The sequence below is a fragment of the Prionailurus bengalensis genome, chromosome E4 (assembly GCF_016509475.1).
Source record: "Prionailurus bengalensis isolate Pbe53 chromosome E4, Fcat_Pben_1.1_paternal_pri, whole genome shotgun sequence".
NCBI classification, from domain to species: Eukaryota; Metazoa; Chordata; class Mammalia; order Carnivora; family Felidae; genus Prionailurus; species Prionailurus bengalensis.
The window spans coordinates 65,878,043-66,001,082 of NC_057360.1; the positions used below are offsets into that span (position 1 = coordinate 65,878,043).

The following is a 123,040-nucleotide window of genomic DNA, read 5'->3' on the forward strand; positions in this document are numbered from 1 at the left end:
GTGTTCAAATACAAAATCAAGCAGATTGATTTGAAGGTCACCTTCCCTTAATTGGGAAGATAGGGGTCTAATCATGCAGATGACCTCCCCTCCTTGTGGGATGGAGAGGGAGAGGGTCCATGTGACAGAGGACCTTATTGGCACTGACCAGAGGATTCCTCACTGACAGGGGAAGACTTACATTTCTGGGCAAGGTTGGAACTGCACTTAGGTTAGCTGTTCAACAACGTTTGGGGAGTTGGCCTGGCCCAAGCCGCCATTTTGTGCCCATGGTTTCCTTTTTAACTCTTGCTCTATTTGCGTTTCCAGATTCCCCCATGATTGCCTGTGTAACAATGTCAGCACCCACCAATACGCCATTATTCTGAGGGAGGAACCAGTTGCCACCACAGAGACTGTAGGACATTGAAACATCTGAAGAATTCCATGTCTGTGTGACTTGCATTAATATACTCACGCGCCAGGGGCGCCTGGGGGGCTCAGTCAGTTAAGCGTCCGACTTTGGCTCAGGTCATGATCTCGAGGTCTGTGAGTTCGAGCCCTGTGTCCAGGTCTGTGCTGACAGCTCGGAGCCTGGCACCTGCTTCAGATTCTGTGTCTCCCTCTCTCTCTGCCCCTCCCCTGCTCACCCTCTCTCTCTCTCTCTCTCTCTCTCAAAATAATAAATATTTTTTTTAATTTTAAATAAAAAAATTAAAAAATGTATTCACTCACCTGTCACTTAGCACCAGCCTGGATCCAAGAACCTTGCTACACTCATGAAAATACAGTGTTCACAATGCAATCATTTTATTCCAGGAGCTTTTAGTCTACTCTGGAGGAAAAAACACATAAACCGAGAACTCTACATTTTGGTGTGCTGAGTTGGTGTTTTCTTTCCCTTTGGTTGGTTTTTCAAAATTCCATTGAACGTACAGTGTTATATTAGTTCCAGGTGTGCAATATAGCAATTGAAAAATTCTATGCATTACTTAGTGCTCATCAATATAAGGATAATCCTACTCCTCTTCACCCATTTCCCCTGTCCCCCACCCACCTCCCTTCTGGTAACCAGCAGTGTGTTCTCTATTGTTAAAAGTCTGAGGGGAGCCTGGGTGGCTCAGTTGGTTAAAAGTCTTCGACTTGGGCTCAGGTCATGATCTTGGCAGTTCATGAGTTCGAGCCCTGTGTCAGGCTCTGTGCTGACAGCTCGGAGCCCGGAGCCTGCTTCAGATTCTGTGTCTTCCTCTCTCTCTGCCCCTCCCCTGCTTGCACTTTGTCTCTCTCAAAAATAAAATAAACATTAAAAAAGTCTGTCTTTTCATTAGTCCCTTTTTTCTTGTTTCATTTGTTTTGTTTCTTAAATTCCACCAATGTGTGAAATCATAGGATATTTGTCTTTCTCTGCCTTATTTCATTTACCATAATATTCTCTAGCTCCATCCATGTTGTGGCAAATGGTGAGATTTCTGTCCTTTTTGTGGCTTAGTAATACTTCCTTGTGTAATATATATTTCCTTGTACATATATATATACACCACATCTTCTTTTATTCATCTATCCATGGCCCCTTGTGCTGCTTCCGTATCTTGGCTAGTATAAATAATGCTGCAGTAAACTTCAGGCTGGATGCATCTGTTCATTATAGTGTTTTCACATTTTTGAGTAAATTTTCAGTAGTAGAATTGCTGGATCATATGCTAATTCTGTTTTTAGCTTTGGAAGAACCTCTATACTGTTTCCATAGTGGTCCCATCAATTTGCACTCCCACCAAGAGTGTACCAGGGTTCCTTTTTCTCCACAATCTCACCAACACTTGTTATTTCTTATGGTTTTTTTTTTTTTAATTTTAGCCATTCCAACAGATGTGAGGTGATATCTCCTTACGGTTTTGATTTGTATTTCCCTGATGATGAGTGATAGTGACCAACTCTTCATGTGTCTGTTGGCTATCTGGATGTCTTCTTTGGAGAAATATCTGTTCATATCTTCTGCCCATTTTTTAAAAAAAATTTTTAACGTTTATTTATTTTTGAGACAGAGAGAGACAGAGCATGAACGGGGGAAGGGCAGAGAGAGAGGGAGACACAGAATCGGAAGCAGGCTCCAGGCTCTGAGCCATCAGCCCAGAGCCTGACGCGGTGCTCAAACTCACAGACCGTGAGATCGTGACCTGAGCTGAAGTCGGACGCTTAACCGACTGAGCCACCCAGGCACCCCTCTTCTGCCCATTTTTTAATTGGATTATTTGCTTTTTGGGGTGTTGAGTTGTACAAGTTCTTTATGTATTTTGGATACTAACCCTAGATCACACATATCACTAGCAAATATCTACTCACATTCAATAGATTTTCTTTTAGTTTTGTGAATAGATTTTTTACCTGTGCAGGTTTTTTTTTATATTGGTGTAACCCCAATAGTTTGTTTTTCTTTTGTTTCCTCAGGAGACATATGTAGAAAAATATTGCTGTGTTTCTCTGCCTGGCTTATTTCACTTACCATAATACCGTCCAGTTCCATTCATGTTGCTGCAAATGGCCAGAGTTCATTCTTTCTCATTGCCAAGTATTGCCCCATTGTATATATAAACCACATCTTCTTTATCCATTCATCAGTTGATGACCATTTAGGCTCTTTCCATAATTTGGTTATTGTTGAAAGCACTGCTATAAACATGGAAGTACATGTGCGCCTATGCATCAGCACTTCTGTATCCCTTGGATAAATCCCTAGTAGTGCTATTGCTGGGTCACAGGGTAATCCTAGGTTTTAATTTTTTGAGTAACCTCCACACTGTTTTCCAGAGCAGCTGCACCAGTTTGCATTCCCACCAACTTTGCAAGAGGGTTCCCATTTCTCCACATCCTGGCCAGCATCTGTAGTTTCCCGAGTTGTTTATTTTAGCCACTCTGTGTGAGGTGGTATCTCAATGTGGTTTTGGTTTGTATTTCCCTGATGATAAGTGATGTTGAGCATTTCTTCATGTGTTTGTTGGCCATCTGGATGTATTCTTTGGAAAAGTGTCTATTCATGCTTTCTGCCTATTTTTTCACTGGATTATTTGTTTTATGGGTGTTGAGTTTGGTAAGTTCTTGATAGATTTTGGATACTAACCCTTTATCAGATATGTCATTTGCAAATATCTTTTCCCATTCTGTTAGTTGTCTATTGGTTTTGTTGATTGTTTTCTTTGCAGTGCAGAAACTTTTTATCTTGATGAGGTCCCAATAGTTCATTTTTGCTTTTAATTCCCTTGCCTTTGGAGATATGTCGAGCAAGAGATTGCTGCAGCTGAGGTCAAAGAGGTTGTTGCCAGCTTTCTCCTCTAGGGTTCTGATTCTTTCCTGTCTCACATTTAGGTCTTTCATCCATTTTGAGTTTAGTTTTGTGTATGGTGTAAAAAAGTTGTCCAGTTTCATTCTTATGCATGTTGCTGTCCAGTTCTCCCAGCACCATTTGATAAAGAGACTGTCTTTTTTTCCATTGGATACTCTTCCTGCTTTGTCAAAGACTAGTTGGCCATACATGTGTCTGTCCAATTCTTGGTTCTCTATTCTATTCCATTGGTCTATGTGTCTGTTTTTGTGTCAGTACCATACTGTCTTGATGCTTACAGCTTTGTAGTAGAGGCTAAAGTCTGGGACTGTGATGCCTCCCACTTTGGTTTTCTTTTTCAATATTACTTGGGCTATTCAGGGTCTTTTTGTGGTTCCATGCAAATTTTAGGATTCTTTGTTCTAGCTTTGAGAAGGATGCCAGTGCAATTTTGATTGGTATTGCATTGAATGTGTAGATTGCTCTGGGTAGTATTGACATTTTAACAATATTAATTCTTCCAATCCATGAGCATGGAATGTTTTTCCATTTCTTTGTGTCTTCTTCAATTCTCTTCATAAGTTTTCTATAGTTTTCAGCATACGTATCTTTTACATCTTTGGTTAGGTTTATTCCTAGGTATTTTATGGTTTTTGGTGCAATTATGAATGGGATCAGTTTCTTTATTTCTCTTTCTGTTGCTTCATTATTGGTGTATAAAAATGCCACCAATTTCTGTTGCCCCCTTAATGTCCTGCTCTCACAATATAGTCACATCCCTTTTTAGGCTAATCTGTGTCTTTCTCATCATAACCTTCTTTTGGTTTCCTCCCTCTGGGACCATGCAACATAAGGATGGTTTTCCTGGAAAGAAATCTGTTCATGGTTTTCCTGGATTATTTCCTTTTTAGAATCCCTGGCCTCAATATTTTTACTCCTAATTATTGGTCTCCTACTATTTAACCTTTTTGTTCAACTTGTCTCTTCTAGAATCCAACATTTCCACATTCGAATGATGGTTCAACAGGGATTATACCCCTACCATCAGAATATTCAAATCACCTATCAGTATGTTAATATAATACCATGCTCTGGTATATAATTGCACAGAACCCTTTGTTCAACAGGAGGAAACACACAAAAAAATGAGACCTCTCCCAAAATGTCAAAGATTTGTCGTTGTGGATGTGTCAGGGGGAATGTAGAGGCCACTCTGGGTCAGCACCTGGTGTGTGGAAACCTGAGTAAGATAGAAAGGCCCACAGTGACCCCCTGGCTGAATGCCAACTGGCCCACTAGGAGACCCACCTCAAAATATCCATAAGCCCATCTGACCAATGGGTTACTCATGCCTGAACACAGGTACCAAAAACGTAAAATTCCTTGCATTCCCATGCCTGCTTATCTTCCCCCTTAACTACAGCCCCCAACACCACCGCCTTCTTGCCGACCATCTCTCCTGTCCTGCTCCCTGCCCTCTTGCAGTGTATTCGAGAAACTTCTATGTCCTTTGTTCTACCTTAAGTGAATTCTTTCACCACCGGCAATGCTGCCTCCTCCTGATCAGTTCACCCCCTGTTTTGCAAGCTCTTGCTTACTTAGGATAGATGCCAAGGGCTCTATAAACCAGAAAGAATAATCCAACTACAATTTTTAACTAATGACTGAAGACTACTTGAATCCTGAGAGGTCCTGAGAGTCACAGACTTGGGAAATTTCCTGTATCTCTAGGTTTTTTCCCATTGACCTGGCCAGGGGGTCCTGACAGACTGGAGTTCAGGGTACACACCAGGGAACTGCTTCCTGGTGGTACAAGCCTGACTCCTGAGAGCAGCTCCCTCCTGAGAAGAGGAAGAGGGCCACCATTCCCCACACAGAAAGGAGCCTTAACTGGGTGTGGGGAGGGCAGAGAGCCCCACTGCCTCAGGGCACAGTGAGACACAGAGTGCAACTGGGGGAAGAGGGAGTGCCAGTGGGGGAAGAGACAAGAACACACTTTGTCCCAGACTAAGAGTCTTCATCTGCTGAGCCAAAGGGGGGAACACTCAGAAGGCCCCTAGTCCACAAACTGAAACACAAAGCACCTGGCTGAGGATGGGACTGGACCAGAGCAGAGGTAGCACCCCCTTCTCTGTCCTAAGCAGGCCAGCCAGCAGGGAACCAAGAGCAGCTCCTGCTCGTGGGGGGACAAGAGGATGAAGATGCAACCCCTTGAGCCACATCCTATTTGAAACAGAAAATCTCAGACCCAAAAGGTTGTCATAAACCAAGTTCCCTCCCGGGGGCTTCATACCCCATCTAACTAATTTCAGTGGCCCCAGAAATGTAGCCTAAAGGAGTCAGGCAGGATATTTTTCTTTCCATCAGCACCAGTGAATCTGTCAACTAATGCAGCTAAAACCCACTAAAAAAGATGAGGTCATGTGCATGATGAGACCCCTTGCTCTTTCCCCAAGAAAGCATGCCTGACTCCTGGAACAACCCTTCTCATTTGCTACTAATTCTCCGCCCCCACCCTGCCTCTAAGAACCTTCGTTTGTACAACTCCTCTGACTGCCGACCTGCGTGCCAAATCGGGTGACGCCCAATTCATGGATCAATTAATAAAGCCAATTAGATACTCAAATATACATGGTTGAATTTTTTTTTACTCATAGTTCTGAAGTTTGCCCCGGGTGATTAAATAATACAAATTAAAAAAAAAAAAAAAAAGAACTGGGCGGGGAGGAGCCAAGATGGAGGAACAACATGGAAGTTTTTTGTGTGTCTCGCGTCCACAAAATGCAGCCAGACCAACACCCAACCATCCTACACACCTAGAAAACTGATTGGAGGATGAACACAACGAGCCGCACAACCTGAACCACAGAATTCAGCAGACACGTGGCGCGGAGAGGTGAACTTGGGGAGAGAGAGGCTGGCGGTGGGCAGGGAGCCGCTTTTGCAGGCAGAGAGAGGATGGAGACTGGGGAGGTGAGGAGAATACGGGAAAAGCACCCCTCCCCAAAAGCAGCTGGAGAGAAAGTGGAAAATTGGAAACGGCCGCAGGGACTAAACCGAAAAGGGAGAAAGGAGAAAGGAGAGGGTTTCAATTCCACTAAGACTGTAAACAAGGGGAATGCAAAGGCTGCAACTCCGCAGCTCCCTACTTGGCGGTGCTCTGGTGGGAAGGGCAAATCCCCAGGAGCAGAGTGGGGGCCGGGAGGTTCTCAGGCCACAAGGGGAGAAGCGGTTCCACTGCTGGAAGGACACTTGGTGGAGACTGTTGAAGCCACCTGGTCCCGGCAGACCCCAGAAAACGGCCACAGTCACTGGTGCTGGAACAAGGTCATGGAGGGTGAAGCCCGGTGCCAGATGTGTGTTGTGATTTTCCGTCATCCCTGAAACGCTGCTGCTACACTGTCTCACGAACTTTTTCTGGGGCAGGCTGGCACCTCGGTGCAGTCTCGGGGCACCAGCAGCAGCAGCAGGGTCCTGCAAGCAGTCCTGGGTGCAGCCGACATTTGGCCATTGCTCATTTGACCATTGCTCGGGGAGACTCTCCCTCAGAGGGGCAGAACGGGTCAGAGCCGAGGTCCTTCAGAAGTAAGGGGCCGGGGAAAACAGCCGCATCTGAGACAAAACTCGGGAGAGAGGTACTGCCTGGGGCCTGGTCACGCAGAGTGAAAAAGCGGGGAGTGGAGGAGAGCTGAAGACAGGACAGGTGCACGATTGTTGATCTGGGAGAACAGAGCGGGTAGCTGGGTACCGCCATTTTAACCACTCCCAGGCAGGTGCATCCGCACCTACGAGCTCCACAACAATCCAGCCCAGCAGACTGGCAGCGCCATCTAGTGGAGACTGGAGCCATTACACCGAGCCCCGCCCAACCGGGCCAACTTTGTTCTTCAAGAACACAAGTCTCACCGCTAGCTTAGTTTATGGACGATAAAGTGCTTCATAGTCTGACTTCTATGGGAAAACGAAGTAATTTCAGTCCTATTTCAATCTGTTAGCAGATCCAGCTATACAATTTTTTTTCTCTTTTACCCATCTTTTTCTTGACTACAGAAAGAGAAAACATTTTTATTTTCAATTTTTATTAAAAATATTTTTCTTTATTTTTTCACTATATTTTTTACTTTTGTCTAATATTTTCAAATTCTTTTTACTTCCATCATTCTATTTTATTCTACTTCACTGTTCACCTTTTCAAATTTTCAAACGATTTCCTTGTTTTCTTTTTTCTTTTTTTTGTTTTTCATTTCTTTTCTTTTTCTTGAATGCAGAAAGTGAAAAACCTCATTTTTACTTTCAAGTTCTATTAAAACTATTTTTCCTTAATTTTTTTTACTATATTTTTTGCTTTTATGTTAAAGTTTTCAAATTCTATTTTATTTCCCTCATTTTATTTTAGTCTACTACAGTGTATTCACTTTTTCAAATTTTCAAATGATTTCCTTTTTTCCCATTTTTTCTCTTTTTTGTTTCTTTTCTTTTTGGTGAATACAGAAAGAGAAAATTTCATTTTTATTTTTAAGTTTTATTAAAAATATTTTTAATTTTTTTTCTACTATAATCTTTACTTCTCTGTAAATTTTTTCAAGTTCTATTTTACTCCCATCATCTCATTTTGGTCTACTTCAATGTATTCATTTTTTCAAATTCTCAAACAATTTCCTTCCCCCCCAAACATTTTTTTTCTCTAATCTGTCAAACCACTGCCAACACCCAGACCAAAACACACCTAGGATCTAGCATCATTTATTAGATTTTGTGTGTATGTGTGTGTGTGTGTGTGTGTTTAATTTTTTAATTTTAATATTTTTTAATGTTAATTTTTCTACCTCATTAATTCCTTTTCTCCCTCCAAAATAACAAAATGAAGGAATTCTGCCCAAAGGAAAGAGCACAAAGAAACGACATCCAGGGATTTAACCAAACAGATATAAGCAAGATGTCTGAACCAGAATTTAGAATCATGATATTAAGAATACTAGCTGCAGTCAAAAATAGATTAGAATCCCTTTCTGCAGAGATAAAAAGGGTAAAAAAAAATAGCCAAAATGAAATTTAAAATGTAACTGAGCTGCAATCATGGATGGATGCAGCGGTGGCAAGGATGGATGAGGCAGAACAGAGAATCAGCGATATAGAGGAAAAACTTATAGAGAATAATGAAGCAGAAAAAAAGAGGGATATTAAGGCAAAAGAACATGATTTAGGAATTAGAGAAATCAGTGACTCATTAAAAAAGAACAACATCAGAATCATAGGGGTCCCAGAAGAGTAAGAGAGATAGATAGGGGGAGAAGGATTATGTGAGCAAATCATAGCGGAAAACTTTCCTAACCTGGGGAAAGACACAAACATCAAAATCCAGGAAACACAGAGGACCCCCATTAGATTCAACAAAACACGACCATCAACAAGGCATATCATAGTCAAATTCACAAAATATTCAGGCAAGGAGAGAATCATGAAAGTAGCAAGGGAAAAAAAGTCCCTAACCTACAAGGGAAGACAGATCAGCTTTGCACCAGACCTATCCATAGAAACTTAGCAGGCCAGAAAGGCGTGGTGGGATATATTCAGTGTGCTAAATCAGAAAAATATGCAGCCAAGAATTCTTTATCCAGCAAGGCTGTCACTCAAAATAGAAGGAGAGATGAAAAGTTTCCCATACAAACAAAAACTAAAGGAGTTTGTGACCACTAAACCAGCCCTGCAAGAAATTTTAAGGGGACTATTTGAAGGGAGAAAAGATATATGTACATATATAGAAATATATATTTATATTTATATCCAAAGCAAGAAAGATTAGGAAGGACCAGAGAACACCACCAGAAACTCCAACTCTACAGGCATCATAATGGCAATAAATTCATATCTTTCAGTACTCACTGTAAACATCAATGGACTCAATGCTCCAATCAAAAGACATAGTGTAACAGAATGGATAAGTAAACAAGATCCATCTATATGCTGTTTATAAGAGACCCACTTCAGGGCGCCTGGATGGCACAGTCGGTTAAGCGTCCGACTTCAGCCAGGTCAAGATCTCGCGGTCCGTGAGTTCGAGCCCCGCGTCGGGCTCTGGGCTGATGGCTCGGAGCCTGGAGCCTGTTTCCGATTCTGTGTCTCCCTCTCTCTCTGCCCCTCCCCCGTTTATGCTCTGTCTCTCTCTGTCCCCCCCAAAAAAAAAAGTTGAAAAAAAAAGAGACCCACTTCAGACCTAAAGATGCCTTCAGACTGAAAATAAGGGGATGGAGAGCCAGCTATCATGTTAATGGTCAACAAAAGAAAGCCAGAGTAGCCATACTTATATCAGACGATATAGGCTTTAAAATAAAGGCTGTATCAAGAGATGCAGAAGGGAATTATATCATAATTAAGGGGTCTATCCACCAAGAAGACCTAACAATTGTAAACATTTATGCGCCAATGTGTTAGCACCCAAATATATAAATCAATTAATCACAAACACAAAGAAACTCATTGATAGTATTACCATAATACCAGGAGACTGCAACACCCCACTCACAGCAATGGACAGATCATCTAATCAAAATATCCACAAGGAAACAATGGCTTTGAATGACACACTGGACCAGATGGACTTAACAGATATATTCAGAACATTTCATCCTAAAGTAGCAGAATATACATTCTTCCCCAGTGCACATGGAACGTTCTCCAGAATAGACCACATACTGGGGCACAAATCAGCCCTCAGCAAGTAAAAAAAAAACATCGAGATCATACCGTGCGTATTTTCAGACCACAACACTGTGAAACTGGAAATCAATCACAAGAAAAAATTTGGAAAGGTAACACATACTTGGAGACTGAAGAACATCCTACTAAAGAATTAATGGGCTAACCAAGCAGTTAAAGAGGAAATTTAAAAGTATATGGAAGTGAATGAAAATGATAATACCACAACCCCAAATCTCTGAGACGCAGCCAAGGGGGTCACAGGAGGAAAGTATATAGCAATCCAGGCCTTCCTAAAGAAGGAAGAAAGATCTCAGATATACAACCTAACCTTACGCCTTAAGGAGCTGGAAAAAAGAACAGCAAATAAAACTCCAAACCAGCAGAAGACAGGAAATAATAAAGATTAGAGCAGAAAGTAATGCTATCAAAACCAAAACAAAACACAAAACAAAACCAAACCAAACAGTAGACTAGATCAATGAATCCAGAAGCTGGTTCTTTGAAAGAATTAACAAAATTGATAAACCACTAGCCACTTTGATCAAAAAGAAAAAGGAAAGGACCCAAATAAATGAAATCAAGAATGAAAGAGGAGAGATCACAACCAACACAGCAGGAATTAAAACAATAATAAGAGAATATTACGAGCAATTATATGCCAATAAAATGGGCAATCTGGAAGAAAGGGGCCAATTCCTAGAAACATATACACTACCAAAATGGAAACAGGAAGAAATAGAAAATTTGAACAGACCCATAACCAGTAAGGAAATCGAATTAGTAATCCAAAATCTGCCAAAAAACAAGAGTCCAGGGCCAGATGGCTTTCCAGGGGAATTCTACCAAACAATTAAGGGAGAGTTAACACCTATTCTCTTGAAGCTGTTCCAAAAAATAGAAATGGAAGGAAAACCTCCAAACCCTTTCTACAAAACCAGCATTACCGTGATTCCAAAACCAGACAGAGACCCCACTAAAAAGGGGAACCATAGACCAATTACCCTGATGAACATGGATGCAAAAATCCTCAACAAGGTATTAGCCAAGCAGATCCAACAATACATTAAAAAAATTATTCACCACGACCAAGTGGGATTTATACCTGGGATGCAGGACTGGTTCAACATCCACAAAACAATTAACATGATTCATCACATCAATAAAAGAAAGGACAAGAACCATATGATCCTCTCAATAGATTCAAAGAAAGCATTTGACAAGACACAGCATCTTCTCTTGTTAAAATCCCTCAAGAAAGTAGGGATAGAAGGAACATACCTCGAGATCATAAAAGCCATATATGAACGACCCAAAGCTAATATCATCCTCAATGGGGAAAAACTGAGAGCTTTGCCCCTAAGGTCAGGAACAAGGCACGGATGTCCACTCTTGCCACTGTTATTCAGCATAGTATTGGAAGTCTTAGCCTCAGCAATCAGGCAACACAAGGAAATAAAAGGCATCCAAATCGGCCAGGGGGAGGTCAAACTTTCACTCTTGACAGATGACATGATACTCTATATGGAGAACCCAAAACATTCCAACAGAAAACTGCTAGAATTGATTCATGAATTCAGCAAAGTTGCAGGATATAAAATCAACGCGCAGAAATCGGTTGCATTCCTATACACCAACAATGAAGCGACAGAAAGAGAAATCAAGGAATCGATCCCATTTACAGTTGCACAAAAAACCATAAAATACCTAGGAATAAATCTAACCAAAGAGGTGACAAATCTATGCGCTGAAAACTGTAGACAACTTATGAAAGAAATTGAAGAAGACACAAAAAAATGGAAAAAGAGTCCATGCTTCTGGATAGGAAGAACAAATATTGTTAAAATGTTGATACTACACAAAGCAATCTACATATTCAATGCAATCCCTATCAAAATAACACCAGCATTCTTCACAGAGCTAGAACAAATAATCCTACAACTTGTATGGAGCCAGAAAAGACCCCAAATAGCCAAAGCGATCTTGAAAAAGAAAACCAAAGCAGGAGGCATCACAATCCCACACTTCAAGCTATACTACAAAGCTGTAATCATCAAGACCATATGGTACTGGCACAAGAACAGACACTCAGATCAATGGAACAGAATAGCGAACCCAGAAATGGACCCACAAACGTATGGCCAACTAATCTTTGACAAAGCAGGAAAGAATATCCAATGGAAGAAAGACAGTCTCTTCAGCAAGTGGTGCTGGGAAAACTGGACAGCGACATGCAGAAGAATGAACCCGGACCACTTTCTTACACCATACACAAAAACAAACTCAAAATGGATGAAAGACCTCAATGTAAAACAGGAAGCCATCAAAACCCTCGAGGAGAAAGCAGGCAAAAACCTCTTTGATCTTGGCCGCAGCAACTTCTTACTCAACCCGTCTCCGGAGCCAAGAGAAACAAAAGCAAAAATGAACTACTGGGAGCTCATCAAAATAAAAAGCTTCTGCACAGCAAAGGAAACAATCAGCAAAACTAAAAGGCAACCGACAGAATGGGAGAAGATATTGGCAGATGACATATCTGATAAAGGGTTAGCATCCAAAATCTATAAAGAACTTTTCAAACTCAACACCCAAAAAACAAATAATCCAGTGAAGTAATGGGCAAAAGACATGAATAGACTCTTCTCCAAAGAAGACATCCAGATGGCCAACCGACACATGAAAAATGTTCAACATCACTCATCATCAGGGAAATACAAGTCAAAACCACCATGAGATACCAACTTACACCTGTCAGAATGGCTAACATTAACAAGAACAGTTGTTGGCGAGGATGCGGAGAAAGAGGATCTCTTTTGCATTGTTGGTGGAATGCAAGCTGGTGCAGCCACTCTGGAAAACGGTATGGAGGTTCCTCAAAAAACTAAAAACAGAACTTTCCTACATCCCAGAAATTGCACTGCTAGGCATTTATCCACGGGATGCAGGTGTGCTGTTTCGAAGGGACACATGCACCCCCATGTCTATAGCAGCACTATCAACAACAGCCAGAGTATGGAAAGAGTCCAAATGTCCATCGATGGATGAATGGATAAAGAAGATCTGGTATACATATACAATGGAGTATTACTTGGCAATCAAAAAGAATGAAATCTTGCCATTTGCAACTTTCTTTCTCTCAGAAAGTGGGTCTTTGGCGCCTGTCCTAACAAACCTCCACACACACAGCCCCTCTCTTCTGGCTTCCTTCTCAACACTCATGCCTTCCCTGAGTCTCCCCGACAATGCAAATGGGCTCCGCCCTCAACCCTGGACACCTACTCAGACTCTCACTTCTCCTCCAGGTCTGACCCTCCTCTCCAGCTTCCAGCTTCTCCCTGTCACCTGCCTCCGTCCTGCTCCCTGAAGCCCTAGTTCAGGTGCTGCAGAATAAGTCTTGTGTGGCATGGAAAAGTGACCCTACTTCTCGTGCCTTTTCTCCTCACCAAGGCAGTAACCCATGAACATGGCTCCCCAGCATCCAGCCCTGGACCCTCCCTTCACCCTGTCTCTCCAGCCCTTGGGACACTGCCCAAGAACTTCCTTTGTGTCTCACCCCCAACCCAGCTGATTAGTGTTAGTGGTCTTCTGTTTGGTTGTTGTTGTTGTTTTTTTAATTCCAGTATAGTTAACATACAGTGTTAGTTTTACATGTACAATAGAGTGATTCAGCACCTCTACACATTACTCAGTGCTCATCAATATAAGGGTAATCCTAATCTCCTTCACCTACTTCACCCACCTGCCACCACATCCTCCTTGGTAACCAGCAGTGTGTTCTCTATAGTTCAGGGTCCAGTTCTTTTTGTTCTTATCTCTTTTTCGTTATTTTGTTTCTCGTTTCTTAAATTCCACGTATAAGTGGAATCATATGCTATTTGTCTTTTACTTAACATCATATTCTCTAGATCCGTCCCTGCGGTTGCGAATGGAAAGATTTTGCTCCTTGTTACAGCTAGTGATATTCCACGGCATGTGTATACCACATCATATTTGTCCATTCATCTACCCATGGACACTTGCGCTGCTTTCATATCTTGGCTGTTGTACGTAATGCTGCAATAAACATAAGGGTGCGTGTATCTTTTCAAATTGCTTTTTTTGTATTCTTGGGGTACATACACAGTAGAATTAATGGATCATATGGTAATTCTGCTTTTAGTTTTTTGAGGAACCTCAATACTGTTTCTCTTTGTGGCTGTACCAATTTGCACTCCCACCAACAGGGTGCAAGACTTCCTTTTTCTCCACATCTTCCCCAACACTTTTCTCTTCTGTGTTTGAATTTAGTCACTCTGACTGGTGTGAGGTGATTTCTTGTGGTTTTGTTTTTCATTTCCCTGACGATTAGTGATGTTGAGCGTCTTTTCAGGGGTTTGTTGGCCATCTGGATGTCTTCTTGGGAGAAATGTCTGTTCATGTCTCCTGCACACTTTTAAATTGGATTTTTTGTTTTATTTGGTGCTGAGTTGTACAAATTCCTTATACATTTTGGATGCTAACCCTTTATTGACTATGTTATTAGCAAATATCTACTATCATCAGTACATTTTCTTTCATTTCTTGATTATTTCCTTTGCTGTCCAGAAGCTTTTTATTTAGATGTAGTTCTAATATGTAATTTTTGCTTTTGTTTCCATTGCCTCAGGAGCCATTTATAGAAAAATATTGCTGCAGTTGATGTCAGAGATCTTACTGCCTAGACTCACTTCTAGATTTTTTATGCTTTCAGTTCTCACATTTGGGTTCTTAATCGAATTTGAGTTTACTTTTGTGTATTGTGTAAGAATTGGTCCAGGTTCTTTCTTTTGCATGTTGCTGCCCAGTTTACCCAATGCCATTTTTTTAATACTGTAATTTTTATTTATTTTTTAAACTTTTTTATTTTTTATGTTTTTAAATATACATCCAAATTAGTTACCATACAGTGCAACAGTGATTTCAAGAGTAGATTCCTTAATGCCCCTTATCCATTTAGCCCATTCCCCTCCAACAACCCCTCCAGTAACCCTCTGTTTGTTCTCCATATTCAAGAGTCTCTTCTGTTTTGTCACCCTCCTTGTTTTTAATAATTTTTTTTACATTTTTATTTATTTTTGAGAGACAGAGCACAAGTGGGGGAGGAGCAGAGAGAGAATGAGACACAGAACCAGAAGCAGGCTCCAGGCTCTGAGCTGTCAACGCAGAGCCAGATGCAGGGCTCAAACTCACAAACTGTGAGATCACGACCTGAGCTGAAGTCGGATGCTTAACTGACTGAGCCAACCAGGCGCACCACCCTCCCCCACCTTGTTTTTATATTATTTTTGTTTCCCTTCCCTTACGTTCATCTGTTTTGTCTCTTAAAGTCCTCATATGAGTGAAGTCACATGATTTTTGTCTTTCTCTGACTAATTTCACTTAGCATAATACCCTCCAGTTCCATCCACGTAGTGGCAAGTGGCAAGATTTCATTCTTTTTGATTGCTGAGTAATACTCCACATCTTCTTTATCCATTCATCCATCGATGGACATTTGGACTCTTTCCATACTCTGGCTATTGTTGATAGTGCTGCTATAGACATGGGGGTGCATGTGTCCCTTCGAAACAGCACACCTGCATCCCGTGGATAAATGCCTAGCAGTGCAATTTCTGGGATGTAGGAAAGTTCTGTTTTTAGTTTTTTGAGGAACCTCCATACTGTCTTCCAGAGTGGCTGCACCAGCTTGCATTCCACCAACAATGCAAAAGAGATCCTCTTTCTCCGCATCCTCGCCAACAACTGTTCTTGTTAATGTTAGCCATTCTGACAGGTGTAAGTTGGTATCTCATGGTGGTTTTGACTTGTATTTCCCTGATGATGAGTGATGTTGAACATTTTTCATGTGTCGGTTGGCCATCTGGATGTCTTCTTTGGAGAAGAGTCTATTCATGTCTTTTGCCCATTACTTCACTGGATTATTTGTTTTTTGGGTGTTGAGTTTGAAAAGTTCTTTATAGATTTTGGATACTAACCCTTTATCAGATATGTCATCTGCCAATATCTTCTCCCATTCTGTCGGTTGCCTTTTAGTTTTGCTGATTGTTTCCTTTGCTGTGCAGAAGCTTTTTATTTTGATGAGCTCCCAGTAGTTCATTTTTGCTTTTGTTTCTCTTGGCTCCGGAGACGGGTTGAGTAAGAAGTTGCTGCGGCCAAGATCAAAGAGGTTGTTGCCTGCTTTCTCCTCGAGGGTTTTGATGGCTTCCTGTTTTACATTGAGGTCTTTCATCCATTTTGAGTTTGTTTTTGTGTATGGTGTAAGAAAGTGGTCCGGGTTCATTCTTCTGCATGTCGCTGTCCAGTTTTCCCAGCACCACTTGCTGAAGAGACTGTCTTTCTTCCATTGGATATTCTTTCCTGCTTTGTCAAAGATTAGTTGGCCATACGTTTGTGGGTCCATTTCTGGGTTCGCTATTCTGTTCCATTGATCTGAGTGTCTGTTCTTGTGCCAGTACCATATGGTCTTGATGATTACAGCTTTGTAGTATAGCTTGAAGTGTGGGATTGTGATGCCTCCTGCTTTGGTTTTCTTTTTCAAGATCGCTTTGGCTATTTGGGGTCTTTTCTGGCTCCATACAAGTTGTAGGATTATTTGTTCTAGCTCTGTGAAGAATGCTGGTGTTATTTTGATAGGGATTGCATTGAATATGTAGATTGCTTTGTGTAGTATCAACATTTTAACAATATTTGTTCTTCCTATCCAGAAGCATGGACTCTTTTTCCATTTTTTTGTGTCTTCTTCAATTTCTTTCATAAGTTGTCTACAGTTTTCAGCGCATAGATTTGTCACCTCTTTGGTTAGATTTATTCCTAGGTATTTTATGGTTTTTTGTGCAACTGTAAATGGGATCGATTCCTTGATTTCTCTTTCTGTCGCTTCATTGTTGGTGTATAGGAATGCAACCGATTTCTGCGCGTTGATTTTATATCCTGCAACTTTGCTGAATTCATGAATCAATTCTAGCAGTTTTCTGTTGGAATGTTTTGGGTTCTCCATATAGAGTATCATGTCATCTGTCAAGAGTGAAAGTTTGACCTCCCCCTGGCCGATTTGGATGCCTTTTATTTCCTTGTGTTGCCTGATTGCTGAGGCTAAGACTTCCAATACTATGCTGAATAACAGTGGCAAGAGTGGACATCCGTGCCTTGTTCCTGACCTTAGGGGCAAAGCTCTCAGTTTTTCCCCATTGAGGATGATATTAGCTTTGGGTCGTTCATATATGGCTTTTATGATCTCGAGGTATGTTCCTTCTATCCCTACTTTCTTGAGGGATTTTAACAAGAGAAGATGCTGTGTCTTGTCAAATGCTTTCTTTGAATCTATTGAGAGGATCATATGGTTCTTGTCCTTTCTTTTATTGATGTGATGAATCATGTTAATTGTTTTGTGGATGTTGAACCAGTCCTGCATCCCAGGTATAAATCCCACTTGGTCGTGGTGAATAATTTTTTTAATGTATTGTTGGATCTGCTTGGCTAATACCTTGTTGAGGATTTTTGCATCCATGTTCATCAGGGTAATTGGTCTATGGTTCCCCTTTTTAGTGGGGTCTCTGTCTGGTTTTGGAATCACGGTAATGCTGGTTTTGTAGAAAGGGTTTGGAGGTTTTCCTTCCATTTCTATTTTTTGGAACAGCTTCAAGAGAATAGGTGTTAACTCTCCCTTAATTGTTTGGTAGAATTCCCCTGGAAAGCCATCTGGCCCTGGACTCTTGTTTTTTGGCAGATTTTGGATTACTAATTCGATTTCCTTACTGGTTATGGGTCTGTTCAAATTTTCTATTTCTTCCTGTTTCCATTTTGGTAGTGTATATGTTTCTAGGAATTGGCCCCTTTCTTCCAGATTGCCCATTTTATTGGCATATAATTGCTCGTAATATTCTCTTATTATTGTTTTAATTCCTGCTGTGTTGGTTGTGATCTCTCCTCTTTCATTCTTGATTTCATTTATTTGGGTCCTTTCCTTTTTCTTTTTGATCAAAGTGGCTAGTGGTTTATCAATTTTGTTAATTCTTTCAAAGAACCAGCTTCTGGATTCATTGATCTAGTCTACTGTTTGGTTTGGTTTTGTTTTGTGTTTTGTTTTGGTTTTGATAGCATTACTTTCTGCTCTAATCTTTATTATTTCCTGTCTTCTGCTGGTTTGGAGTTTTATTTGCTGTTCTTTTTTCCAGCTCCTTAAGGCGTAAGGTTAGGTTGTATATCTGAGATCTTTCTTCCTTCTTTAGGAAGGCCTGGATTGCTATATACTTTCCTCCTGTGACCCCCTTGGCTGCGTCTCAGAGATTTGGGGTTGTGGTATTATCATTTTCATTCACTTCCATATACTTTTAAATTTCCTCTTTAACTGCTTGGTTAGCCCATTAATTCTTTAGTAGGATGTTCTTCAGTCTCCAAGTATGTGTTACCTTTCCAAATTTTTTCTTGTGATTGATTTCCAGTTTCACAGTGTTGTGGTCTGAAAATACGCACGGTATGATCTCGATGTTTTTTTACTTGCTGAGGGCTGATTTGTGCCCCAGTATGTGGTCTATTCTGGAGAACGTTCCATGTGCACTGGGGAAGAATGTATATTCTGCTACTTTAGGATGAAATGTTCTGAATATATCTGTTAAGTCCATCTGGTCCAGTGTGTCATTCAAAGCCATTGTTTCCTTGTGGATTTTTTTGATTAGATGATCTGTCCATTGCTGTGAGTGGGGTGTTGCAGTCTCCTGGTATTATGGTAATACTATCAATGAGTTTCTTTATGTTTGTGATTAATTGATTTATATATTTGGGTGCTAACACATTGGCGCATAAATGTTTACAATTGTTAGGTCTTCTTGGTGGATAGACCCCTTAATTATGATATAATTCCCTTCTGCATCTCTTGATACAGCCTTTATTTTAAAGCCTATATCGTCTGATATAAGTATGGCTACTCTGGCTTTCTTTTGTTGACCATTAGCATGATAGCTGGCTCTCCATCCCCTTATTTTCAGTCTGAAGGCATCTTTAGGTCTGAAGTGGGTCTCTTCTTTTTTCAACTTTTTTTTTTGGGGGGGACAGAGAGAGACAGAGCATAAACGGGGGAGGGGCAGAGAGAGAGGGAGACACAGAATCGGAAACAGGCTCCAGGCTCCGAGCCATCAGCCCAGAGCCCGACGCGGGGCTCGAACTCACGGACCGCGAGATCTTGACCTGGCTGAAGTCGGACGCTTAACCGACTGTGCCATCCAGGCGCCCTGAAGTGGGTCTCTTATAAACAGCATATAGATGGATCTTGTTTACTTATCCATTCTGTTACACTATGTCTTTTGATTGGAGCATTGAGTCCATTGATGTTTACAGTGAGTACTGAAAGATATGAATTTATTGCCATTATGATGCCTGTAGAGTTGGAGTTTCTGGTGGTGTTCTCTGGTCCTTCCTAATCTTTCTTGCTTTTGGTATTTGTTTATTTATTTATTTATTTATTTATTTATTTATTTATTTATTTATATTTTCATTTTTTCTCCCCTCAGAGAGTCCCCCTTAAAATTTTTTGCAGGGCTGGTTTAGTGGTCACAAACTCTTTTAGTTTTTGTTTCTGTGGGAAACTTTTTATCTCTCCTTCTATTTTGAATGACAGCCTTGCTGGATAAAGAATTCTTGGCTGCATATTTTTCTGATTTAGCACACTGAACATATCCTGCCACTCCTTTCTGGCCTGCCAAGTTTCTATGGATAGGTCTACTGCAAATCTGATCTGTCTCCCCTTGTGGGTTAGGGACTTTTTTTTCCCTTGCTGCTTTCATGATTCTCTCCTTGCCTGAATATTTTGTGAATTTGACTATGATATGCCTTGTTGATGGTCGTGTTTTGTTGAATCTAATGGGGGTCCTCTGTGTTTCCTGGATTTTGATGTCTGTGTCTTTCCCCAGGTTAGGAAAGTTTTCCACTATGATTTGCTCACATAACCCTTCTACCCCTATTTATCTCTCTTCCTCTTCTGGGACCCCTATTTTTCTGATATTGTTCCTTTTATTTTTTTAATTTTTTTAACGTTTATTCATTTTTGAGACAGAGAGAGACAAAGCATGAACGGGGGAGGGGCAAAGAGAGAGGGAGACACAGAATCTGAAACAGGCTCCAAGCTCTGAGCTGTCAGCACAGAGTCCAGCGTGGGGCTCTAACTCATGGACCACGAGATCATGACCTGAGCTGAAGTCGGACACTCAACCAAATGAGCCACCCAGGCGCCCCTGATGTTGTTCCTTTTTAATGAGTCACTGATTTCTCTAATTGTTGTATCATGCTTTTTTGCCTTAATATCCCTCTTTTTTCCTGCTTCATTATTCTCTATAAGTTTGTCCTCTACATCATTGATTCTCTGTTCTGCCTCATCCATCCTTGCCTCTGCTGCATGCATCCATGATTGCAGCTCAGTTCCAACATTTTAAATTTCATTTTGGCTATTTTTTACTCCTTTTATGTCTGCATAAAGGGATTCTAATCTATTTTTGACTGCAGCTAGTATTCTTACTATCCTGATTCTAAATTCTGGTTCAGACATCTTGCTTGTATATCTGTTGGTTAAATCCCTGGATGTCGTTTCTTTGTGCTCTTTCTTTTGGGATGAATTCCTTCATTTTGTCATTTTGGAGGGAGAAAAGGAATTAATGAGGTAGAAAATTAACATTAAAAATATTAAAATGAAAAAAATTAAACACACACACACACACACACACACACACATACACACAAAATCTAATAAATGATGCTAGATCCTAGGTGTGTTTTGGTCTGGGTGTTGACATGGTTTGACAGATTGGAGGAAAAAAATGTTGAGGGGGAAGGAAATTGTTTGAGAATTTGAAAAAATGAATGCACTGAAGTAGACTAAAATGAGATGATCGGAGTAAAATAGAATATGAATAAATTTATAGAGAAGTAAAGCTTATTGTAGAAAAAATTTTAAAAAAATATATATTTTTTTCCAACGTTTATTTATTTTTGGGACAGAGAGAGACAGAGCATGAACGGGGGAGGGGCAGAGAGAGAGGGAGACACAGAATCCGAAACAGGCTCCAGGCTCTGAGCCATCAGCCCAGAGCCTGACGCGGGGCTCGAACTCACAGACCGCGAGATCGTTACCTGGCTGAAGTCGGACGCTTAACCGACTGCGCCACCCAGGCGCCCCTAAAAAATATATTTTTAATAAAACTTAAAAATAAAAAGGAATTTTTCCCTTTCTGTATCAAGAAAAAGAAAAGAAATGAAAAGAGAAAAAATAGGAAAAAAGGAAATCATTTGAAAATTTGAAAAAGGGAATACACTGTAGTAGACTAAAATAAAATGATGGAAGTAAAATAGAATTTGAAAAATTTACATAAAAGCAAAAAATATAGTAAAAATAATAAAGAAAATATTTTTAATAGAAATTGAAAGTGAAAATGAAGTTTTTCTCTTTCTGCATCCAAGAAAAAGAAAAGAAATGAAAAAGAGAAAAAAGAAACAGAAAGAAGAAAAAATAAATCATTTGAAAATTTGAAAAGGTGAATACACTGAAGTAGACTAAAATAGAATGATGGAAGTAAGATAGAATTTGAAAAAAAATTACACAAAAGTAAAAAATATAGTGAAAAAATAAAGAACAATATTTTAATAAAAATTGAAAATAAAAATCAATTTTTTCTTTTTCTGTATTGAAGAAAAAGAAGTGTAAAAGAGAACATAAAAAGGAAAATTGAATAGATGGACCTGCTAACAGATTTAAATAGGACTGAAATGACTTTGTTTTCCCTAGAAGTCAGTCTATGTAGCTCTTTATAGTCCATAAACTAAGTAGGTGGTGAGACTTGTGTTCCTGAAAAGCGAGGTTGGCCCAGTTGGGCGGGGCTCAGTGTAACGGCTTTGCTGTCCAATAGATGGCGCTTCCAGCCTACTGGGGTAGATTGTTGCGGCGCTGGTAAGTATGCGCGTGCGTGGGAACGTGAAAATGGCGTCACTCAGGTACTCAGTCTGTTCTGGATCAGCAATCGCCCACTGGTCCTCTGTCTTCAGCTCTCGTCCACTCCCCGCTTTTTCACTCTCCGTGACCAGCCCCAGGCAGTACGTCTCTCTGAGTTTTGTCTCTGAGTTTTGTCTCAGACGTGGCTGTTTTCCCCCGCCCCTTACTTCTGACGGACTGCGACTTTGCGGGAGGGTCTCACTGAGCAATGGCCGAATGTCGGCTGCACCCAGGAACGCCCGCTGGACCCTGTTGCCCGTGCCCTGAGAATGGAGCCAGGTGCCAGCCCGTCCCAGAAAAAGTTTGCGGGACAGTGTAGCAGCAGCATTTCAGGGATGATGGAAAATCACAACACGCATCTGACACTGGGCTTCACCCTCCACGACCTTGTTCCGGCACCAGCGAATGTGGCCTCCTTCCGGGGTCTGCTGGGACCAGGTGGCTTCAACAGTCTCCACCAAATGTCCCTCCAGCAGTGGAACGGCTTCTCCCCTTGTGGCCTGAGAACCTCCCGGCCCCCACTCTGCTCCTGGGGATTCATCCTTCCCACCAGAGCACCGCCAGGTAGGGAGCTGCGGAGTTGCAGCCTTTGCATTCCCCTTGTTTACAGTCTTAGTGGAATTGAAACCCTCTCCTTTCTCCTTTCTCCCTTTTCGGTTTAGTCCCTGCGGCCGTTTCCAATTTTCCACTTTCTCTCCAGCTGCTTTTGGGGAGGGGTGCTTTTCCCGTATTCTCCTCACCTCCCCAGTCTCCATCCTCTCTCTGCCTGCAAAAGCGGCTCCCTGCCCGCCTCCAGCCTCTCTCTCCCCAGCTTCACCTCTCCGCGCCACGTGCCTGCTGAATTCTGTGGTTCAGGTTGTGTAGATTGTTGTGTTCATCCTCCAATCAGTTTTCTAGGTGTGTAGGATGGTTGGGTGTTGGTCTGGCTGCATTTCGTGGACGCGAGACACACAAAAAACTTCCATGCTCTTCCGCCATCTTGGCTGCCCAACACCATTTTTTTAAAGTGACTTTCTATTTCCCATTGCATATTCTTGCCCTCTTTGTCTAAGATAAATTGAACATAAAGTCTTGGTTTTGTTTCTGGGCTCTCTGCTCTCTTCCACTTTGTGGTTCCATACAAATTTATGATTGTTTGCTCTAGAAATGTGAAAAATGCTGTTGGTACTTTAAGGGGTATTGCATTAAATCTGTAGATTTCTTTGGATAGCATCACACGCACATGTTAACAATATTTGTTCTCCAATCTATGAGCATGGAATTTCTTTCCAGTTCCTTGTGTCACCTTCCATTTTTTAAAGCAATGTTTTATAGTTTTCAAAGTACAGGTCTTTCACTTTGGTCACATGTATTCCTAGGTATGTTATTATTTTTGGTGCACTGGTAAATGGGATGGTTTTCTGAATTTCTCTACTTGCTGTTTTATTATCAGTGTATAGAAATTCAAGGGATTTTTCTATATTGATTCTATGTCCTGTTACCTTCCTGAAATCATTTATCAGTTCTAATTGTTTTTTGGGGGGTGAAATCTTATGGTTTCTGTATATAGTATCATGTCATCTGCAAATAGTGAAAATTTTCCTTCTTCCTTGCCAATGTGGATTCCTTTTATTCCTTCCTCTTGTCCAATTGCTATGACTTCCAGCACCATATTGAATAAAAATGGGGAGAGTGGATATCTCTGACTTCTTCCTGACGTTTGGGGAAATGCTCCCAATTTTTCACTATTAAGAATGATGATAGCTGTGGGTTTCTTTTATATATGTGAGCTTTATTATGTTGAGTTATGTTATGTCTAAATCTATTTTCTTGAGGGATTTTATCATCAATGGATGTTGTACTGTGTCAGATGACTTTTCTGCATCCTTTGAACGGTCAGGCAGTTTTAATCCTTTCTCTTGTTGGTGTCATATAATGATTGATTTGTGAATATTGAACAACACTTGTATCTCAGGAATAAATTCCACTCGATCATGATTAATGATTTTCTTTAATGTATAGTTGGATTCAGTTTGCTAATGTTTGTTGAGAATTTTTGCATCTTCGTTTATCAGATGTATTGGCCTGTAGTTCTCTCTTTTTTTAATGCCTTTATCTGCTTTTGGTATCAGGGTAATACCGGCCTCATAGAATGAATTTGGAAGCTTTCTTTCCTCCTATTTTGTGGAATAGTTTGAGAAGAATAGGTATTATTTATTCTTTATATTTTTGGTAGAATTCTCCTGTGAAGTTGCCTGATCCTGGACTTTTGTTTGTTGGTAATTTTGTCTTTACTGATTCAATTTCATTGCTAGTGGGTCTGTTCAAAATTTCTATTTCTTCCCACCTCACTTTTGGGAGGTTATGTGCTTCTAGGAATCTATCCATTTCTTGTAGGTTTCCAATTTGGTGGCATATAATTTTTCATAATGTTCTCTTAAAATCTTTTGTATTTTTGTGGTTCCAGCTGTTATTTCTCCTCTTTCATTTCTAATTTTGTTTATGTGAGTTGCTGTGTCAATGGCTCGTTTTTTAATGTCTCATTTAATGTTTATCAAATTTGTTGATCTTTTCAAAGAACTACCTCCTGCTTTCATTGATCTGTTCTACTGTGTTTTTCTTTTTTAATTTCCTATATCCTGTATTTCTGCTCTGATTTTATTATTTCCTTACTCCTACTGGTCTGGGGTTTTATTTGCTCTTCTTTTTCTCTCCCCCTTAGTTGTAAAGTTAGGTTGCATATTTGAGATTTTTCTTGCTTCTGTATGTGTGCCTGTACTGCTATAAATTTCCCTGTGATAACAACTTTTGCCGCATCCCAAATATTTTGGACATTGTGTTTTCATTTTCATTTCTCTCCATGTATTTTGTGATTTCCTCTTTAATTTCCTTGTTGACCTACCCATTAATTGTTTAGTAGCATGTTATTTAACCTCCATGCATTTTATGCCTTTCCAGAATTTTTAGTGTTGTTAATTTGTACTTTCATAGTGTTCTGGTCAGAAAAGATGCTTGGTATGACTTTGATCTTTTTGAACATGTTGAGACTTGTTTTGTGGCCTAATTCATGATCTATTCTGGAGAATGTTTCATGTGCACTGATAAAGAATGTGTATTCTGCTGTTTTAGGATAGAATGTACTGAATAGACCACTTAGATCTATTTGGTTGAATGTTATTCAAAGCCCATGTTTCAATGGTGATTTTATTCTTGTGTGGTCTGTCCATAAATATAAGTGGGTTGTAAAAGTCCCCTACTATTATTGTATTACTAACAATTTCTTCCTTTATGTTTGCTATTAGCTGCTTTATATATTTGGGTGCTCCTATGTAGGTACATAAACATACAACTGTTATACCTTCTTGTTGTATTATTCCCTTTATTTTTATGTAGTGTCCTTCTTTTCTCTTGGTAGTCTTTCTTTTAACTCTATTTGTCTGATACAGGTATTGACATCCTGGCTTTCATTTCACATCCATTTGTGTGATATATGCTTTTTCACTCCTTCAATTTGAATCTTCATGTATCTTTATGTCTGAAATGAGTCCCTTGTAGGCAGCAGAAACATTTTTATCCGTCTTATCACAGTATGTATTTTGATTATTGCATTTATTTCAGTTACGTTCAATTACTTATTGATAGGTATGACTTATTGCCATTGTGTTACTTGTTTTATGGTTGTTTTGGTATTCTCCATTCCTTTCTCCCTTGCTCTCTTCTTTCATGGTTAGTTGAGTTTCTTTCATGATATACTTGGATTCTTTTCTCATGTTTTGTGTGACTATTACTAATATTTTTGCAACTTCATTGAGGTAAAACTGATATATCAAGAACTGTACAAATTTAACATGTACAATTTGATGAGTTCAGAGATAGCAAATATTTATGTTATCATCACCACAACCAGGTAATAGACAACTCCAAGATCTTGACAAGTTTTCTTGTGTCCCTTTGTTTTGTTTCATTTTGTATTGTGATAAGGGCACTTAACAGATCTACTCTTTTAACAAACCTTGAAGTGCACAATATGGTTTTAATAACTATAGGCACTATTTCACAGGACATCTCTAGAACTTACTCACTAACATAAGTGAAACTTTATACTTTTTGAATAACAACTTCCCAGTTACCCACCATCAAACTTCTAGCAACTACTACTCTGCTTCTATGAGTTCCATTATTTTAGATAACTCATGTAAATGAAATCATACAGTGTTTATCTCTCTGGGACTAGCTTATTTCACTTAGCATAATACCAAGTTTCAATCATATTATCACAAGGGCAGTATTTCCTCTTTTTTTGAGGCTGAATACGATTCCATTGTATGTATATACCTCTTTTTTTCTTTTTTCATCCAAGTGTAGTCAGACACTTGACAAAAAGGAAATAGAAGAAAACTCCAAGAAGAGGAAAGAGCAAAGAAAAGGTAGATAGCAGAAAGAAGCAAAGCAGGTAAAATGAAGAAGATGGGATCACCGAGGCCCTGTTTTCTACCTCTTTGTTGAGAGTCTCACTGAGGGTTTCCAGTTTTTTCTCAAGTCAGTGAGTATCTTTAAATTTTTCATTACTTTAAATTTTCTATCAGAGACAAGTAAAGATGGCAGAGGAGTAGAGGGACCCTGGGCTTGCCTCTTCCATTGAACACAGCTAAATGAATATCAAATCATTTTGAACACACAAGAAATTGATATCGGGATTGAGAGAACAAAACCACACAACCAAAGCTAGAAAAGCGACCACACTGTGGAAGGAAGAAGCTGCAGAGATTTGATGTGGGGGAGAAAAGAACTAGAGGGTAGGGAGCCCTGATCACAGAGAGAGGAGAGAGAAAGAGAGATAGAAGTAGGAGGAGAGAAAAAGTGGAGGCACACTCAGGGGATTTCATAGTAAGAAGAACTCTTTCCCAAAACCATTGACTGGGAAAAGGAGAGGGGCTGTCTACTGCAAGTTTTTAGCAGTGGGGGTGTACAAATTCTGAAATTTTGGAGGTCCAGGCCAGTTTCACGCATGGAGAGCTTGCTGGTGTGGTGGATGCTTTGTAGTGGGCAGTGTGGACTTAGGATCCCCCGGGTTGCACAGGGAAAAACAATACCTCTGCTGGAGTGCACTTGGGAGAGGTGGCATGGACTGTCTGGGGACAAAAGACCCTACAGGCATCAACATGATGCCCTACTCACTGGTCTGGGAACAGAGATACTGAATGAGGGCAGCAAACCTTGGTGCATGGTTTTGGCTGCACTTTACCATAAACCCTGAGCCAGTGCACAGTTGTATGATGAAATTCCATGAGAAAGTGGCAAACACCAAAACAGTGGCCAGAAGGTCTCCCAGATGATACGCATGGGTCTACTGGGAGGGGGTCCCTAAAAGTTAGAGTTTTGAAACACAGCCGCATGCTTGAAGTACAACGTAGGATGTTATGGAAGACTGTGCGTCCTGCCAGACCGCTCTGATGCCTACAGGGTGAAGGCAGGGATCTGGCAGAAGCTAGGCACACAAGTGGGTTAATTATTTGCTCTTCTGTCAGGGCTTCCTGAAGAATGGTGGAGGCAAAATCCTGCTCTAGGGACACAAGAGTGGGGAGAAACCATTTTCCCCTCACATATGCCTCAGCACCAACTGACCTCAGTGGGCAAAACAGTGCCACCCAGTGGATTTCGGAACTACCTACACCAAGTCCCACCCACTGAGCCCTGTGGGTGCATCTGACTTGGGCAAGGCCACCTGAGGATCAATGCAACAGGACTCCAGAACACCAGCACAAACCCTTCTCATGCAGCAAGTCAACTGATTTTAGATTGCTGCAAAGCTTTACCTCTAGGAGAAATATGATCTAGCTTACTTTTTAATTTTTTTATATTTTAACTTTCTAAAATTTTTGTTTTATGAATCTAGCTTCTGTTAACAAGGAGTCCAAAACATAGGATATAGCTTCCTTTTTTTTATAGACCTCTTTTTAACATAGACATTACTCTCAGTAGCAAGAATACAAATGGCTTTACTAACACAAAAACAGTGACCCAGATAAAATTACAAAACAGAGGAACTCACCTCAAGGAAAGAACAAACAAAAAGAAGCCAAACGTAGGTTTTAACCAATACAAATACAAGTAAGATGTCTGAACTAGAATTTAAAACAGTTATCATAGGACAGTATTTGAGAATGAGAAAAGCATAGAGGACACTAAAGAATCCCATACAGCATATTAAAAACAAACAAACAAAAAAACCCTAAAAACTAGTCAGGCCAAAATAAAAATGCTATAAACAAGATGCAAAACCAAATACAAATGGCAATGAGGATGGAGTAGATACAGGAATGAATCAGTGATATAGAAGATTAAATTATGGGGGAAAAATGAAGCTGAAAAAAAGAGGGATAGAAAGGTAGGGGAATATGAATGTAGACTTAGGGAACGCAGCAACTCCTTAAAGCATAATAACATTTGTACCATAGGAGTCCCAGAAGAAGAGAAAGAAAAAGAAACATAAGGTTTATTTGAGCAAAGTATAGCTGAAAACTTCCCTAATTTGGGGAAGAAAACAGACATCTAAATCCAAGAAGCACAGACTACACCCATTAAATTCAACAAAAGTCAGCCATCGCCAAGACATATAATAGTCAAATTCACAAAATGCACAGCCAAGGAAAGGATCCTGAAGCAGAAAGGAAAACAAAGTCCTTAACTAAAAAGGAAGACAGGTCATGTTTGCAGCAGATGTGTCCACAGAAATGTGGCAGGCCAGAAGGGGTGGCATGATATTCAACGTGCCAAGTAGGAAAAATGTGTGGTCAAAAATACTTTATCCATCCAGCAAAGTGATCATTCACAATACAAGGAGAGATAACAAATTTCGCAGATAGACAAAAACTAAAGGAGTTGTGACCACTAAACCAGCCCTGCAAGAATTATTAAAGGAGACTCTTTGAGGGGGGGGAGGGATCAAAAGTAACAAACACTAAAAAAGAACAGAGGACCTCACCAGAAACACCAACTGTACAGGTAACTCAATGGCACTAAATTCATATCTGTCAATAATCGCTCTGAGTGTAAATGGACTAAATGCTCCATTCAAAACACATAGGGTATCAGAATGGATTTTAAAAAAAGAAAACAAGACCCATTTATATGCTGCTAACAACACACTGACTTGAGACATAAAGACACCTGCAGATTGAAATTAAGAGGATAAAGAAACATTTATCATGCTAATGGACATCAAAAAAAGAAAGCTGAAGTAGTAGTCATACTTTCATCAGACAACCTAGATTTTAAAACAAAGAAAAGGATGTCTTATGTAACAAGAGATGAAGAAGGTCACTACATCATAATCAAGGAGTCTATCCAACAAGAATATCTAACAATTGAAAATACTTATACCCCCAACTGAAAGAACCCAAATATATACATCAATTAGTAACAAACTTAAAGAAACTCGCTGATAATAATACAAAAACAGTAGGAGACTTTAATGCTCAACTTAAGCAAGAGACAGGTCACTTCAGCAGAAAACCAACAAGGAAACAATGGATTTCAGTGACACACGGAGGAGATGGACTTAACTGATATATGCAGAACATTTCATCGTAAGCAGCACAATACACACACTTTTTGAGTGCAAATGGAACATTGTCCAGGATAGATCACATACTGGGTCATAACTCAGGCCTTGACAGTGCTCATAGTTAGGAAGAACAAATATTGTTAAAATGTCTATACTACCCCAAGCAATCTACACATTTCATGCAATTCCTATCAGAATACCAGCAGTACTTTTCACAGAAATAGTACAAACAATTCTAAAATTTGTGTGGGACCACAAAAGATCCCAAAGAGCCAAAGCAATCTTGAAAACACAAAGCAAAGATGGAGGCATCATAATTCCAGACTTCCAACTCTAATACAAAGCTGTGGTGAACAAGACAGTATCATAGGAACACAGAAACAGACACATAGGTCAATGGAACAGAATAGAAAATCCAGTAATGGACCCACAACGATATGGTCAACTAATGTTGAACATAGTAGGAAAGAATATACAATGAAAATATTCGTCTCCTCAACAAGTAGTGTTGGGAAAACTGGACAGCAATATGCAGAAGATTGAAACTGGGCCACTTCCTTACACCAGACACAAAAATAAATTCAAAATGGATAAAATACCTAAATGTGAGACAGGAAACCATCAAAATCCAAGAGGAGAAGACAGTCAGCAACCTCTTTGACCTCAGCCTCACCAACTTACTAGACATGTCATGAGTGTCATGGAAACAAAAACAAAAATAATATGTTGTGAGATTCTCAAGATAACAACCTTCTGGGGGCGCCTGGGTGGCTCAGTCGGTTAAGCGTCCGACTTCGGCTCGGGTCATGATCTCACGGTCCGTGAGTTTGAGCCCCGCGTCGGGCTCTGGGCTGATGGCTCAGAGCCTGGAGCCTGCTTCCGATTCTGTGTCTCCCTCTCTCTCTGCCCCTGTCCCGTTCATGCTCTGTCTCTCTCTGTCTCAAAAATAAATAAAAAAATAAAACGTTAAAAAAAAAAAAAAGATAACAACCTGCACATGAAGAAAACAATTGGCAAAACTCAAAGGCAACCTTCAAAATGAGAGAACATATTGCAAATGGCATATGCGACAAAAGGCTAGTGTCCAAAATCTATATCAAAGTTATCAAACTCAACACCCCCCCCCAAAAAAAGCTAATAATTCCATTAAGAAACAGGCAGAAGTCATAAATAAACATTTTTCCAGAGAACACATACAAATGGCTACAGACACATGAAAGGATGGTCATCAATACTTATCATCAACTAAATAGAAATCAAAGCTACAATGAGATATCACTTCACACTGGTCAGAATGGCTAAAATTAACAATATAAGAAGCAACAGGTGATGGGGAGGATGTGAAGAAAGGGGAATACCTCACATTGTTGCTGGGAATGCAAACTGGTGCAGGCACCTGGGAAACAGTGTGGAGCTTCCTCAAAAAGTTAAAATAGAACCACCTATGACTCAGCCATATCACTACTAGGTATTTACCCAAAGGCTACAAAAATACTGATTTGAAGGGGTACATGCACCCTGATGTTTATAGCAGCACCATCAACAATAGCCAAATAATGGAAAGAGCCCAATGTCCATTGAATGGTGAATGGATCTTGGTATCTACACACAATAGAATGTCATTCAGCCATAAAATAACGATATCTTGATGTTTACAGTCCCATGGATGGAGCTAGAGTGTATTGTGCTAAGCAAAATAAGTCAGTGAGAGAAACACAAATACCATTTTTATTCACTCACATGAGGAATTGAAGAAACTAAACAGATAAGTATAGGGGAATCAAAGAGGGAGGCAAACCATGAACCAGACCCTTACCTACAGAGAACAGACTGAGGGTTCCTGGAGGGGATTGGGTGGGGGATGGGTGAAATGGGTGATGGGCATTGTTGTGATATTGTATGTTGGTGATGAAATTGCTAAATTCTACCCCTGAAAGTAACATTACCCTATATGCTACCTAACAGAAATTTAAATTAAAACTTGATTTAAAAAAGGAAAAAAAGAAAAGGGTCGGGATGTGAGGTGATAGCCATGTTAACTAGCTTAGTTGTGGGCATGATGTCACCATGTCTACATACACTAAACCATCAAGTGGTTACTTCCTTTTATGTTTTCAAAAGACAACAGAGTTTATTGCACAGCAGTTCAATGCATTCAAACATGTGATGAATGCTACATAAAATATTATTTTTCACAGTTTGCCTCAATTCTACTTCCTTGACCAATGCTTCATTTTCGGTCAAAATGCTGCATGTCAAACTGGAGGCTACACAGCTCAGGACCTGAGCGTCACCTGTAGCTCCCTGCATGCCATGTGCACTGGGCTCCCAACGTTCTTCAGGCCGTCCTCTCTGAGAAGTTGTTGGAAGACTTTCATCAGTAGGACCTTTGTCCATGTCACATCACAGGCTCTGCTGCACCTGCCAGACCTGGCGAAGGCCCATGTGGCCAGTGGGGCCTCCCAGCCATCCTCCCTGGGTGGCTGGAAAGCTGCACACTGTACAAAAGTACAATTTTCTTTTGTCATCCTATTCCCGTGAAGCGGAAAACAGTAGCAACAACAAAACCAAAGCATCAGAAAAGTGAAGGCAGACACACAGACCCACAGAAGGGACTGGAGCCCGTGATTTGGGGGCCCCCAGTTCCACCAGCCGATACATTCCCTGCATGCTTTCAGCCCAGCAAGGCAGATTTCTGTCCTTTGTGACTGAATGCTCGCTCCTCTCTGATGGACGTGGACGTGGTCCATGGGGATGCTGGGCTAATTTCTGTCTTGCTTGCAGAGTTTTTCCTCAGTTCCCTCTTCCTTTCCCTTGATTCTTGAAAATATCCCTCTATTCTTTTTCTTTCTGCTTGCCTTTCTCTTTATGTGTCGTCATCTGTCACACTCTTACCCTGTCTTGCTTGTTAACCCTGACATCTGGATGAGGCCCCATCCTGGGTGTTTTCATGGGTTTCTAACAAACCACTGGTCAGGAATCAAAGGCTAGTTCTGCTTCTGCATAAGTGATCTGTAAAAAATTCACTCCAGGGTTTCCCTAGAGGTGAAAGGATAAGCTGCACCAGGCATTATGAACAAGGAAATGTCGTGGCAATGGCATTAAATACTCAAACTGCAGGATATTTTCCATAGATTTCTTTCCAACACAATACATCTATTCACTCATTTATTCATTCACGCAGACATTCTATCAGTCATACACTCATTTATGAGTTACTCAGCTTTTCCTATACGTACGGTAAGCATTCTCTAAGAGTGGTTTCAAGATGTATGAGAAGCTGCTACATGTGAAGATATTTAAGAAATAATGAATAATCTCATCCCCCAAGCTGTGTGTGTGTGTGTGTGTGTGTGTGTGTACATTGAATCGCGCAGAGGCAAATTTTAGAACTCTTAAATAAGAAAATTTAACCTCATACATTTGAGCAATAATTGCTTTATTAAATAATCCATGAATCGCACATCACACCATCTGGCACACAGGTGGGCACTTTGAGAAGTTGTACAAATGGAAGGTTTTTTTTTTTTAATTTTTTTTTCTTCAACGTTTTTATTTATTTTTGGGACAGAGAGAGACAGAGCATGAACGGGGGAGGGGCAGAGAGAGAGGGAGACACAGAATCGGAAACAGGCTCCAGGATCTGAGCCATCAGCCCAGAGCCCGACGCGGGGCTCGAACTCACGGACCGAGAGATCGTGACCTGGCTGAAGTCGGACGCTTAACCGACTGCGCCACCCAGGCGCCCCCAAATGGAAGGTTTTTATAGAGGGAGGGTGGGGCCAGGAAGTTCCTAGCAAATGAGATTGGTTGTTCCAAGAGCCAAGCAGACTTTCTTAGGGGAAGAGCAAGGGGTCTTATCCGCATGACCGTGTCTGCCTTTGAAGGTTGAAGAAGACCCAGGTGACAGACTCATTGCTCTATGGAAAGAAAAATTTACTTGTGATGACTGCTTAAGGCTACATTTCTGGGGTGGTTGAAATTCGTTTTGACTGGGTATGAAACCCCAGGTTGGGAAATCAGTTTATGACCTCATTTTGGGTCTGTGATCTTCTTTTTCTACCAGGGTGTGGCTCAAGGGGATATACCTTCATCGTCTGTCTCTGTGCCAGCAGGAGCTGTTCTTGGTAGCCTGCTGGCTGGCCTGTCTGAGGTAGAGAAGGGGGCGCTTCCTCTGCTCTGGTCCAGTCTCATCCTCAGCCAGGTGCTTTGTCTTTCAGTTCCGGGACTCAGACTTTTGAGTGTTCCCCCCTTTCCCTCAGCAGATGGAACCTCTTAGTCGGGGACAAGGTGTGTTCCTGTCCCTTCCCCCACTGCCCCTCCCCCCAGCTGCAGAGTGGCTCACTGCGCCCTGAGGTATGGGGCTCCCTGCCCTTCCCACACCCAGTGAAGGCTCCTTCCTGTGTGGGGGATGGTGGTCTTCCTGCCCTTCTTAGGAGGGAGCTGCTCTCAGGCCTTGTACCACCAGAAAGCAGTTCCCTGGTGTTTACCCTGGACTCCAGCCTGTCAGGAGCCCCTGGTAGGTTGGTGGGAAAAAATCTAGAGATACAGCAAATTTCTGGGCCTCATGCTAGCCTTCAGTCATTTGTTAACAGTTGTAGCTGAATTATTCTTTCTGGTTTATAGAGACTCTGGCACCTGTCCTAAGTAAGCAAGGAATTGGTTTGCATGTCCTATTTCCTTGGAGGCATTTGTATTTCCCTAGATTTGGGGTTAACAAGCTGCCCTGATATTCAGCTCTATAATGTGATGAGGCTTTTGGGGTGATGGTGTGGCCTTCGTGGGGTTCAGAGCCAAGGGCCAACAAAGAATTCTTAAGATGTCTTTGGTGCAAAAAAGTGATTTTATTAAAGCAAGGAGACAGGTCCCATGGCAGGAAGAGCTGGCCTGGACCCTGTAGATAGATGGGTTATATATTTGGGAGTGGGGGGAGGTAAAAAAAAAAAAAAAACCTCACAGATTACTGGAGGCCTAGCTATTGTCAAGCTTAGGTTCTTTTCCTTCTAGCAAAGAATTAGCATTAAGACAGTAGGCAGTTCCTGGAGAACTGTTTTACTCGGCCTGCCTCAAGTATTTGTCAATGGGCCGTTAGGTCATAAAGGAAATTTAATTTCACCTGCCATTTCCTTCTTGCCTTTGTTCCCCTTATCACTCTGAAGGGTGACGTTGGGGCTCCAGGAAACTGAGTCTATAGGTTTTGGGAGATGAGGCTATTGATAAGACCGGCTTTTTCTTGCAACTCACTAAGATATTTGTAAACTGATGGAAACTCATGTCCTACAGGACTGTGATCTCTGTCAGTTAACCATCTGTTTTCCCCCTCTCCTTTGTTCTTGGGCAGCCAGGAGTGCCTGAGGAATATCACAGATATCCCACCTGGGGGTAGGAGGGTGGTGTTTGTGGCCTGTCCACTTGCCTTATGCTCCCTCATCATTATGGATTCAAGAAGTGATTTTGATCATCCAGCGTTTCAAAATCTTGAGTATTGCAGTGTTGTTTTTTTGTTTTTGTTTTTGTTTTTCCTGTGTGACAATGAAACCTTTCCCCAGAACTACGTTCTTCCTTCACTTAGCTTAAAATTATATCTGGTCAACCAAGAAATAACAAGACACATAGCCCAAACACATTATCCAGATGATATAAAGCACCAAGAAATATTGAAGAGCCTGTAAACACTCTAGAACACCATAAAGTAGTTCAGCATGTCTAGCAGAGGCCAGTTCATGATAAGACAACCACGGAACATTCTAGCAGGAATATTAAGAAGAGAATCTGGGAACACGATTCCAGAGCACTCTATTAACTCCATATGTTACAAATTCTCATGGTTTCTTATTACAAGTAATGGGAGATTTGTATTAGGATCTTCTGTGTGAACTTCATGATTATTAGCATATGGCTTTTCTAAAGAAAATTGTGTAAGATTCTCAATCAAGTAAGATTACAACTAATACTTTCTGATACTTAAAAAATTTTTATGTTGATATCGCCATATTTTGGGGAATAATTGTATACCTGGACCAAATTATTCAATCATTCAGAAATACTCATTGAGGGGCGCCTGGGTGGCGCAGTCGGTTAAGCATCCGACTTCAGCCAGGTCACGATCTCACAGTCCGTGGGTTCGAGCCCCGCGTCGGGCTCTGGGCTGATGGCTCAGAGCCTGGAGCCTGTTTCCGATTCTGTGTCTCCCTCTCTCTCTGCCCCTCCCCCGTTCATGCTCTGTCTCGCTCTGTCCCAAAAATAAATAAAAAACGTTGAAAAAAAAATTAAAAAAAAAAAAAAAGAAATACTCATTGAGCTCCTATCACTTGCAAGCCCTGTCTTAGATATTGGGGATCCATTACAAGACGGATGTTTATCTAACACCCTAAGGTGACCAATGAAGTCACAATTCTGAGTGGGCAAATATCAGTTAAGGGTCACCACTTTAAAAATTTTTAATATTTATTTATTTTTGAGAGACAGAGACACAGGGAGGAGAAGAAAGAGAGGAAGACAGAACCCGAAGCAGGCTCCAGGCTCTGAGTTGTCAGGACAGAGCCTAATGCAGGGCTCAAACCCACAAACCGTGAGATCATGACCTGAGACAAAGTCGGACACTTAACAGACTAAGCCACCCAGATGCCCCAAGGGTAACCGCTTTAAAAAATACTTCAATTCTGGGGCGCCTGGGTGGCTTAGTAGGTTAAGCATCCAACTTTGGCTTAGGTCATGATCTAACAGTTCGTGGGTTCAGGCCCCACGTCGGGGTCTGTGCTGATAGCTCACAACCTGGAGTCGGCTTCAGATTCTGTATCTCCCTCTCTCTCTGTCCCTCCCCTGCTTATGCTCTTTCTCTCTCTCTCTCTGAAAAATAAATAAATATAAAAAATAAAATAAATAAATAAATATTTTATACACACACACACACACACACACACACACACACACACACACTTCAGTTCGATCTCTGCCTCAGGGTCCCCACGGCAGAGTGGAGCCTGCTTGGAATTCTCTCCCTCTCCCTCTCTCTCCTCCTCCCCTGCTCACATGGTCCCTGTCTCTCTCAAAATAAAATAAACTTTAAAAAAAGAAGAATATATTGTTTCAAGCAGTCGTGTTGTTGGGTAGAGTCTGTACATTATAATCAAACTCAGAATATGCAGTTCTGGGGAAGGTTGTGTTGTAGGTGTTGAGATCACCTCTTCCCAACTGGAAACCACCCATGTCAATTTAAATAACCCAGAAAATGACCCCAAAACTGACAGAACTAACTGTCCACAGAGATTCCATTGAACAGGGTATCATGGGTAGAGACGAGGTAGGGAATCCAAGGGACACAGAGGATGTCCAGTGTCCACAGGGGGAAGAGGTGCAGAGGCCCTGATAAAGGAGAGAAAGGGACCACACCAGGGAGCCACCTGGGAAGAATTCCCATAACACTTCACGTTGAAAACCAGAAAGGTACAGTTTCTGGAGTTCCTACACTCTGTGGGGCTTAACACCTGGAATATAAAAACCAGCAGGCTCAGCTCTGGGACAGCTCAAGGGTCAAGAGGAAACTGAGTGCCCCTGCTCTTAAAGAAATGGCACAACAAACAGCTCTACGGAATTATAGCATAGAAGCAGCAGTTGGAAATACGCCTGGGGCACCTGGGAAGGAGACTTATTTACTAATCTCAGAGCATGCCCCATAGGGACAGAGACGGTTGAAGGACTCCTCAAGGATAAGGGAGCTGGCAGATGTCACTTACCACCTCCTCCCCCTATGTAACCACACAGACAGCTATGGGAACTCTAGAAGGCACAGGAGAACTGTGGAGCAAGGCAAGCTGACTGCCCTCACTATTCCGTGAGGACTGTCTGAACAGCATGGTTTGAGACACCCAGGGAGGAGAGACTGGGGTGTCACCATGTTTTTCACTACCACCAAGACAGTGGGACTTCAAAGAACAGTGGCCCCCAGTGGAGGCAGGACCCGCTTGACCAAGTATCGCCCCTCCATGCCTGGCAATTGCTTATCTAATGGAGCAAGACTGACAGTGAGACAATCAGACAGCCTCTCCTCTAGTCGCCAGTCCCAGATGCCAACAGACAACTGTTTCTGTTGGTTGGTTGGTTGGTTGGTTGGTTGGTTGGTTGGTTGGTTCGTTGGTTCGTTGGTTCATTGGTTTTCCTTTATTTTTCTTTTCTTTTTAATGTTTTTTAAGTTTCATTTATTTATTTTGAGAGAGACTGTGACTGTGTGAGTGGGGGAGGGGTAGAGAGAGAGGGAGAGAGAGAATCCCAAGCAGGTTCTGCACTTTCAGCACAGAGCCCGATGTGGGGCACAAACTCACAAAACTATGAGATCATGATCAGCCAAAACTGAGAGTTGGACCTATAACTGACTGAGCCACTGAGGGGCCCTTCTTTTCTTTTCTATTTCTTTCTTTCCTCTTCTTTTTTTCTTTTGGAATCAGGCTCATAGTTTCTGGTTTGTTTTTGGTGAATTCTTTTATTGATCAGGCATTCTTATTCTATTCATTTTCCACCTTCTCTCTTTCTTATCCTTTATTTTCTTCTTCCTTTCTCTGGATTTAGCCTTATAGTTTTTTAATTCTCTATTTGTATTTCTTTTCTCCCCTTTCATTTTACTCTTTTATGGGATCAGTCTTCACCTCCACACACCTTTCACTTTCCTTTTTCCAGGCATACTTGAACAAACAAATTAAACCACATCTGGTTGAAATTGAAACACTCCGCACTGCAAGCAAAGAGGATCTCTGCAGAAGATTGAGCAGTGGAACAGAGCAGTCAAAGCACAAAGCAGAGTGCACACAGCATACACCAAAAACATTTCCTGGAGTGTGATACCCTGGACGGTGTATGACCCTTTTTTAATATAATCATACTCTATGGTGAAGGACACATAACAAGCTTTTAAAACACACAAAAGACGGAAACCTAGCCAAAATGACAAAAGAGGGAAATTCTCCCCAAAAGTAAGTTCAAGAAGAAATCACACCAGAGAATTGCTCAAAACAGACATAAATAATATATCTGATCAAGAATTTAGAATAACAATCATAAGACTAATAGCTAGCCTTGAAAAAAAGTATAAAAGCCACCATAGAACGCTTGCTGGAGAGACAAAGACCTAAGAACCAGTCAGGATGAATTTAAAAATGCCATACCTGATATGCAAAATAAACTAGATACAGGGACAGAGATGATGGAAGAAGCAGAGAGAAGAACAGATGAAATAAAAGATAAAATTATAAAAAATAATGGAGGTAAAAAAAAAGAAGGAAAAGAAATTACTAGATCACCTGTGGAGAAATAGAGAACTAAGTTATTGCATGAAACAAAACAATATCCATATCATAGGAATTCCAGAAGAAGAAGAGCAAGAGAAGGGGGGAGAAGGTTTATTGGAACAAATTATAGCTGAGAACTTCCCTAATCTGGAAAAGGAAACAGGCATGCAAGCCCAAGAGTACAGAAAACTCCCTTCAAAATCAATGAAAACAGGTCAACACCATGACAAGAACCATGAATAAAATTGGCAAAATACAAAGATAAAGAGAGAATTCTGTAAGCAGCTTGGGAAAAATCGTCCATCACCCATAAAGGTAGGCATTTAAGGGTGATAGCAGATCTGTCCATTGAAAGGTGGCAGGCCAGGGGCGCCTGGGTGGCGCAGTCGGTTAAGCGTCCGACTTCAGCCAGGTCACGATCTCGCGGTCCGTGAGTTCGAGCCCCGCGTCAGGCTCTGGGCTGATGGCTCAGAGCCTGGAGCCTGTTTCCGATTCTGTGTCTCCCTCTCTCTCTGCCCCTCCCCCATTCATGCTGTGTCTCTCTCTGTCCCAAAAATAAATAAAAACGTTGAAAAAAAAAAAAAAGAACAGAGTTAGCATAGGCTTAGAGTCAGGTAGACCTAAATTTGATTCGTTACAAGATGTGTGTTTTAAAAAAAAAAAAAAAAAAAAAAAAAAAAAAGAAAGGTGGCAGGCCAGAAGGGAGTGGCAGGAAATATTCAAAATGCTGAATAGGAAAAAATATGCAGCCAAGAATCCTTGATCCAACAAGGCTGTCATTCAGAAAGGAAGGCTTTCTCAGACAAACAAAAACTAAAGGGGTTTGTTACCACTAAACCAGCCCTGCAAGAGCTCCTAAGGGGGACTCTGTGAGTGGAAAGTACCAAAAATTACAAAGGATCAGAGGACAGCACCACAAACATGAAATCTCCAGATAACACAATGGCATTAAATGCATATGTTCAATAATCACTCTGAATGTAAACAGACTAAATGCCCCAATAAAAAAACATAGGGTATCATAATGGATAAAACAAAAAAAAAGATTCATCCACATGCCCCATACAAGAGAGAGGCTCGTTTCAGACCTGAGAACACCTGCAGATTGAAAGTGAGGGGGTGGAGAACTATCTATCGTGCTCCTGGATGTCAAAGGAAAGTATGGAGTAGCCATACTTTTATCAGACAAACTAGATTTCAAAACAAAGGCTGTAACAAGAGATGAAGAAAGGCATTATATCATATTTAAAGGGGCTATCCAATAATAAGGATAAAAAAAGTATACATATTTATGCCCTCAACAGGATAGCACCCAAATAGATAAATTAGTTAATCACAAACATAAGCAAACTTATTGATAATAACACTGAAATGGTAGGAGAGTTCAATACTCCACTTACAACAATGAACAGATTTTCTACACAGAAAATCAATAAGGAAACAGTGGCTCTGATGGACACATTAGACCCAATAGACTTAACAGATCTTTTCATCCTGAATTTTTTTTAATCTTTATTTATTTTTGAGAGAGAGACAGAGTGTGAGCAGAGGAGGAGCAGACAGAGGGAGACACAGAATCCAAAGTAGGCTCCAGGCCCTGAGCTGTCAGCACAGAGCCCAACACAGGGCTCGAACTCATGAACTGTGAGATCATGACCTGAGACAAAATTGGACGCTCAACTGACTGGGTCACCTAGGCTCCCCCACAACATTTCATCCTAAAGCATCATAATACACATTCTTCTCAAGTAGACATGGAACATCCTCCAAAATAGATCACTTATTGGGTCACAAAATGGCCCTCAATAGGTACAAAAAGATTGAGATCATACCATGCATATTTTCAGATCAAAAATTGAAATCAACCACAAGGAAAAAATCGGAAAGCCTCCAAATAAATGGACATTAAAGAATATCCTTCTTTAGAATGAGTGGGTTAACCAGGAAATTAAAGAAGAAACTTAAAAATACTTGGAGGCAAATGAAAATGAAAACATGACAGTCCAAATGCTTTGGGATGCAGCAAAGGCAGGCTGAAGAGGAAAGTACGTTGCAGTCCAGTCCTATCTCAAGAAACAAGCAAGATCCCAAATACACAACCTAATATTATACCTAAAGGAGCTACAAACACAGCAGCCAATAAAACCCAAGGCCAGCAGAAGGGAAATAATAAAGATTACAGCAGAAATAGACTATGTAGAATCAGAGAGAGAGAGAGAGAGAGAGAGAGAGAGAGAACAGATCAATGAAATTAAGAGCTAGTTTTTTTAGAGGTTACTCAAAATTGATACCCCCCTAGCCAGATTTCTCAAAAGAAAAGAGAGAGGACTCTAACAGATAAAATCATGAATGAAAGAGGAGACATCACAACCAACACCACAGAAATACAATTAAAAGAGACTACTATGAAAAATTATATTCCAATAAATGGACCATCTGGAAGAAGTGGACACATTCCTAGATACTCACACACTACCAAAACTCAAAAAGGAAGAAACAGAAAATTTGAACAGACCCATAACCAGCAAAGTAACTGAATTGGTTATCAAAAATCTCCCAACAAATAAACGTCCTGGGTCAGATGGCTTCCCAGGGGAATTCTACCAGACATTTAAAGCAGAATTAATACCTATCTTTCTCAAGCTGTTTCAAAAAATATAAATGGAAGGAAAACTTCCAAACTCATTCTATGAAGCCAAAATTACCTTGATTGCTAAACCAGACAAAGACACCCACTAAAAAATTGCAGGCCAATATCCCTCATGAACATGGATGCAAAATTTTTCAACAAGATACTAGCAAATTGAATTCAACAGTACATTAAAAGAATTATTCACCATGACCAAGTGGATTTATTCCTGGCCTCCAGGTGTGGTTTAATGTTCACAAATCAATCAACATGATACACCACATTAATAGAAGAAAGGATAAGAACCATAGAATCCTGTCAATAGATGTAGAAAAAGCATTTGACAAAATACAGAACCTTTTCTTGATAAAAACTCTCAAAAAAGTCAGGATAGAAGGAACATACCTTAACATCATAAAAGCCATATATGAAAGAACCACAGCTAATATCATCCTCAATGGGGAAAAACTGAGAGGTTTCACCCTGAGATCAGGAACAGACAGAGATGTCCATTCTCACCACTGTTGTTCACCATAGTGTTGGAAGTCCTAGCAAAAGCAATCAGACAACAAAATGAAATAAAAGGAATCCAAATTAGCAAAGAAGAAGTCAAACTTCCACTCTTCACAAATGACATGATATTCTAAATGGAAAACCTGAAAGACTCTACCAAAAACCTGCTAGAGCTGATACATGAATTCAGCAAAGTCCCAGGATATAAAATCAATGTACAGAAATCGGTTGCATTTCTATACACGAAAATGAAGCAACAGAAAGAGATATCAAGGAATTGAACCCGTTTACAATTATACCAAAAAAAAAACCCCATAAAATACCTAGGAATAAACCTAACCAAAGAGGTAAAATACTCTGAAAACTATAGAAAGCTTATGAAAGAAATAGAAAAAGTACAAAGAAATGAAAAATATTCCATGCTCATGGAAGGGAAGAACAAATATTGTTAAAATGTTGATACTAACCAAAACAGTCTACACGTTCAATGCAATTCCTATCAAAATAACATGAGCATTCTTCACAGAGCCAGAACAAACAATCCTAAATTTGTATAGAACCTCAAAAGACCCTGAATAGCCAAAATAATGTTGAAAAGGAAAACCAAATCTGGAGACATCACAATCCCAGACTTTAACCTGTATTACAAAGCTGTAGTCATCAAAAAAGTATGGCATTGGCACAAAAATAGACACATAGATCAATGGAATAGAATAGAGAACCCATATGGACCCACAAACATATAGCCAACTAATCTTCGGCAAAGCAGAAAGAGGATCCAATGAAAAAATGACAGTCTCTTTAGCAAATGGGAGAACTGGGAGAACTGGACAGCAACATGCAGGAAAATAAACGGACCACTTTCTTGCATCATGCACAAAAATAAATTCAAAATGGATGAAAGACCTAAATGTGAGACAGGAAATCATCAAAATGCTACAAGAGAGAACAGGCAGCAACTTCTTTGACCTAGGCCACACTAACAATTTACTTAAAGATTAGTGGACCCTATTGTGGGTTCATTTCTGGGTTTTCTGTTCTGTTCCATTGACCTATGTGTCTATTTTTGTGCCAGTTTCATAGTCTTGGTGACTACCTTTGTACTTTCCCTTAAGTCCAAAATTGTGATGCTACCAGCTTTGCTTATATTTTTCAAGATTGCTTTCACTATTTGGGATCATTTGTGGTCCCCTACAAATTTAGGCTTGTTTGTACTAGCTCTGTGAAAAATGCTGGTGTTATTTTGATAGGGATTGCATGAAATGTGTAGGTTGCTTTGGGTAGTATAGACATTTTAATAATATCTGTTCTTCCCATCTGTGAGCATGGAATGTTTTCTTTTCTATTTCTTTGTGTCCTCTTCAGTTTCTTTCATAAATTTTCTATAGTTTTCAGACACAAATCTTTTACCTCTTGTTTGGATTTATTCCCAGGAATCTTATGGGTTTTGATGTAATTGTAAATGGATTGATTCCTTGATTTCTCTTTCTCCTTGTTCATTATTGTTGCATAGAAATGGCAATAGATTTCTGTAGGTTGATTTTGTATCCTGCAGATTTACTGAAGTTGTGCATCAGTTCTAGCAGTTTTTCAGTGGGGTCTATCAGGTTTTCCACAGAGAATCAGGTTGTCCGCGAATAGTGAAAGTTTGACTTGTTCCTTGTGAATGTGGATGACTTTTATTTCTTTTGGTTGTCTGATTGCTGAGGCTAGACTTCCAGCATTATGTTAAATAACAATGGTGAGAGCGGACATCACTGTCTTGTTTCTGACCCTAGAGGAAAAGCTCTCACTTTGGCTCCATTGAAGATTACCTGTGGGTTTTTCATATATGATTTTGTGATGTTGGGGCTGTTCCCTCTATCCCTAATTTTTGAGGGCTCTTATCAAGAATGGATGCTGTCTTTTGTCAAATGTTTTTCAGCATCTATTGAAAGGATCACATGGATATTATCCTTTCTTTTACTAATGTGGTTTTATTACATTGATTGATTTACAAATATTGAACCACCCCTGCAACCCAGGAATAATTCCCATTTGATCGTGGTAAACACTTCTTTTAATGTTCTGTTGGATTCAATTTGCTAGTATCTTGTTGAGAATTTTTGCATGCATGTTCATTAGAGATCTTGGCCTGTAATTCTCCTTTTTAGTGGGGCCCTGTCAAGTGTTACAAGCAAGGTAATGCTGGCCTTGTAGAATGAGTTTGGAATTTTTCCTTCCATTTCTTTTTTTTCAAACAGATTGAAAAGAATAGATATTAAATCTTCTTTAAATGTTTCCTAGAAAACACATGGGAAACCATGTAGTTCTGGAATTTTGTTTATTAGATTTTTCAAAACTGATTAAATTCTTTGCTGGTTATGGGTCTGTACAGGTTTACTATTTCCCTTTCAGTTTTGGTAGTTTCTATGTTTCATTTCTGCTGGTCTTCTTGAGGAGGGGCTCACTGCTCTGGTTCTCAGGCACATCTGCCCAAGAATAGCAGCACCTGCAGAGCACAGAGGGGCGGGGCTTGATGCCACTAGTTAATGCTGCTGCTGTTGGTACTGTGCTGCTTGCTCAACTTAGTTGATGCTGGGGGGACAAAGAGAAATGGCACCAACCCCCTCCCTCATCCCTGGACTGGGTACTCCGTGCTAGCCATTCTCAGGGCACTCCCAAAACAGCAAACAGTCTCCCCTCACATGTCCCAGGCATCACTCAGATTCCTGCTTTCACCCTACCATTCCCAGAGTATCTGTGTACCCAGCAGTTCAATGCCCCTATGCTCTATCGCTGGCAGGAAGACTGAGTTTTAAAACCCCAAACTTTAAGGACCTGGAATGAAGTGGACCCACACTGGTCTTGAGGGGATCTCGCCATGCTGGGACTGGTGCAGGTTTCTCCCAGAAGGGCAGCCACACCAAAGAACAGGGTGTGTATTTGGACTAAAATGCAGCAAAGAGCTGGCATCTAGATTACACGCCCTCTGTAGGTATCTCTTTTCTATGCTAAGAGGTGGGATAGGGTAATGGTGCCAGCCAGTACAATTGTCCCCAGAGAGACAATTCTACCTCTCCTAGATACATTACAGGAAAGGGGAACAGTCTCTCCCAGTGTGTCCCAAGGACTCCTCAGCGCCTTCACTCTGCCCCTGGGGCTTCTGTCCTTCTCCACAGGATGACTGCAAAATCCACTGTGTTTCACACCAGCAACAGCATGTACTTCTACCACTCCAGTCTTTGACCTCCAGTGGCTACAAAACTCATGAAAATCAGCCCCTCTCCTTTTTCTGGTCAATGGCTTTGGGGAAACGTTTTCCTTCTGTGAATCCCTATATGTTTATCTCTCTCTCACTCACTCTCTCCTCTGTCTGAGACCAGGGCTCCCTCCCCTCCCCAGCACAAATGATCTGTATCTCCCCCAAACACAACTCCACACCTCACCTCCTACCTTCCAAGATGTAGTCTCTTCTCCCCCTTTAGTTGTGCAATTTGTCCTCTCAGTCCTCAGATTAACTTCTTGAGTATTCAGAATAATTTGATATTTATCTAGTTGTGTTCAAGGGATGAGGCAAACCTGTGGTGCTCTTACTATTCTGCCATCTTAGCTCTTCTTCTCTGACCATCTTCTTCCTTTTTCTTTTCTTCTCTTTATCTTCCATGTAGTGAGAACCCCTTGGATCTATCTCTTGTCAGATTTCATGATAAAACTTTTCTGTCTTCTTCCATACAGGTTTCATCCTCAGCTTTGTTTCTCTTGTGTGAAAAATGGATTTTAATTGTTTCAAGGTTTATATCCCAATGTTATCATCCAAGACAAGAAAGAGGATCTCTTTCCCTTGCCATCAACTAAAAGAATCAGGCTTCTAGTGACCTGGTCACCTAGAGTCAGTCATGGCTCTGAACCGTCATTCTAAATGAGGACAAGTGGCATCTTTATGATGATTGACCTGAACTGATTGTGTACCGTCCATGCTTCAGCCTGTAACATGGTCTAGGATGCTTTCTCCTGGTGGCCTTAGGCTGATCAGAGCCCAAGCCTATGCATGAGATGCATGAGGGTAGGGTCAAGTAACAAAAAACCACATGCTGGCCATTTGAGAATGACAAGGTAGACAAGAACATAGACAAGAAACAATTAGCCTAATTCAGATGAGAAGATGGAAGTCCTGTGATTTGCTCTTCTCCATCCTATATTTTTCACCTTTCCCACATCTCCTATCTCAACTTCATTTTCCAGAAGGTCCACATGTACCATGGTGGATTCCTGCACTTCATCCCTCTGGATTTCTCCTGCCCTGGGCTCCCTCTTTCAGCCCCTAAACAAATTAGAACTTGTGCCTTTCCCAACGTTGGACTGAAATAAGTTGCTACACTAAGAAAGTAGATAGAAACAGCAATGAAAACAGTAATCAAATGAGGAAAGCAAAAATTTTAAGCTCCAAATACAGTGATGATCTTTTCTTCCCTGGCTACTTTCCACTCAAAATGTCCCTTCTGCATGATCAGGGCTTGAGAATGATTTGTGGAGGTAATTAAAACACTAGAGTAACTGAAATCTAACCATGGACATCTCCACTAGCACTGCCATTGAAACAATCAGTCACAAAGGTCCATCTTCAATATCTACAGACTGTCTATGCTAATGGACCCACCTACTGACATTGATTTGTAACCCCCAGACCCACCAGTTCACTGCTATTCATAATGAATGGCAAGGAGAGTGCTCTGACATGTGTCACCCATCGTATGTGTCCTGGTGAGGCTGAACCAGTTGCTGCTCTGCATTTCCATGGTAATTCCCACACTGTAAACATGTGTCTTTTTCATTGTCTATTTGGTGCCACATTTTCTGCATTTACATGCACTTTCTTGGTGATTTCAGTGTTTCAAAAGGCCCTGAAGCCCAGACCTGCGAGGTTGACTGGTGTTCAAGAGGGTGTGATGTGTCTCACAGATAAAACACTTGTGCAGGTAGGTCTCTCTCAGGCTCAAGATGCAGAACTGTGGGCCTTGAGTTCAGTGGTACTGAATCAACAATGTACAAATCCGGGAAAAGTAAGAGGTCTATGTGGAGCCACCTCAGAACGTTCTAAAATAACATCTAGGGCACTATAATGATGTTACAGAAAAGGAAGGAAAAGAGCTAAATATGTGGGTTCATGAATGACAACCATATCTTCTTTGTTTCTAGACGCACCATGGGCAGCACAGCTGTGGGACTGAAAGTCAAAGACACTGGAGATCACAGTAACCAAACCTGGAAATGTTATATATTTCTGAGGTGGTATTTGAATATAGGGAAATACAACATATGATAAATTACTGGGATATACATGTGTATATATAAGATGTCTTAAAACAAAAACACACATGAAATAAGGCTATGTATTCATCAGATGGCAACTGTTCTGAGCAGAGGCTCTAAAAACTGAACCCCGTATTTCCCCCAGGAGCAGGTATTCTTCTGTTTTCAAGATCATCTCGTTACCCTCCAGGGAGACACTTGCACTGCTACCTCTCAGGCACCACATTTATGCACCTGTGAATCCTCTGCTGGTTTTGCTAAAATGCACATTGTGATTCAGTGAACCTCAGCTGAGGCCAAGCCCCTATATTGCCAACAAGCCCCAGGGTGACATCTCTGCTGCTGTCCTGAGGGCCTCAAACAGCCAGGACCTGCATCTGCACTCCTCCTTTTATCCACAACAGGTCCACTCCAACAGGTGTCTGTGTTTAAATAATAGAAATATCCACAGACAAAACTGTACTCTCCTCAGAGGCTCAGAGATGTTACCAAGGAACCATAACAGTATCAAGTCTCCAGGCAAAGTGAAAAGACTTTTGACAAGAACATCAAATGTCTCAACTACTACAAACACCACAGGAGGCGAAAGAAGAAAAAACTATGAAATTGGCATAAATTCAACACAGACTTTTATTGAGGACATATTCCACGCTGGCGAGACTCCTTGCCAAGGATACAAATATTAGAAAGACGTGGCCTTTGCACTCAAGAGACCTAGGAATTAGAATGGAAAAGGGACCTAAATGCAGGGCAAAAACAGATAGGAACTGGGTGTAGATTATCCACAGTGCAGGTTAAAGTGGTGGAAATTCCCACCAAGCAGAGACTGCTTCCACTATGCAGACCAGAGAAGGTGCGTGGGAGGAAGTGACACAAGATGCCTGTGACCCATGGAGGTCCTCAGACTTCATTTTACTCTAAGATAATTTTGAGATTTAAGTCTGAGACTCAGGTCAGAACAAGAGTTCCTGTTAAACGACACTCAGCTTATACTGACAACTGATGTCTGAGCAGAAACGAAAGACAAAAGCTGCACATAGGGACTTGCTGGTCCATCACTGCTGAGATGGGTTTAAGGACGTCCTGGTCCTGGGCTGCTGGGATCTCTCTCCAAAGGGAGGCCAGTGCACTGAGGTCTCCAGTGTGATTTCCTAGGAGGAACAGATTGGAAATGCTCTGCAGCAGGTGGAGGTGAGGACTGCAGGGAGAGGAGCACTGAGAGGAGGAAAGGTGAGGACAGACACAAGGGGAAAGACACAGTTGGGAAAGAGCAGAAACATGGTTCCAGAGTCTTACCAGCGCTTCCAGAGCCAGAATGCAAGACCTGCCAGAAGCACCAGGGGCACGATCACTGCCAGGAAGACCAAGCTCACAGGGTGGTGCTGCTCTGTTGGTTTGGTACACAGAGGGTGTCAATTCCCATCCATCTTGGGTTCAACTGCACCTTCCTGGTCCTTTTTCTCCTGTCACCCTCTGCCTCACCAACCACCCTTCCTCTTTCTCCTCTCCCATCCCTGCTCACAGATGGATCCTTCAACCAACCCTCTGCTTCCTGCTGTATCTACAGGACCCTCACACCCAGCTCTCCATTTCTTAGGTCACTAAATTTTAGTCCTTTATGATCTGGAGTCCCTAGAATCCCAACTTTGTATCTGTCTCTCCTGCACTGCTGGAGGACCACCCTTTCCTTGCTGGGCACCAGCCCTTTCTCACCCCAGTAGAGGACAATATCCTGGCCTTCTAGACTGCTGTGTCTCACTCGGCAAGACAGGCCGGCTGCCTCCCTGGCTTCCACATCCAAGGACGTCTGAAGATACCATGTCCCATCAGCATGGGGCAAGACGTCGCCTCGCCGGGTGCCCTGTTGCTCCTGGTCACCCCGCATCCACGTCACCCACACTGGCTTTGGGTAGAAGCCAGAGACATGGCACACAAGGAGCAGACGGCCAGGCCCCTGACTGGGGCCAGTGGACAGCCAGGCTTCTGGCCTCACTGCAGAGACAGGACAGGAATTCTCAGACTGAGAGGGAAGATCCTCACATCGCTTTAGATACACACATCTTTCCACCTCTAGAAACCCACCACCATCAGCCCTCTCCCTCTTGGCCCCTTTTCTCCCTGAGTTTGAGGAAATGTTGCAAGTTTCTGAGTGCAGAAAGAAAGCTTGGAGGGAGGGAGCAGGACTGACCTTGCCGCTGAAGATCTGCCTTCCCTGCATCAAGTAGACCCAAGAGGAAACGGGGGCAGATGTCATTAACATGTGCTTGTATTCGTAAGTTGACAACATGGTACTGATTGAATAGTTTGGAGACCTGCTGAGCTCGCCTTCCTCCCTTTGGAGATGGCCACCATGACGTGTTCTGGAAGCTCACGAGATCTGATCCTTGATACGCAATCCACAAAAATCCTACTGGTGCCTCTCCAAAGGGCAGCACACAGCTTTTGACCAGCTGTACCTGAAAAGGATCTGGCAAAAGAGACTGTAAGTTATAGGAACTGGGGAGGGAAAGAGATGAAATGAGGTAAGTAGAAGCCAATAACAGAGGAAGCAGAGGGAGAAGTTGAGGGTATTGGAAGGAATGGAGCAAAGTTTGGTTTAAGTGGAGGCTCACACAGAGGGGAAGTGGTGGTCACTGCAGCAGAGGAAGAGGTGAATGACTGAGGAAGGAACAACTGTTGGAGGAGAGACCGGAAGGCTGTGGGCAGAGAACAGGAGAGGGCTCAGCAGGAGAGCTGTGATAAAACCATCCAGGGTGAGGGGGGGTAGTGGGTACAGGGAACACATGGACAGATGTTGATGAGAGGACTCAATGAGGAGTAAAGCACAATTTGAGGATCAGTCACAGAGTGAAGGAGAGGAGAGTCTCTGGCTGGAGGCCAGGGAATGGGGTGGTCATGGGAGACTCTGGTGAGAGACAGGAGATCACAGCCTGAGGTCAAGGAGCAGAGGGGAAATAGCAGAAGGCGTGAAGCTTTTCAAGTTCGGGGTCTGGCTTCTGCCTCCTGAACACACGGGTATGATTCCGTTTTATGAAGGGGAGTTGAGAGGTTCAGCCAGGGGAGGCTCTTTCCTGGAGGAAGAAGGAACGCAAGGCGACACACACCGGCCACCTCCATCCCACCTGCCCTGAGGGACCCGAGCTCACATTCAAGCTGCCATTGACTGACGTGGTTCTGAAATATCAGAGGAAATGCAATGGATGCTGCATGTAATGACCTTTCCTGTTCCATCAGCTCCCTGTTGCTGAAGTTGCCCTTGGACCAAGGTCGCAGGTGTATGAGAATACCGGTCTTGCTGTCCCAGCCATGAGTCTGAAGCTCATCCAGCCAAGCTGAGCCAAGGTTTTGTGTCCAGGAACGGTTGTAAAAAGATGTTGTCAGGATGATTCGGAAGGAGTTCGGCCCCTGGAAGTCTGTGTCAGAACAGATAGAGTGAGAGAAGCATTGCAAAGAAGAGAGAATCAGAAAAAGGTGCCAGCGAGGGGCACTGAAATCTGGAGGACAGGGAGCCATAGTTCTCTCAGGAAACACGTGTTGCCCAAAGCTCTGAGCCCATCATTCTGAAACCATCATTCAGCAGAGAATAGGGCCCTGGGGTCAGGGATGTGTAGAAAGGAACCGGGTGGACATTCTCATTCCCCAGATATGTGCTGGAGAACCCACACCATGAGTGCACACACAGGCAAGTGTGCACAAACAGTGACACACCCATGCAAACTTACATTACACAGTCTTGCACAAACTGACATACACAAATACACATGCACACCTTCACACACAAATACACACATACGCCTATTAAAACACAACCATACAGACACACAAGCAGTTGTGCACACATGTCACACACAGACTTACACACATACAGACACACATGCAGATACATGCAGAGAAACAAACACAGGCACCTATGCGTACACACTCATACATACTTGTACACGTGTAGGCACACAAGCACGTGAACTCAAATGATGCACACGTGCACACATGCAGACACAGAGATGCACACATGGGCCTCTAAAAGCACACATTTATAACACACATGCAGGCACAGCACACATATGACACACATGTTCACACACACTGACACACAAATGTTTGCACATCACACACGTGTAGGCACAAACATGCACACGTGACACATGAGCACATGATACATGTGTGCATGCGCATGTATGCATTTGCATGCACACATGTACACACATCACACACATATACACTCTCTGAGCAGGGCCACCGTTCTCACCATCGTCACTGTCACCACCTGGGACAAGAACCGTGAGCAAGACCAGTTGCAACAACAGCATCTTATGTGCAGATGTTCTTTCTTTTTCTCGGAAAGTGGGTCTTTGGCGTCTGTTCTCACAAACCTCCCCACACGCAGCCCCTCTCTTCTGACTTCCTTCTCAACACACGCGCCTGCCCTGAGTCTCCGCAACAATGCAGATGGGCTCCGCCCTCAACCCTGGACACCTACTCAGACTCTCACTTCCCCTCCGGGTCTGACCCTCCTCTCCCACTTCCAGCTTCTCCCTGTCACCAGCCTCCATTCTGTTTCCCGAGGTCCTAACTCAGGTGCTGGGGACCAAGTCTTGTGCGGCATGGAAAAGGGACCCTACCTCTCGTGCCTTTTTTCCTCATCCAGACAGTAACCCATGAAAACACGGCTCCCCAGCATGTAGCCCTGGAGCCTGCTGTCACCCTGTCCCTCCTGCCCTTGGAACACTCCCCATGGACTCCCTTCCCTGTCTCACCCCCACCCCAGCCCATCCACATCTCTGATGTGTGACTGCTTGTGTTTAAAAACAATCAACCAGGTCAATTCGAAGATCTAATCGATTGCATTAAGGGATACAAGTTTGAGGGAGCATACAATTTGGCATGGGAAAGAGGAGCCCCTAGGAAGCGTACAAATAAGAGGTTTTTTATAGGAAGGAAGCTGCACAAACTCTGAAAAGAACAGCTTTAAATCCAAATGACAGCCCTGACTTAGTTTAAAGCTAAAGTTCTCTTTTCTGCTCATTATGGATCTTTGATAAGAAATACAATTGCTGAGAAGTCTGTTTTGCTTGCAGTTTGCTACGAGCATTGTGAGGCCTTTCCTGAACGTAACCCGCTGTGTAGTAGAATGGGTTGTAAACCTTCCTAAATGTGGTCCGATATGTGATGGAATGAGTGATCGTACATAAACTAACCGGCATTTCTCGCTTCTGTAAACCTGCTTGCTTAACACATTCCTCACCTACCCCCTACCCCCTTCCCCCTTCTCCCTTTTTTCCTCCCGCCACAAGTAACGGACAAAGCCTTCCCGCCAAAGGACAGACAAAGGACGCCCAATCAGAGAACAACAAATGTCCTTACTTTAAAATCAAATAATCAGGCCCCTCATAATTTGAAACCTCCCCTGTGCTATTTGTCTCTGTCTATAAAAACGCTGTACCAACCCTGATCGTGGCCTCTTGCGTCACCGGCGATGAGTGCGTGGGGGACCAGGTTCGAACCTGCAATAAACGACCTTTGCCACTTGGCTTTGACTTACGACTCTGGTGGACTTTTGTGGGAGGTTTCGGAACTTCGAGCATTACAATACAAGAAACAAATGTTTCAGGGAAGGTCACTTTCCCTTCATTGGGACCGTAGGGGTCTAGCCATACAGATGACCTCCCCTCACTGGGGGATGGAGAGGACTCACGTGACAACAGACCCCACTGTGATGAACAGAGAATTCCTCGCTGACAGGGGAAGAGTTACATTTCTGGGGGAGGTTGGAACTGCCGTTAGTTTAGGCATCAAACAAGGTTTGGGGACTTGGCTTGGCCTGAGACACCATTTTGAGTCCATGGGTTTCTTTTAACACTTACTCTATTTGCTTTTCCAAATTTCCCCATTATTGCCTGTGTAACAGTATCAACAACTACCAATTCACCATTATTTTAGGGAGAATCAGTTGTCATCAGAGAGACCACAGGACATTGAAACATCTGAAGAATACCCCCTCAGTCGGACTTGCACTAATACATATTCACTCACCAAACACTCAACACCAGCCTGGTCCAAGCACCTTGCTACATGCACGAAAATACAGTCTTCACAGTGCAATCCCTTTATTCAAGGAGCTTTTAGTCTCTTTGGGAGGAAATAACACATACACCAAGAATTATATATTCTGGTGTGCTGAGTTATTTTTTCTTCCTTTTTTTTTTAATTCGAGTTAACTCTATGCATTACTCAGCGTTCATCAATATAAGTATAAAACTATTCCCTTCACCATCTTCTCTCATTCTCCACCTGCCTCCCCTCAGGTGACCAACAGTGTGTTCTCTATTGTTCCCATTCAGTTTTTGCCTTTATCTCTCTTTTGTCTTTTTCATTTGTTTTGTTTCTTAAGTTCCACACGTGAGGGAGACAATAGGTGTTTGTCTTTCTCTGGAAGGCTTACTTATTTCACGTAGCTTAAAACTCTCCAGCTCCATCTATGTCATTGCATATGGCAATATTTCAGTCCTTTACTTGACTGAGTAACATCCCATTATACGTACATACCACACTTTGTCCTTCTTCATCCATCATCCGTGGACACTGGGTGGCTTCCATAATTTGGCTACCGTAAATAATGCCGCAGTAAACACAGGGGTGCATGTATCTTTTCAAATTGCCATTTTCATATTACTTGAGTAAATATACAGTAGTGGAGTTAGAGGATCACGTGGGAAATCTGTTTTTAACTGTTGAGGAAACTGCATACTGTTTCCACAGGGGCTGCACCAGTTTGCATTCCTACCAACAGGGTACAAGGGTCCTTCTCCACATCTTCCCCAACGCTTGTTTCCTGTGTGTCTGAATTTAGACAAACAGACAGGAGTGAGGTGGCATCTCATTGTGGTTTTGATTTTCATTTCCCTGATGAAGAGTGATGCTGAGCATCTTTTCATGTGTTTGGCCATCTGGATGTCTTCTCTAGAGAAATGTCTATTCATGTCTTCTGCCCCGTTTTTAATTGGATTATTGGTTTTATTGGTGTTGAGTTGTACAAGTTCCTTGTAATTTGGGTACTAACCCTTTATTGGATATGTCATTAGCAAATATCTGTTCACATTCTATATATTGCCTTTGAATTTTGTTGATTGTTACCTTTGCTGTGCAGAAGCTTTATATTTCCCTGTAGTCCCAATATTTTATCTTTGCTTTGTTTCCCTTGTCTCGGGAGCCATTTCTAGAAAAGTATTGCTGCAGCTGATGGAGAGACAGACCTGCCTGTGCTCTCTTCTGGCATGCTTATGATTTCAGGTTCCACATTGTGGGTTTTTTTTTTAACATTTATTCATTTCTGAGAGAGAGAGACAGAGCACAAGCAGAGGAGGGTGAAAGAGAGAGGGACACAGAATCCAAAGCAGATTCCAGGCTCTGAGCTGGCAGCACAGAGCCCAACGTGGGGCTCAAACTCACAGACCATGAGATCATGACCTGAGCCGAAGTAGGAAGCTTAATCAACTGAGCCACCCAGGTGCCCTGCACGTTTTGATCCTGAATCCACATTGAGTCTATTATGGCATATAGTGTAACAAAGTGGTCCAGTTTCTTTCTTTTGCACGTTGCTGTCCACTTTCACCAACGCCACATTTTATTTTTTTAATATAATTTATTGTCTCATTGGTTTGCATACAACACACACTGCTCATCCCAACCAGTGCCCTCCTCCCTGCCTATCACCCACTTTCCCCTCTCCCCCCCCCCATCTACCCTTAGTTTGTTCTCAGTCCTTAAGAGTCTCTTATGAGACCCAGTCTTAAGAGTCTCCTCCCTCCCTCTCTGTAACTTTTTTTCCCCTTCCCCTCCCCCATGGTCTTCTGTTTAGTTTCTCCAGATCCAAATACGAGCCAACACCACATTTTAAAGAGGCCTTCTATTTGCCATTGAATGATCTTGCCTCTTTGTAAAAAAATTAATTGACCATAAAATCCTGGGTTTATTGCTTGGTTCTCTGTGAAATGATCTGTGTCTACTTCTGTCCCAGTACCATAATGTTTTTATTACTACAGCTTTGTAGTGTAACTTGAAATCTGGAATAGTGATACCTCCAGCTTTGTTGTACTTTTTAAAGATTGATTTGTCCATTCAGAGTCTTTTTGTTCCTTACAAACTTCAAGATGGGTTGCTCTAGTTCTGTGAAAAATGCTATTGGTATTTTGATAGGCATTGCATTAAATCTGTAGATTGCTTTGGGTACTATGGACATGTTAACATTATTTTTCTTCCAATCCACGAGCATGGAATATCTTCCCATTTCCTTGTGTCACCTTCAATTTGTTCATCAGTGTTTTATAGTTCTCAGAGTACATGTCTTTCACTCCTTTGGTTAAGTATATTCCTAAGTATTCTCTTATTTTTTGGTGCTGTTGTCAATGTGATGGTTTTCTTAATTTCTTTTTTTGCTGCTTTGTTATTATTGTATAGAAATGCAACGCATTTCTCTATATTGATTTTGTATCCTGTGACCTTACTTAATTCATTTATTGGTTCTAGTAGATTGGGGCAGGGGGGTGGTCTTTAGGGTTGTCTATATATAGTATTGTGATCTGCAAACAGTGGACATTTTACTTCTTCCTTGCCATTTTGGGTAACTTTTATTCCTTCCTCTCGTCTGAGATGCAGAAATATTTACAATGGTTATATCTTCTTGATGGATTGTTTCTTCTATTATTTTATAGTGTCTTCCTTTTTCCCTTGGTACAGCCTTTCTTTAAAAGTCTATTTTGTCTGATACAAGTATTGCCACCCTGGATTTCATTTCACATCCATTGCTTGATGCATGATTCTCCATCATTTCACTTTGTATCTTCATGTGTCCTTAGATCTGAAATGAGCCTCTTGTAGGCAGCATAGAGATACGACTTGCTTTTTTCTTCATCCCATCACAGTATATCTTTTTATTAGAGCATTTATTCCATTTACATTCAACGTATTTATTGAAGGGTATGACTTATTGCCATTTTGTTTCTTGTTTTATGGCTGTTTTGGTATTCTCCGTTTTTTCTCCTCTTGCTTTTTTCTCTCATGATTACTTGGGTTTCTTGATATACTTGGATTCTTTTCTCTTTATTTTTTGCACAACTATTACAATTTTTAATGGCTTCATTAGGATAAAACTGATATATAAAGCACTGTACAAAAGCATAAGCAACTCTTAAATATAGAGAGCAAACAGAGGGTTGCTGGAGGGGCTGTGGGAGGAGGATAGGCTAAATGGGTAAGGGACGTCAAGGAATCTTCTCCTGAAATCATTGCTGCGCTATAGACTAACTTGGATGTACATTTAAAAACTAATTAATTAATTTTAAAAGTTATTATATACATTAACAAAAATAGAAATGGATGTTGAGAGTGATCATCTAATGTTCGTTAGGAGCGTATGTACGTGTATAAAGTTTGGTTTACAATAATTGTAAAAATAAAGAACTGTACAAATTTCACATGTACAATTTGATCAGTTCAGATATACCAAACATTTCTGATACCACCACCACAATCAAGGTAGTAGACAACTCCAAAACCTTAAAGAGTTTCCTTGTGGCCTTTTGCTTTGTTTCATTTTGTGTTGTGGTAAGAGCACTTAACAGAAGATCTACTCTCTTAACTCTTGGAAAATATGGTATTATTAACTATAGGAACTATGTTGTACAGAACATCTCTAACATACCCAACTAACATAATTGAAACTTTCAACACTTTGAATAACAAGTCCTCAATTACTCACCATCAAACCTCTGGTAACTACTACTCTCTGCTCCTATGAGTTTCACTATTTTAGATAACCCACATATATGAAATCATACACTGTTTTTCTGTCTGGGACTAGACTATTTCACTTAGCATAAAGTCCTCAAGTTTCAGCCATGTTATCACAAGGACAGTATTTCCTTTTTTGCGGCTAAATATCATTCCATTGTATATACATACCTCTTTTTCTTTATTCATCCATCTGTAGACAGACACTTAACAAAAGGGAAAGAGAAGAAAATTCCAAGAAGAGGAAAGAGCAAGGAAAAGATATATAGCAAAAGGAAGCACAGCAGATACAAGAACAAAATAGGATCCCTGAGGCTCTGGCTGGAGCAGATATCAATCAGTGTGTATATTTACAGATTCTGTGTAGAGCAGTCAATATTAACTTATTGGTCACTGAACTTTGAATCCATTCTCTATTCTTCTCCTCTGTGTCCACATTTTAGGTATATGGCGTCATACTTTACATCCTTTTATTTTGTGAGTCTCTTGACTGATTTCTATGATATTTTAATTTTTACCACTTCGTGCTTTCTTTCCTTTTGGTCTTTCCTTTCCCTTCCCCTCACAGTCCCTTTTAATATTTCTTGTAGGGTTGGGTTAGTGGTCATGAATTCCTTTAACTTTTGTTTGTCTGGACAACTCTATCTCTCCTTCTCTTCTGAATGATAGCCTTTTTGGATAGAGTAATCTTGGCTGCTGATTTTTTTCCTTTCAGTACTTGAATATATCATGCCACTCCCTCTGGCCTGCACAGTTTCTGCTAAAAAGTTAGCTGATAGCCTTATGGCTTTCCCATGTATGTACATACATTCCCATGTATGTAGCTATTGTCTTTTCTCTTGCTACTTTTAAAATTCACCTTTATCACTACTTGTGCCATTTCAATTAATAGGTATTGTGTTGTGGACCTCCTTGGGTTGATTTTGCTGGTGGCTCTCTGTGCCTCCTGATTCTTGACTTCTATTTCCTGCATGAGATTTGAGAAGTTTTCAGCTATTATTTCTTCAAATAAATCTTCTTCCCTTTTTTTCTCTCATCTCCTGTGATCTATAATGCAAAGGTTATTTTGCTTGATGGTGTCCTTGAGTTTCCTAGGTCTATTTACATTTTGTGTTATTTTTCCTCTCCTGTCTGGCTTGATCATTTCCCATACCCTGTCTGCCAGGTCACTGATCCATCTTTCTGCTTCCTCTAGTCTATTGTTCATTGCATCTAGTGTACTTTTGATTTTAGTTATTGAGTTCTTCATCACTGATTGATTCTTTTTTATGTTTTCTACCTTTTGGTTGAGAATCTCACTGAGGGTTTCCAGTTTTTTCTCAAGTCAGTGAGTATCTTTGTGACCGTTACTTTAAATTTTCTATCAGAGACAAGTGAAGATGGCAGAGGAGTAGAGGGACTCTGGGCTGCCTCTTCCCTTGAACGCAGCTAGATGAATATGAAATCATTTGGAACACGCAAGAAATTGATCTGGGGATTGAGAGAACAAAACTGAACAACCAGAGCTAGAAAAGCGGCCACACTGTGGAAAGCAGGAGCTGCAGGAAATTGATTTGGGTGAGAAAAGAACTTCAGAAGGTAGGGAAACTGATCACAGAGAGAAGAGAGAGGAAGAGGGACAGAAGGAGAGAAAAAGTGGAGGCACACTCAGGGGATTTCACAGTAAGAACTCTTTCCCAAAACCATTGACTGGGAAAAGAGGGGCTGTCCACCATACGTTTTTATGAGAGCGAGTATGCAAATTCTGAAATTTTGGAGGTCCAAGCCATTGCCTGTTTCATGACTGGATAGCTTTACAGTACTCCAGGGGAAAGGAGGGTAGTTGCCTTATAGTGGTCAGTGTGGTCTGAGGGTCTGCTGGATTGCATGGGGAGAAAGAGTTCCCCTGCTTGGAGACCACTTGGGAGAGGCAGCACGGCTCTCTGGGGACAAAAGACCCTGCAGGCATCAATATGGCGCACTACTCACTGCATAGGAACAGAGATGCCAAATCAGGGCAGCAAACCTTGATGAGGTGTTTGGGCTGCGTTTTACCATAATCTCCAAATCAGTGCACGGTGGCATAACCAATTTCCATGACAAAGTGGCAAATGCCAAAAACGTGGCCACAACCTCTCCCAGAGGATGAGCATGGTTCTGCTGGCAGCGGGTCCCTAAAATTTGGCGTTTTTAACCCCCCTCCCCATGTGCCTGAGGGAGAGCATAAGGGTACTGTGGAGGACTGTGCGTCCTGGCAGGCAGACCACTCTGATGCCTACAGGGTGAAGGTAGGGATCTGACAGAAGCTGGGGACACAGGAAGGGTGATTATTTGCTCTTCTGTCAGGGCTTCCTGAAGAGTGGAGGGCATGAATTCCTGCTCTAGGGACAGGAAGGTGCGGAGACACCCTTTCCCCACACACACCCTTCAGCACTGACTGACCTCAGTGAGCACAACAGCCCCACCCAGTGGACTGCGGAGCTACACCAAGCTCCAAGCTTGGTGGGGCCCACACCAAGCCCCACCCCTCTGAGCCCTGCAGGTACACCCTTACTAGGGCAAGGCCACCTGAGATCTATGCAAGAGACCCTACCTCCAGAAGACCAACACAAACCCTTCTCACGCACTTAGTCCACTGATTATAGATTGCTGCAAATCTTCAACTCCAGGAGAAATAGAAGCTAGCTTACTTTTTCAATTGTTTTATATTTTAATTTTTTTAATTATTATTTTATGAATTTAGTTTCTGTTAACAAGAATTCCAAAACATACACAGGATCTAGCTTCCTTTTTTTTTTTACTTTTACTTTTACTTTTTAAATTCTTTGTATTTATATTATTCATCATCATTATTATTACTATTATTTTGGATCTCGCTTCTTTTATCAAGCAGACTAAAACGCACCTATGATCTATCTTCTTTTTTTTCTAGACTTCTTTATAACATAGGCATTACTCTGGTACCAAGAATACAAATGTCTTTACTAACATGAAAACAGTGACCCAGATAAAATGACAAGACAGAGGAATTCACCTCAAAGAAAGAAGGAAAGAAAAGAAGTCACAGCCAGGATTCAATCAATACAAATCCAAGATATCTGAACCAGAATATAAAAAAATTATCATAAAGACACTACTTGGGATTGAGAAAAGCAGACAAGACACTAAAGAATCCCCTCCTGCATGAAAAAAAAAAAAAAAACTAAAACTAGACATGCCAAAAAATAAAAATAAAACTACAAACAGATATAAAACCAAATATGCAATGACAGTGAGGATGGGCAAAGTAGAAGAAATGCAGTGACTCCTTGAAGCATCGTAACATTTGTATCATAGGAGTCCCTGAAGAAGAAGAGAGAAAACGGAAGAGAAGGTGTATTTGAGCAAATTGTAGCTGAAAACTTCCCTCATTGGGGGAAGTAAACAGACATCTAAATCCAGGAAGCACAGAGAACTCCCATTAAATTCAACAAAAGCCAGCCATCACAAGACATATGATAGTCAAAATCACAGGAAACCAAGCCAAGGAAAGGATTCTGAAGCAGAAAGGAAAACAAAGTCCGTAACATATAAGAGAGGGTAGATCAGGTTTGCAACATCTGTCCTCAGAAATGTGGTAGGCTAGAAGACAGTGGCATAATATATTCAATGTGCTGAATGGGAAAAAATGTCCAGACAAAACTACTTTATCCATCAAGGCAGCCATTCATACACATAGACCAATGGAATAGATAAGAAACCCCAGAACTAGACCCACAAACGTATGGCCAACTCATCTTTGACAAAACAGGAAAGAACATCCAATGGAAAAAAGACAGTCTCTTTAACAAATGGTGCTGGGAGAACTGGACAGCAACATGCAGAAGGTTGAAACTAGACCACTTTCTCACACCATTCACAAAAATAAACTCAAAATGGATAAAGGACCTGAATGTGAGACAGGAAACCATCAAAACCCTAGAGGAGAAAGCAGGAAAAGACCTCTCTGACCTCAGCCGTAGCAATCTCTTACTTGACACATCCCCAAAGGCAAGGGAATTAAAAGCAAAAATGAATTACTGGGACCTTATGAAGATAAAAAGCTTCTGCACAGCAAAGGAAACAACCAACAAAACTAAAAGGCAACCAACGGAATGGGAAAAGATATTTGCAAATGACATATCGGACAAAGGGCTAGTATCCCAAATCTATAAAGAGCTCACCAAACTCCACACCCAAAAAACAAATAACCCAGTGAAGAAATGGGCAGAAAACACGAATAGACACTTCTCTAAAGAAGACATCCGGATGGCCAACAGGTACATGAAAAGATGCTCAACGTCGCTCCTCATCAGGGAAATACAAATCAAAACCACACTCAGGTATCACCTCACACCAGTCAGAGTGGCCAAAATGAACAAATCAGGAGACTATAGATGCTGGAGAGGATGTGGAGAAACAGGAACCCTCTTGCACTGTTGGTGGGAATGCAAATTGGTGCAGCCACTCTGGAAAACAGTGTGGAGGTTCCTCAGAAAATTAAAAATAGACCTACCCTATGACCCAGCAATAGCACTGCTAGGAATTTACCCAAGGATACAGGAGTACTAATGCCTAGGGGCACTTGTACCCCAATGTTTATAGCAGCACTCTCAACAATAGTCAAATTGTGGAAAGAGCCTAAATGTCCATCAACTGATGAATGGATAAAGAAATTGTGGTTTATATACACAATGGAGTACCACGTGGCAATGAGAAAGAATGAAATATGGCCCTTTGTAGCCACGTGGATGGAATGAGAGAGTGTGATACTAAGTGAAATAAGCCATACAGAGAAAGCAGATACCATATGTTTTCACTCTTATGTGGATCCTGAGAAACTTAACAGAAACCCATGGGGGAGGGGAAGGGGAAAAAAAAAAGAGGTTAGAGTGGGAGAGATCCAAAGCATAAGAGACTCTTCAAAACTGAGAACAAACTGAGGGTTGATGGGGGGGGGGGGAGGGAGGGGAGGGTGGGTGATGGGTATTGAGGAGGGCACCTTTTGGGATGAGCACTGGGTGTTGTATGGAAACCAATTTGACAATAAATTTCATATATTGAAAAATAAAAAAAAGGCAGCCATTCATAATAGAAGTAGAGAAAAAGAGTTTCCCAGAGAAACATTTTGTTTAGATTTTCTAAAGGAGTTGTGACCACTAAGCCAGCCCCGCAAGAATTATTAAACGGGACTCTTTGAGGAGGGAAAAAAGATTAAAAGTAACAAACACTAGAAAGGAACACAGGACATCACCAGAAACACCAGCATCACAGGTAACACAATGGCACTAAATTCATATGTTTCAATAATCACTCTGGGTGTAAACGGATTAAGTGCTCCAATCAAAAGACATAGGGTATCAGAATGTATTTTAAAAAGTAAACAAAAAACATTTATATGCTGCTAACAAGAGAATGATTTGAAAGCTAAAGACACCTGCAGAATGATTGAGAGGATGAAGAAACATTTATCATGCTAATGAACATCAAAAGAAAATGAGAAGCTGGAGTAGTCATTCTTCTATCACACAAGCTAGATTCTAAAGCAAAGACAAAGGCTGTCTTATGTAGCAAGAGATGAAGAAGGTCCCTACATCATAATCAAAGAGACTATCTGAGAAGAATATCTAACAATTGTAAATATTTATGCTCCCAACATGAAACAATGCACACATATACATCAATTAGTAATGAACCTAAAGAAACTCATTGATACTAATAGAAAATAGTAGGAGACTTTAATACTCAATTTAAGTGAGAGACAGATTACTTAGAAAAATCAACAAGGAAACAATGGCTTTCAGTGACACACGGACCAGATGGATTCAATTGATATACGCAGAACATTTCATTCTAAAGCAACACATACATGCTTTTCAAGTGCAAATGGAACATTCTCCAGGATAGATCACATGCTGGGTCATAAATCAGGCCATGACAATGCTCATGGATAGGAAGAACAAATATTGTTAAAATGTTTTTACTACCCAAAGCGATCTACACATTTCATGCAATTCCTACCAAAATACCAGCAGCAAAATACCACAAAGATAGTACAAACAATTCTAAAATTTGTATGGTACCACAAAAGATCCCAAACAGCCAAAGCAATCTTGAAAACGCAAGGCAAAGCTGGAGGCATCACAATTCCAACCTTCCAACTCTATTACAAAGCTGTGGTGAACAAGACAGTTTCATAGGGTCACAGAAACAGACACATAGACCAATGGAACAGAATAGAAAATCCAGTAATGGGGGCGCCTGGGTGGCGCAGTCGGTTAAGCGTCCGACTTCAGCCAGGTCACGATCTCGCACTCCGTGAGTTCGAGCCCCGCGTCGGGCTCTGGGCTGATGGCTCGGAGCCTGGAGCCTGCTTCCGATGCTGTGTCTCCCTCTCTCTCTGCCCCTTGCCTGTTCATGCTCTGTCTCTCTCTGTCCCAAAAATAAATAAAAAACGTTGAAAAAAAATTAAAAAAAAAAAATCCAGTAATGGACCCACAACCCTATGGCCAACTAATGCCCAACATAGTAGGAAAAAATATCCAATGAAAAAATGAGTCTCTTCCACAAATAGGGTTGGAAAAACTGGACAGAAATATGCAGAAGAATGAAACTGGACCAATTTCTTACACCATACACAAAAATAAATTCAAATGGATAAAAGACCTCTGTGACACAGGAAACCATCAAAATCCTAGAGGAGGACTCAGGCAGCAACCTCTTTGACCTTGGCCTCAGCAACTTCTTACTAGACATGTCATGGGAGGCATGGAAACAAAAGCAAGAATACAATATTGTGAGTTTCTCAAGATAAAAACCTTCTTCACAGTGAAGAAAACAATCAACAAAACTAAAAGGCAACCTTCAAAATGGGAGAAGATATTTGCAAATGATATATATGACGAAAGGCTAGTCTCCAAAATCTATAACAAACTTATCAAACTCAATACCCCCAAAAGAAGCTAATAATTCCATTAAGACATGGGCAGAAGTCATGAAAAGACATTTTTCCAGAGAACACATGCAAATGGATACAGACACATGAAAGGATGGTCATCATTACTTATCATCAGGCAAATACAAATCAAAGCTACAATGAGCCATCACATCACACCGGTCAGAATCGCTAAATTAACAACACAAGAAACAACAGGTGATGAAGAGGATGTGAAGAAAGGGGAATACCTCCCACTGTTCCTGGGAATGCAAACTGGTGCAGGCACTCTGGGAAACAGTGTGGAGCTTCCTCAGAAAGTTTAGAATAGAACTACCTATGACTCAGCAATGTCACCACTAGGTACTTACCCAAAGGCTACAAAAATACTGATTTGAAGGGGTAGATGCACTCTGATGATTATAGCAGCGCCATCAACAATAGCCAAATAATGGAAAGAGCCCAATGTCCACTGACTGATGAATGGATCTTGGTATCTACACACAATGGAATGTCATTCAGCCATAAAATAACGATATCTTGATGTTTACAGTCCCATGGATGGAGCTAGAGTGTATTATGCTAAGCAAAATAAGTCGGTGAGAGAAACACAAAATCCATCTTTATTCACTCACATGAGGAATTGAAGAAACTAAACAGATAAGTATAGGGGGATCAAAGAGGGAGGCAAACCATGAACCAGACCCTTACCTACAGAGAACAGACTGAGGGTTCCTGGAGGGGATTGGGTGGGGGATGGGTGAAATGGGTGATGGGCATTGTTGTGATGTTGTAGGTCGGTGATGAAATTGCTAAATTCTACCCCTGAAAGTAACATTACCCTATATGCTACCTAACAGAAATTTAAATTAAAACTTGATTTAAAAAAGGAAAAAAAGAAAAGGGTCGGGATGTGAGGTGATAGCCATGTTAACTAGCTTAGTTGTGGGCATGATGTCACCATGCCCACATACACTAAACCATCAAGCGGTTACTTCCTTTTATGTTTTCAAAAGACAACAGAGTTTATTGCACAGCACTTCAATGCATTCAAACGTGATGAATGCAACGTAAAATATTATTCTTCACAGTTTGTCTCGATTCAATTTCCTTGACCAATTCTTCATTTTCCTTCAAAATGCTGCATGTCAAACTGGAGGCTCCACAGCTCAGGACCTGAGCGTCACCTGTAGCTCCCTGCATGCCGTGTGCACTGGGCTCCCAACGTTCTTCAGGCCGTCCTCTCTGAGAAGTTGTTGGAAGACTTTCATCAGTAGGATCTTTGTTCATGTCACATCACAGGCTCTGCTGCACCTGCCAGAGCTGGCGAAGGCCCATGTGGCCAGTGGGGCCTCCCAGCCTTCCTCCTGTGTGGCTGGAAAGCTGCACACTGTACAAAGGTACAGTTTTCATTTGTCATCATACTCCAGTGAAGCAAAAGGCAGCAGCAACAATGAAACAAAAGCATCAGAAAAGTAAAGGCAGACACACAGACCCACAGAAGGGACTGGAGCCCCAATGATTTGCCCCCCCCCCAGTTCCACCAGCCAGTACATTCCCTGCATGCCTCAGCCCAGCAAGGGAGATTTCTGTCCTTTGTGACTGGAAGCTCCCCTCTGATGGACGTGGATGTGGCCCCTGGGAATGCTGGGCTAATGTGCCTCTTCTTTACAATGTTCCTCCACACTTCTCTCTTCCTTTCTTTAAAATATTCCCCTATTCCTTTTCTTACCTGCTTGCCTTTTTCTTCACGTGTCCTCACCTGTCCCACTCTTACCCTGTCTTATTGACACTGACATCTGGATCAATCCCTATCCTGGGTGTTTTTGTGGGTTTCTAACAAACCACTGATCAGGAATAGAGTGCTGGTTCAGCTGCTGGAGAAGTGACTGGTAAAAATTTCTTCCAGGGTTTTCCTAGACATGAAAGGACAAGCTGTATCAGCCTTTAATAAACCAGGAAATGTCATGGCAATGGCAGTGAAATACTCAAAATGCAGGAAATTTTCTATGGATTTCTTTTGAACACAATGCGTCCATTCATTTATTCATTCATTCATACATTCTATCATTCATTCACTCATGACTTACTCAGCTTTTTCTATTTGTATGGGAAACATGTTCTCAGAGAGTGGTTCAAAATGTATGAGAGGCAGCTGTGTGTCCAGATACTTAACACATAATGAATAACCTCATCCTTTAAGCTTTTTATTCTTTAATGTCTACATCAATCTTATGAGGCAAACTTCAGAACTGTTAAATAAGAAAATTTAACTTCATACATTTGAGCAATAATTTCTTTATTAAATGACCCATGAATCATGCATCACCCCAGCTAGCACACAGGTAGGCACCTTGAGAAGTTGTACAAATGGAAGATTTTTACAGAGGGAGAGTGGGGCCAGGGGGTTGGTAGCAAAGGAGGTATCCAGGATTCAGGCCTGTTTTCTTGTGGGAAGAGCAAGGAGTCTTATCCTGCACATGACCTTGTCTTCCTTAGGGGGTTGGAGAGGTGCCAGGTGACAGATTCAGTGGTACTGATGGAAAGAAAAATTTCCTGCCTGACTCATTTAGGCTACATTTCTGGGGTCACTGAAATTAGTTAGATGGGGTATGAAGCCCCAGGGAGGGAACTCAGCTGATGACATCATTTTGGGTCTACAATTTTCTTTTTCTAACAGGATGTGGTTCAAGGGCATGTATCTTCATCATCTTGTTCCCCCACCAGCAGGAGCTGCCCTTGGTTCCCTGATGGCTGGTCTGCTTGGGACAGAGAGGGGGTCGCTACCTCTGCTCTGATCCAGTCCCCTCCTCAACCAGGTGCTTCGTGTATCAGTTTGGAGACTGGGCCTTCTGAGAGTTCCCCCCTTTGCCTCAGCAGATGGAACCTCTTAGTCTGGGACAAGGTGTGTTCCTGTCCCTTCCCCCGCTGCCCCTCCCCCCAGCTGCAGAGTGGCTCCCTGTGCCCTGAGGTAGTGGAGCTCCCTGCCCTTCCCACACCCAGTGAAGGCTCCTTTCTGTGTGGGGGATGGTGGCCTTCCTGCCCTTTTTCGGGAGAGAGCTGCTCAGAGGCCTCAGGCTTGTACCACCAGAAAGCAGTTCTCTGGTCTGTGTCTTGGATGCCAGTCTGTCAGGAGCCCCTGGCCAGGTCGACGGGAAAAGTCTAGGGATACAGCAAATTTCTGGGACTCATGCTAGCCTTCAGTCATTTGTTAACACTTATAGCTGAAGTAATCTTTCTGGTTTGTAGAGACTCTGGCATCTGTCCTATGTAAGCAAGGGTTTGCATGCCGTATTTCCTTGGAGGCACCTGTATTTCCCTAGATTTTACATTAACAAGCTGCCCTGATCCTCAGCTCTGTAATGTGATGAGGCTTTGGGGTGATGGTGGGGCGTTCATGGGTTCAGAGCCAACAGCCAAGAAAGAATTCTTGAAGACGTCTTTGGTGCAAAAAGGTGATTTCATTAAAGTAGGGGGACAGGACTCATGGGCGGGAAGAGCTGCCCCAGACCCTGTGGAGAGACTGGTTATATATTTGGGAGCTGGGGGAGACAAAGTGGAGGGGATGTTTCCAATGAGATTGTTATATGCTAAAGAACAACTCACAGGATACTGGAGGCCTAGCTATTGGCAAGCTTAGGTTGTTTTCCTTCTAGCAAAGAATTAGCATTAAGACAGTAGGCAGTTCCTGGAGAAATGTTTTACTCTGCCTGCCTCAAGTATTTGTCAATGGGCCGTTAGGTCATAAAGGAAATTTAATTTCACCTGCCATTTCCTTCTTGCCTATCCTCCCCTTATCACTATGAAGGGTGATGTTGGGGCTCCAGGAAACTGAGTCTATAGGTTTCTGGAGATGAGGCTATTGATAAGACTGCCTTTTTCTTGCAACTCACTAAGATATTTGTAAACTGATGGAGACTCATGTCCTACAGGACTGCGATCTTATCAGTTAACCATTTGTTTTCCCCCTTTCCTTTGTTCTTGGGCAGCCAGAGGTGCCTGAGGAATGTCACACATATCCCACCTGTAGTTTGGGGGGGGGGGGGAGGGGGTTGCTGATTGCTGCCTGTCAGCTTTCTTTATGCTCTCTGGTGATAATGGATTCAACAAGTGAATTTGATCATGCAGCTTTTCAAAATCTTGAGTCTTTGGAATGAGTTTTTTCTGTCTATGTTACAATGAAAACTTGCCCCACAACTATTTTCCTCCTTACATTAGCCTGAGGTTATATCCATTTACTGGTCAACCAAGAAATAACAAGATACATAGCCCAAACACATTATCCAGATGATATAAAGCACCAAGAAATATTGAAGAGCCTGTAAACACTCTAGGACACCATAAAGTAGTTCAACGTGTCTAGCAGAGGCCAGTTCATGATAAGACAACCACGGAACATTCTAGCAGGAATACTAAGAAGAGAATCTGGGAACACGATTCCAGAACACTCTATTAACTCCGTGTGTTACAAATTCTCATAGTTTCTTATTACAAGTAATGGGAGATTTGCACTAGGATCTTTTGTGTGAACTTCATGATTATTAGCATGTGGCTTATTCTAAAGAAAATTGTGTAAGATTCTCATTTCATCAAGTATGATTACAACTAATGCTTTCTTAAGCTTAAAAAATTTATGTTGATATCTCCATAATTTTTAGGAATAATTCTATGCCTGGATCAAATTATTCAATCATTCAGAAATACTCATTGAGCTCCTATCACTTGCAAGCCCTGTCTTAGATACTGGGGATCCATTAGAAGTCGGGTGCATATGTAACACCCTAAGATCTTAGTTCCTCTTCCCTAACCATCCTGTTTCTTTTTCTTTTCTTTTCTTTATCTTCCCCATAGTGAGAACACTCTGGATGTACTCTCTGGGAAATTTTCATGTATAAAATTTCTCTGTCTTTTGCGTACAGGTTTCTTCCTCATCCTTGCCTCTCTGGTGTTGCAAATAGATTTTAATTGTTTCAAGCTTGATTCCCAGATGTTACTGTCCAGGACCAAAAAAGGAGGATCTCTTTCCCCTGATTAACTGTAAGAATCCATCTTCTACTGACTTGGTCACCTAGAGCCAGTGCCTGGCTCTGAACCATCACTCTGAATGAAGACAACTGGCATCTCTTTGATGACTTAGCTGAACTCAATGTCACCTGTCCATCCTTCAACCTGTCACATCAGCAAGGGTGCTTTCTCCTAATTGACTCAAGGAGATCGTAGCCAGGGCTGTGAATGAGGATAGTGTCAACCAACAAAAAACCACATGGTGGCCATGTGAGGGTAACAAAGTGGACAAGAACAAAGAGAAGAAGTAACTAGTCTAATTCAAATGAGAAGACAGAAGTCCTGTGATTTGCGTGCCCCCATCCTGTATTTTTCATCTTTGCCACCTCTTCCATCTCAACTTAATTTTCCAGAAGGTCCATATGAGCAGCAGTGAGAGCCTGCACTTGGTCCCTCTGGATGTTCTCCTGCCCTGAGCCCTTTCTTTAAGCCCTTAACAAATTAGAACTTGTGCCTTTTCTCAAGTTGAATCGGAATAAGCTGCTACACTAGGGGAGCAGATAGAAACAACAATGAAAACCATAATCAAATAGGAAAGCAAAACTTTTAAGCTCCAAATACAGTGATGATCTTTTCTTCCCCAGCTACTTTCCACTCAAAATGTCCCTTCTGCATGATCGGGGCTTGAGAATGATTTGTGCAGGTAGTTAAAACACTAGAGTAACTGAAGTCCAACCATGGACATCTGCACTAGCACTGCCATTGAAACAATCAGTCACAAAGATCCATCTTCAATATCTACGGAGGCTGTCTGTGCTAATGGACACACCTAGTGACATTGATTTGTAACCCCCAGACCCACCAGCTCACTGCTACTCATAATGAATGGCAGGGTGAGTGCTCTGATATGTGTCACCCATTGCATGTGTCCTGTGAGGCTGAACAAGTTGCTGCTCTGCATTTCCATGGTAAGTCCCACACTGTAAACATGTGTCCTTTTCAGTGTCTATTTGGTGCCACATTTTCTGCATTTACATGCACTTTCCTGGCGATTTCAGTGTTTCAAAAGGCCCTGAAGCCCAGAGCTGCAGGGCTGACTGGTGTTCCTAAGCCCAAGAAGGTGAGATGAGCCTCACTGACAAAACTCAGGCTCGCGATGCAGAGTCCTGTGCCTTTGAGTTCAGTGGTAATGAATCAACAATGCGGTAAATCCAGGAAAAGGAAAAGGAAATTCTTGATGTCTATGTGGAGCTGACTCAGAAAGTGCTAGAGTAACATCTAGAATGCTATGATGATGCCACAAAAAAGGGGGTAAAGAGTTAATACAAGGATTCAGAAGATGATGATTTCTAGTTTGTTTGTTTCTAAAAGCATCGTGGGCAGCATAGTTGTGAGGTTGAAAGATGAAGACACTGGCGATGACAGTAACCAGGCCTGGAAATGTCACACACTTCTGAGCTGGTATTTCACTATAGGGAAATAGAGCATACAATATTATTTGGGGAAAAAAACGTGTGTATATATATATATATATATATATATATATATATATATACTGTCTTAAAACAAAAAGACACATGAAACAAGGCTATGTGTGTATCAGTGGGCAAGTGTTGTAAGCAGAGGTTTCAAAGATCGGAACCCTGTATTTCCCCCAGGAGCAACGGCTCATGTGGCTGACTCCGTGTCCTCAGGGACTGTGACACAGCAGCCACGAATGTGAGGATGCTCTGTATGCCCTCTCCCTGCCAGGCTCCCATTCATTCCTGAGCACAACACTCTTACTGGCTTTTTGGGACCCACTTGTTTCCCTCTAGGGATGCACTCACACTGCTACCTCTCAGGCACCACATTTATGCACCTGTGAATCCCCTGCTGGTTTTGCTAAAATGCAAATTGTGATGCAGTGAACCTCAGCTGAGGCCAAGCCCCTATATTGCCAACAAGCCCCAAGGTTACAGCTCTGCTGCTGTTCCTGAGCCACTCAAACAACCAGGACCTGCATCTGCCCTCCTCCTTTCATCCACAACAGGTCCACTCCAACAGATGCCTGTGTTTAAATAGAAATATCCACAGACAAAATTGTATTCTCCTCAGAGGCTCAGAGATGTTACCAAGGAACCATAACAGTATCAAGTCTCCAGACAAAGTGAAAAGACTTTTAACAAGAAGAACATCAAACGTCTCAACTACAAACACGTAGTCGTACTACATCGTGCGTTTGTCGTACTACAAACACGACAGGAGGCAAAAGAGGAAAAAACTATGAAATTGGCATCAATTCAACACAGACTTTTATTAAGGACATATTCCATGCAGATGAGACTCCTTGTCAAGGATGCAAATATTAAAAAGACACGGGCTTTGCACTCAAGAGACCTAGGAATTGGAAGGGAAAAAGGATGTAAATGTGGGGCAAAAAGGATGGGAAGTGAGGCGCAGATTACCCACAGTGCAGGTTAAAGTGGCAGAAATTCACACCAGGCAGAGACCGCTTCCTCTTGTGGATCAGGGAAGGCTCCCTGGAGGAAGTGACACAGATGCCTGTGACCCATGGAGGTACTCAGACTTCATTTTACTCTGAGATAAATTAGAGATTTAAGCCCCAGCATCAGGTCAGAACAAGAAATCCTGCTAAATTACACTTAACTCATCTTGACAACCCATCATCGAGCAGAGAGAAAAGACAAAAGTTGCACACAGAGACTTGCAAATCCATCACCACTGAGCTGGGTTTAAGTAAGTCCTGACTCCTGGGCTGCCGGGATCTTGCTCTAAAGGGAGACCAGTGAACCGATGTCTCCAGTGCATTTTCCTGGGAAGATCAAATTGGAAATTGCTCTGCAGTGGGTGTAGGTGAGGACAGCAGGGAGAGGGGCACGGGGAGGAAGATGGCTGAGGACAGAGAGGAAGGTAAGGAGACGCATGGGAAAGAGCAGGAAGGTGGTTCCAGACTTACCGACGCTTCCAGAGCCAGAACACAAGACCTGCCAGAAGCACCAGGGACACGATCACCACCAGAAAGACCAAGCCCACCGAGTGGTGCTGCTCTGTGGGTTTGGTGCAGACGGTGTCAATTCCCATCCACCCCGGGTTGACCTGCACCTTCCTGGTCCTTTTTGCTCCTGTCACCCTCTGCCTCACCAACCACCCTTCCTCTTTCTCCTCTCCCATCCCTGCTCAGAGATGGACACTTCACCAAAAACTCTGCTTCCTCCCACGTCTGTAGGATCCTCAGCTTCAGCTCTCCATTTCTTGCGTTATTAATTTTATGTCCTTTATGATCTGCAGTCCCTAGAATCCCAAATGTTTCATCTCACCCTCCTGCTCTGCTTCAGGACCACCCACCCCCTTTCCCAGCTGGACCCCTACCCTTTCTCACCCCAGTAGAGGACCACGTCCTGGCCTCCTAGACTGCTGTGTCTCACTCGGCAAGACAGGCCAGCTGCCTCTCTGGAGTCCACATCCAAGGATGTCTGAAGATACCATGTCCTGTCAGCATGGGGCAAGACATCGCCTCGTCGGGTGCCCTGGCGGTCCTGGTCACCCCGCATCCACGTCACCCACACTGGCTTTGGGTAGAAGCCAGAGACGTGGCACACGAGGAGCAGATGGCCAGGCCCCGGACTGGGGCCAGTGGACAGCCAGGCCTCTGGCCTCACTGCAGAGACAGGACAGACATTCTCAGACTGAGAGGGTACGTCTTCACATCACATTAGAAATACACATCTTTCCACCTCTAGGAACCTGTCACCATCATCCCCTGACTCTCTTGGCCCCTACTCCACCAAATTTGAGAATATGGTGCAAATTTATGAGTGCACAGAGAGATAATGCTTGGAGAGAGGGAGCAGGACTGACCTTGTCGCTGAAGGTCTGCCTTCCCTGCCTCAAGAAGACCCAAGAGGAAATGGGGGCAGATGTCACTAATATTTGCTTGTATTCGTAAGTTGACCACATGGTACTGATTGAATAGTTTGGAGACCTGCTGAGCTCTCCTTCCTCCCTTTGGAGATGGCCACCATGACGTGTTCTGGAAGCTCACGAGATCTGATCCTTGATACGCAATCTGCATGAAGCCTGCTGATGCCTCTCCAAAGTGAGAATCGCAGCCTCCTGCCAGCTGTACCTGAAAGGGATCCGGGAAGAGAGAATGTGAGTTACAGGAAAGGGAGAGGGAAAGAGATGAAAGGAGATGAGTGGAAGCAAAGGACGGAGAAAGCAGAGGAGAAGTTGAGGGCATTGGACAGAATGGAACAAAGTTTGGTTTGAGTGGAAACTCAGACAGAGGGGAAGTGGTGGTCGCTGGAGGCAAAAGAAAGGTAAATTACTGAGAAAGGAACACATGCTGGAGGAGAAACAGGAAGGATGTGGGCAGAGAACAAGGAAGGGCTCCACAGGGGAGCTGTGATAAAATCATCAAGGGTGAGGGGAAGGCAGTGGGCAGAGGGAACACATAGACAGACAAATGTCTCTGATGGGTCTGAGTGGGGAGAAAAGCACATTTCAAGGATCAGTCACAGAGTGAGGAAGAGGAGAGTCTCTGGCTGGAGGCCAGGGAATGGGGTGGTCATGGGAGACTCTGGTGAGAGACAGGAGAACACAGCCTGATGTCAAGGAGAGGAGGGGAAATAGCAGAAGGCATGAAGCTTTTCAAGTTCGGGGTCTGGCTTCTGCCTCCTGAACGCACGGGTGTGATTCTGTTTTATGATGGGGAGTCGAGATGTTCAGCAGCCAGGGGAGGCTCTTTCCTAGAGGAAGAAGGGAATTCATGGCGACACACACAGGCCACCTCCATCCCACGTGTCCTGAGGGACCCGAGCTCACATTCAAGCTGCCATTGACTGGCATGGTCCTGAAATATCAGAGGAAATCTCATGGAGAATGTGTGAAATGACTTTTCTTGTTCCATTAGCTCCTCATTGCTGAAGTTGCCCCTGGACCACGGCCACAGAAAAATGAAAGCGCCCGTCTTGCTGTCCCAGCCACGAGTCTGCAGTTCATCCAGCCAAGCTGAGCCCTGATTCTGTGTCCAGGAACAGTTGCAAAAGGATGTTGTCAGGATGGTTCGAAAAGAGATTGGCTCTTGGAAGTCTGTGCCAGAAGAACAGATAGACACTGCGAAGGAGAGAGGATGCCAAAGAAAGTTGCCAGGGAGGGGCCCAAATCTAGAGGACAGGGAGCCGTACTTCTCTCAGGAGACATGTGCTGCCCCGGAGCCCCAAGCTTCATCCCCATCCTTCAGAAATGGGATCAGGAATGTTCAGGAACAAACAAGGCTGACATCCCTCACTCCCCAGGAATGTGCTTGGGAACCCACACCACAAGTGCACACACACACAGAGAGATAAATGCACATATGTACACACACACACTCAGAGTTGCATGTGTTTGCACAAACATAGACACGTATACAAAGAGCCGTACGGACACACACAGAGACATGCAAACAGGCACCTATATGCACATGCTCATACCTACTAACACTTGCATGCAGACGCACAAGCACAGGTACACACATCACAAACATGTGTACCCATGCAGACACACATGTGCACACACGCAAACACACATGACTCACATGAGCACACACAGGTATGCATATGTAAGCGTGCATGCTTCTGCTCCCACAGGGCGTGCCCAGAGTCCTCACCATCATCACTGTCACCTCCTGGGACAAGAACTGTGAGCAACACCAGTTGCAACAACAGCATCTTATGTGCAGATGTTCTTTCTTTCTCTCAGAAAGTGGGTCTTTGGCGTCTGTTCTCACAAACCTCCCCACATGCAGCCCCTCTCTTCTGACTTCCTTCTCAACACACACACCTTCCCTGAGTCTCCACAACAATGCAAATGGGCTCCACCCTCAACCCTGGACACCTACTCAGACTCTCACTTCCCCTCCGGGTCTGACCCTCCTCTCCCGCTTCCAGCTTCTCCCTGTCACCAGCCTCCATTCTGTTTCCTGAGGTCCTAACTCAGGTGCAAGACCAAGTCTTGGGTGGCATGGAAAAGTGACCCTACCTCTCGTGCCTTTTCTCCTCATTCAGACAGTAACCCATGAAAACACACAGTTCCCCAGCACCCAGCCCTGGAGTCTGCTGTCACCCTGTCCCTCATGCCCTTGGGACACTCCCCCTGGACATCCTTCATGTCTCACCCCATGCTAGCTCATTCACATCTCTACTTCTCACTGCTTGTGCTAAAAAACAAAATCAACCAGATGAACTTGAAGGTCACCTTCCCCTAATTGGGAAGGTAGGGGTCTAATCATGAAAATGACCTCACCTCTTGGGGGATGGAGAGGATCCATGTGAGAGAGGACCTCACTGTGATGAACAGAGAATTCCTCACTGACGGGGGAAGACTTACATTTCTGGGGGAGGTTGGACTGCACTTAGGTTAGGTTAAACAAGGTTTGGGGAGTTGGTCTGCCCAAGGCCCCATTTTGAGTCCATGGGTTTCTTTTAACACTTACTCTCTTTGCTTTTCCAAATTTCGCCATGATTGCCTGTGTAACAGTATCAACAACCACCAGTTCACCATTATTTTAGGGGAGAATCAGTTGCCATCAGAGAGACCACAGGACATTGAAACATCTGAAGAATACCCCCTCAGTCGGACTTGCATTAATGTATATTCACCCACCAAACAGTCACTTAACAGCTTCCTGGATCCAAGCACCTTGCTACATTCATGAAACTATAGTGTTCATGGGGTGCCTGTGGGCTTACTTGTTGAGCATCCGACTTTGGCTCAGGTCATGATCTTACAGTTTGTGGATTCAAGCCCTGCATCAGGCTCTGTGTGACAGCTCAGAGCCTGAAACCTGCTTCAGATTCTGTGTCTCACTCTGTCTCTCTGGCCCTCCCCTCTTCATGCTTTGTCTCTCTCAAAGATCTCTCTCGCTTACTCTGTCTCTCTCTCAAAAGTAAATAAACATTAAATTTAAAAAATAAGGTAAGAAAATACAGTGTTCATCATGCAATCACTTTATTCAAGGAGCTTTTAGTCTCTTTGGGAAGAAAAACACATAAACCATGAACTATTCATTTTGGTGTGCTGAGTTAGTGTTCCTTTGGTTGTTGTTGTTTTTTTTTTTAATTTCCAGTATAGTTAACATACAGTGTTATATTAAGTGTACAATATAGTGATTCAGCACTTCTATACATTACCCGGTGCTCATCAATATATGGGTAATTCTAATCCCCTTCACCTACTCCACCCATTGCCTACCCACCTCCCCTCTGGTAGCCAGCAGTGAGTTCTCTATAGTTAAGAGTCTGGGCGGGGGGGGGGGGGGGGGGGTTGTGTCTCTTATTTGTTTGCTCATTTGCTTTGTTTCTTAAATTCCACCTATGAGTGAAATCAAATGGTATTATGTCTTTCTCTGACTAACTAATTTCAGTGACCATCATACCTCTCGATCCATCCATGTGGTTGCATGGCAAGATTTCAGTCCTTTTTATGGCTAGTCATATCCCATTGCATGAACAGACATCTTATTTGTCCATTCATCTATCCGTGGACACTTGGGCAGCTACCACATCTTGGTTATTGTAAATAATGCTGCAATAATCATGTGGGTGCATGTATCTTTTCAAAATGCTGTTTTCATAAATACCCAGCAGTGGAATTAATGGATCATATGGTAATTCTGTTTTTAAGTTTTTGAGGAACCCCCATACTGTTTTCCACAGTGGCAGCACCATTGGCATTCCCACCAACAGTGTTCAGGACCTCCTTTTTCTCCACATCTTCTCCAACACTTGTTTCTCGTGTGTTTGGATTTAGCCACTCTGACTGGCGTGAGGTGACAGCTCATTGTGGTTTTGATTTGCATTTCCCTGATGATCAGTGATGTGGAGCATCTTTCCAGTATCTGTTAGCCATCTGAATGCCTTTTTCAGAGAAATTTATATTCATGTCTTTTGATTAGTTGTCCTTTTGCTGTTAAGTTGTACAAGTTCTTTATATAATATGGATACTAACCCTTTATCAGATATGTTATTTGTTAATATCTACTCCCATTCCATAGGCTGCCTTTTAGTTTTGTTGATTGTTTCCTTTGCTGTGCAGAAGCTTTTTATCTTGATGTAGTGTCAATAGCTTCTTTTTCCTTTTGTTTCCCTTGTTTCCAGAGACATATCTAGAAATAAGTTTCTGTGTCCGATGTCAGAGACATTACTGCCTGGGATCTCCTAGGATGTGTATGATTTCAGGTCTTACATTTAAGTCCAATCCACTTTGAGTTCTTTTTGTGTATGGTGTAAGACAGTTGTCTAGTTTCTGTCTTTTACATGTAGCTGTCCCATTTTCCCAACACCATTTGTTGAAGAGACTTTCTTTTTCCCATTGCATATTCTTGCTTTCTTTGTCAAAGATTAATTGACCATAAGATTGTTGGTTTATTTCTGGGCTCTCTAGTCTCTTCCATTGGTCTCTGTGTCTACTTTTGTCCCAATACCATACTGTTTTGATTACAGCTTTGTAGGATAACTTGGTATCTGGAATTGTGATATTTCCAGCTTTGTTTTTTTTTTTTTTTTTTCCTTTTTCTCTCATGATTGCTTTGGCCATACAGAGTCTTTGGTGGTGGCATAAAATTTTATGATTGCTTGTTTTAGTTTTGTGAAAAATGCTATTGGTATTTTGAGAGGCATTGCACTAAATCTGTGGATCACTTTGGGTAATATATCCATGTTCCCAATATTTGTTTTTCCATTCCATGAGCCCGGAATATCTTTCCCTTTCTTTGTGTTACCTTCAATTGTTTCATCAATGTGTTATAGTTTTCAGAGTACAGGTCTTTCACCTCTTTGACTAAGTGTATTTCTAGATATGTTATTATTTTTGGTGCAACTGTAAATGGGATGGTTTTCTTAATTTCTCTCTCTGCTGCTTCATTATCTTTGTATAGAAATGCAAAGGACTTCTCCATACTGATTTTGTATCCTGTGACCTTACTGAATTCATGTATTGGTTCTTGTTGTTTTGGGGGAGGCGTCTTTAGGGTTTCTATATATATAGTATTGTGTCATCTGCAAATCGTGAATATTTTTCTTCTTGGCCCATTTGGATGCCTTTTAGTCTTTCTCTTGTATGATTGCTGTGGCTGACACTTCAACTATTATGTTGAATGAAAGTGGTGACAGTGGTTAGTGGACATCCTTATCTTCTTCCTGACTTTAGGGGAAATGCTCTCAATTTTTCACCATTAAGTATGATGTTAGCTGTGGGTCTGTTACATACGATCGTTATTATGTTGAGTTATGTTACATCTACATCTATGTTGTTGAAGGATTTTATCATCAATAGATGTTGTACTGCGTCAGATGCTTTTTCTGCATTTATTGAAATGATCATACAGTTTTTATCCTTTCTCATGATGTCATATATCGTGTTGATTCATTAGTGAATACTGAATGACACTTGTACAGCAAGAATAAATTTCACGTGATCATGAGGAATGAATTTTTAATATATTGTTGGATTTGGTTTGCTAATATTTTGTGATGGATTTTGGATCTTTGTTCATAGAAGTGTTGGCCTGTAGTTCTCTCTTTTTGGGTATCTTTATCTGCTTTTGGTATCAGGGTAATGCTGGCCTCATGGAATGAATTTGGAAGCTTTCCTTCCTCTCCTATTTTTTGGAATAGTTGAGAAGAATAGATATTATTTCTTCTTTAAATTTTTGGTAGAATTTTCCTGTGAAGCTGTTGTTCCTGGACTTTTGTTTGTTCAGAATTTTCTCTCTACTTATTCAATTTCATTGCTGGTAACTGGTCTGCTCAAATTTTCTATTTATTCCCACTTCATTTGGGGGGATTATGTGTTTCTAGGAATCTATCCATTACTTATAGGTTGTCCAGTTGGAGGCCTCTAATTTTTCATAAAATTCTCTTAAAATCCTTTGTATTTCAGTGGTGCCACTTATTGTTTCCCCTCTTCATTTCTGATCTTGTGTATTTGGCTTTTCTCTATTGCTTGCTCTTTTTTTTTTAACGTATCTGGCTAAATATTTATCAATTTTCAATATTTTAAAGAACCACCTCCCAGCTTCGTTGATCTGTTCTTCTGTTGAGTTTGTTTTTTTATTATTATTATTCTATATCGTGTATTCCTGTTCTAATCTTTATTTTTCCTTCTACTGATTTTTGGTTTTATTTGTTCTTCTTTTTCTATCTCCTTTAGTTGTATGATTAGGTTGTTTATTTGATATTTATCTTGCTTCTTTAGAGTGATCTGTATTGCTATGAACTTTCCTCTTAAAACTGCCTTTGCTGTATCCCCAAATCTTGGGCCATTGTGTTTTCATTTTCCTTTGTCTCCATGTATTTTTTTAAATTTCCTCTCTGATTTCTTGTTTGACCCATTCATTCTTCAGTAGCCTGTTATTTAACCTCCATGTATTTTATGCTCTTTCCAGATTTTTTTTCTTGAGGTTCATGTGTAGTTTCATATTGTTTTTTTTTTTTTTTCAGAAAAACATGCTTAGTATGACTTTGATCTTTTTTAATTTATTGAGACTTCTTTTTTTGTGTAATATGTGATTTATTCTGGAGAATTTCATGTGTACTTGAAGCATTGTGTATTCTGTTGTTTTTGGATGGAATGTTCTGAATATATCATTTAGATCTATCAGATCCAAGGTGTCATGCAAAGCCATTGCTTCTTTGTTGAATTTCTGCTTGGATGGTCTGTCCATCATTGTCAGTGGGGTGTTAAAGTCTCCTACTATTATTGTATTACTATGGATTACTTCCTTTATTTTTGTTACTAGCTGCTTTATGTATGTGGGTGCCTCCATGTAGGGTGCAGAAATATTTACAATTGTTATATTTCTTGTTGGATTGTTCCCTTTAGTAGTATATAGTGTCTCTCTTCATCACTTGGTACAGTTTTTATTTTAAAGACTATTCTATGTGATACAAGTATTGCTACACCGGCTTTCATTTCGCATCCATTTGCTAGATAAATTCTTCTCCATCCCTTCACTTTGAATCTGCATGTATCTTTACATCTGAAATGAGTCTTTTGAAAGCAGCATAGAGATAGGACTTGCCTTTTTATCGATGTCATCACACTGTCTTTTGATTAGAGCATGTAATCCACTTACATTGAATATATTTACTGATAGGTATGTATTTCTTGCCATTTCACTACTTGTTTTATGGCTGTTTGGGTATTCTCTGTTTCTTTACCCTTTTTGCTCTTTTCTTCATGATCAGATGGGTTCTTTAGTGATATACTCAGATTGCCTTCCCTTTATTTTTTGAGTCTATTCCTAATTTTTGATTTGTGGTTTTCATTCGGTTTCTACATAATATCATCTGTATATAGCAGTGAATATTAACTTATTGTAAAGTGACCCACGTTTTAGGTATATGGTGTCATACTTTATGTATTTTTATTTTGTGAATCCCCTGATTTTTATGGATATCCTTATTTTTATTGCTTCTGTGCTTACTTCACCTTTGGTCTTTCCTCTCCTTTCTACTCACATTCCCCTTTAATATTTCTTGTACTGATGGTTTTGTGGTCATTAATTCCTGTAACTTTTGTTTGTCTGAAAAACTCTTCATCTCTATTTCCACCCTGAATGATAGCCTTGCTGGGTAGAATATTCTCATTTATAGCTCTTGTTCTTTCAGCACTTTGAAGATATCATGGCACTCCCTTCTGGCCTGCAAAGTTTCTGCTGAAAAATCAGCTGATAGCTTATGGGTTTCCCTTGTATGCAACTGTCTTCTTTTCACTTGCTGGTTTTAAAATTCTCTTTTATCATGATGCTTTGTCATTTTCATTACTACATGTCTTGATGTGGACCTCCTTGGGTTGATTTTGTGGAGGCTCTCTCAGCCTTCTGATTCTTGATTTCTGTTTTCTTCACCAGATTTGGGAAGTTTTCTGCTATTATTTCTTCAAATAAAAGTTTTGCCCCTTTTTCTCTCTCATCTCCTTCTATGATTTCAATAATTCCGATGTTATTATGCTTAATGGTATCTCTGAGTTCCATAAGTATGTTTCATTTTCTTTTTTCCTCTCTTCTGTTAAGCTTGATTGCTTTTCACTACCCTGTCCTCCAGGTTGCTGATTCATTCCTCTGCTTCCTATAGTCTACCCTTCATTCCATCCCTGTATTTTTAATTTCATGTACTGAGCTTTTCTTCTCTGATTGGTTCTTTTTTATGTTTTCTCTCTCTTTGTTGAGGGTCTCATTGAGGTCCTCCTCTATTATCTCAAGTCAAGGGAGTATATGACAATTACTTTAAATTGTCTATCAGGGAGGAGTTAAGATGTAAAAATGGTGGGAGGACTTTGAGCTTGCCTCATTCCTCGAACACAGCTAGATGAATATCAAATCACTTTTGAATACACAAGGAATTGATCTGGGGAGTGAGGGAGCAAAATTGCAGAAGTGGAGGTAGAAAAGTGGCCACATCATGAAAGGTAAAAACTGCAAAGAGTTGATCTGAGGACAAAAGAACTGTGGGTGTTGCAAAGAGAGAGAGCCTTAATCATGGAGAGAGGAGAGAGCTGAGAGAGAGTGTGAAGGACAGAGAGAAAGTTGAAGGTGCCTGTAGGGAATTTCACAGTAAGAACCCTTCCCCAAAACCATCAACTGGAAAAAGAAGAGGGGTTGACCATCGCAAATTTTGATAAAAGTGGAGTGTAGAGTCTAAAGTTTTGGAGGTCCACACAATCTCCAGTGTCCTGCCTGGTGGGTTTGGTGGTGCCCCAGTGAGTAAGGAAGGCAAAGAAACCAGAAATGGTCAGCATAGTCTGAGTATCCCCTTGGTTATAAACAGCTCCCCTGCTTGAAGTGCATTTAAGAGAAGTGGCATGGTATCTCTGGGGAGAAAAACCTGGTGGGCACCAATGTGCTGCCCTATTCACTGGCATAGGAGCACAGACCCCAGCTAAGGGTAGCAAACCTTGGTGCCAGATTTTGGCTGAGCTTTACCATAAATCCTGAAATGCTGCACAGTCATGCAACTGATCTCTGGGACAAACTGTCAAACAGCAAAAGCACAACAGACTCTCTTCCACAACATTACCACAAGTCCACAATCTCTAAACATTGGAGTTTTAAAACTCAGCTGTGTGTCTTATATAAAAATACGGGATGGGACACCTGGGTGGCTCAGTTGGTTAAGCATCTGACTTCAGCTCTGGTCATGATCTCATGGTTGGTGTGTTCAAGCCCAGCATCAGGCTCTCTACTGTCAGCATGGTGCCTGCTTCAGATCTTCCGTGACCCCTCTCACTGACCCTCTCCACTGTCTTTCTCTCTGCCTATCAAAAATAAATAAACATTTATTTAAAAAAAAAGTGTGCTGCCTGGTGGACAGACAGCTCTGACACAGGCAGCGTGAAGGCAGGCATCTGGAAGAAGCGAGGGACACAAGAGTGGTGATTATTTGCACTTTTGTGAAGGCTTCCCAAAGAGTGGCAGGCACCAGCTTCTCACTCTGGAGATGAGAGTGGTGCCATCCACCCCCCTTCTGCACTGTTTAACCTCAATAAGCAAAAAAGTGCCACCCAGTAGAGGCTGGAGCCTCTTACACCAAGCTCCACCCTCCTGTATGGAGCAGGTGCATTCTCCACTAAGGTAAGTTCGCCTGAGAACCAGCACAGATGACCCATTCCCAGAAGCCTCTCACATACCAAGTCTGCTGATCATAGAGTGCTGCGAAGCATCTGCTCTAGAGGAAATTGAATCTAGCCTCCTTTTTATTTATTTATTTATTTATTTACTTATTTATTTCTCTTATTTTTGAATAAGCCTTCTTTTATTTTTTTATGAATATAATTCATTGTCAAATTGGCTTACATACGACACCCAGGGCTCATCCCAAGCCCAGCGATTAATTTTATGACTATTATTCTAAATTCACTTTCTGTTATATTATTTAAATCCTTTTTGATCAGTTCATTAGCTGTTGTTATTTCCTGAAGATTCTTCTGAGGGGAATTCTTCCGTTTGGTCATTTTGGATAGTCCCTGGAGTGGTGAGGACCTGCAGGGCACTTCCCCTGTGCTGTGGTGTATAACTGGAGTTGGTGGGCGGGGCCGCAGTCAGCCCTGATGTCTACCCCCAGCCCACCGCTGGGGCCACAGTCAGACTGGTGTGTGCCTTCTCTTCCCCTCTCCTAGGGGCGGAATTCACTGTGGGGTGGCGTGGCTCGTCTGGGCTACTTGCACACTGCCAGGCTTGTGGTGCTGGGGATCTGGCGTATTAGCTGGGGTGGGTAGGCAAGGTGCACGGGGGGCAGGAGGAGCAGGCTTAGCTCGCTTCTCCTTAGGTGATCCACTTCAGGAGGGGCCCTGTGGCAGCAGGAGGGAGTCAGACCCGCTGCCGGAGGGGTGGCTCCGCAGAAGCACAGCGTTGGGTGTTTGCACAGAGCAAGCAAGTTCCCTGGCAGGAACTGGTTCCCTTTGGGATTTTGGCTGGGGGATGGGCGAGGGAGATGGCGCTGGCGAGTGCCTTTGTTCCCCGCCAAACAGCTCTGTCGTCCTGGGGCTCAGCAACTCTCCCTCCCTTTGTCCTCCAGCCTTCCCGCTTTCCGAGCAGAGCTGTTAACTTATGACCTCCCAGATGCTAAGTCGCGCTTGCTGTCGGAACACACTCTGTCTGGCCAGGACTCATTCCAACAAGTGCCCTCCTCAATGCCCATCACCCACTTTCCCCTCTCCCCCACCCCCCCATCCACCCTCAGTTCTCTGTATTTAAGAGTCTCTTGTAGTTTGCCTCCCTCCCTCTCTGTTTATAACTATTTTTTCCCCTTTCCTCTCCCATGGTCTTCTGTTAAGTTTCTCCGGTTCCACATATGAGTGAAAACATATGATATATGTCCTTCTCTGTCTGACTTATTTCACTCAGCATAATACCTTCCAGTTTATCCACGTTGCTACAAATGGCAGGATTTCATTCTTTCTCATTGCCAAGTAGTATTCAATTGTATATATAAACCACATCTCTTTATCCATTCATCAATTGATAGACATTTAGGCTCTTTCCATAACTTGGTTATTGTTGAAAGTGCTGCTATAAACATTGGGGTACAAATGCCCCTATGCATCAGCACTCCTGTATCCCTTGGGGAAATTCCTAGTAGTGCTATTGCTGGGTCATAGAGTAGTTCTATTTTCATTTTTTTGAGGAACCTCCACACTGTTTTCCAGAGGGGCTGCACCAGTTTGCATTCCCACCAAGAGTGCAAGAGGGTTCCTGTTTCTCCACATCCTCTCCAGCATCTATAGTCTCCTGACTTGTTCATTTTAGCCACTCTGACCAGTGTGAGGTGGTATCTCAGTGAGAATTTGATTTGTATTTCCCTGATGAAGAGTGACATTGAGCATCATTTCATGTGCCTGTTGGCTATCTGGATGTGTTCTTTGGAAAAGTGTCTATTCATGTCTTTGGTGCATTTCTTTGTGTCTTCTTCAATTTCCTTCATAAGCTTTCTATAGTTTTCAGCATACAGATCTTTTACATCTTTGGTTAGGTTTATTCATAGGTATTTTATGGCTCTTGGTGCAATTGTTGTAAATGGGATCAGTTTATCTCTCTTTCTGTTGCTCATTCTTGGTGTATAAAAATGCAGCCAATTTCTGTATATTGATTTTGTACGCTGTGACTTTGCTGAATTCATGTATCAGGTTCTAGGAGTATTTTTGTGGAGTCTTTCAGGTTTTCCATGTACAGTATCATGTCATTTGCAAAGAGTGAAAGTTTGACTTCTTTGCCAATTTTGATGCCTTTTATTTCATTTTGTGTCTGACTGCTGATGCTAGCTAGGACTTCCAACACTAAGTTAAACAACAGCGGTGAGAGTGGACATCCTTGTCGTGTTCCTGATCTCTGGGGAAAAGCTCTGTTTTTCCCCACTGAGGATGATATTATCTGTGGGCTTTTCATATATGGCTTTTTAAAGTATTTTTTAAGTATTTTTTAAGATGTTTTAAGTATGTTCCTTCTATCCCGACTTTCTTGAAGGTTTTTATTAAGAAAAATGTGTTTTGTCAAATGTTTTTCTACATCTATTGACAGGATCATATGGTTCTTATCCCTTCTTTTATTAATGTGATGTATTAATTTGCAAATATTGATTTGCAAATATTGAACCAGCCCTGTAGCCCAGGAATGAATCCCACTTGATCATGGTGAATAATTCTTTTTACATGAGGTTGAATTCAATTTGCTAGTATCTTGTTGAGAATTTTTGCATCCATGTTTATCTTTTAAAAAGCATTCTTTTAAAAACCAGACACCTATAGAATCCAGCTTCCCTTTTTATTATTATTAATTATTATCATCATTATTATTATTTGGATCTGGCTTATTTAGCAAGCAGACCAAAACACATGTAGGATCTCATTTCCTTTCATATTTTATTTTGGAATTTTTCTTAATACAGCCATTACTCACAGAAGCAGAAATACTATATTCTTCATTAACAAAAAAAAAAAACAGTGACCCCGACTAAATGACAAGATGGAAGAATTCACCCCAAAAGAAAGAACAGGAAGAAGTTACAGCTGAGTATTAAATCAATACAGATACAAGTAAGTCGTGGAACAAGAATTTAAAACAATAATCATAAAAATTCTGCCTGGGCTTGAGAAATTATAGATGACACCAGAGAGTCCCTTACTGCAGAGATAAAAGAACTAAAATCTATTTAGGAGGAAATTTTTAAGTGATATAACTGAGATGTGAAGCTAAATGGATGCAATGACAATGAGGATAGATGATGCAGAGGAAGAAATAAGCAAAATAGAAGATAAAATTATGGGAAATAATGAAGCTGAAAGAAAGTGGGAAATAAAGGTATAATATCACAAATGTATACTTAGAGATCTCAGGAACTCCTTAAAGCATAATAACATTCATATCATAAGAGTCCCAGAAGATGAGAAAAAAAATGAGCACAAGGTTTATTTGACCAAATTATAGCTGAAAAATTCCCTAATCTAGTGGAGGAAATAGACATTAAAATTCAAGAAGTACAGGGAATTCCCATTAAATTCAACAAACCTGGCCAAACCTTACTAGACATGTTGCTGGAGGCAAGACATAGTCAAACTTACAGAATACACAGATAATAAAAGAATCTTAAAAGAAGCAAGAGAAAAAAAAACTCCTTAACCTATAAGGAAAAGAGAGTAGGTTTGTAGCAGATCTGTACACACAAATGTGGTGGGCCAGAAGAGAGTAGCAGGATATATTCAACGTGCTGAATCAGAAAAATACGCAGCCAAGAATACTTTATCTAGCAAGGCTGTGGTTCAGAATAGAAGGAGACATAAAGAGTTTCCCAGACAAAGACTCAAAGATTCATGATCACTAAACCAGCCCTGCTAGAAATATTAAAGGAGACACTTAGAGTGGGGTGAAAGAGCAAGCAACAAAGACTAGAAAGGAACAGAGAACATCATCAGAAACACCAACTTTATAGATAACACAATGGCACTAAATTCATACCTATCAATAATTACTATGAATGTAAATAGAATAATGTTCCAATCAAAAGACATAGGTTATCAGAATGGATACAAAACAAAACCCATTTATATGCTGCCTATAAGAGACTCATTTAAGACCTAAAGACACCTGCAGATTTGTCACAGACTTTGAGTCTGGAGTTCTCTCTTGTCCAGCAGGAGAGCGGATACAGATTTGAATATGAGAGAGGCTAATGTCCAGGAGGAGAAAAGAGCCCCAAGTAATGGTCCTTGCTCCATAGTTAGTAGGATCAGAAGACTTACATACATCATGGATGTGCAGAAAGAGACAATAAAACACTGATCATTAACTCATGTGTGTGAGAGAAAGGGGGTCTCAAAGCTATGCAGTGTTAGGGGTTAGGGTCAATACAAATCAAAGTCCCATCGCCAAGCACATAGCCATTTACCACAGGCACCAGACACTGTGTCTACTTATCTTAACTTTTCTAAGGGCGAAGACATATAGAGCATGCTACCTCAAGTTTAACAAGGCATTTTTCTTGCTAACTGGTTCTGGGTGTTTTTGCCCTGCTGCGGTGGCTTTCTGCCTCTACCTGCTCTCAGTCACTTTTGTCCTGTGGAGGGGCTTTCCTCTCTATGCTTTGTTCTACACTAAGGTGCTTTTGCCTTGTGGCAGCTTTCTGCCTAAGCACATTAATGGAAAAAAGGATAAGAACCATACAACCATCTCAATAGATGCAGTAAAAGCATTTGACAAATTGCAACATCCATTCATGATAACAACCTTCAAAAAAGTAGTGATAGAGGGAACATACCTCAACATCATAAAGGCTGTATATCAAAGACCCATAGCTAATATCATCCACAGTGGGGAAAAACTAAGAACTTTTCCTCTACGGTCAGGTTCAAGATAGGGATATCCACCCTCACCATTACAATTTAATCTAGTAGTGGAAGTCTTATCCTCAGCAATCAGACAACAACAAAAAAATAATAATAAAAGGCATCTAAATCATCCACAAAAAAATTCCAACTGTCACTATTTGCAGACTACATGATACTCTATGTAAAAAAAAAAAAAAAACCCAAAAGACTCCACCAAAAATTTGCTAGAACTGATACATGAATTCAGCAAAGTTCCAGGATATAAAGTCAATGTACAGAAATATGATGCATTTCTATATTCCAATAACAAAGCACAGAAATATAAATCAAGGAATTGATCCCATTTACAATTGCACCAAAACCCATAAGATACCTAAGAAGAAACCTAACAAAAGAGGTAAACAATCTGTTCTCTAAAAACAATAGAACACTTATAAAAGATATTGAACGGGGCACAAATAAATAGGGAAATATTTCATACTCATGCATTAGAAGAACATTTTTTAAATGTCTATACCACCCAAAGCAATCTACATATTTCATGCAATCCCTATCAAAATACCACCAGCATTTTTCACAGAGCTAGAACAATCAATCTTAACATGTGTGTGGAACCACAAAAGACCCTGAATAGCCAAAATACTTTTGAAAAAGAAAAGCAAACTGGAGGCATCATGACACTGAACTTCAAACTATATTTACAAATCTGTAGTCATCAAGACAGGAAGCTACTGGCACGAAAACAGACACATAGATCAATGGAACAATTAGATAACCCACAACTATACGGTCAACTAAAGTTCAACAGAGCAAGAAGGAATATCCAATGGAAAAATGTCTCTTCAACACACACTGTTGGGAAAACAGGACAGCAACATGTAGAACAATGATACTGAACCACTTTCTTACACCATACATAAAAATAAATTTGAAATGGATGAAACACCCAAATTTAGGAGAAGAAACTATCACATGCTAGAGGAGAACACAGGCAGCAACCTCTTTGACATTGGTTATAGCAACTTCTTACTAGACATGTTGCTGGAGGCAAGGGAAACAAAAGCTAACATAAACTATTGGGACTTGATCAAGATAAGAAGTTTCTGTACACTCAAGGAAACTATCAACTAAAACTGAGCACAGCCTAAGGAATGGTGCTGAGGTCCAGCCCCAGCAGGTCCAGGGGTTCCCGAAGGATGAACGGCATTGGCAAAAATAACAAATGGACACAGACAACAGCAGTGTGTTAGACTGGCCACTTTATTGTGGCAAACGTGGCATCATATTTGTTAGCAATTTCCTTGTAGCGTGCGTCATCTGTGTTTCTCGACATTACCTAATTCTAAAAGTGTTCCTTTATATAATCACCCATTAAGGGATAACATAGTTATTTTCTTGAAACGTTCCCTCCTGCCCTTTGCTTATTGATTGATTTTTTCATACTACTTTCATTATGTATCTATGTTTATTTATAGTTTATAAAGCGTTTGCTTCGCTATTTTCATGAAAGGTCATCTAGCTCTCAACACCTCAAGTGGAACATTTACAGGGACATGACTTCTTAATTGTTCCTTTGAACCATTTGCGGTACAAGGAACAAAAGTATTCACTTTGGTCTGGGGTGCCGGGAGGAAACCAAGAGGGCCCTGGGAACCCACATTTCATGTGCTCCCAGAGAGACAATGTATATCTAGGAACTAATGAACCATTCTGTACCTTAACCCACCAGGTCCAGTTATGCTCTGGAATGCCTCCTGGGGGCCAAGTGGGCCTAGGGGTTGGAGTAACTTGTATCCATAGATACATTCCTTTGTTGCCGGATTGGGGTTTCAAACCCATTTGCCCCCCTCCTTGGCTGGGAAATATATGGCTCTATCCTTCCTTTAGATAGGGGACGGGCAGGCAGGGGTGGCACTGACTGGATATAAGGTTTCATTATCCATCTTCGGATTCTCATGGTTTTTCCCTCATCCCCAGAAAATATCCCCGAGTTTGCCCCCAAGGCTTTATTTTGAATCATCAATGCCAATTGGACCATGGGGGTGGCCATGATGAGTAACAGGAGGGATACCAGTAGCTTCCCGTTTGGAGGGTTGCTGTGCATTGCCCTTCCACCAACCACCCGGGTTGTGCCATCAGGAAAGCTGGATGGGTTGGCTCCTGGCAGAATGGGAGAAGATATTTGCAAATGACATAACTGATAAAGGGTTAGTATCCAAAATCTATAAAGAACTTATCAAACTAAACACCCAAGAAACAAATAATTCAGTTAAGAAATGGAAAAGGCATGAATAGTCATTTTTCCAAAGAAGACATCCAGATATCTAACAGACACATGAAAAGGTGCTCAAAGTCACTCATCATCAGGGAAATATGAATCAAAATACCTCACAGCTATCAGAATGACCAAAATTAATAACACAGGAAACAACAGATGTTGGCAAGGATGAAGAGAAAGGGGAACCCTCTGACACTGCTGATGGGAACGCAAACTGGCCCACACTATGGAAAACAGTGTGGAGGTTTCTCAAAAAGTTAACAATGGAACTACGCTATGATCCAGCAATTGTGCAACTAGGTATTTACCCAAAGGATACAAAAATACAGATTCAAAGGGGTACATGCACCCCGATATTTATAGCAGCATTTTCAACAATAGCCAAACTGAGGAAAGAGCCCAAATGTCCATTGACTGATGAATGGATAAAGAAGACATGGTGTGTGTGTGTGTGTGTGTGTGTGTGTGTGTGATGGAGTATTACTCAGCCATCAAAAAGAATGAAATTTTGCCATTTACAGTGACATGGGTGGAGCTAGGGCGTATTATGCTAAGCGAATAAGTCAGGCAGAGAAAGACAAATACCATCTGATTTCACTCATATGTGGAATGTAGGAAACAAAACACAATAACTTATGGGAGGGAGACAAAGGAGAGAGAGAAGGAGGCAAACCGTAAGAGCCTCTTAACAAGAGAACAAACTGAAGGATGGTGGAGGGCGGTGGATGGGGGGATGGGCTAAATGGGTGATGAGTATTAAGGAGGGCACTTGTTGTGATGAGCACTGGGTATTGTGTATAAGGATGCATCACTAAATTCTACTACTGAAACCAATATGACACCATATGTTAACTAACTACAATTTAAATAAAAATTTGGAGAAAAAAATAAAGAAATAAAATCTCTCTCAGGCATATCATTTCTCTCCTTTTCACTTACCGCTCTTGCTGTTATGTTGTACTGTTCTTTCATTTGGGGACATATACCTCTGTCCCCTCATTTTCTCCAAGTCCCTGGGTCTGTCTCTGTGTGATAGGAAAGTTAACTATGTCTCCTGCTCCTGAAAGGAGTGGCCTTATGAAGAAAAGTTCCTGTCATGACCCGCAGCGTAGTGTCCCTGTTCACCAGGACCTGGTACTTCAGGGGTGTCTCTCTCGTGTGTGTGCGTGTGCCCTGCTGTGGTGGATGATCTATTTGTCCTTCAGTCAGTCATCTGCAATGGCTGTCCTTGCCTGTTGTGGGCAGGGTTTGGTCCCTGTGTTGTTAGAGAGCCATTCTGGGGCCGCCTTGGGCTCATGTGGTGCATGCAGCATTTTGGAAGGAAAATGCAGAATTGATCAAGAACACATTAATTGAAACAGATTATGAAAATTAATATTTTATTTACATTGATCCATGTTTAAATACTTTTAATTGGTGTCCAATATATTCTGGGTTTTTTTTAAATGTTTATTATTTTTGAGAGAGAGGGACAGAACGTGAGAGGAAGAGGACCAGAGAGAGAGGGAGACACAGAATATGAAGCAGGCTCCAGGCAATGAGTGAGGTCAGCACAGAGTCCAATGCAGGGTTCAAACCCACAAACCATGAGATCATGACCTGAGCCAAAGTCCAATATGCAACTGACTGAGCCACCCAGGCGTCCCGCTCCGTTTCTTTTAAAAACATAAAATGAAGTACCATTTGATGTTCGGTGTGTGTGTTCATGGTGACATGAGGCCCACAATCCCACTAGTTAGCACAGCCACCACCTCACGTCTGGATCCTCTGCTCTTTCTATTCTTTTCTTTTTCATTCTTGTGTTGAGAACACTTTAGATCCTACTTTCCAGGAAAATTTCATGTATACAATTTCTCTGCCTTCTTGCATGAAGGTGTTATCCTCAGCCTTGCTTCTCCTATGCTGAAAAATGGGTCATAGTTTCACACTTCATACCCCAACCTTCTTATCCAGGACAAGAGAGAGCATCTCATTGCCTGCCATTGACCACAAGAATCAGAACACCTGTAACCTGAGCCACCTGGAGCCAGTGCCCATCACTCTGGGCAAGGATAAGTGGCTTCTGTCTGATGATTGGCCAAACTGGAAGTTACATGTCCATCTTTCATCCCATCACATTGTCAAGGATGCTTTCTCCTGATGGACTCGGGCTGATAAGAGTCCAGGGCTACACATGAGACTGGAGTCAACCAACCAAAAGCCACAAGGTGGCCATGAGAGGGTGACAAAGTAGACTGGACCCTAGAGAAGTAGGCCAACAGTTCAATCTAGAAGAGAAGTTTGGAAAAGTCCCATGATTTTCTCTCTCCCTACCGATGTTTTTCACCTTTGCCACCTCTCCCATCTTAACATTATTATTCCAGAAATGTCCACATGTGCAACAGTGGGAGTCTGCACTTGGATCCATCTGAATGTTCTTCTGCCCTGAGCCTCTCCTCTCAGACCCTGAACAAATTGCAGCTAAGTCCCTTTCCCCTAATTAAACCAGAAAATTCCTGTACTAAGAAACTATTTAGAAACAACAATTAAAATCTTAAAAAATCAAGAAAGCAAAATTTTCAAACCCCAAAGACTATAATGACCTTTTCCTCCCCACTACCTTATACTCCAAATGTCCCTGCTGCATGGTCAGGGCTTGAGAAATGTTTATTGAGTGAATTAATGAAATCTACAGTAACTGAAGTCTGTCCATGGATGTTTCCACTGCCTTTGGGGTCATAAGTCACAAAGAGTCCATGTTCATTATTCACGGAGTCTGTCTGTGCAGATTGGTCTTCCTACTGGCATTGATTGGTAACCCCAGACACATGTGCTCATTGATGTTCATGGACACATAGAGTGGCCGACATGTGTCACACACCCCACATGTTCCCCGGTGAGGATGAACCAGGTACCGCTCTGCCTTCCTGTGTGAATTCCCACACTGCAAACACGTGTCCTATTCATGATCCATTTGCCACACTTTCCGCATTTACATGCTCTTTCTTGGTGATTTTGTATTTAAAATGACCCTGAAGCCCAGAGCTACAAGGAGCATGGGTGGTCCTAAGCACAGAAGGCGGGATGTGCCTCACAGACAAAAACACCTGTGTGGGTAAGGCTCACTCAGGCTCACAAGGCAGTTGTGGGCCATGAGGTCAGTGGCAATGAATCAACAATGCAAAAATCCAGGAAAATGAACAGGAAATTTGTGACGTCCATGTGGAGCCACTCCAGAAAGTGCTAAAGTCATATTTAGGACACGATGATGACATAACAGTAAAGGAGCTATATTCATGGAGGCATGAGATGGTGACCATTTCTTGCTTGTTTCTAAGAGGATCATGGGCAGCAGAGCTGTGAGACTGAAAGCCAAAGACACTGGTGACCACAGTACCCAAGGCTGGAAATGTGAAACACTTCTGAGCTGGCATTTCAGTATAGGTAAATAAAGCATATATATATATATATATATATATATATATATATATATATATGCTGTCTTTAAACAAAAACAACAAAAACACACATGAAACAAGGCTGTGTATTCATCAAGGGGCAAAAGCTCCAAGATCTGTAACCCTTTATTTCCCCCAGGAATAACAGCTCATGTGGCTGACTCTGTGCCCTCAGCGACTGTAACACAGAAGCCACGAATGTGAGGATGCTCTGTATGCCCTCTCCCTGCCAGACCCCCGTTCTTTCCTGAGCACAACACTCTTGTTCTCTTTTCTGGGCCCACTCGTTTCCCTCCAAGGACACACTCACAGCGCTACCTCTCGGGCATCGTATTTTATGCACCTGTAAATCCCCTGCTGATTTTCTTAAAAAGAAAATTGTGATGCAGTGAGCCCCAAGCCCCTATATTGCCAACAAACCCCAAGGTGACGTCTCTGCTGCTGTCCTGAGGGCCTCAAACACCCAGGACCTGCATCTGCTCTCCTCCTTTCATCCACAACAGGTCCACTCCAACAGGTGTCTGGTTTAAATAATAGAAATATCCACAGACAAAACTATGTTCTCCTCAGGGGTTCAGAGATGTCACCAAGGAACCATGAAGGTATCAAGTCTCGAGGAAAAATGAGAAGACCTTTCACAAAAAGAGCATCAAACATCTCAACCACCACAAACATGACAAGAATCACGAGAAAAAGAAAAAAGTATAAAATTGGCATAAATTCAACACAGGTATTTGTTGAGGACATATTCCATGCAGGTGAGACTCTTTGCCAAGGATACAAATATTAAAAAGACATGGACTTTGCCCACAAAATGTCTACGAATTAGAAGGGAAAATGGACCTAACTGCGTGGTCACAAAGGATGGGAAGGGAGGCATACATTTCCAAAAAGAAACTAAAGGTGGTGTGAAACTCTCACAAAGCACAGACTCCTTCCACTTGTGAATTGGGGAGGGCTCCCAGGAGGAAATGACGTCTGTTGCCTGTGACCCAGGGAGGTACTCAGACTTCATTTTACTTTGAGAGAATTTTGAGCTTTAAGTCCCAGAAAGAGGTGAGAACAACACATCCCACTAAATGACACTCAGCTGATATTGACAACTGATCATTGAGCAGAAAGGAAAGACAAAAGTTGCACACAGAGACTTGCAAATCCATCACCACTGAGCTGGGTTTAGGTAAGTGCTGGAACCGGGGCTGCAGGGATCTTACTCCAAAGGAAGGCCAGTGCACTGATGTCTCCAGTGTGATTTCCTGGGAGGAACAGATTGGAAATGATCTGCAGCAGGTGGAGGTGAGGACTCCAGGGGGAGGGACATGGATTTGGAGGAGGGCTGAGGACAGACAGGAAGGTGGGGACACAGTTGGGAAAGAGCAAGAAGGTGGTTTCAGACTTACCAGCGCTTCCAGAGCCAGAACGCAAGACCTGCCAGAAGCACCAGGGGCACGACCACCGCCAGGAATACCAAGCCCACGGGGCGGTGCTGCTCTGTGGGTTCGGTGCACAGAGGGTGTCAATTCCCATCCACCCCGGGTTGACCTGCACCTTCCTGGTCCTTTTTGCTCCCGTCACCCTCTGCCTCACCAACCACCCTTCCTCCTTCTCCTCTCCCATCCCTGCTCACAGATAGACCCTTCAACCAACCCTCTGCTTCCTGCTACATCTACAGGACCCTCACACCCAGCTCTCCATTTCTTAGGTCACTAAATTTTAGTCCTTTATGATCTGGAGTCCCTAGAATCCCAACTTTGTCTCTATCTCTCCTGCACTGCTGGAGGACCACCCTTTCCCAGCTGGGCACCAGCCCTTTCTCACCCCAGTAGAGGACAATATCCTGGCCTCCTAGACTGCTGTGTCTCACTCGGCAAGACAGGCCGGCTGCCTCTCTGGCTTCCACATCCAAGGACGTCTGAAGATACCATGTCCCGTCAGAATTGGGCAAAACGTCACTTCGTCGGGTGCCCTGTTGCTCCTGGTCACCCCGCATCCATGTCACCCACACTGGCTTTGGGTAGAAGCCAGAGACGTGGCATACAAGGAGCAGATGGCCAGGACCAGGACTTGGGCCAGTGGACAGCCAGGCCTCGGGCCTCACTGCAGAGACAGGACAGGAATTCTCAGACTGAGAGGGAAGATCTTCACGTCAGTTGAGATACATACATCACTCCACCTCTAGAAACCTGTCAGCATCATCCCCTCTCCTTGGCACCTTCTCACCCTGAATTTGAGGAAATGTGGCAAATTTCTGAGTGCAGAGAGAAAATGGTTGGAGAGAGGGAGCAGGACTGACCTTGTCGCTGCAGATCTGTCTTTCCTGCGTCAAGAAGACCCAAGAGGAAATGGGGGCAGATGTCATTGATTTGTGCCTGTGTTCTTACATTGACCACATGGTGCTGATTGAAGACTGTGCAGACCTGCTGAGCCCTCCTTCCTCCCTTTGGAGATGGCCACCATGACGTGTTCTGGAAGTTCATGAGATCTGATCCTTGATATGCAACCCTCACAAATCCTACTGATGCTTCTCCAAGGTGCAGCTCACAGCCTCCTTCCAGCTGGACCTGAAAGGGATCTGGGAAAAGGAGGTATGAGATACAAAAAAGGGGGAGGGAAAGAGATGAGATGTGGTAAATGGAAGCCAGGGACAGTTGAAGCAGAAAGAGAAACTGAGGGTATTAGAAGGAACGGGAGAGTTTGGTTTGAGTGAAGGCTTAGAGAGAGGGGAAATGGTGGTCGCTGGAGACAGAGGAAAAGGTGAATGAGGAAGGAACAAATGTTGGAAGAGAGATGGGAAGGTGTGGGCAGAGGACAGGGAGGGGGTAGCTCTTCCTCAGAAGAGCTGGGATAAAACCGTCTGGGGTGAAAGGAGGGCAGGGGGTACTGAAACACACAGACAGAAGTCACTGAGGGGATTGAATGGAGAAAAAAGCACATTTCAAGGATCAGTCACAGAGTGAGGGAGAGGAGGATGTCTGGCTGCAGGCCAGGGAATGGGGTGGTCACTGCACACATTACTGGAGGCCTCAGGGCACAGCCTGAGGTCAACGAGAGTAGGGGAAGGAGCAGAAGACATAAAGCTTTTTGAGAATCAGGGTCTGGCTTCTGCCCCGTGAACAGAGGGGTGTGATTCAGTTTTACAATGGGGAGTCGAGAGGTTCAGCAGCCAGTGGAGGGTCTACCCAGGAGGAAGAAGGAACTCAAGGTTACACACACACCGACCACCTCCATCCCACCTGCCCTGAGGGACCTGAACTCACATTCAAGCTGCCATTGACTGACGTGGTCCTGAAATACCTGAAGAAATCTAATGGAGTTCGAATGGAATAACTTTTCCAGTTCCATGAAATGCTGATTGCTGAAGTTGCCCCTGGACCAAGGCCGCAGGAAAATGAAAGCTCCGGTCTTGCTGTCCCAGCCATGAGTCTGCAGCTGTCCCAGCCAAGCTGAACCCTGATTTTGTGCCCGGGCACGGTTGTAAAAAGAGGCGGTCAGGATGATTCGAAAAGTGATCGGCTCCTGGAAGTCTGTGCCAGAAGAACAGACAGACTGAGGAAGAGGAGGGCAGAGGGAAGGAGAGAGAATCAGCAAAAGGGGCCAGGGAGGGGCACCGAAATCTGGAGGACTGGGAGCCGTAGTTCCTTCTGGAGACATGTGCTGCCCCAGAGCCCCGAGCTTGGCACCCACCATTCAGAAGAGCACAAGGCCCTGGGGTCAGGGAGGCTCAGGGAGGAACCAGGTGGACATGCCTCACTCCCCAGGGATGTGCTGGGGAACCCACACCATGTGTGCACACGCGCACAGACACCAATGCACACACGGACACACACACTCAGAGTTACACGTGATATGCACACACATAGACACAGACGCAGACACAGACACACAGACACCCACCCACACACGTGCACACACGGCAGAAACACACAGAGGTACACACACAGGCACCTATACACACATACTCACACACATATGCACACATGCACACATGTACACAACAACATATGTGCACACATGACACACATCACACAAATGTAGACAAACACTCTTGCACCGACCAGGCAGGGCCACATCCTCACCATCGTCACTGTCACCGCCTGGGACAAGAACCGTGAGCAACACCAGTTGCAACAACAGCATCTTATGTGCAGATGTTCTTTCTTTCTCTCAGAAAGTGGGTCTTTGGCGTCTGTTCTCACAAACCTCCCCACATGCAGCCCCTCTCTTCTGACTTCCTTCTCAACACACACGCCTGCCCTGAGTCTCCGCGACAATGCAAATGGGCTCCGCCCTCAACCCTGGACACCTACTCAGACTCTCACTTCCCCTCCGGGTCTGACCCTCCTCTCGGCTTCCAGCTTCTCCCTGTCACCAGCCTCCGTTGTGCTCCCTGAGGCCCTGATTCAGGCCCTGTTCAGGCTGGGGAACAAGTCTCGTGTGGCATGGAAAAGGGACCCTACCTCTCATGCCTTTTCTCCTCATCCAGACAGTAACCCATGAAGACACATGGCTCCCCAGCACCCAACCCTAGACCCTGCTGTCACCCTGTCTCTCCAGTCCTTGGGACACTGCCCAAGAACTTCCTTCATGTCTCACCCTCACCCCAGCCCGTTCACATCTCTGATGTGTCACTGCTTTTGTTAAAAAATAAAATCAACCAGATAAATTTAAAGGTCACCCTCCAGTAATTGGGAAGAAGAGGGGGTCTGATCATGCAGATGACTTCCCCTCCTTGGGGGAGGGAGAGGGCTCATGTGACAGAGGACCTCATTTGTAAATTCCTCACTGATGCATGAAGACTTACATTTCTGGGGGAGGCTGGAACTGCACTTAGGTTAGGTATTAAACAAGGTTTGGGGAGTTGGCCTGGCCCAAACCGTCATTTTGAGCCCGTGGTCCTTTCTTTCCTCCCTCCCTTCCTTTCTTCCTTCCTTCCTTCCTTCCTTCCTTCCTTCCTTTTCTTTCTTTCTTTCTTTCTTTCTTTCTTTCTTTCTTTCTTTCTTTCTTTCTTTCTTTCTTTTTTAATTTGCATCCAAGTTAGTTAGCATATCGTGCAATAATGATTTCAGGAGTAGAATCCAGTGATTCATCCCCTACATATAACACCCAGTGCTCATCCCAACAAGTGTCTTCCTTAATGTACCTTACCCATTTAGCCCATCTCCCCACTCACAACCCTTCCAGAAATCCTCAGTTTGTTCTCCATATTTAAGAGTCTCTTATGTTTTGTCCCTCTCCTTGTTTTTATGTTATTTTTGCTTCCCTTCCCTTATGTCCATCTATTTTGTATCTTAAAGTCCTCATATGAGTGAAGTCATATGATATTTGTCTTTCTCTGACTAATTTTGCGTAGCCTAATACCCTCTAGTTCCATCCACATAGTTGCAAATGGCAAGATTTCATTCTTTTTGATTGCTAAGTAATACTCCAGTGTGTGCGTGTGTGTGTGTGTGTGTGTGTGTGTGTGTGTGTGTGTGTGTATCTCACATCTTCTTTATCCATTCACCCATCGATGGACATTTGGGCTCTTTCCATACTTTGGCTATTGCTGATAATGCTGCTATAAACTTTAGGGTGCATGTGCCCCTTTGAAACAGCACACCTGTATCCCTTGGATAAATACCTAGTAGTGCCATTGCTGGGTTGTAGGGTAGTTTTATTTTTAGTTTTCTGAGGAACCTCCATACTGTTTGCCAGAGTGGCTGCACCAGCCTGCATTCTCACCAACAATGCAGAAAAGATCCTCTTTCCCCACATCCTCACCAACAACTGTTGTTGCCTGAGTTGTCAATTTTAGCCATTCTGACATGTGTGAGGTGGTATCTCACTGTGGTTTTGATTTATATTTCCCTGATGATGAGTGATGTTGAGCATTTTTTCATGTATGGGTTGACCATCTGGATGTCTTCCTTGGAGAAGTGTCTATTCATGTCTATTGCCCATTTCTTCACTGGATTATTTGTTTTTTGGGTGTTGAGTTTGAGAAGTTCTTTATAGATTTTGGATCCTAACCCTTTATCTGATATGTCATTCACAAGTACCTTCTCCCATTCCTTCGGTTGCCTTTTAGTTTTGATGATTGTTTCCTTCACTATAGAGAAGCTTTTTATTTTGATGAGGTCCCATAGTTCATTTTTTTTATTTGTTTCCATTGCCTTCATAGACATGTTGAGTAAGAAGTTGCTGTAGCCGAGGCCAAAGAGGTTGCTGCCTGTTTTCTCCTTAGGATTTTGATGGTTTCCTGTCTTACGTTTAGCTCTTTCATCAATTTTGGGTTTATTTTTGTGTGTGGTGTAAGAGTGGTCCAGGTTCATTTTTCTGCATGTCTCTGTCCAGTATTCCCAGCACCATTTGCTGAAGAGACTGTCTTTATTCCATTGGATATTCTTTCCTGCTTTGTCAAAGATTAGTTGGCTGTATGTTTGTGGGTCCATTTCTGGGTTCTCTGTTCTGTTCCATTGCTCTGAGTGTCCTTTCTTGTGCCAGTACCATGCTGTCTTGATGATTATAGCTTTGTAATATTGAAGCTTGAAGTCCGGGATTGTGATGCCTCCATCTTTGGTTTTCTTTTTCAAGATTGCTTTGGCTATTCGGGGTCTTTTCTGGTTTCATACAAATTTTAGAATTGTTTGTTCTAGCTCTGTGAAGAATGCTGATGTTATTTTGATAGGGTTTGCATTAAATATGTAGATTGTTTGGGTACTATCCACATTTTAACAATATTTGTTCTTCCAATCCATGAGCATGGAATATTTTTTCATTTTTTCTGTGTCTTCTTCAATTTCCTTCATAAGCTTTCTATAGTTTTCAGTGTACAGATTTTTCACCTCTTTGGTTAGGTTTATTCTTAGGTATTTTACGGTTTTTGGTGCAATTGTAAATGGGATCGATTCCTTCATTTCTCTTTCTGTTGCTTCATTATTGGTATATAGGAATGCAACCAATTTCTGAGCATTGATTTTTGTATCCTGAGACTTTGCTGAATTCATGGATCAGTTCTAGCAGTTTTTGGTGGAATCTTTTGGGTTTTCCATATAGAGTATCATGTGAAGAGTGAACGTTTGACTTTCTCCTTGCTGATTTGGATGCCTTTTATTCCTTTGTGTTGCTGATTGTTGAGGCTAGGACTTCCAATATATGTTGAATAACAGTGAGCCCTTGTTGTTGTTTTTTTAAACACTTGCTCTATTTTCTTTTCAGGATTTCCCCATGATTGCCTGTATAACCGTATCAGCAACAAACAGTTTACCATTATTTTTAGGGGAGAATCAGTTGCCATCAGAGACACCACAGAACATTGAAATGTCTGAAGAATACCCCCTCTGTGTGTCTTGCAGTAATATATATTCACTCACCAAACAGTCACTTAGCACCAACCTGGAACCAAGCACCTTGCTCCATGCATGACAATACAGTGTTCACAACGCAATTGCTTTATTCAAGGAGCTTTTAGTCTACTTGGGAAGAAGAACACATCAGTCATGAACTATATATTTTGGTGTGCTGTCTTCTTTTAATGTGCAGACTCTAGACTAAAACAAGCCTGCTTGAAACAGTATTTACTCAAGCAGTGACCCTTCCTGGTGTTTGCCCTCTCAGAATCTTGACTCAGTGGTTGGCTCAGGTGTTTCTATCCCCACTGGAACTGGATCCCAAATCCAACAGGACCTGGCAAGTGGTAGGCACTCGATGATTATTTCTGAATGATTGAATAATTCAATTCAGACATCAAATTATTCTTAAAGGTTATGGATTATTACTGTGACATAAAGTGTATTAAGTATCAAAAAGTAGTAGTTGTAATCCTACTTGATAAAATGAGAAGATTACACAGTTTTCTGTAGGATACAAGTTTATGTTAATAATCATGAAGTTCACACAGGATCCTAAAGCAAGTCTCCCATTATTTGTAATATGAAACTGAAAGGGCGGGGCTACACCCGCCGACTCCATCTTGTTCTGTGTCCTCCACCTTGACCACGCCTCCTCCCCTTGAGTAACCTCCCGCTTACCCATTCAAACTTCCCGATCAAAACACACCCCGCGACCTGCCTAAGGGGACCCTGACCCTTCCCCAGACAATCGGCTGAGGCCACAGCTGTTACTCACCAACTGCCCCTAGACCCCTATAAAACCTTTGTGCTTTTGAAACTCGCTCTCTCTCCCCAGCATTTCACCGCTGCCTCGGTGCAGGTAGGGGATTGAGCTCAAGCTAGCTCGAATAAAGGCTCTTTGCTTTTGCATCAGACTCAGCTCCCTGGTGGTCTTTGGGGATCACGAATTCTGGGCATAACAAAACCATGAGAATTTGTAGCACATGGAGTTAATAGACTGTTCTGGAATCATGTATCCAGATTCCCTTCTTACTCTTCCTGCTTGAATGAGCTGGCCTTCTGGGACATGCTGACCTTCTACTTCCAGGGTGTTCTTAAGTGTTTAAAGACTCGTAAGTATTTGTTTGTGCTTTATATCATCTGGATAATGTGTTTGGGCTTGTCTTGTTATTTCTTGGTTGACGAGTAAAGAGAAATAATCTCAGGCTAATGAGAGAAAGATCATCTTTTTTGGAAAGTTCTGACAAGAACATTGAAAATTAGAAAGAGCTCACTCCCATACTTCAGATTTTGAAAAGCTGGATGATCAAGATCACGTCTCCTGAATCCATCAGAGCTAAAGGATCAGATCAACTGGTTAACCCAATATCTAGGGAAATACAGACCCACCCAAGAAAATAGAGTATGTAAACCCTCGCTTACTAAAGACAGGTGCCAGAGGCTCCATAAGCCAGAAAGAATAATTCAGCTCCAACTGTTAACAAATGACTGAAGGCTCGTTGAGTACTGGGAGGCCCTGAGAGTCACAGACTTGGGAAATTCACTGTATCTCTAGGCTTTTGTCCATCAAATTCCCAGCGCTCCTGACAGGCTGGAGTCCAGGATACAGATCAAGGAACTGCCTTCCTCTGGCACAAGCTTGAGGCCTGACAACAGCGGCAGCATGAGAAGGTCAGAAAGGAGCTTTAACCTGGTGTGGGAAGGGCAGAGAGCCCCACTACTTCAGGGCACAGTGAGCCACTCTGCAGCTGGAGGAAGAGCCAGTGGGGGAAGGGACAGGAACACACCTTGTCCCAGACTAAGAGGCTCCACCAGTTGAGGCAAAATCAGGAACACTCAAAAGGCCCAGTCCCCAAACTGAAACACAAAGCACCTGGCTGAGGAGAAGACTGGGCCAAAGCAGCGGTGGTGTCCCCTTCTCTGTCCCAAGCAGGCCAGCCAGCAGGGAACCAAAGGCAGCTCCTGCTGGTGGGGGGACAAGAGGATGAAGATATCAGAGAGAAAGAATTTCCTTTGCCCTTCAAGTTCCTTCTAGCTGCACTAAAACTCAGGTTGACACGGGGTAGATTAAGAGGAGAAAATCAAATTTAATTGCATATGTATGGGGAATCCACACTGACACGGAATTCTAAAGACAGTGTGGTGACATGAAGCATATGTGAGTTCAGGAGGTGTAGGGGCCTAAAGATACAAAGGAAAGGAAGACCACTGGCAGGACGGTGAGAGGAGAGGTTTGGAAAACAAATAGGTGCCCTATTATGCAGATACGTTTCTTAGGAAAAGAGGAATCTCTCTTAATAGCTCTCTTCCTGCTACAGGCAGGCAGGTGAGGGAGAGGTAAAGACCTTTTCTGGAATTTGCTGGGTTTTGGCTGCTTTTAACTCAAAATAATGCTAGGGGCAAAGTAGCCCATCTGGGGAAGGCCTGCTCTTGGCTCCTATAAAGATAAATCATCCTGAAGCATATCCCAAAGAGAATACTCACAGTGAATAGGAACAAAGCCCTCAGGCCAACACCCCTATCTACAAAGAAAGAAAGGAGAGAGGGGAGAGGGCTGTGAAAGCAGCAGCAGACACAAACCCAGGCCCCTAGATGAGACAGACTGAACCCCCTCCACCACACTGAACAAAAGAGCAGGCACACACATTTCCATTCCAAAAAATATATATCCTAATTACCTCTGCGTCTTAGCCTACTGACATGTCTGCATTTTGATCAAAAATTATTAAACACAGGCAAATAAGAACGAGGGGGCGGTGCCCCCAGGCCCCTAAAACAGTCCACACTTGCCCTCTGAGTCCGTGTGCCCACAGGAGAGCAACAGTTAGCACATTCAACAACAACAAAAAACCACAACGGTGACAAGAAACTCCGTGACAGGTTGAGTGATAAAGACTTCAAAGAAAGGAGAAGTTTTCTATTTTAAGGCCTTGGAAAGCACTTTTCTTCCTGCTGTTTAAGTAGGAGGCCTCCCATTTGCTTTTTGCACTGGACCCTGTAAATTATAAGCCTCCAAAAATTTACAGCCATGAGTGTAGTGTGGGGAGAGTGGAGGGGCTCGGGTCTGGTGTGGGTTTGGGCAGGAAGGAGAACGAAGAATGATTAAGGAAACGAGGAATGTCATTTTGGGACCAAAGTGTTGGGACCTGGGCAGAGACACCAATGGTCATAACAGATGCAGAAGGAGAAGGGGGCCAGAAGACAGACTGTCAGCAAAAAGATTTAGGGGTCCCAGTGGGCAAAAAGACAAAACATAGCTTTCCTGACACAAGAAAAGTCATTTTAGGCCCCCAGCCATCCTGTAAAAGAAGGTAAGAACAGCCACTATCAGGCCAGGAGATAGCCTAATCCTATCACAAGAAATCAGTGGTAAATTTCCCAGACCTTCAAAAGTCAAGACTGACCTGACACACGCTCTTGAGTTATCTTCGTAGGATGTGAACTCCTCAGAGCACCCAGATGCTGGAAGCTACTGGAGCCAGGGAATCGGTAATGCCCACTCCTGCTGGCCTCATGACTGACCTGAACTCTGTCACCTTCAGATGACTTTTGCCCCAGTACCATGCTGAATTCCCCATTGCACAACCCCCTTCATGAGAATGTGTGCATAACCCTCATTTAGAACTTCCTCAATTTTGTTGTTAGGGTAAGCACTGCTTTGGGAAATCTCCCCAGCGTTCTCCTTACTTGCCGCAAGTAAAACCTTCCTTGTCCTATTCTTTGGCTCAATTGTGTCTTTTGGCTCAACACCCACCAACAAGCAAGTACAGTTTTGGGTAATAGAAGGAGGAGGAAGAGAATGTGGAGGAGAAGGGAACAGAAGAGGGTTGGAAGTTGAAGTGGAGCAGAGCCACTCAATCTTCAGCTCAGCTCCTGTGGGCAGAGGTGAGACACAACCAGGGGTGCAGGAAACAGCTGGCACATGAGTCATGGTTCCACTGAGGATCTGTGACTTTCTCAGCATAGGGATCGATGGCAGGCCACGCCCAAGATGGGCCACTTTGGCATGAATATCACTGTGAGTTAAAAGTAATCAAAACCCAGCAGATCCAGGAAAAGTTCTTGCCTCCCCTTGAATTGTCTAAATTTACATTGGAAAAAGAGACTGTACCAGGAAGAGAACTATTAAGAGAGATTCCTCTTTACCTAAGAAACTTATCTGCATCTGCATAATAGGGCACCTTTGTTCTCCAAAGCTCTCCTCTCACCTTCTCACCAACGGTCTTCCTCCCCTTTGTATCCTCAGACCTCTACCCCTTTCCTGAGCTCACATAAACTTCATGTTGCCTCACTGTCTTTGAAATCCTATGTCTGTGTGGAACCCCTGTATATACAAAACTAAATTTGATTTTCTCCTGTTAATCTGTCTCCTGTTAAATGAGACAGTTTAGTCCAGCTACAAGAATCTTGAAGGGCAGAGGGAATTCTTCCTCCCCAACACTAGCCAGCTCCACTTCTGCATGAATGCTCACCTTCAGTGGACAGAAGACAAGTTCTGAAGGAGGAGAAAGGAGGGGGGCTTCTCAAGAGAGACAGCAAACTGGGGACAAGAAGGAGTGGCTGTCGGGTCACTGACAATCATGTGCTCCCTGGACACAGGAGCCCCAAAGGAGAAACAGGGGAGGTGTTTGGAGCTCAGCTAGCAGGGTGCCCACCCTCAGGGAGCAGGGCATCTTCCATGTCCCCAGACCTCCCTGAGGCCCTTCTTGTGGCTCATTGGTGTTCGGGCCTTGAGCACCCTCATGTTTCTCTAACAGCCTTTGCTGGGTGCCCCCCAAATACCATCACAGCTCTTGAATTCCTCCCTCCTCAGGACCCAGATGTGAGCCCCATCCCCACACAGCCCCACACACTCATCTGATGTGCCCTCCCCCACAGAAACCTCAGCTTCCCTGCGGTAGAAATCCACTGTCCCTGATGACCACGTGCCTTTTACTGAGCTTCTCATTCCTCCACCACACTCTGCCTCCTGTTTCTCTTCTGTCTGGCTGACCTCCAGCAACATTTCCTGCATCTACTCTGTGTGCTTCTCACCTTTCACACCAAACCTCTTGTACTAAGAGAGCTTTGGACTGAGCATCAAGATAATTCCAGGCTGGGACACCCACTGGATGCAGTGAGTTGGCGAAATCATATCAGTATCTGGCCTCCATTTCCTCATCGGCAACATGGCTGTGCTGAAAGAACGGAATATTTTCTAACAGCGCTTTGGGATCTGAAATTCTTCCTGTGTTCCTGTCTTCCTGTGTCTTCCTGTGTTCCTGTCTCCTTCCGTCCATGTGTTCTGCTCCTCCCCACTCGGTAGCCATGGTTCACCTCACCTTCATCTCAGCTCCCTGGACCTCCCCTCCCTGTCCTCCTACTCCCCACCCATTCAATCCAACTTCAGTCTTTCCTTCCACTTTCACACCTAAGGCATTGTTTTCTCATATGACCCTTGGATTCCTGTGTGCACATATACCGAACGGTTATGGATTCTATTTCTGGCAAGAAGGCATGCTCCACAACTTGCAAAGGGGATATAATAAAAACCCTCAGAAATGCAAGATTTTTAAAAGTCTTTTAGTTCTTTTTTAATGCAGAGTTGCATTCATAATGAAATAAGGGAAACACTCAGAGAATAAAACAAGAAGAAATGGGAAACTGGCAAGACCAACATGGCACATGAGCATATAAGACGCTGTGTGGGTTGCCTGAAGGCTAGTTGTTCTGGCCGCTTTGCTTGAATCAGGTGACAAGTCCTGAGACCAGGCAAATAGGTGAAAGTTGCCACGGAAGCTTCTGCTGTCGTCTCCCTCAGTGACAGGAGGGACCAGGAACAACACACCCAATTGTACAGAAGAGGAAGTTGTCCATCCGTGTATTCTCTGAATGTTGGCTTCTTTGTTTGCTTGTTTCTCATTGTAAGAATTACTAATCACAAGTGTGATATTGGGGTTCACAATATTCTACTTGTGTGACCCTGGAGTACACAATGCAGTAAATTAAAATAACAGATGATTCCTTGTGACACTTGGTGAATTTTAACACAAAGTTAATCTCAAAAGAGCCACCCTCATCAACAAGCTGCAAAGGATTCCCACACATAAAGCCTTTCCTAATATAAGGGCACAACCCAAAATTAAAGAACACGGAGAAAAATAATTCATCATGAAGTTAAGTTAGCAGACAGATAAGTAATACGTTAGATCCCTCAAGAAATCACACATAGGGGAAATTATATTTTAAAAGCTGAAAGATATAAAAAGAAATAATACCAGAAAAGAAAAAGCCGTTATCAAAACCTATGAGAAAGATTTTTTAATAGCAAATTAAAGCTTCTAGAAATAAAAATTCTAACCACTGTAATTAAAAGCTAAGTGGATGGGGGCGCCTGGGTGGCTCAGTCGGTTAGGCATCCAAATTCAGCTCAGGTCATGTTCTCACAGCTCGTGGTTCGAGCCCCACGTCCGGCTCTGTGCTGACAGCTCAGACCCTGGAGCCTGCTTCTGATTCTGTGTCTCCCTCTCTCTAGCCCTCCCCTGCTCACACTCTGTCTCGCTCTGTCTCTCAAAAATAAATAAACATTTAAAAGAATTTAAAAACAACAAGCTCAGTGGATGGAGTAAGTAACAACTAGGGATGTACTGATCGCTTTTTTTTTTTTTTTTGATCTGGTTTATTTTGCCAGGACCCTTGTTATCAGATAGAGAGTAGGTAAGGATACGCTTTTGCTCTATGTTGTTTACTTAAAGTTCTACTTAGAGCATCCTCTACAAAAAACTATTTTAAGAAGGTTTTGCTTTTCCATAATATGTTCTGAAAATGCTATGTAATGTTCATTTATTATCCTGCAAGGACTGTTGTATGCTTGTTTACTTTGCTATCTTGCCCACTGCCCAAGTCACTAGAAGAAAACTTTGTATTGGTCTGCTGGGGCAGCCATGACAAAGTACCACAGACTGCGTGGCTCAGACATGGATTTCTACTGGTTCTAGAGACCAGAAGTCCAGGACCAAGATGTCAACAGGTTTGGTTCCTTCTGAGGACTCTCTCTTTGGCTTGTAGGTGGACACCCATCTTACCTCTGTGTCTGCACCTCATATTTCCTCTGTGCATCCCTGCTGGCTCTTTGGGTCCAAATTTCCTCTTCTTTTAAGGACACCACTCATAGTGGACTAGGGCCCACCCTATGGCCTCATTTTAATTACTCTTTAAAGGCCTATTTCCAAATACAGTAACATTCTGAGATACTAAGGGTTAGGGCTTTAGCATATAAATTTCAGGGAGACACAGCTCAGCCCATAACACTGGATATTTTCACTTTTCAAAACCTTCACTTTCAAATGTGGTTTTTTAAAACAGGGATGTTGTTGATTTCTAGACTTCAGAGACTATTGCTCTGGCTTATGAAAGTAACCTTTAACCTCCCCAAAGCCTATAACTCTGTATTGTTTTCTTATTAATAACTATTGCCCTGATAGGTATGTTTAAGTCAACATCTGTTTTCTAAAATGTACAAGTAATTTTGGTTTTTCTTTATGGAGCCCCCCCCCCCAAAAAACTCATTTTTCCTCCTCTTCCACGAGGTGCACTTGAAGGTGAAGAGTTACTCTTATGAGTATTAAGATTTCTTATAAATCTAAAATAATTAATGGCACAGGGATAGACTTCCAGAAGATAGAACCAGAATAACGAGTTCAGGAACAGATCCATATAAGGGTGCCTGGATGGCTCAGTCGGTTGGACGTCCGACTTCAGCTCAGGTCATGATCTCATGGTTCGAGGCTTGCATTGGGCTCTGTGCTGACAGCTCAGAGCCTGGAGCCTGCTTCAGATTCTGTCTCCTTCTGTCTCTCTGCCCCTCCCCCACTCACACTCTGTCTCTGTTTCTCTCTCTCTCTCTTCCTCTCCCTCTCTCTCAAAATGAATAAACATTAAAAAAAAAGAAACAAAAACAGATGAACATAAGGGAAGGGAAACAAAAATAATATAAAAACAGGGAGGGGGACCAAACAAAACAGACTCATAAATATGGAGAACAAACTGAGGGTTGCTGGAGGGGTTGTGGGAGGGGGGATGGGCTAAATGGGGGAGGGGCATTAAGGAATCTACTGAAAGCATTGCTTCACTATATACTAACTAATTTAGATGTAAACTTTAAAAATAAAAAATTAAGTTAAAAAAAAATTTTTAATGTTAATTAAGTCACTCGTAAAAAAAAAAAACCAGATCCATCTATATGGACACAATGTAATTGGTATTGCATATCGCTAGTATTAATCAAGTGACTAACATTGAAAAAAATAAGATGCTACTCCTATTTTACACCATGCACAAAAATCAGGTCCAGGTATATTGTAGATCTAAATGTAAAAGGTAAAATAATTAAGCTTCTCAAAGTAAAATACTACGGTGGTTTTCACAGTGTGATCCCCAGACCAACAGAATCAGCATCATCTGGAAATTGTAAGAAATGCAACTTCTTGGACCTCTTTCCTGACCTAAAGAATGAGAAACTCTGGAGAAAACGTGAGAAACGTGAGAAAATTCTTAGCACAAAAACGCAGGAGATAGGCAGAGTGGCTGCAGCTAGATTCTCTAACCAGTTGCCTTTGCAACAGCTGGGCTGAGGAGCGTGAGGCAGGACACAGGAGGTGCCTGAAACCATCAAGTTTGTATAAGCAAACAAACAAAAGATATATACACAAAGTCAATGAATTCTTTCATAGGGAGACTTCAAGACCGCTGGTCTGTTCGGTAACTAACTCCCAGTGACGTCTAGTGGTGAAATACAGACATTCACCACCATCAAGTTCCCACGGTTTGATAGTGTCTAAAGAGAGTCCCCACCGAGAATTCTATGCTGCTCAGACTCACCGGTTCTGAATTAAAACCTCAGTGCCTGATGTGGACAGTCACCTGCAGTGACATCTGTTCATCTGTTGGGATCCTTATCTGAACCCATCACTTTAAGGAAGGAAGGCAAACATGACCTGGTACCTTGGAAGTGAACTACATTGATGTGGGGAGCTTTGTAGTAAGACTTTGCCGTAAGCAGAGGATTTTATCTAACTGTGGGCTACTTCCCCCATATTTTTTCCCACAGTTACAGTTAGCCTTAAATGAGATCTCTTTTTCACATTTGTAATCTAAAAGTCCTAATTTCTCTGGCTTTGGAGAGGCATTCTGCTTAAATCTCCAAATTAAAGTATCTATGAAAAAGTATACCACGTAAATTCCATTAGGCCAGTTTAATTCCCTTATTTTAAAACCACAATGAAATGATTTCTTTTTTTTCCCCAATTTATTTATATTTTATTTAAACAAAATATTATATTTATATTTTATTTATATTTTATTAAATATAAATATATTTATATTCACTGGATCAACTCTTTTTCATATGAAAGAAATATATGTACATGGTAAAAGCTAACTGGCAATTCAGAGGTTGAATTTTACCTGTAAAGGATTTGCTTCTGTGGTTTTTCTTTTGTAGCCATTATTTACTCCAAAATGGAACTTTCCCAAATGGAATTGTACAGATCTAAATGTTATTATATACAGTTTTAGCCACTATAAATTTTCTTTTGTGTTGGTTTTGCTGCTATTTACGTTTATTTTAAAATTTAGATGAAGCAAAAACAGTTGAGCTCGTTGATTTCCATTTTAATGAGATAATCCATGATCTTCCTTTGTCCCAGATTAGTTTATTATGTTGCTAATTGGGCTGTGTACTTTGCAGACTGTATACTACCTGGGCAGATTCTGGGCTGAGAAAAGAGCCCGCAACAGGAGGAAATGTTCTCCATCATATAAATTATCATGTCACCTACAAACAAAGAGAGCTAAGCTTCTGGTTTGAGAGTTTATGGCTGTAATTTCTTTCTTTGCCTTATTAGCTCTTAGTTAATAAGGATGGGACAACCAGTGCAATGCTGAATACAATCAGCATTTCCTGGCTCCAATCTTAGAGGAAAAGCATACAATGTCCCCATTTAGTCTGGTGTTAGCTAAATGTCCCCATTTAGTCAGATGTCGTCTGGTGACGCCCTTCATCAAATTGAGAAAGTTCTCCTTTATTCCTAGATTACTGGAAGTTTTTATCATGAGGAGGTGGTGGGTGTTTCAAATGTTTTACCTGTATCTGTTGAAATAATATGATCACCCTCCTATATTCTGCCAACATGGCGAATTCAAATGTTCGATTTTCAAATATCAAGCCGATCTTCCTCATCTGGGGTAAACCCCACCTGTTCAATACACTGCTAGATTTTATTAAATTGTGTTAAGGGTTTTTGTGCCTGAGTTTATAAGAAATATTGGTGTTAATTTTTCTTTTCTTATCATTTCTTTGTAAGTTTTTCTTATTAGGGATACACAGAGATCATAAATAGGGAACTTTTTGCTTTTAATCCACATTTTCAAATATATTGGCATAAAGTTTTCCTACAAGTCCCACTATATTCCTTTAATAAGGATGTGTGGTAATATCTTTTTATACTTAATACGGATCATTTGTTTTTTCTCTCTCTTTTCTTGATCATGTTGGATAAGTATCTATCAATTGAATTAATCTGTTGGGTTTACTTTGTTCTGTTCTTGCCTCTTTTTTTTTTCTTTTTTTAACATTTATTCATTTTTTTGAGAGACAGAGAGAAAGCGAGTTGGGGAAGGGCAGAGAGAGAGGGAGACACAGAATCCAGAGCAGGCTCCAGGCTCTGAGCCGTCCCCACAGGGCCTGACGCGGGGCTTGAACTCACGAACCGTGAGATTATGACCTGAACCAAAGTCGGATGCTTAACTGACTGAGCCACCCAAGCACCTCTGTTCTTGCTTCTTAAGAGGCATGCCTAGATCACTGATTTTAAATTTTCTTTACTGTTGTTTTAATACAAGTATTTGAACTCTGTGGCTCCTTGCTTTGCACCACTTCTGAAGAATCTCATGCATTCTGATAGGCTATGTCTTTATCACCCTTCAGTTACAAATATTTTCTAATCTCCCTTTTGAATCCTTCATTAACCCATGAATTATTTGGAATTGTGCTGCTTAACTTTCAAATATTTGAATTTTTTTAGATGTCTTATTATTATTGATTCCCAATTCAATTCCATGGTAATCAGAGAATACACTCAGAGTGATTTCAATTCTCTCGTATTACTGAGACTACTTTATGGCCTCGCGTGTGGTCTCCAATGATTAGCGTTTCGTGTGTGGTGGGAAAAAACATATATTCGGAATTTGTAAGATGTAATTAATGCTCAATAGGTCATGTTGGTGATAGTGTTGTTTGAATCTTCTATACCCTTATTGATTTTTGTTCATTTATTCTATCAGTTACTGAAAACAGGTGTGTCAAAATCTCCAATCATGATTTTTATTTATTTGTCCCTTTGATTCTACCAATCTTCCCATCATGAATTATGGAATTCTGTTACTAGGCGCATTGACAGTTAGGATTTGTTTGCCTTCTTTATGAATTGATCATTTTATCATTATGAAATATTCCTGTGACTTACCATTCCCAGATCTCTCCAGTCCCTCTTTTATATCCGAGTTACAGTTGGTATCGTTTCTTTTTATCCTCAAAGACTGCCAGGTGCATTTCTTAGTAAGTCTACTGGCAACAAATCTTCTCAGCTCTCATTTATCAGAAAATATCTTTACTTGACCTTTAGTTCAGAAGGATAGTTTTGCTGGATATTTCCAGCATTCTGTAGAATTTTAAGTCTACAGTTTTGTTTGTGTCTCAACACTGGAAAGATACCATTCCATTGACCTCTAGCTTACCTTTCTAGTGGGAAGGCAATACTCTTCTTACCTTTGTCCTATACATACTGGCTTTTTGTCATGACCGCTTTTAGGATTTTCTCTTTATTTTTGGTTTTCTGCATATTCACTATGACATACATGGGTGTGGTTTCCTTGGAAGGTATCCTGCTTGGGATTTACTAGGATTTTTGAATTTTGTGAACTCATATTCTTCCATCCACACTGGGTAAAATTTGACCATTATTCCTAAAAGCAGTGTTCTGCCTCTATCCAATTCTTATAACCCAAGTCAAAGATATTGTTCAGTTATTTTAGCTTTTCAGCCTTTTTCCCCAGTGTTTTCTTTCAGAAAATTTTATGACCCTTTCTTCCAGATCACTGACTCTTTCTTCTGCAGTGTTTATTCTGTTGGCAAGGTCCTCCAATATGCTTTTCTTTTTCCAGAACACATTCTGTGCATTATTAAAATTTTCATACATTCTATGAGATTCCCATTTGTTCACCCATTCTTTTTAGCTTGACTTATAAATTTCTAAATACATATATGTATTTTGAATGGAAAAAGGCTTCATTTGGAAAAAGGCTTCATGTATTTTGAATGGAAAAAGGCAGTGACACAAGCCAAACATATTGATAATACTAATTTTAAGTTTCGTTTCTTCTGGTTTCAACATCTGGGTTATCAGTTGATCTGTTTCTTCTTATTATTATTTTTCATGCATCTCAATTTCCTCACATACCTCATGATGTTTTATGACGTGCTAGACATTGTCCATAGACAATGTGGAGACGGAATTACTCAGTTCCTCTGCTTTGTTTCTATTTCTTTTTCTAAATTTTTTTTAATGTTTATTTATTTTTGACAGAGAGAGAGACAGAGCATGAGCGGCGGAGGGACAGAGAGAGAGGGAGACACAGAATCTGAATCAGGCTCCAGGCTCTGAGCTGTCAACATAGAGTCCAACGTGGGGCTCAAACTCACGAACCGTGCGATCCTGACCTGAGCGGAAGTTGGACACTCAACCAACTGAACCACCCAGGCGCCCCTCTATTGCTTTTTTTAAATAACTTTCTAAATAACTCTGTTTTAACATTTATTTATTATTTTTGAGAGAGAGTGTGTGTGTGAGCAGGGGAGGGATAGAGAGAGAGGGAGACACAGAATCCAAAGCAGGCTCCAGGCTCCGAGCCATCAGCACAGAGCCCAATGTGGGGCTCAGATCCATGAACCAAGAGATCATGACCTGAGCCGAAGCCATATGTTTAACCAACTGAGCCACCCAGGCGCACTTCTCCATTTTTATTTCCAAGACTGTGCAATCTCTTTCCAATACATGACTGTTAAAGCAAGGAGGTGATTACTCAGATTGCCCCAGGTATGAAATTAATCTTGGCTTAGGTGGCAGTTTTTAAAATTGACCTCATCTCTTAGTCTACCTCCTAGAGTCACAGCGGTTCCTGCCAAGTCTGACTACTTTGGTCTCATCAGTGTTTGATCCTGGAACCTGGTGGGAGTTGAACGTGTTTCATTTTTTGAGTCCGTGGTAGAAAAGCCATCTGTTTCTAGAAATCGCAAGGACACGTGAGGCCAGAGTCTTTTCTGCTTTACGGCCCCACCCACACTGTCCTTTTCTCAGCACAACAGGAGTGGGAAGCCAGGGAGAATTGTTCAGTCAAGTAAATTATTGCTGCATTTCAGGGTCTCTGAAACCACTGACCCCAGCTCACCTCCACCACTCCCGGCTCATCCCTCTGAGGGCTGGCAGGCTTTCTCCTCCAATGTTGCCTCCATAGCTGTGCCTCTCTCTGGAAATCAGTCCGTTGGGGGTTTCCTTGTTTCTACCTCTCTTCAATAGTTTCATAGATAAGTACAATTTTTATAATATCTGAAATTATTGGTGTTACTATGGAAACAAAGATCTTCCACATCCTTTCATATCCCAGCCAGAAAATTGCTTATTGTGTATAAATCATAGCCACTGCAAGGAAAACTATAGTTTCATCATTTTTTTCTCTGATCTGGTTCTCCCCATACTTATCTCCTGCTTGGTGAAAAGAAAGGAAGAGAGAAAAGAACACAGTTATGTTTAAATCTCGGTGTGAGATCAAGGACTCCGTTTTTCTTTCATGAGGCTAGTTGGTCCTCCTGTGCAAACAGAACACAGACAGGACATATTCTTAGAGGCTGTGACACACAAAGGTCAGGATCTCTCTAACTCTACTTCTTCCAAAGCAAACAGACAGAGAAAACACAAGCAGAGCCTGGAGTTGTTGCAGCAGAAGAGGCAGAAACTGGGCTTCCAGGATGCCGAGGGGATGCCAGAGAGGTATACGGCTGACACCAGAAAAGCAGGAAACGGGGCAGTGGGGAACCAAGGGTGACAGGGTCCAAACTAAGGGTGCAGAAGCAGAGCAGGGCATGGTATCCCTGGGATGAGTTCCAGAGGAAGTGTGCTGCAAGGAAGTGAAAACTGGGTCTGAAACACCCAGTCTGAGGCCAGATCTCAATAGTGGTCAGGGCAAAGGCAAATTGTCTTTGGAAAAAAGATTTCTTCAATTATGCTGGCCAAATTCACATAGATTAAAAACAATTATGACCTCAAAGATTACCAAGCCCTTATGCCAGTAGAAACACAAAACAATATAAGTCAATTACCTAGGACTAAAATATTGTGGTTGTTGGAATTGGAATGTGGAATTCTGAAAGACAACTGAGAATGTAATTACAAAGACAACTGTACATAAAAACCTTTCAGAAGTGACCATGGGGGAGGGGAAGGAAAAAAAATAGAGAGGGAGGGAGTCAAACCATAAGAGACTCTTAAAAACTGAGAACAAACTGAGGGTTGATGGGGGGTGGGGGGGAGGGTGGGTGATGGGCATTGAGGAGGTCACCTGTTGGGATGAGCACTGGGTGTTGTATGGAAACCAATTTGACAATAAATTTCATATTAAAAAAAAAGAAGCGACTATCTAGAAATTAAAGGTAAACTGATGATGTAATGAACTCCATGGATGTGTCAAAGAGCATAATAGATATAGCTGAGGAATGATTTAGAGGGAAGGAAGATACTTCTGAGGCACTTGTCCTGAATGCAGTAAAAAGATAAGGAATGGAAAAATACAAAAGAGAGGGTAAGAGATACAGAGGAGAAAAGATGAAAAAGAGAGAAGACAGTTTACAGGATTTATGGAACATGATCAAGCAGACTCATATACACGTTATTACGCGGGTCTCAGAAAGAGAGGAGAGAGAAAAGGGGGCAAAAAACTTGTTCATAGAAATGACCAGCAACGTGCATGGCATGGAGGAAGAAACGAACATCCAGATCCAGGAAGCCCAAAGCAATCACCAAATAAGATAAATCCAAAGTGACCCACACCAAGATGCATAATAATTATATTGTCAAAAGGTAAAGACAAAGACGTTAATGAAAGGAGATAAAAAGCAACAAAAGAAAAAAGCAATTCGTTACACACCTAGAAAGCTCCGAAAGATCACGGGCAGATCATCCAACACAGACTGTTGAGCTTTCTGTGAGCTTCACGGAGACGGCAAAGCCAAGCCACTAGTAGGTACCAGAAAGATAGAGAGAGAGGAATCAAAGCATACCAGTGTCCGCCGAAAAAGGTAAATGTTTATAGCTGCACGTATACTTGGTATAAAAACATACTTCTGGGGAACTCATTGATCCAAGGAGAAATCATGCTAAAAATGTACAAGAATTTAGGGCTAAAGAACAATAAAAACACAACATATCGGTACCTGTGAGACACACGGCCCAGTTTCGGACAGGAGTCTACCCATCAGCGGCTCGATTCATATCTTTACTTTGTTACTCAAACCTTGCAAAGCTGTGATGTGTTTGCTGCTCTACTTTCTAAATTTCTTTTTTTTTTTTTAATTTTTTTTTCAACATTTATTTATTTTTGGGACAGAGAGAGACAGAGCATGAACGGGGAGGGGCAGAGAGAGAGGGAGACACAGAATCGGAAACAGGCTCCAGGCTCCGAGCCATCAGCCCGGAGCCTGACACGGGGCTCGAACTCCCGGACCGCGAGATCGTGACCTGGCTAAAGTCGGACGCTTAACCGACTGCGCCACCCAGGCGCCCCTCTAAATTTCTTTTTTAATGTTTATTTACTTTTGAGGGAGAGAGAGAGAGAGGCAGAGACAGAGCATGAGCAGGGGAAGGGGAGGGGGAGGGGCAGAGAGAGAGGGAGACACAGAATCCCAAGCAGGGTCCAGGTTCTGAGCTGTCAGCACAGAACCCGATATGGGGCTCGAACCCACAAACCGAGACCGTGACCTGAGCTGAAGTCAGTGGCTTAACTGACTGAGCCACCCAGGTGCCCCTGGCTACTCTACTTTCTAAGAATAGTGAGAACTGTATTGAAATCACCCCTGAAGTCCCCTCCATTTTTGCCTAGACTTGAAAACACTTCTGTTTTCAGAATGAAACGCTGAAAATCAATGAGCTAAATGGCTAATTTAAGAGATCACTGAATGGCCTAGGTGTGCTTTGGTGGCAGTGGCTGGGGACCAAAACCAGCCTGCAGGCTTGCAGACCCAGTGTGGGTGACTGGGAGGGGGTCTAGCCAAGCAGGTTTAGCATTAATGGGGTTTTCTGCACGAAAGGGGCAACTATGTGGGATGGGCTGAGTATTTCATGGCAGTGGCCTTCTTTTTTTTTTTATAATTTTTTTAAATGTTTATTTATTTTTGACAGAGAGAGAGAGAGAGACAGAGCATGAGCAGGGGAAGGGGAGGGGGAGGGGCAAAGAGAGAGGGAGACACAGAATCCAAAGCAGGCTCCAGGCTCTGAGCTGTCAGCACAGAGCCCGACGCGGGGCTCGAACTCACAGACTGCGAGATCATGACTTGAGCCGAAGTCGGACGCTCAACCGACTGAGCCACCCAGGCACCCCTTGGCAGTGGCCTTCTTATCGACACCAAGAAGCAAAGATCCCAGCTGCCAGGTCAGAGCATGATTCATGAGTGCAGAAAACATGACAGGATACAGTGGGATGCCAAGCAGGTTCCGTGACAACCAGATCCCTTGGAGGGAAATGGCAGACAGCAAGCTAAATACCAAACACCCTGACGTGTGCCACGCAGAGCTGAATGCCATCATGAACACAGATTGCACACCACAAGTGTGAAAGGTACGTTTCCTTGTTCCTATGTAACGAACGTGCTAAGCTTATCATCCAGGCAGGTATGAAAGGAGTTATTTTGATGTCTGATGATTTACACCGTGAGAGTGATGAGACACTAGCTACGAGGCTCCCATTTGATTTGGCTGGGGTTACATTCGGGAAGTATAGGCAAGACTCATCGATTTTGATTCAGTGAACAGCAGACCTAGGCAGAAGCTTCGGTGAGTCACTTCTCATTAAAGCTCCGGGAGACTGGAATTATCACCTGCTAAGAAGATGCTGATGCCTTCATCTTGAGGTTACAGTAACTTTTTAATAGTCAATATGGCAAAAGTAGACATCTAAACAATAGGAAGCCACACATCTTCCTGTCTCTTCTGTCACATGGAATCTACATTTGTTTAAACTATTGATTTAGGGCTTAAAATGAAGGAGGCTATAGATGGCTTGCCATGTAGGTGTGGGATGCCTCCCCGCTTTGTCTCCTGGTTTGCTGGGGGGCCATGCTTCCACAGAAAGACACCTGCTCTCTGTCATCACCTGCTCTTTACCTGCTACATTGCTGGAAAGACCAATAAATACTTGTGTGTTCTTAGTGGGCACGAGCAGACACATCGATTTGAACATCTGGCCCCAATGAGGCACATGGTGTCCTTGGGCAAAAAAAGTGAAACCCGAATGACAGTAGCCTTAAAGTCTTTGCTTTCGAGGGTCAAGGAGAACACCCACGCACCTACCCACCCAAAATCCCAGATAAGAAGGCGCATCTGCCCTTACGGATGATGAGCATAACTGAGCCAAGGACCCCTTCTCTGCGCCTGCTACCCTGCCACACACAGGGTCACGGCCCCTTGTCCCTCTAGGGGAGGGGACCCCTGTTGTCCGGCTGCTTGTTTTGGTTTGTTGGTCACAGAGGCCCTCCCTTTATGAATGGCTCCTGTTGCGGAGAGGCTGTACGGATGGAAGGATCAGAGCACCCCCCCTCCTTCCCTATGCGTGTGGTCTTCCACGTGCCAGAATACCTACTCTCCAGGACCCTCCACGACAGGAGAGTGTGGGTGAAGAGTGAGAAACTGGGGCCACGGGAGCAGCTTATTCCGGATCGGTAGGTGGAGGGAGCTCACGGGTGCTCCTGGAGCTGCGCCTTCATCAACATCAATTCCAGTTGCTGACCACTGTGTGCTGGGGAGTCCGTGCCGTGCCCTCCTCTACAATCTCACTTAATCTTTCATTAAACACACCCAGTACCTTTGCTGAGACAATGTTTCTGTATCCTAAAGATTACGACCTTATTACAGTGCCCATGTGTTCATGTCCATGAAGGAATACGCACGAGTCTCCGCTCTGGGGCACCAAAGGTGACTTGGGTCCCGCAAGGGGAGTGACGGATGCTGTGTGGTGGACATGTCACATCGTACAGCAACTGTAAACAGCAGGTTAGCTGCACACCTGGCAGAGTCTTCAAGCAGGTATTTGGGGGAAAAGAGCAAGAAGATGCTGACATATCCTGAGCTGAGGAACCTGATTCCCTCGACCCTCTGTAACTGAGGTCCAACACATCAATAACTGAATCCCTGGGACACCCGGGTGACTCTGTCGGTGAAGCGTTCGACTCTTGGTCTCAGCTCAGGTCATGATCTCACGGTGCGTGGGTTCGAGCCCTGTGTCCGGCTCTGTGCCGACAGCTCGGAGCCTGGAGCCTGCTTCGGATTCCGTGTCTCCCTCTCTCTCTCTCTGCCCCTCCCCCACCCGCGTTCTGTCTCCCTCTGTCTCAAAAATAAATAAACATCAAAAAAAAATTAAAATAGTTGTCTAGGTATGAAATTGGGAATGGAAGTGATTAATGAGGATAAACACAATAAATGAATACGTGGAAGAAAATGTCCTTGCCCCAACCAGAGATGCTGACATACCCTGAGCTGAGGAATCTGATTCACTCGACCCTCTGTAACTGAGGTCCAACACATCAATAACTGAATCCCTGGGGTGCCCGGGTGACTCCGTCGGTGAAGCGTCTGACTCTTGGTCTCAGCTCAGGTCATGATCTCACGGTTCGTGGGTTCAAGCCTCAAGTCAGGTTCTCTGCTGACAATGCAGAGCCTCCTTGGGATTGTCTCACCTTCCCTCTCTGCCCCTACCCCACTCGTGCTCCCTCTCTCTGTCAAAATAAAGAAATAAACTTTTAAAAATGAATGAATAAAATAAAGTAAATGAATCCCTTATAAAATAGTAAGAAAAGAATATTCTATTCACAGAGCCGTGAATGACAGCTGCCGTGTGTGGGGCTTACAACTTGTGTTGATGTGGATACTGTGAAATACGGGAGAGCAGGAGCCACAAAGGGAGTGCAGGCTGGGCACAGCGTCGTATTCTCACCCTTAACGGCAAAGACGTGACTAGAGAAAGGAAATATTACAAGTAGGTGTAAGGACGATCCAGTCAGCTGTCTTAATTAAACTCCTCAAAACAGTCCCCTTAATACACGTAACATTAGCAGTTGCCCTACACAGATCATTTTTGTGTTTCAATTATATTCTTCCGTAAAGCATGGGGTATCTTGGCAATGCTGTTCTGAAAAACCGGTAAATCTGCCGATTTGACGGAGTCTGCTTTCCTGTAAAATCAGGCAAATACGAATTCCGATCCCATCACAACTTCCACGTCAGGATAGATACGAGAGGCTCACAGTCTATCTGCCTCCCCGTGACCACCATCCGACGGCCACGGCCCAGAGCAGCCGTAAATCTTGAGGAGTTTCCACCAAAACGGGTGTAACGAGGAGTGGTCTTCATTCCCTTCGTGTTTTAGATCATCTGTACCCTGGAAAGCTACAGCGGCCAGACGGGCGCCGGGACCAGGGCTCAGCAAACCCCTGCCAGGGCTCTGCACCTGGCCCGCACGTCTCTCTGAACGGCCGGCAGTTAACGACGGCTGTGGCCCCTCGGCCAGCAGTGTCTCCCGGCCACCGCGGCCAGCCTGGGAAGGACGGTGCTGTCCAGACCGGAGGGTGAGGCCAGCCCGCGGGGGCCTCTGGGCTCCCTCCACATGCCCGCGGTGTTGAGTCCACAGCCTTCCAGCCTTTCTGAGGTTAAATGATGCTCCTGGGAGATGGGGGCTCTAAAGGTTGAGGCTATTTGCCAAAAGGATGCTGTTCCCTGCTTGTTAGGCGGCATTCCAGGGAATTTACGCACACGCGGAAGTGGGCAGAATAGCATGGGGAACTTTACTGGCCCACCTCCCTCTGGCCTGGCCTTCCCCTCCACACCCTTACCCTCACCCACACCCCCTCCACAGCCCTACCCTCACCCACACCCCCTCCACACCCCCTCCACACCCCTTTCACACCCCCTCCACACCCCTACCCTCACCCACACCCCCTCCACACCCACACCCCCTCCACACCCCTACCCTCACTCACACTCCCTCCACACCCCCTCCACACCCCTACCCTCACCCACACCCCATCCACACACCCTTCACCCCCTCCGCACCCCCTCCACACCCCTCCCCTCACCCACACCCCCTCCACACCCCCTTCCACACCCCCTCCCACAGCCTCACACCCACACTTACCCACACCGCCACCAAATTCCAGCCGTCCTATTCTTTTATCTACAGGCATTGGGAGTGCATCACAATACTAGAACCGCACCCAAAACAACCAATGATTCTCTAATCCCATCAGAGGTTCAGTGTATTTTTTTAATGATTTTTACATTTTCAGAGGGTTGGAAAAAAATCAAAAGAACGGTAATTCACGACACGGGAGAATTATATGAAATTCAAACGTCGGTGTCCATAAATAAAGTTTTATTGGAACACAGACATACTCATTCAGTGCGGCCCACAGAGCCTCAATTATTTACTCTCTGGCCCCCATCAGAACACAATTGCTGACCCCAGCGTCCTCTTCCATGGTCTCCACCGCCCCCAATCTGGAAGGAACTCTGAGCCGCAGCCCTGCCTAAAATTGTGTGATGTCACCAGAGGACGAGCCCACCACCTTCCGGGCCACAAAGGCACCAGCTCCGGGAGGGGGCCCTGGATGAGGGTGTTCATGGTGACCAGCGGAACGGGTTGCTGCCGCCAGAGGGAGCCGCTGCCTAGGGCGCACCATTCGCGACTGAGTTTTTATTTTGGACTCAGGCTCACCCTTCGCACCCACATCCTGAGTCCCAAGATGGCCCCAGGGCCATTTTGGCTGCCTGTGGCATTATGTCGTCAAGGATTTCTTCAATCTATCAAAGAATATTGCAGCGGTATCTCTATTTCCAAAATGTTTGAGTATCACATTGGCCCGAATATCCATGTAATGACCGATTCCATAACATCAAATACTTTCAGGATTTATGGATTTTATCCCATGAACTGACCCACCTCCCTGTCCTGTTGAACATTAAGGAACTCTGGTCATCCTAAGCCTTTTAAAAGACTCCAGGGTGGAGGCTTAGTGCCTCTAGGTTAACCCAGAAAAGCAAAGCCTTGTCTGGAGCCCTAAGACCCAAGCCCCCTCACGGCGAGCACTGTTCTCAATGTTCCCTGACCAGGCAGGACTTCCACCAAAGTGCTCCTGTATGTTCCCCACTCTCCAGCAAGACTCGGTTCCCTTCACCCGTGACTTTTAATAGCACTATGACGATTTGTCTTACAGAGCCTCCCTCGTGTGGCTGCAGGAGCAGGCCGGTAAGAAAGAGAAAACAGCCGGGTGTTTGGTGCAGTAAGAGGTGTAACACAGGCAAGAGGTGTTGTGACGTTGCTGGATAAGAAAGAAGCACGTGCAGGCTGAGAGCGGCAGAAGTGACTCCCCGGACGTGGGAACTCGTCCCAGGCTTTCCTGAGATCAGGTGCGGAAGGTGACAGACACAGACATCTGTCTTCGAAAGAAGAGTTTTATTACCTACAGACTCCAAGGAAAGAGTCTGCGTGGGAGAGCGCAAAGTTCAGCCAGGAGGCAGGAGTGAGGGAAAGCGGGGCCCAAGCCTCGACTGTGGTTTCCAGGGCAAAGGCGAGGCAGGGCCAGCTCAGCGGCTCAGGGTAGGCAGGTGGGCTGCAGCCGGCAAGAGGGTCTCCAGTCGCTGGTACCTGCCCCTGGGTCAGTGAAGGACGGGGGAGATCTTGGCTTGGCGTTGAGTCAGAGAACAGGGGTGGCTGGGGACATGGGATGTGGGCTGGCTGGTGTGCCACACGAACGGTGAGCGCCTAGGGGAGTCATTTGCTAGTTTCGGAATCAGCCCGCCCTAGAGGGACAGTCTCTCCTGGCCAGCAAGATCCTCAAGATGTCAAACGTCATAAAATACAGAAAATTAAAAAATGAGGGGCGCCTGGGTGGCTCAGTCGGTTGGGCGGCCGACTACAGTTCAGGTCATGAGCTCGCGGTCTGTGAGTTCGAGCCCCGCGTCAGGCTCTGTCCTGAGCGCTCAGAGCCTGGAGCCTGCTTCAGATTCTGTCTCTCTCTCTGTCTCTCTCTGCCCCTCCCCTGCTTGCTCTCTCTCTCTCTCAAAAATAATAAACAATAAAAAAGATTTTTTTAGTTAAAAAAAAAAGAAAATTAGGGGCGCCTGGGTGGCTCAGTCGGTTAAGCGCCGACTTCGGCTCAGGCCATGATCTCACGTTTGTGAGTTCGAGCCCTGCGTCAGGCTCTGTGCTGACAGCTCAGAGCCTGGAACCTGCTTCAGATTCTGTCTGTCTGTCTGTCTGTCTCTCTCTCTCTCTCTCTCCCCCTCCCCTGCTCATGCTCTGCCTCTCTCTGCCT

General features: G+C 42.6%; 2 protein-coding genes across 4 annotated transcripts; both read right to left on the reverse strand.

Annotated features, from left to right (window-relative positions):
- Positions 1-47,858: 47,858 nt before the first annotated feature.
- Positions 47,859-97,631, reverse strand: LOC122476397 (T-cell surface glycoprotein CD1a-like). 3 transcript variants are annotated; one of them, XM_043569017.1, is made up of 6 exons: positions 97,117-97,631; positions 96,298-96,564; positions 95,334-95,612; positions 94,859-95,137; positions 94,441-94,531; positions 47,859-48,395 (listed from the first exon to the last, which is right to left on the reverse strand). In XM_043569017.1, the coding sequence occupies exons 1-6, from the start codon at positions 97,175-97,177 to the stop codon at positions 48,317-48,319; spliced, it is 1,056 nt and encodes a 351-aa protein (XP_043424952.1). In that variant the 5' UTR covers positions 97,178-97,631; the 3' UTR covers positions 47,859-48,316. The 3 variants fall into 3 exon arrangements, with proteins under 3 accessions (XP_043424952.1, XP_043424953.1, XP_043424954.1); XM_043569018.1 differs by lacking the exons at positions 94,441-94,531; positions 94,859-95,137; positions 95,334-95,612; positions 96,298-96,564; positions 97,117-97,631 and adding exons at positions 48,541-48,631; positions 48,958-49,236; positions 49,433-49,711; positions 50,391-50,657; positions 51,491-51,686; XM_043569019.1 differs by lacking the exon at positions 47,859-48,395 and adding an exon at positions 93,724-94,296 and having other exon boundaries at positions 97,117-97,625.
- On the reverse strand, positions 71,237-74,900 carry LOC122476403 (T-cell surface glycoprotein CD1a-like). Its single transcript, XM_043569023.1, has 6 exons — positions 74,619-74,900; positions 73,793-74,059; positions 72,827-73,105; positions 72,348-72,626; positions 71,925-72,015; positions 71,237-71,780 (listed from the first exon to the last, which is right to left on the reverse strand). Exons 1-6 carry the CDS (start codon positions 74,677-74,679, stop codon positions 71,684-71,686), a joined length of 1,074 nt encoding a protein of 357 aa, XP_043424958.1. The 5' UTR covers positions 74,680-74,900; the 3' UTR covers positions 71,237-71,683.
- Positions 97,632-123,040: the final 25,409 nt, after the last annotated feature.

Bases quoted from the DNA above. Each gene is read 5' to 3' on its own strand.
- LOC122476403 (XM_043569023.1), bottom strand. From the start codon at position 74,679: ATGCTGTTGTTGCAACTGGTGTTGCTCACAGTTCTTGTCCCAGGAGGT. The intron at 73,106-73,792 runs GTGAGCTCGGGT...CTCTCTTCCCGG, and splicing joins CAGTCAATGGCAGCTTGAAT to ATCCCTTTCAGGTACAGCTG. The intron at 72,627-72,826 runs GTCAGTCCTGCT...CTGTCTCTGCAG, and splicing joins GGCAGACCTTCAGCGACAAG to TGAGGCCAGAGGCCTGGCTG.
- LOC122476397 (XM_043569017.1), bottom strand. From the start codon at position 97,177: ATGCTGTTGTTGCAACTGGTGTTGCTCACGGTTCTTGTCCCAGGCGGT. The intron at 95,613-96,297 runs GTGAGTTCAGGT...TCCTTTTCCCAG, and splicing joins CAGTCAATGGCAGCTTGAAT to ATCCCTTTCAGGTCCAGCTG. The intron at 94,532-94,858 runs GTGAGAAAGGGC...CCGAACCCACAG, and splicing joins GGATATTGTCCTCTACTGGG to AGCAGCACCGCCCCGTGGGC.